Source organism: Fundulus heteroclitus, chromosome 8 (genome assembly GCF_011125445.2).
Source record: "Fundulus heteroclitus isolate FHET01 chromosome 8, MU-UCD_Fhet_4.1, whole genome shotgun sequence".
NCBI classification, from domain to species: domain Eukaryota; kingdom Metazoa; phylum Chordata; class Actinopteri; order Cyprinodontiformes; family Fundulidae; genus Fundulus; species Fundulus heteroclitus.
Window position 1 is genome coordinate 27,310,372 of NC_046368.1, and position 144,179 is coordinate 27,454,550.

Genomic DNA, 144,179 nt, shown 5'->3' on the forward strand with positions numbered 1-144,179 from the left:
TTTACATTGGCTCATATTGCCAATACCTCCAAGGTACCTTTGAGGCAGACACCGGCTTAAGATCCACAGAAAAAAAAGACAAGTAGCATGTCACGCAAGCACAACAGACACACACACATACACACACACACATACATTATAGTAACAAATATCTTTACACATGCATTTTCTTTAATGTGTACACTGCGTTGGATACATTGGCTTCATTACCGTTGCTTGTAAATATCCACGCCTTAACCAGAACCTGCCATGAAAATGGCCAACAGGTCTAAAATAAGCTGTGTACAGTTAAAACGCAATACTTTGTCTCGGATTTTCAACTTTACCTTATTGCCGAACTACTAACCCTGAGATCGGATCATGTGAGCTGTGAACTACTTGGATTTTTATCTTCATCATGTAAAACTGAAGGCCAAATAAAGCTCACAGAAATTCATCCTGGCATCATGTGTCGTCTCTTTAGAACTGCTGCGTGAGCTGTTTGGATTTATGAACCCTCAAATTGACCAGTGCTCTGCTTGTCTTCTCACAGGTCTGTTCCTGATTCTGGGTCTGATGTTGTACCCTGCCGGCTGGGGTTCCGACAAAGTCCAGCTGTACTGCGGCCCGGACGCCACCCCGTACCGGGCCGGGCTGTGCTCCATGGGCTGGGCCTTCTACACGGCCATGGGGGGCACCGTGCTCACATTCATTTGCGCCGTCTTCTCAGCTCAGGCCGAGATCGCCACGTCCAGCGACAAGGTCCAGGAGGAGATCGAGGAGGGCAAGAGCCTGATCTGCCTCCTGTGAGGCTCCCGTCGCTTCTGACGAGCGGAGAGGCGGGCCAGATAAAGACCGAGCCGCGCTCCCGCGTCGTTGCTCAAGACGCCGGCCTGCGGAGGAGAAGCCGCGGCATCGTTTACCACTAAAACCAACTCTTATTTTGTCTCTTGTCCTGTGTTGATGCGGGAGAAATCCACAAGTGTCGAGTGTTTTTTTCCCCCCCTTTATCTCTATGACACCAGGAGGTGCTGTGTGTGGTTCTGTATTCATGTTAGGCATGCGGGTGCCCTGATTGGCCCCGTCTGTCGCCGCATGTTCTGTAAATAAACGTGATTATATATATTTTGTAAATAGTTATGATTGCAGAATGACGGTCAGCTTGATCTCTTGGCTGGCCCCATGACATTACTCTTGCCACTCGTGAAAAAAAAAAAAAAGAAAAAAAAAGAAAATGAATTTCCTGGTGCTTTTGTCACCGGATCTTGACCAGCAAACCTGGGTCTTTTTAACTGTGTGCCACGTGTGAGCGTTTACTCGTGAAGGGAACCACTACTCAGTCAGAATAAGCAGCCTTTTTAGCTCAGAGTGGATGTCCTTTGGAGCTCTCAGAATGTACTATTTGAACGATTCATGTGTTTGTAGACCGCTGAAATGTATTGGTGGGAAAGGATTCGCTTGGCCTGCAGGAGGACAGTGAAGGGTCCGGTCCTTGTTGAGCAGACAGCCTGGAATCCCTGCACAAAGACTCGGACACAAGTAAATGAAGTATTGCTGTTGTTAGTACTGTCTGGTTTCAGGGAGTGAGTGTGTGTGTGCGCGTGTGTTTATGTGTGTGTGTGTGCCAAGTCAAAAGATAGTCTCGTATCTGTTCTGATTTGTTTTGTGCCAAACTAATAAAGAGAAGGGAAAACTAACGAGGTCGTCTCTGCGGAGTGTTTATCCGGTCGTGCGAGGGAGGAGATGCAGATCCAGCTCTGCGCCGAGACCTCTGCTTGGCCTCCAGCTGGGGGGCAGCCTCCTCTTTTCTTCAGCAAAGCAGGCGATCGACCTTCCCGCTGATGCAGAGCTGAACCGTGCGTTTGCCTCATACTAATCCTCAAAAAACATTTCACGGGATAATATTGCACTCTGGACTCAAAAACGCCCAAATGAAGATCATGTAAAGCAAAATTCTGTGCAACCACTTTGCCTTTAGAAGTAACTCAGTTAGTAAATATAAATGAATAACCGGCATTATAAAGACTAAGGAACACAGCAAACAGGTCAGTCATAAAGACAGGGAGATGTTTAACTCAAACGATATCCCAGGCGTTTGACGTCTCATGTTTCATCTCCACTAATCAGAGAAGCATACTAATGGTAAGTCTGGATAAGCTACAGAAATGCATTTTTAAGACACATAAGTTGCAGAAAAGTGGACATGAAGAACTGCATTTGAAGACCCCTGCACTAGACAACTAACACACCGTCCCCATGGTCCGACACGGTGGTGGCAGTGTCATGCTGCGAGGATGCTTCAGCAGAGACAGAGAGTCAAATATTCCAGTCAATAAAGACGTCATGCTAAATCCTAAGTTGTGCTGACAATAACACTCTTCAGTGCGGATGTCGCTACTGCAGGAAGAAAACGGAAGCAATCCTGAAATAAGCTGTTAGAAAAAGCCTGGGACAGACGTCTGCCTTTCAGAAGGACGCTGCAAAATATGAAAAAGTGAAATGGTTCTCAAGCTTCTTTCTCAAGCAGCTACAAAATACTTTGCTCATGTGTTGTCGACAAATCATACACGAATAATTGTATTTTTGAGAGGGTTTCGAGTTCTTACGTTGCTGCATTAAATGCTAAGAGATCCTTTAGATCTGGGCTAAACTTGACGTATTTTTCCCTGCGATACTTCCACCCCCGGCCTGAGTGTCTATTTCTGCAAATGACCACACAAGAAAATATGATTGCATCTTTGCCCAGATGTTCCTCCGTCCATGTGGCCGGCAGCGAAGCTGTTGGCACGACCCCGTGCCCCCCCCGCCCCCCTTCTTCACCGCAGCCTCGGCTCCAACCAGGCACCGCATCTGATGACTTCCAGATTGGACACTTGACGAAGAGCACAATCTGAAGAGCGCTGAGGAAAGCCGGGCCCAATTAGCTGCCAGAGGCTCGAGGCCGATTTGCAATTTGAGAGAGCGAGAGCGAAAAGAGCCAGAGCCTCTGACATTTGTTCCTTTTCACACCTGGAAGGAGATCATGTCTCATGGTGAAAACGGCCTCACATTCTAGGAATAAACAAGTTCAAAACAACTGAACCCAGTTTCTTAAATCCTCATTACAAAGTTATATCGTAGCTCTGTATGTGATGGGACACTCCATAACATGTAGATATTTTTACATTTAAATTAAGCTTTATGAAATACTTTTATTCAACTACAACACTGAGCCACACCGTGATCATGTACAGAGCGACAGTATGGATTTATCTAACCTGCAATGTGTTGAATTTCTCTTAATAAACTTGTATTAACTTGAAACCACTGTCAGTATATCTGTAGTAATAAAACTAAAACATCTTCCCAGAAATCCACCATTCATAAATCCACCATTCATAAAACACATGGCACACATTTCATATAACATGCATACCTTTATGATACGTTTTGTGGTGGTTCCAAAAATATGGTCACACATACAGTCATGGGAAACAATATTATTAGACTAACCTTGTTTTCTCATATTTTTTGTTCATTTTAATGTCCACTACAACTAAAGGTACATTTGTTTGGACAAATATAACTTATAAAGAGCTCATAAAAGTTGGAATAAAAGCAGATACCTAGCCATTTTCTAAGCTTTTCTTGATAACCAAAATCATTCAGGATCTTACATCAACAGATATGGTTTTGTACTACCAAGGGCTTTTAGCCTATCCAGGTTTTTTTTCTAGTCACCTGATACACACAAAAGTTAGTATTTGATTGCATAACCACTGCTTTTGATGAATTCAGGTAGTCTATTTTTCCCCCATAGCTGGAGCTTGTGTTGGTTTCTGTATACATTGTGTTCTGTGTAACTTTACAGCCTCTCAACTTAGTCACAATTACTAAGGACAGAGAAAAGTTATAACACAATGTTGTTCAGTGTGCTGTCTGCTAGTCATTATTCCCAAAACTAGCTCTTTTAAATAAACCGATGATTAAAATCTCCTATTGGTGGAAAACTGGCGACCCCCTTCTGGCATTTTGGCTGACATTACAAATCCACTCGGATGCGTTTTCCTTTTGAAGGGAAACACTACATTAAGTGCATATGGCTGCAAAAAGAAGCGACGGAGCACACACACACACACAGGAGGGAGAATTTTATTCATTCGAACAATAAATATACAAAACTCAAATTTCAAACTACTCAACACGTGACTGAAGGTAAAACCAGTGCGAATCTTAAAATGACACCAAACCATCTTAAAGCTTACAAAATATACACACAATCCTTCGTCTGTTCCCCTCCCTGCAGTCATCAGAAATGACTAAAGATAAATTAAAGTCTCAGTGTATATACCAAACCATGCCGACTGTAAGGCAGAGCTTCAAGCCAATGTGCATCTATATCGAATCACTTGGTAACACATTGCATTACAGTTAAACTCGACTCCCAATTTAACCACATTATTGAAAATCTGAAAAGAAAAGAAAAACAAAACAGCAAAAAGTGTCTGCACCAAGCACAAATGCCCTCTTTTCAAGATTGACCTCACGTTGCTTTGTAACTTAGAAAAGTATACACATATTAAGGATGACCTTGATCAAGCATGGAGGGGGAAAAAGCAGCCTGCAAAACAAGACAAGCTGAGGAATTAATCTGTCCTGGATGCTGAATCGAGACTTTTTACACATCTTCCTTCAAAGGTTTACTTGGCTTTTATACTACAGAAAACAGGCTGTGCAGGAGGAAACATTCAGGCAATGGAAAGCACTTTGGAGCTCATATGATCTGTAGAAAAATAGGTATTCAAAAGATATCATTTGAAAAGACAAAATGCACTCACAATGTTTGATTACTGATTTCTTCATCGGAGTCTGGGCTGTACTTCTAGAATGTAAAAGTGTTGTCTGGCTTTCACAATGGATAGAATATCCCAGAAGATACAAGAAAAACGGGTCAGGAGAAAAAAGAATAAATACGATACATTAATTCAGCTCATTTCACTGTTGAAAAATAAGATAAATCCCCTCCCTACAGCCCCTTAAAGTAAGCACTTCTTATTGATGTTTTGTATTAGGTTAAGGAATGATTCACTGTAGCCATTATGGAAGATCAGAAGAAATAGAGATGAAGCCATAAAAAAACAACAACAAAAAACAAACAGCCTAACAAATTTTAATATTATCCATGTAGGGGACAGCAAACATGTGACACAAGCTGTTCTGGTCGGACGAGACCAAAATGAAACGTTTGGCCTACAAGCAAAACGCCGTGAGTGATTGAAAACTAACCAAACAGTGCCATGAACCCGCCATCCCATAGTGATGGTGCTTTTTTTCCCAGCAGGGACAGTGAAGCTGGTCAGGGTTGATGAATGGAGCTAAAATAGGGCAATACTGGGGGAAGAGACTAATCTTAGAAGCTGCAAAAGAACTGAGCACGGGGCTAATTTTACCTTTCAGCAGGACGGCAATGGACGTACAGCCAGAGGTAAAAATGGAGGTTTTCACATCAAATATTCCAGTGTTAGGATGGCCCAGTCAAAGTCTGGGCTTACAGTAAATCCATTTGAAAGAGAAAACTAAGGGGGTAAAACTAAATTCCATTTGGAGGTGGGGGGGGGGGGGGGGGGGTCATGGATGAGTGTCCCAAATCAAAAGCTATCAAACAGAAGGTAAACAGGTGATAAGCTCCACCCCCTGAACATGACTGAGGATGAAAAGAAGTACTGAATGGATGGATAGTAGTGATTGGCTGCCTGAACAACACTGCCATCTAGAGGGCCGTGTTTCCACTACAGCTCCAGATGCTAGATTTTCCATTTGATTTCACTGTTCTTTATGGCAATAGATGGAGAAAAACGCAACAGGAATATACCTGCAGCGACAAACAGCCTAGAGATTTGTTTGGGGAGAGTAAGATTGTGGGTGAGGAACCTGTTTGAAGGAAACAAACTTTGTATTATGATAGTCTGGGGGAGGAAAGCAAGCAGCAGGAAGCTAGACGGTGACCTAGAATGCACAGCATTCATTTTTTTTTTTTAGCAATACAGGGTCACTCCACTAGGGGCCAGTGGTTTTAAATTACGCACCTTTTGATTTTAGCATAGATTGAAAATACCATTAGACATTTTAGCTTTTTTCTTTTTTAACCCAGTAACAAAATCATTAAGATAAGAACAAGTGATTTAGATGAGAGGTCAAAGAATCCAAAAGTGATTAATGGAGGGAAACGCCCTGAAGACCTCAGAGCGTCGGCTCATCTGCATAAGAGTCTGTCCCTGACCTACAGGCAACAGCGAACATTCGAAAAAAAAGGCACACAAACGTGTAGGAACTTGGCCACACACATGCACACATATACAGGAACGCACACAGAGCAAGTGGGCCACGCTGGTTGAGTGCTTAGAGTGCAGCGAAGGCGAGGAGGTCCCAGGGTTGGTCCATTGATTGTTTCTCGCTGAGAACACGGATGGTTGTTGGATCAGCGCCCTCTGACACACCTCCTCAGTTCTGTCTGCTGGCGCTCACTGAGGGGCCTGGAGGACTGGACTCTGGTGTCGACTACACTTGCTCTTTGAACGCTCCTTGTGCGGCCGTGGAGGCGGCGTTAGCGGCGGCCGTTCTCACCGTCTTGTTGGACATGACGCCGGTGGCGAACTCCTGCTGGGCCTTCTCGAAGCTGGCGCCGGTGGTGCGGTACAGCGCGTGGACCTGAGTCGGGGTCGAGAAGAACCAGACGGTCGAGTCAGACTGTAACGGATGTCGGAACCGAACGTTGGGTGGATTTGTTTTGGGTTTACCTTCTTGAACATGATGAGTGACAGGACGGCCAGAGAGGTAAAGAGCGCTGCAACCACGATCATCAAGATGCCCACTGGGATGCTTTTGTTCAGGCCAGTCAGAGCGGAGATCCAGCCGCTAAAAGGCAGGAAAACCGTCACAGCACAGAGACAAAATGCTTTCAAAGCCCCTCCACGGCTGCATGGGGACATTTCTTTCTCTGCCCGTAACTCGTCATTCTAGCTCTGAAACCAAAACACCATTCACTGCCATAAATACTCAGGTTACTACGCTGCTTTGCAAAAGTAGTCATACCCTTCAAACTTTTTTTTTTTTTTTTTTACACCTTGCCACATAAAAAACACAATCATGTAATGGGATTTTATGTAACAGACCAACGCCAAGAAGTGCATTACTGTAAAGTAGAAGCAAAATGATCCGACAAATAACGTCTTCAGCCAAATGTGTGCCTGTAGATCTTTACAAAATAGATGTACGCACCTTTATGCCTAACCTGTCTGGATGAGAACAGCAGTTTTCCCAGTTTTGCCAGATTGTCCGATTTAGGTGTGAACTTAAAACTGCTTTGATCTAAGCAGCTCCATCGTAGCTCCGGCTGCATGTTTAGGGTCACTATGCTGCTGGAAGGTGAACATTTGCAGCCTCTAACAGGTTTTCTCCCAAGACTGCCCTGTACTTCGCTCCATCCACCCTCCCATCAATCATGATCAGCTTCGGCCGTTGGTGTTGGTGGACGACCATGTTTTGTTCGGTCATAGATGGATTTTAGAAATAATTAGGCAACCGGTCACAGTGGGTTTTAGTTAGTGGTTTTTGATTAAAGAATGTCTTCCATTTCACAATCATGCACTTTGTGTTGGTCTACTACAAAATCTCAATAAAAAAAAAAAATGAATTTAAGCTTATAAATTTTAAAGTCTCTGTAGCAGGAAGAACAACAACCAGAATGATGCACTTCTCCCATTAACGGCAATTAAAAAAGCCAGTTTGAAACGTTGGAGCACCAAGGTTGCTAACAATGGAACGGACTAAGTGGTTGAAATTCAGATTAAAATGCAAGAAACAATGTAGTGAAAGACTGAATTTGCAGATTAAAGGCTGAGTCTAGCATGAACGGGGCAGCATGTGGGTCTCAACGTAGCCCTAAATAAAGTACAAAAGTGGCGCCTCAGGCGTAATTCAGGATTATAGCTACAAATGAGTTTATGAACTGAGCTGGTCAGCTGGATCTTGCTTCAATCGCTACATCTAATAATACCACAAAGTCACAATTACACTGCAAAAATGGATCTAAAAATAAGTAGAATGTTCTTAAAATGTGTGTTTTTGTCCTTGATTTGAGCAGGTAAATAATATTTTCTGCCAATGGGATGAGTATTTTGACCCCTAAAATAAGATAATTAGATATACTGCACTTGAAATAAGATGATGGAGATGAATTGTTCCAATTTTAAGTGTTGAAATCTTATTCCATTGGCAGATCATCTTATTTACCTGCTCAGATCAAGGACAGATACACTTATTTTAAGAGAATATTACTTATTTTAGTTCCGTTTTTGCAGTGTACCACTCAAATTCATCAGTTTAATAGTCAGAGCAGTTTTATGTTAACTTAAAAGCCGGCTTTACTTAGTAAAGCACACTTATTTCAATTGATAAGAAGCATGTGAAGCTGCAGCACATTGTGTGCATATCCAAATACCCCAGGAAGTAATACAACTTGTCATTAATCTGAAAAATACTTCATTTCTAAAATGCTAGATGGCAGCAGCCCTACACAAAACCTCCTCTGACAATTCTCCTTTTGGCATAAAGCCGCTGTGTGAGCTGAAAGTTTGACTGTATTTATTGCCTCACCTGGCGCCCCAACCAGTAATCCCAATGCACTGGATAACGTAGACGCCGAACTGACAGATGTACACAAAGAAGAAGACAAAAAACCTGAAGGAGCTGTCACTCCTGCAGAAAGAATAAAAACAAAGACAGAAAGGTGAGTGAGTCTGAAGAAGCGTCGCCCCGTAGTGTTGCTCTTTCTGATCTGCTCACCTGAACGCTGCGTAAAGCGGTCTGTACCAACAGACGAAAGAACACGGCGTGAAGAGCAAAAGCCAGAGGATGGACAAGCCGAAGTCCACTCCGCGCGTCGTATCCACGCAGAACCAGGCCAGGCAGCTGACCAGGTTGGCCAGCAGCGTTCCGGCGTGAACTGAAAGCAGGAGAGGAGCAGTGAGTGAGTAAACTGGGACAGCAGGTCACTGTGACTGCGGCCTGCAAGCCCTCTATAGAAGTGAAGCAAACAGATGCTTAATATTTCAACATGTGACACCAAGCAGGTCTGGGAAACAGAACAGGGAAGATCCAGATTTCATTAGCACTCGCTCCATGAGTCCCAGCAGTTTGGCTGACGCTGGGTTTTCACGTCACGGTGTGCATTCTAGCACAAGGCTGCTGGTTAGCGCACTGCTCCTCATCAGCCTTTTGTACCGTTGGCTTAAACAAGCAGCAGATATGAATCTGAGCTGTTCTCTTGAAGGGCTGGCTCTGCCACCGTGTGACCCAGTCCCTTCAGTAGACCACATGGTCTCACCGCACGCGTTTGTCATGTGGCTACTGAATGAAGCCCTTCATCCCCCGACATACAGACTGTAAGCCCCCACAAGGAAACAACTGTTAAAGTTACCAGGGGAGGTGAAGACTACCCGGACTACGAGTCTTTTCCCATAATATAAACCTTATGTCTCAATTAATGTAAATAACCCTCCATTTCTCTCATTTGTGTGCTACTATGTGCTTTTGGATAAACACGGATTCATGACAATTCAGTGCTTTGCAGAGGTATAAACCTTTTCCTTGTTTTGCCATTTTACAAGCCCAAACGCCCAAACTCCCATGTTTCTTTTTATTGGGGCTGTTTGTGATTGACAAAGAGGTTTATTGTTAAGAAGTGAAGGTGAAAGTCATTCAGAGTTTTCAAATTAGCTTAAGCTCAGCAGGATTGCTTGAAGAATATCTGCAAACAACATAATGGAGTGCCGTTCCGTTCAAAATTAATTAAATACTGTTGTTAATAAATATTGCATCAAATATATAAATGTCCAAATGAAATAAATCTCTCTCTCTCTCGATATATATATATATATATATATATATATATATATATATATATATATATATATAGATAGATAGATAGATAGATAGATAGATAGATAGATAGATAGATAGATAGATAGATAGATAGATAGATAGATAGATAGATAGATAGATAGATAGATAGATAGATAGATAGATAGATAGATAGATAGATAGATAGATAGATAGATAGATAGATAGATAGATAGATAGATAGATAGATAGATAGATAGATAGATAGATAGATAGATAGATAGATAGATAGATAGATAGATAGATAGATAGATAGATAGATAGATAGATAGATAGATAGATAGATAGATAGATAGATAGATAGATAGATAGATAGATAGATAGATAGATAGATAGATAGATAGATAGATAGATAGATATATACATACTAAAGCATGCAATTCAGCGGCTTTTATTTTTTAATACAAAACAAACAAAACCATTCTGAAATAAATACATCTGGAAGTAAATAAATATAAACATATACTCTGATTTATTTGATTGGGACTCTTTGTTTACTTTATATAATAATAGTACTTAATAACTTATTAATAATTGTTTCGTCTTGATAAAAAAATTCTTAATTAGCCTTGGGTACTTTGACTAGGCCATTCTAACAGTTTAATATAAACTTCCCATAACAGCTCTGGCTGTGTTTAGGGTCGCTGCGCTGCTGAACCGCCGCCCCAGTCTCATCTTTTGCAGCCTCTAAAGGGTTGCATTGTGGGAAAGCCCAGTATTTAGCTCCATCCATCTTCCAATCAGCTCTAGACAGCATCACCTGGGTAATGACCAGCAGTGTTTTCAGACACATATAAAGGTTTCCATGTAGGCCAGAAAGTTCAGTTTTAGTCCCGTTTGACTGCAAACAGGAGGAGTTATGGTTTTCTTTCAAAAATTCAGCTGACTCTTCCATAAAGGCTTTTCTGTTTAAGTGGACATCTTTTGGTAGGTTAACAGCTGGGGCATACTCTTTACATGTTCAGATGACGAACTGAGCAGAGCCCAGTGAGATATTCAAAGCTTGTGATATTGTTTTACAACCCAGCCCTGCTTTAAACTTCCTCACATCTTTCTCCCTGGTTTTCCTACATGGTTCTCTGTTCTCCGTGATGCTGCTTGTTCTCCACTGTTGTCTAATAAACCTCTGAGGCCGTCGTGGAACAGCTGGATTTATAATGAGATGCAGTCACATATAGTGGACTCCACTAGGGAATTATTTATGGGTATCAGTATAAAGGGGGTTAAATACAAATGCCTCCTTTGGTTCAATCTAGTACTGGTCTGTTGCATAAAATTCAGATTATATCCACTGAAGCTTGTGGTTGTGACGTGACAAAGTGTGCAAGTCATTGTAAGTGCGATGAGGATGAGACGTTACTCACACATCCAGAGGTAGTACATGATTTTGACCGTCTTCTGAAAGTCTACAGGAATGTCCACAGTGATGTCGTGGTAGAAACACGGTCCCACGGGGAAGATCCCAGGGAGAGGAGGCCAGTTGTTCTTCCTTCCTGTAAGAATCAGTCAGTTACTCAGACTTTATTAAAGGCTAAAAATAATGAATAAAAGAATAGTTTTAAAGCCTGGTCCTTTAGGCAAACGCCTAAAACAATAGTATAAAATAATGTAACAAGGTGATCAAATTCATGCCAAGTTTTCAGCAATAGCTCGATGACAATCACTTTGTTGGTGCTAAAGAGAGGCAGTGTGAGTGGAAGATAAATGTTTGGTGAACACATTTGAGTATGACGGTAAAAATCAGTTTTGCTGTGTTGATCCCTCATTCTAACCTCCTGAGGTGTTGAGGGACTGCATCTCTCTCTCCCGTCGGTCCAGCTCTGCGGCCTTGCGCTCCAGCTCCTCCTGCCTCCTCAGCAGCTCTGCCGCTGCTGCCGTCTGCTCCTGCCAGCACAACAAGGAAGCAGTCAAGGACGCGCCGCAGAGTTTTTGGTCGTTCTGTTTCTACTGCAGAAATAAGCCCCTGTTTTCCTGTTATGAATGTTATCACCCGTGGGTTTGCTGTGTTCTGCAATATTCTGCAAGAGCAGCAGGGATGTGCCTCTGGCTGTTTGGGCCAGAAAGCCCAAACACAGACAGATCCAGCTTCCATCAGCGCTTGCAGAGAAACTAGTTGGAAATTCAGGTTTAGTTGCAAAATTCAAAAGCTGTATGCAATCAAAGACAGTTTCAACAGCTCAATAAAACTATTACAAGCATTCGATCCAAATTCAACACCGAATACAACCTTTAAGAACTAGTGCAGCCTCAGCTTTCATAAGAGCACGCTGTTGCATATCAGCTGTGGACTCAGCTACACCTGGTCCCACCAAGCTAGGGCCTCTTCAGCTGCGTCACATACGCTTTAAAAAGAAAAGCTCACATATCCAGACTGTTTCCTGCATGTTAAGAATATTAGAACAGATCAGTGTATTGCACAGGCAAGGAAAAGGATAGAGAAGACCCCGTTTTTCCTAGTTATAGGTGGAAGAATAGTTTGCAGGTCAAAAGTTAAAAGGAATAGTGGCAAATCCACCTGGAGGTGATAGAAAGAAGAAGCCATCAATGTCAGGCACCAGATTCCTGAAGAGGTAGGTGGTCAAAAGCTCTCAACTGACTGCAGCAGCCACTAAGGATCTGTTTCTACAACAAGCTACATAATAAACCCTGAAGAGCTCCATGTCTGAGGTCCAACACGCGCACCACTACTGATCCAAAAGCACAAGAACAGTCAGCAGCAGTTTCTTATAAATAAGCTGTGGGACTTGAGCTACTCTCACAATGACTTGTAGTCCTCTTCAGAAACATTTTTTTTCCTGCAGTACGTACCTGTGCCTGAGGCTGCGAGTACGCTGGAGGCGCCTCTGAGGGCTTCATGATGGCCGGCTGCGTGCTGACCGCGGGGCCTGCAGTCCTGGCTGCCACACTTAAAGGGTTCTGCAAAGGAAGCGACAGACTTAGACAACTTTATTGTCATTTTATATGCGTGCATACGAAACAATTTTGTTGCATACAGCTTACGATAATGTAATGAGATTGCAGTTGAAATAAAATAATATAGAGTGCAGCAGTGATAAGAATGTAACAGTTTAAAAAAAAACATGTGCAGAAGAATGTTCAACCATGTTTGCAGTGCAAAGATAATGGTGCAAAAAAGGCAATTAATTTGAAAAGTTCAATGTTGGCAGTGCAAAATAATAATGGTGGAAAAATGCATTAAATGTTCAGTTGTACATTTTTAAATTTATAAAGGAAATTGACAAAGGAAGCAACCTCTCAGATCACATGTTCACTGCTGTCACCGGCAGACTCTGACGTGACATGGCAAAAATTCCTGCAGTGCATCAGAGACAAACTGCTACGAGAGAGAATGAGGAAGTTAATGTTTCTTCAAATGTTCAACATGCTGATCTGTTAATTAGTCACCATGATGAAGAAAGAAGAAAACCAACAAAGCTGAATGGTATTGCTGATCATAATGTACACGGCAGCAAGTTGCTGTTTGCACCAAAACACCCTGAGATGCAAAAGAAAATGTACTGCATTTTTCAGACCATAAGGCGCACTTAAAATCCTTACATTTTCACAAAGATTAATGGTGTGCCTTATATATGATTACCGTTGTGCTTACTGACTGGTCTTATGTGGTACAATGCACTAAAAAAATCTGTTAAAATGTGTAGGTACGACTTTATCCGCTCAGTGGATATTCGGAGCATTACGGTACACTGTGTCACTACCTGATCAGACCCCTGAGCTGTCTACAAGACTGCCTGACTGTAATGTTGAAACTAGAAGTGCATTCATCCAAAGGCAACCCGCAGTACGCCCTAGCAACAATAAACCAAGTAAGTTAATTCAGTATAAAAGTTACATTTATTTTAGCCTTGTGTTAGAACTAGGGCAGTGTAGTCCAACTACTCTGTCCTCCCAACAGAGACAGATAGTCTCCCTCTCAGAGAGAGAGCGGTGTACACGGAGGGGCGGAGATTACACACTTAGGAAGTGTTCAGTAAAAAATAGATGATGTCTAAAGATAATCTGATCCTGTTTGTGTCCCTGTTTTTAATATGTAACATCTATGTAGGTTTTTAAAGTCTGCGCTCCGATTTAAACGTCTAAAATACATCCAACAGCCGTTTCCAGAAAACCTGCTTTCAGTTTTCAGTCTTCAAACTCTCATTAAAATGTATTAATCTGATGAAGTCTTCTAAAAGTATTACCAGGAAACCATTAGAATGTCTAAAATAAATTATTTTATGGTTAATATTTATCATTTAAATAAACCAAGGGATAAAATATCTGTTGTTTTACAGCTGTTGGTATTTTGCTTGTGTTCAACATTTCTCCAGGTTTATTCATGTGTTTTTAACAGGACGTACAGAGCCTGGTGTGGCGCTAAAACTAGCTCGCCTTTATGCAAAAAGCCATTTTCTGCAGTTCAGTGTTTTGGTTTTTCAATGCGAGAGCATTTAGTCAGGGAGTCTAAACCAAAATAATGATTGGTGAAATGTTCAAATTCAGAGACAAATAATTTCATTTTAAATGTACATCAAGGTAAAAAGTGCATTTACTGAACATTATTACAATATCGTTATTTAGAAAATTGAGAATAAGAATTTCTTCTCATTTTTACATATTTTCAGAACTAGAAATGATCAAAGAACATCCCATATTTCTCCAGGCAGAAACAGCTTCTCCAATCACCAGCGCTTGGAAATCATTTTCCGCTACTATTGCATGTTATGACAGTAATAGTAATAGTTATCAGACAACCCCTGAATTGATTTAATCTTGCCTCCAGATTCTGTTCCCTGAAACGACAGAGATCTTACTCCTGTTTGTGATTTCACAAGGTTACACTGCAGCTACTGCCAAATTCATTTGAACAGGGATTTCACTGTTTTTTTTTTTCCATCGAAACAGGCGACCATAAGAAATGTACGGATCAGCTCAGATAAAAAAAAAATAAAAATCTCTCCCGTTATGCATATATGCAGCGTGTGGTGCTGCTCCAGGATAAAGCGTGCATGGACTCACTGGTGTGGCATCTGCGAAGGGGTTGTACTCCTCCATCCCTGCAGAGGCGGTCTGCCTTGCTTGTGTCACCGATGGATCCTGAAACAAAATCAAATGTTTTCACGCGACGATGCTTTAAATTCACAAGACCAAAAAAAAAAACCTGAATGGCACCATTTTATATTAGATTTGCAATTACGAGAGTAAGAGTTATGACACCGCGAGAGAGTATTACTCTGACAAACAGGGGGGGGGGGGGGAGCTCTCTTTATTCAACCAGAACAAGCCTATAATTCAATACTACCAAAGAAAGGATAATCCCAATAATTTTCACCACACAGCGGCTAAAAATAGTGCAGCCTTGGAGTTCAGGAAGGAGAGCCAATCCTTCTGGCCGCTCCAGGCAGAGATAAAGAGACATCCATACCAGCAGCTCACACCTGCTTCTCGCGGCGAAACAGCTGATTCTTGAATCGCAAGACAATCATAACTCATAAATGCCAAGAACTGACAGCCTCTGAGTATATTAGAGGCAGAAATACGTATATGGCTCTGGGCGAAAATCCCCTTTCCTGCAGGCGACGGCTGAAGATATCTTCCTACATTTTTGTTCTAATAAGCTTACCATCAGCTGCTGTTAGCCTCGCACTAATCTCATCCGAGTGGCTGCTGGGGATAAACATCCAATCTGCGTTGTTCCTGAAGCGCAACCCTTATCCGGTCTCGCCGATGTCCTCTCGATGTCTCTCTCCGACTCTTAAATGTCTCGGAGCAGCTCCTCTCCGCTGCCGCACACATGCAAACGAGTCGTCACCGGAGCGGGCTCATTAATTTTTCAGGGTACGTTGTGCTTAAAATTTAATACTGCCCGGCTCCTCGGCCGCAATGCATATCAACTGAGGTTTTTTGTTTTTTTTGTGGGGAACATCAAAAGATAATCTAGCCCGCTTTGCCTGTTGCATGCCAGCCTCTGTGAAGACTGATCCCAGAGCCTGCAGGTCTTCTTTGTGAATAATCAGCACGTACGCGTGGCTATAAGGCCGACACCAATTCTGGAAAATAAAAGGGCAGAAACAGGTGCACAAACCTCCCAGTGGGATCAACCCCCCCTGCTCACATGTTTCTACCATATTTTGCATCTCATCAATCTGCAGAGAGGTCGGAGGCGATATCTGCGTCTTAAAAACTGAAACCAGAGTCTCGTCTCTGCAATTGGGTCACTTTCTGAGAAATAGGACAAAACGGTCGAGAGCCTGCAGGGCAAATTTGTCCCATATGTCGCCAATAATGCCACCATATGATGCTATGAAGCATTGATGATCGCTCCAAGAAGGGAGCAGGCGACCCATCGCTCCCCGGGCAAAATGGTCCACGAGCCAGCAGAGGACCAAAAGGAGGCAGGAGAGCAGAGGATCGCCGGTAAGATCAGGAAGTGAAGGCCATGAATGATTTACTCCTCCTGGGTTTATATACGCGTTAGACGCACCGATTTATTTAGACGGCTAATTAAAGCCAATCTTCTGTCATGCCGTTCCTGAGATGTGCACTGCTGGCCAGCAGGCTGAAAGAAACATGCTGCACGTTGCCCTCGCTTTACAGGAAAGACTAATTCTTAGATATTGAGCTACTTCTGGTTGTGAAAATGTCAGACAGAAGGGGCTAAAGGAGAGCCACCCCTTTTAAAACCATAGCTTTCCAGCTACAGGCATCATCTTTGTTAAGCGGCTTCAAGCTAAATCAACTAACTAAGCAGCTTGTTCTACTCTGAGTCACCCTATAAAGAGTAAAACAGTCAAATGAGACAATATTCTGCACAATAAGCTATGCTAGGTTTAGCAGCTTTAACTCTCCTACCTCTAACAATGGTTACAGATAACATTTTTATATCTAAGCATCAATCTTACTCATATTATTTATGATGCAGTAGTAATAATTAGTACTTTCATGTTGTAGATTTGTGTTAAGTTTTTTTCTGCATATTCTGGGATAATGCAGTTTTTATTTTACTCCGGATTTCCATACTATGGGAAACCCTGAGGACCAGCGCAAGTAATTTCATTCGGATGAAAATAAAGTAGGTTAAATAATGATTTCACTTATTTAATCATTTTATTTAATACCTTTGCCTTATTCATCTCATACCATTTATATAACGTCATACCGAGAATTTGTCTGCTGGCCAAAAATACAACGACTGCAGCCTGGCTGGCGGTGACAGCTGATTGGCTGGGTGAAAGTCCATCCTTTCATCCTGGGACCCATCAGGTAAAAGGAGGCTACATTTTATCGTGATAATTTTGGCTAATATTCTGGTGATGTCGTGACGATTTACTACCATTCTCCTCTTTTTAAAAGCTCAACGTCCCCATGCTCTACCTCTAGCTTCAGCAACCCATCAAAAATAAATAAATAAATAAATGCATCAAAGGTAAGTGCCTAGGAAAGTCAAAGGGTACCCAACAGGCCGAATGTATTGATAGCAGGCAGAATTCCCATGCATGGCACCCAGAATATAATATTCTATAGAATAGTGCAACCAAGCTGGCCTTTCTGAATCCAGTGTTGCAAACATGGGTACTGGGACGAGGATTGTATTCTGACATGCTTAAAAACAAGACTCTTCCTTGTCGTTGATGTTGTTGAGGGACGAAGACTCAAAGTCAGTCATTTTTAACATCAGTGAGGTAAATATGAACTCGGAGGAAACACAGACGTGTTAGGAGCTATTTAAAATGACCGTATGTTCCGGACTATAAGGCACACTTACACACTTACATTTTCTCCAAAACTGATGGTGCGGCTTATATATATGATTAAAATTATGATTACTGACCAAGTTTATGTGGTACAATGCGCTCTAAAATCTGTTAAAATGTGTAAGTATGACTTTGGTTAGTGACTTAGCCGCTCCGCTCAATGGATATTCGGAGCATTACGGTACACTATGTCACTGCCTGACTGGACCCCTGAGCTGTAATGCCTGACTGTAATGTCTGAATTAGAAGTGCATTCATGTAAAGGCCCCGTCATATTCGGGCGTAGTTCACTCAGCGGAGGTCTGCATGTACTCAAGGCAGACTCTGCATACAGGTACTACGTGCAGAGCTGAAATATTACGACCACGTACGCGGTGTCACACTATAAACTGCTTGGAGGTAAGAAGTCTTTATATCGAACTGTTTTATATGTGACACCGAGCTTGATGCACTGAGCTGCTCCAAGCAGGCGGTCCCAAGGACGTGCAGCATCACAGTCCCTCTCTAGAAATGGTTAGAGAGACGGCTCTAGGAGCTCAGCTAGCTAATCACACATTTTACCATTCGTTCCGCCGCTTCGTCCCACTGGCAGGAAGTCTGGGAATTGTAGGAATTCCCCACAAGAAATGTAGGCAACAGAACGCTCAACTATGAAGGGTAAAACGTTTAAGTTTATTTTGAACGTATGTTAGAAACAGGGCAGTGTAGTCCAACTACTCTGTCCTTCCGATAGAGACGGATAGCTCTCCCTCTCAGAGAGCCGTGTACGTGAAGGAGCGGAGTGATATTACACACTTAAGAAGAATATTTAGTGCGCCTTATGGTCCGAAAAATACGGACGGGTAGGCTGCATTCTCTACATCCTGATGAGACGTGTCTGCTGTTCATTCAGGTTACAAGAGAGCAAGACCTAAAGCGGATAGACTGGACGGACTCTAGCAAAGCTGCTAGAGCTCTCAACCTCTGTCTGTTATGGAACCTGCTGGATTTGGAAATATCGGCCCCCCCTTTTTTTTATGTCAGAGTTAAAATAAGGACCTAAACTATGGAGGGAATGCAAACAGAAGAGTGTCTTTTCCCCTTTATACAGCAACTCCTCTCACAACACATCCAGCTGTACGTCTCCTTTGATCCCAACATAAGTAGTTAATGATTGCGCACGGTAAATAATAAATAAATAAATAAATAAATCTTACTCCTGTTGCCTTATAATTATATCATTGGGTGTTTTTTTAACTTAATGGAGTGATGATTTTACTTTAAAGAGCTTCGGGTTTCATTTCCACCAAAGATGCCCAATGATTGCTGCTGCTGCTGTGTGCATCTTGTTTACAACATTAGGTATGACTGGCAGGGGTTTAGAGGCCAAAGAGCGCATGATCAAATGCGTGCTGTCCCCATTAGACAGAAGCATAGTCAGACAGCTGAGACAAACAGGACATTTATCTACAAAGAACCACTAATATGACCTCGTAGCTCACAGTTTATACGCGTCACTGAAGTGTTTAATAACGCGTATAGCTTATATACCAACATATAACACAGTGCATAAATGAACCATTCACTAAGTCAACGCAACAAACAAAACATAAACTAAAGTGCGTATTTTAGTTCGCGTCAGAGCTAACATCTGCTTTATATTTTTCCCTATTCTGCAGCGGCTAACGTAAAGCGACAACTGAACCGAGCCCACTGGATAGAAGCGGTTTTATTCCAGACCACAGAACCCAGGCAGAACCGGACTTTTCCGGACTACGTGTCGCCAAACACACCGCTCTAAATGTTGTATGAATGCCGCAGCTAAAGCTACAGCGGCTAACTTAGCAAGGCAGTGTTACCTGAAACGGGTTGCTGTCGAACTCTGACATTTTTTTTTTACTGACTTCTGCTGTTGGGACAGCGTCGCGTCGGTTCCGTTCGCTCCGTCTAATGGGTCGGCGGTTCTGGTGCGATTCGGTGTTTTTTTTTTTTAGGAACCCGACAGCTGACGTTCGCTTCTGAGGCAGCCGACGCACCAGCTGACAGGTGGAGGTGAAGGAGAGCGTTGACTGTTTCCAGAAACCGTCTCCAGGAGGAGGAGGAGGGGCCACTGGATCAGCGTGCGTGACACGAGGACACGTCAGGCGGAAGTGCTGAAACGTCACGGCGCACAGGAGGACGACGTAAAACGAACAAAAATATGTTCGCTTCTATCACAATTTAAATGCAATTCTCGTCCTTTACTATCTTCCACGCAGCATGAAAAAGTTGCCGCGACGTCTGCCCTTTATCTAGAAATATTTCAGCGTTTCATTTTATTATTTTTCGGTGCCTCAATGAAAGAAAAAAATGTTAACATACAAGATTGAAGCACATATATGGATTGGTCCTCCATACCATATTCCCAAAGGTGTCACAATTTAGTAATTTGATATATATATCTTTTAACGATTACTCAAATGTATCAAGTGCGAATTCAAAAGAAATGTATAACATGTATGAAACTAATAGTTTATTAATAGGTATGTGTAATATTAATGTGTATTATGGAGTTTTAAACAACACGTGTTATCATTATTTTACTATTTGTTTCAGACCACTTGCTCTCCGAGTAGGGGGCGGGGCTAACAAATGTTAAATTAACTCTAACACAACAAATGTTGTCAATCAGATCGTCCAGTTTGATTTAAGATTTTAAGAGTTGATATTATTTCACCAAAGGAAGCATGAAAGGCACTTGATAGGTTAGGACGTCTCTGTCGCTTCCTTGGCAACAGATGAACTCGCGGCGTCTCAGGCGTAGAACTAGACCCATTAGATATGCGGGAAGTTTAACATGAACACGCTGACAAAAAAAAAACAACTACATATTTATTTTGAGTTCTGTTTTTTCGTGATGCAGAGGTTTAGCTACTTGTAGCTTGTTTTCTAGCAGTTGCTCAACCGAAATGGAATCCTCTGCACAATAGAAACAATTTTGTTTTATTGTAAATCTTGAACACTCATTAAATGACTAGTTCTGGTATGATTTGACCTATGTCAAAAATATTAATCATATATATCGTTCAAATATTTTGCCATTTGAATGTTCCTTTCATTGTTACATGCCTCTTAATATGTGTTTTTATAAACAAATGAATCGAGGCTTTTTCTTTGAATTTTCCGTTTGGTCCTGCTGCTTCACATTTTAATCACTTTAATTTTTCTTTTGTGAGGTTTTATTAGAATTGAGTTGGACAGATTTCAAGAATTAAAAAATGTTCAACTGAAACATGCTTCAATTATACATTTGATTTTCCTTTTTTTCCAACTCTGTGAAATTACATTTGGTAAATTTTAACTGCTTTTATTTCACTTAATATTTTTGTGATTTCAAATTTTTTAATGTAATTAAATGCAATTATTCATTTGATTTAGAGCGCTATCAAAGAAGGGGTTTTGTATGTCGCTTCGGCAGCATCAGCTTCTGGTTGCTCTACATCTATGGTCAACCTGCAGCTGAAGCCCCGTCATGTGACGCCCGCTTGTCCAACTCACACTTCCGCTTCTGCGTGCAAAAAAAAAAAAGTTGTGAAAAATCTGGAAGAAGTTTAGCCCTTCTGGAACTGTAAAAGGCGACGCTGCGCGGACGTTTTCTCTCCCTCTCGACAAGTCAATGAGAAGTCTGCAGCTCCGACGGGACGCGGAGTAAATTTCCCCCTCGCACAGCTGCGTGGAAGCCAAGTCATGTCGACGGGAGCGCTGTACAACGACCAGCCAGGAGGAGCGGAGGCTGCGGTGGAAGCGGGGCAGGAGACCACCCCGACCTCCTCCGGCACCGGGGCTGCCTTTGGACTCTTCAGTTCCGACTTTAAAAAGTGAGATAAACTCCACGTGTTCCCCCTCCGCATAGTTGCCAGTTTTCTTTTTTAGTTTCAGAGGTTTGTGCTTAACGCCGCGCAGCTGTTTCCCAACCTGAGCGGCCAGCCAGCATCAACAAAAAGCGGACTGCTAGCTGGCCCCGTGGCTCGACATCATTCATGACCTTTGACCTGTCTTGTGATCTCCACCCACAGCGCTGGTTGTGTGCAGGCCTCTTTTTGTGTCTTTGGAGGTTGATGCTGGTCATTTGTTGTTCTGGAGCTCATGTGTTTATTAGGTTCCTACATTTGCCTTCAATAGGTTCTGCAGCCACTTTGGCTCTTGGTCATCCACCATCAGGTACATGACCATATATGATCAGGGGTCAGTTCCTGTTAGTTTTGGGTACTGTTGTGTCTTTTAATGATCCCTTCCGGTGTTCTTGTGTCTTATCGCAACAGTTCAAGTTATGATGCGCCTCTCTGGCCTCATTCTGTCCCTGAACACAGCAGAGTTGCACCAACAACCCGGCCATTGATGGGAATCAGCCCACTTTTCCTTTGACTGGCTCTGCGCTCAATAGGGTGTTTTCACTGACGTCACTGGCCAACTTCCGGTCCGCCATATTGGGTGGCACACTTCCTTATCTCTAGTTGTCTTACACGTATTATCATATCGCGAATGGATAAGTACGCCAGCACGCTAGAGCGACCAGATAAGGACGTATATCTGAGGAAATGTTCCGTGATCGACCATATGGACCCGTATGCCCTCCACGGTGCCTTGTTTAGCCGTAATCCAGATGATTGGCCAAATGTAGAGCACGGCGACATAGTGCATTACCTGGTGTTCAGTGAAAACCCTCTGCACACTCTTGAGGAAATGAGAGCTTACAAGGATCTAGAGGCTCACAACCAGTTCACATCTGGTTATGTACATCAAGGAAATCGCCATCATACGTGGACGGGTGAGTTTTAATAAGATGGTAAAAATGTAAACAATCCGACGCAAATGTGTTGCAAATGTGTTGCGCTGGCGGGCGGTACGCGAAGGCGCTTGGCTGCAAGGCCGATCGACGCCGCTCGCGGCTTTAATTATTTAAGCAGAACAATGACCAGTGCAAAATTAAGTTGTATTTACCGTATTGGCGCCGGTAGGAGCTGCAGATCATAAAGCCAGCAAACAGTGGGAACACAGCAACTCGTTCAAAGGTAAGCTGCGCTCAGACGGGCTGGCACATGCTAGTTTAGTAGCTGCTAACCGCCAGTGCTAACAACCACTCGCGCATGTAATGTACTTTTAACTTGCTGCTATGTGTTTCAAACGTTTAGAACACACTCTCATTGACATCGGGATACTGTGGAAAGTTATGTTCGGTCTTACAGCCGCGATCCAAGCGAGCCGACGATCTCTTTATCTCTGTAACTCGTTCAAAGGTAAGCTGCGCTCAGCCGGGCTCTGGCTCATGCTAACCGTTAGCGCTAACAACCACTCGCGCATGTAATGTACTTTTAACTAGCTGCTATGTGTTTCAAAGGTTTAGAACACACTCTCATTGACATCGGTATACTGTGGAAAGTTATGATCGGTCGACTTACAGCCGCGATCCAAGCGAGCCGACGACTCTTTGTTATCGCTAACAGTTGTTCTCCGTGGTTGCGCCTCCAGGCAGGAAAGCGGTGGAAAATTAATCTGTTTCTATGTTTTTCCCATGGCGATCATGTGTTGCGCTGTTACAGCCCACAATACAGCAACGGTTTACCATGGTTGAAATCAAGTTAAGGTGAAATTAATCAAATTAAAACACGGCTGAGAGAGGGAGTACAGTATGCGGTAGTAATAGGCAGTAGAGGCGGCGGAGGCAGTCAACACGACAGCCGCGGAAAGTAATAAGTCATAACGCCCAAGCCCTATTATTAATATATTCTTCTTACATGTTTTAAATACTTAACAGTTAATTACCTGTGACAAAGTGAGCACCGCAGACTCTGGCGTATTCCAGCTTAACACCGTCTAAATCGGACCTGGATATCCGTGTCAGCCATAGGTGACGGCGTTGTTCAGACAGCTGTTTTTTTTTTTTCACACTGATTCACTATTACGGCTGGTAGGCGATAGAAAGAGCGTTGATCTCCACCTCCACGGGCCGTGCAACCAACCATTAAACACGTTTTCCCCATTGTTCACTTCCAATACTGCCTAAGGCGTCATACAACGCAGGTCAACGGTGCGAAACGACTGCCACCCAATATGGCGGACGCGCTGAGTAGTCACGTGAGCGTGACGTCAGCTGAAAACCCCCTATTCCACAGGTGCATGAAAACTGAGGTCCTCTCCAGTTTCGGTTTAAAAACACGTCCACATGCCAGACTTAACAGCACCTTCTTTGAGTCTAATAGAAATCAGCAGAATGTTAGGGGCACGCTTTGATGCACGAGGTCAAAATATCTTGTATGCCCTATATTTTTGTTGGAAATATCTTTTATATATTTGAGTCCTTTGAGGGAAAAATGAAACCGGGTTGTCAGACCCTAAAGAAAGCTGGAAATTTGGATTGGCCAGAAGAAGGGCTTGACCTTTAAAAAAAAAAAAAAAAAAAAAAAAAGGATTTTAAAGAATTTTTGTTGACGTGTGTGTGTGTGTGTGTGTGTATGTATATATATATATATATATATATATATATATATATATATATATATATATATATATATCTATATATATATATATATATATATATATATATATATATATATATACACTCCTGATCAAAATCTTAAGACCAGTCAAAAAATTGCAAGAATTTGCATTTTGCACTATTGGATCTTAAGAAGGTTCTAAGTAGAGCTTCACAATGTTAAAAGGACAAATCAGTGCAAGAGACAAGAACATTTGAGCAGGGAATTGTCTGAAAACTGCATTTATACTCAAACATGATTTTTTCAGCTGATCAAAAGTTTAAGACCATAGTCTTTAAAAGCCAAAAGCTGTGCAAACATCTGGATTCCATGTCATTTTCTGTGAAGTCTTTACACTGTCAAGACCTCCTGATGGCAAAAGCAAAAAAAGCTCACTGACTTTGAACGTGGTAGGATTGTTGAGCTGCATAAGCAAGGCCTCTCACAACGTGCCATCGCTGCTGAGGTTGGACACAGTAAGACAGTCATTTTGCATTTTTTAAATGATCCTGAGGGTTATGGAACAAAAAAGTCAAGTGGTAGACCCCAAAAAATTTCACCAGCTCTGAGCCGCAGGATCCGATTGGCTGTCCGTCAAGACATGGGACGATCCTCTACCCAAATTAAGGCCATTACTGGTGCTGACTGCAGCCCAATAACCATCAGACGGCATCTGCGAGAGAAGGGCTTCAGAAACAAAAAACGTCTTCAAAGGACACGTCTTCTTCAACGCCACAGAATTGCCCGTTTGGACTTTGCAAGGATGCACCAAACATGGGACATTGAAAGGTGGAAGAAAGTTGTCTTCTCTGATGAGAAAAAAATTAACCTTGATGGTCCTGATGGCTTCCAACGTTACTGGCATGACAGGGAGATCCCACCTGAGATGTTTTTTACACGGCACAGTGGTGGGGGCGCCATCATGATTTGGGGTGCGTTTTCCTTCAATGGAACAATGGAGCTTCAGGTTGTGCAGGGGCGTCAAACAGCAGCTGGCTATGTGGAGATGTTGCAGCGGGCATCCCTCATGACTGAGGGCCCTCGTCTGTGTGGTAATGATTGGGTTTTTCAACAGGACAATGCTGCAGTTCACAATGCCCGCCTGACAAAGGAGTTCTTCCAAGAGAATAACATCACTCTTTTGGACCATCCTGCATGTTCCCCGGATCTAAATCCAATTGAGAACATTTGGGGATGGATGGCAAGGGAAGTTTACAAAAATGGACATCAGTTCCAGACAACGGATGCCCTTCGTGAAGCCATCTTCAACACTTGGAGCAACGTTCCCACTAGCCTCCTGGAAACACTGGCATCGAGCATGCCTAAACGATTGTTTGAAGTCATCAACAACAATGGTGGAGCTACTCATTACTGAGTCCTTTTTTTTGACATTTTGATTTCTGTTTTGGGGGGTTTTCGGGGTTTTTTGAGCTATGGTCTTAAACTTTTGATCAGCTGAAAAAATCATGTTTGAGTATAAATGCAGTTTTCAGACAATTCCCTGCTCAAATGTTCTTGTCTCTTGCACTGATTTGTCCTTTTAACATTGTGAAGCTCTACTTAGAACCTTCTTAAGATTCAATAGTGCAAAATGCAAATTCTTGCAATTTTTTGACTGGTCTTAAGATTTTGATCAGGAGTGTGTATATATATATATATATATATATATATATATATATATATATATATATATATATATATATATATATATATATATATATATATATATATATATATATATATATATATATATATATATATATATATATATATATATATATATATTTGGTCCTTAAATTCAAAAGCATAATACTGGCAAATGTGATTATTTTGAAAAATATGAAATCATAGAACATGTTATATTAGAATGTCATAAATATGAAAGGAAGAGAAGATATATGAGGAAAGAGTTTAATTGTATTAAGGAAAAGGTTAATTTATTAGATATTTTGAGGAAGCATTTGGGGAGTGAACATATACAAGTAGTTATTCGATATTTAAAGAAAACTACATTATTTAATTGAATTTGATTATAGAAGGTGTGAATTATATAGATGAGATAGATAGATACTCCATACCAGTAAGTTGTGGTAATGCTGCTAAAAGTTTAACCTTCTTAAGACTGATCTGTGCACTTTTTTTTATGGTTATCCTGTTAATTTTTTTTAAAATGGAATAATAAAATGAATGAATATAACTAACATGAGTTGAGACTGAAAGCTAAGTTTAAAATAAACACTATGACCATTTAAAAGCAAAAAACGGAGAGTCCCGCACCACGACTTCACAAATTTCTACGGCAGTAGCTCACTCTGGTTGCATACGAAGGTTTGCCGATTGAATTATCGCGCCCTACTGGCTTATTATGTTTTATTGTAGTGTTTTACACTTTGTTTGTGCTCTATTTGTTAGTAAACAAAGTGCTTTTGTGTATACTCACTAAAACAAGCCCACGTGACCAGAAGTACGATACTGCGCATGGCCGCAGTGGAGCCCACAGACACACATCTGACGTTATAATGAATAGATTCTTACCTTTTGAAAGGTAATGTCAGGAGATCTGGTTTGTACTGGGAATCGTTTGGTACCAATCCACGCAGCACATGAATGAGGCATCTTCTCCCAATCGCTCCACTATGCCACTTCCAATATGGCTGCAAATTTCGACGTGCGATTTGGCACTCAATGAGGCGTCTGCGTATACATGTCTGTGATGGAGCCGAGCGAGTCAGCAGCGCCCAGCAGAGGTGCCACATGAAGGAGGCAAAGTAACGCCAACCCTGTAGATCGGGTTGGTCTTCAACCTCGGCGAGCTGCCAGTTTACTGCGGGGCATCGCAGGACGCTCTACTAGTGTACAGTAGCTGTGTCAATAGTTGCCATCTTGCTTTACTGATGGTAGCTGCCACTCCAGCCTCCTCACTCGCTCTTCTCCAGGCGTGCTCCTTTCTGAACTTGTCTCTGAAGTAATAATTTGTTAAGTCATACAATTCAGGCCAACCGCCACTATCAGCTGGTCTTCCATGTTGAACAAAAACAGCTTAGTCTCCGCTGCAGTCCTTCACCCCATGTCACTGTCACATCCAGCTCCTGATTGGTTGTCGTGACAAGACACAAAAGTTCCGACTTTTCTGAACGCCGCATCGTTGGCACAACACCGTTTGTCTGCTGACGCGGTGAAACGTTCTTTTCAGACTGAAAAAGAACAAAGTGAACGCTATCAGGACGAAGGCTTGGTGTATATTGTATTTGAAGATGAATGTTTTTTTATTTTTTCCTTTTGTGGTCCAAAACACTTGACGAGGCCTCCTTAAGGTTTTGGACTCAAGTAGTTGAACTTTTCTTGGCCAATACAGATTCCTGGTTTTCTAAGAATCATGAACTACATTTTAATTGCTTCTTAAGCGTAATACATATGAAAGGGGGGAAAAAAGTGCAGAAGGTTCCTTTTTATAGACGAAAGGCCTTTAAAGCCCACAGAGAAGCAATAATTATCTGCAACTTTTATCAGATTTTTTTTCTAAACTTAAAAAAAGAAAAAAAAGCAATAAACAAAAAGCAAAACATTGCATCATATACATGCCTTCAGGTGATGCTTTTGCAGACCTACAACTGGGGTGAGTGTTTAATGTTGCAAATGATGTCGACTTTTCAGCATCTGACCTGCCGGACATCTGGCCGGCTGATTTGTGCTTTAAACACTTAGGAACATCAATGTATTCTGTTGCTAGTGTTTAAGATGTCTGTTAGGCCAAGGCATCATTTCTTCACCAACAATGGACAAGAGTTTAAAAATTTCTGAGAAAGCCTGTTTCAGTATATGATTTTTAAAAATGTTTTGTATTTCTTTAGTCAAGCTATTATGGCCCCCTAAACAGTAAATGTTGGCCTGATTATATTGCATATATATGTGGATATATACTCAGTTAGAGTATGAGCTCTAAACGGACTGTTTCCCGATACTGAGCGGTGATTGTTGGTGTAAAGACGCAAAATAAGCTTTCTAGTTGCTGTACAGCTTGCAGAAGAGTATGTTGTTTATTTTTAAAGTTTAATTCAGCAGAAAGTCAGCTATGATTAGCAGAATGTTGTAGCTGTTTATGTTTAGGCCTCAGGCCAGAGGTTCCACCAGAGGTCAGCAAATCACAAGTTTCATCAAGCTTTGCATCTATTTCTTTTAAAATCAGTATTTTATTACTTCTAGTGGTGTATCTTAATGGTCACTAAGAAAAATTATACAGATTTAAGTGTTTATAAAGGGAACTGTTCACTTAATTATTCTTTGACTTTCACCTTCAGTAACAAATCTGCTGTACATCAGGTTGAGACAGCAGTTTAATGTCCCAGCTGGCGGGTATTTATTTTATCAGGCAATGTGCAAACCTCTCCTTCCTCTGTTAAAATAACCCGTAAGGTTGTCTCATATAATTGCCTACGGTAGGCAGGCTCAAATGTTCGATCTTCAGCCCAAGCTGAGAGATTGAAGAATAAAATATTTAATAATGTGTATGTTGATAGGATTTATAATGCGTAACACCAGTGCCTGATGTCCCCTACTTGTATCGTTAGTAAACTCTGCCTTTATCAGATATTGGGGACATTTAGCTTTAAAGCAAGGCTGCTTCTGTTGTAACTGAGAGCATATTTTAGTATATTTTTCATATTTAGCTGCTGAGTGTTTGTTAAATATGCTCTGAAGTGAAACACTGGTGGCTTGTTGTTTCAGCGAGGCATGGAAACATGTGACTAGTTTCTGCTCTCTGACCACAGACATCATTCTGTGTTTGCAGTCTGTAGATTTCAGTTACATAAAGGTTTAGCATGAGCATCGTTAGAGTCATGCAGCTGGACTTTTAGGGCCATCGTCATGGAGAACGGGGTTATATTAGTTGGGTAGAGCCAGTGCTGCTTAATATTAGAAAATCTTGCAATCACAATAATGGCAAATATTTCAATTTTCTTTTATAATAGTTTTTTTTAATTGAACTTCTATTTATACAGTTTATATCTTTAAGATCAAAGATCTAATTTACAAGAAATACCTGTTTTGATTAAACTGAAATGTTACACAGTAATGATACAAATAATTAAAATATTAAATTCAGATTAAATAAGCAAATAGGATATGGTTTAAAAACCAGATCAAGTTTCTTATTTAAGAGCTCTTTAAATAGATTTAAATTGTCGTAGCGGAATCAGCTTGGATGCTTTCATATCCTGACAGCTGTCTGTGGAAGGACGGTCCAGGTAAGTTGCAGCAGGATAAATGAGGTGGGAACAGTCCAGGGACAGATGGAAATCTACAGACTGATAATAACCATGGTTAGCTGTACCGAGAATATAAAGTACAGTGACGAGTGAGAGATTTATACCCTGTTATGAACCATAATAGTCGGCATCCAACATATGCAGAGAGGTAGCAGATGCATTCATATAAACATCACCACCATAATCTACCAGGCAGGGAGGTCATTAAGACAAGATGCTTCCTTCTGAAAGAGAAGGAAGATCTATTTCTGAAGAAAAGCCCCGGCTTGGTCTGTGACTTCTTTAATAAATGACAGCTTATTGTCAGTTTCTGTGCCAAGCTACTTGTAAGTCTAAACAAACTACTGGTGTGGGAGGGAGAGATTGTGGAACTTTCTGCTTGCTGGCAAACAGCGCCACCTTTGTCTTATCGGCATTTAGGACTAGTCTCAGACGAAGTAAGTCAGATGCAATAAAGTCCAACGCAGACTGCAGACACCTAAACACAGCAGTAGCAGTTTTTGCATGGCACCATAGAATATTTGCAAGAATCAGCAACATTTTCTCCAAAGCATTCTGCCGACAGTTCCTCACGTCGTCTACAGTTTGATGGTTGGTTGGAAAACGAAGATACTAGGGTTGTCAAATGAATGTCTTGATAACCTGTACCTGTGCACAGGAGTACTCAGGAATCAAGAATCTTTATTTTTATGTAAATATAATGAAATGTTGTTGAGACACCGGCTAAGAATTCCCACATAACACAGAGACAAACAAGACGTATTGTTTTCAAATAGTTGAACGCACCGACAGCCCTTACTGAGAAGCTAAATGTGTGTAAATAGTCCTTAGCTTCTGATAGATTGAAATGTTTGTGTCAAAAAAGACAGATTGCAGTCACTTTACAGACTGCGTAAATTACCGCGCAAGCGCATGAACGTGTCGGACAATACACTTCCCCGGAGGCTGTAAAGTGTGCAAATGGTGACTAGCAAAAATGGAAATGTTCAAGTAATTGATGCTCCAGTCAAAAAGACAGGTAGCAGTCAGTTTATGCAGATGATGTGAAAGAAAATATGTACCTTTTGATTCAGTCGAGCAACTTTATTAAGGCCAAGACCCTACAGGGCGTCAGAAACGACACCGACGGATACGTGTGAAAATGAGCCGGGCGGTAACTCATAGAGGAAATGAGAGGTTGACCATGAAAGACTACATCAAATAAGGATCCAGATACAATTATCTGTCGGTTTAAACAAATAAGATGCGTCAGTGAAGATTATATTTAATATTTGGGGAAACTCTGAGCAGCTAGAGTTTCCTTAGAGAGTCTGTACAGTTTACCAGAATGTCTTTGTGTCGTTTTAACATTTTGTAGTCTGCGATAATGATATCCCGTTTTGCTTTCTTTATGGGAGCACTACGCTGGTTTTGTAATTGACAGAAATGTAATCGGTCAACTTCAGAATGCGATTTTCTTGCTGCTGCCCAAAGCGGATTCCTCCTGTGACAGAGACCGGCTAGTTCAGTGGGGAACCAGGGAGCGACCCGACCCGTAACTGTCAGCTGACCAAACGGAGCATGTCTGTCAATAAAATGATTAAAATGCTCCAAAAAAGCAGACCCAGGCAAAATTCATCATGAAGGAAGGCCTGCTCACTAAAATGCTTCATAGTTGTTTTTCAGTCAAGAACCGGGTTAAAACAGGGATTTTAGTCGCAAACCGCACCAACTACACAATGATCACTTGGATGGTTGAGGAGTATTTCTGTTGGTGAGGAAAAGAGACGATCTGTCTGCGTATGTAGAATTAGCTGGGTTAGGAATCTGAATAATTGGAGAAAAATGTAAAGCCAGACATTGTCTCAAAATCTTCTAATGTAAACCAGTCCCAACTAAAGTCTCCTACCAGGATGATTTCTTGTAAAAGGTCAGGCAAACGTTGAACTAATGATGCCAAACCATCAGCAATGGCAGAAGCACGGCCATAACCAGCAGGCAAATGTGAGTTTTTGGATTGTTACATCAGTTTAACAACTTGTCTGTGTTGTAAGATGGAAAAATGCCTGCAGGATTCTGTGAGTTCTGGTGTCTGTTACATCTGACCGTAAGGCTACAAAGTCTTTGTTGCATCGCTGAAAATTTTCCAAGGTTCCCATAAATAACTTTATTTCAGTTAGAAGCAATTAACACTGTCGCCGTGCAGCAAGAAGGTCTTGGGTTCAAAACCTGGCCTGTTTCCGTCATCCCAATACAACATAGGGTTGCATAATAAGCGACATTCATACTTCATGCATTGGAGAGCGTTTGATGTTTTGTGAAATAAGTAAGCTAAGTATATTTATGGAGCACCTTCCACAGGCAAAGCAATCATAAGCGATGCACAGCAAACCGTGTGCATAATTTCTTTATGTTTGAAACACGTAAAAGATTTTTCTAACATACGCGGCAAGATGAGAGGCAGCGCTTGAAGGAAACTTAAATAGCAAATACACTAAGACAACAGTTTGCTTTTAAAAGCTACCACTTCACGGTAGTGCATGGAGGAAAACCCTAAACTGGAGCATGACTTCTACTCCTCCCAAGATGTAAAAACTTGAACCTAGGCCTAAGGCGGGGCAATATATCAAGATTTTAAAAATATAATTTTTTTTTTTTTTTTTTTTTAAAGAGGTATAAGACGAGAGCATGCTGTTTATATCGAGATGGTCTATGCTGGGAATTGTATTCATCCATTTTTCATGCTTATCTACAGCTGTGTTAAACAATGTGCCTGGGATGCATTAGGGATGAAGCTTTGATTCAGAGATGCCTTTTTATTATTACGTTATGAAAAGAAAAACTTGTTGAGATAAATATCATATATCGGTATTCAGCCTAAAAATACTGATAATATTTTTGGTCCATGGCGACCAGCCCTAATTAAACCATCAATTCAAGTTGCACACTTGAATTGATGCTTGAATTGATGCTTGAATCTGAAGTTTATGCTGATTTCTGATCTTTTGGGGTTTGGTGTAGCCTCGTCGACGCCACTTTCAGCAGGTTCAGATTTTTCTGTAAGAGCTAGAATTAACAGCAGCTGTAATATTTTACTCTGGTGTTCCTGCCTGAGCGGTCCTTACTCATTCATTTTGAAGCCATAGTTGTCGTCTGCTCACATCCGTGGCTACAGGTGGATAAACTCCAGCGCCTAAGGCTGGAGACTGCTTCCACAAACGTGTGAAAGAATGGGTCGCTCCCAGCAGCTCAGTGAACCCAGTGTGACAGGATTGCCACCTAACTGCTGAATATCCCCCAGTCAGCTGTTAGTGGTATTATCCGTGTGAATGAAAGTCAGCCATGAGGTCGGCCACATCATGGTAGTGAAGATCACAGAGCGGGATCGTGGGATGCCGAGGCACATGGTGCGCAGACGTCTCCGCTGTAGACCGACCTCCAGACTTCACGTGGTTTCAGGTTAGCTGAAGAACCGTGTAGAGCTTCCTGGAAGTAGGTTTTCATTCCCTCTGGACCCAAGCTTTGCATCACTAGGGTGCAGTGGCGTAAAGCGCACTGCCTCTGGACTCTAACAGTGACGAGATGTTCTCTGTGTGACGTGGGAGTGGATGTTCTCCCTTCTGGCAATCCAGTGGACCAGTCTGGGTTTGGTAGTTTGTAGGAGAACAGCAGGTTTAGGTGTCAGGCTTAGTGCAGAGGAGACGTTTCGCTGAAAGGAACTCTTAATGCTTCAGCGTACCAAGATCGTCGGTGAAGTCGGTGTCCGAATTCACAAACGCCCTGCTGGAAGCACGGTCCCAAATTCCCACCAACACACTGCTGAACCGCGTGGAAAGCCTTCCCAGAAGAGTCGGGGTGGTTAGATGAGCAAATACTTTCACCAAAAGCCTAAATGGACAGTAAAAAAATATTTCCTTCCTTTTGTGGCAAAAGCAGCCCAGAAACATCACACAGCATTTTTCTTTTTCTGTAGAAATGATTTTAAACTAGCTGTTTCCTCCCAGGTTAAGAAATTATTAATAAACATTTAAACTTTCCACAACTACAGCATGGTGCTTTAGAAAGGTTGTTGCGGCTCCTCCTTGGACGACAAGGCACAGGTACGATCATTGAACCACAGTGTTATAAATGGGCCAAAATGAATGTTTTCACAAGGAAAATCTCGTGGGCAGATTTTTCCCTTTCCCCCCAAAAAAAAACACGACAAAAAGAAAATCTTTTTGTTGCGCTCGACGTCTTCAAGGCCATTTCCTGGCATTCATTGTGGCGCTGTTATCTTTGATTAAAGGCCTGTCCTGTCGGCCTTGTGTGCCAAACTTGGCAGGGCGTGCGGGCTCAGCCGTGTCAGCCTAAAGGGGGTCATTGTGCCGCGGCGGCGAGGAAAAGTGGCTCGGTGTTTACCCACCAGTGTAGATAAGGCCCTCCTTTTCCCCCTGGAGGGAAGTGCTGTTGGGTCGCACACAAAGCCAGGAGGCAGGTGAGGGAGTCGGCTTTTCACAGCGAGGGGCTACGTGCGTTAGCAGAGAGCAGAAGCGGATGACTGACATCTGTCCAGCAGGAGGAGAGGCCGTCGCATGAGAGCGAGCAGCAAAGTCCTCAGGCATGAGGATGACTTGCCATTAGTGAGCTGATGGGGCATCTTGTGACTTTCTTTTTTTTTTTTGCACAACAGAAAACAGAAGAGGAAGAGAGAGTGAATGACAAAGTCCGCGGAGCCCGATCTGTTTCTCCCCCTTGGGTCCTGGCTTTAGCCGCTTTCAAAAAGAACTTTAAGTCTGCGTTGAAGGACGCACACACGGCCTGAAGGAGCGGCTGTGTGTCGGCACTCGGCGCCGCCGTTCCGTTCCGTTCGTGGGTTTCCAGCCAGCGGAGGCCGCGGAGTCACCGGGAGGACGGCTGCAGAGGAGAGGCGGCATGAACGGCGGCTTGTCGTCCCTGCGTTCAGAGGCGGCGGGAGCCATGAGGACAGTGCTGGTGTCCGCCGAGAGCTTGCAGCTCACCCTGAAGCCTGAGCTCACTCAGGAGGAGCAGGCCCTCACGCAGAGCGGCAGGAAAGCCAAGGAGGCGCACACAGCCGGGTACAGCAGTAAGACCAGCCAACGGCTCCAAGTTCTGCTCCGCTCACCTTATCTGGCTTTTGCTTATGCTGTGGTCCGGCTCGGCTAAAATAGTCAATTACCGCAGGGAACAGTACAAATACGAGTGGGAGGTTTAAACCGGTATGTGACGGAAAATGCTCAAATCACAGCGTTAACGTGCAAAACCGCCGTTTAAGCTCCTGTTTTGAACGCACAAAGTGCTTTTTCTTATTGCCAACAAGCAATGTGGCACCAAATGCAACATTACTCTGAAGACTATATATAAGATAATGAAGCTGTATATTTTAGGATACTATGAATTTCTACTAAATTGTATTTTCAAAGTACAGCAATGTAGTTTCCACTTGGTTTGGTTGAGGTCTGTAGTGAACGGATGCTGCAGCAACAAGTTAATGGAGCTCTGTACATACATCGTCTTTAGAGGTATGAAATTTGCTTTTATTATTTTCCTGCTAAGTGTGGAGATTCCAGACGCAATTGTGTTTTTCAAAATCTGAATTTTTTTTTTTTTTTTTTTACCCAATTGCTATTTTTATGCTATCGTCTTAAGAGTTTGGAGATGTTATCCCTCCATATTTTTGTCTTTTGACTTACTGATTGAGAACCCAGGGCTAAATACCAACAAGGTTTGACTTGGATGGCAGCAAATACATCATTGATGTATTTTCTGGTACTTCTTTTGTAAGTTAATTGTCAGAAATAAGGCTTTGTTTTCAAGATTCTGGATTTAGTAATACTTTATCAAGTGTAAGTTATATAAATTCTGAAAAAGGGGCTAATCCAAGTTGGTCTAAATCTCAAACGGTAGTGAATAAGAAGCAAAATTGGGCTTTGTGTTGATCCTTTATTTATGAAATGTATCAATCCAATTTGTCAAAGCCATAAAGGCGTTTTCAAGGTGTGGAAACGTATGGAGTTTTTAAATGGACGTTGTGTGGGAACCCTGTATGTAGGAAAAGTCATGCACTGCCGTCAACGCTGGTGTACAGCTTGGATTAGGGCAGCGGGACACACACCTCTAAATCGCGCAGACACAACTGCGCTGGTTGCTGGGAGACGAGGAAGTGCCAGTAGAGCTGTAGTGCAGCCCGTGTCTGTCAGCCTTTTAAAGAAAAACCCAGTATCACCTTTTAGAAATGATGACGAGTAAAAAAAGAAAGCCCTGCCAAGGCTAGAGGTCCGCAACCGTTAGAGGCACAAAACTCGTTTAGGGCCGCAAATGTCACGTGACTTTTTGACAAGGCCTGTCTTCATCGCAGCTAATATCAATGCACAGAGAAAGAAATTCATTGGTGATGGTGGTTGTTTGGCTGCTACTGTGGATGCAGTCGTGCAGTTGGCCGTTCGTCAAGCTAGAACAGTCCTGTGTCGTAAAGACCGTTACGCTTATTTTAGTAGAGGTCTTATTTCAGCTTCATTTTGACTACTTTCAGCATAACTAGGCATGGGTATCTTTCACCTTTGACCCGATATTTGGTACCTTGAAGTCGGTACTCTACGGTACCTATTTTCGCTACCTAACCCTAACCCTCATGTACCACTAAGGCCCCTGGTTATTAACTGAATAAGCTGCTCAATTTGCCAATATATTCATCAACACCAAAGCCAGTCAAAAGCTGAATAAGATGTCAGGCCAGTTTTTTGATAATGCAACCCCGTGCAGGAGAGGATCAATAAATGCTGCTCGTACTTTTCAGTCCAAAACTGAACACAATTCTCGCTCACTTTCCATAAACATCTTGTAATTACAAAACCTAATGTGGTCGGTTTAGTGAACTACCTGTCAGAGAGGCGTGTAAATTGTAGTTTTAGAGCCAGACCTGTGTTTGTCAGGCTTTCACTCTAAAGGCTCTGGTACCGTTTTCCCCTCACTGCTATAGGTAAAACAACATTTTTTTAAGTTCATGTCAAGCATCTCCATTTACAGCAATGCGTTTGTTGCGTCACAAAAATACATTAGACACCACTTCTCCACCATCTAAGTTGCATCGCTCTGTTATTTTTAAAGTGTCATTAAATGATAGAAAACTGATCAGATTATTTTGGAGCATGGTTCTCGTAAAAGGTTCCAATGGTTCTCCAAATCAAAGTGTTACGTCGGTAAAATGCTTTAATCGAGCTGGTCAAGATGGGATATACTAAGAAATCATCCAACTGGTCATCCATGCTGCACTTTCATATCTAAGGTGGAATGTGTTCTGGTCATACTAAGACTTCTGCTGAGTCGTATCAATTTGTCTCTGTGAAGCATAGCCAGGCTCGTCATGGGAATCGTGGATTTGCTTAAACATTTTCACCGGTGACAATGTTCTGCAGTCTTCTTGCTATCCAGCTCAGTCCCTGCAGGGACCAAACACTGAACCGTGTTGTTTCAGAGGAACGCTGTGGGTCAGCGCCGCCTAAAGAATGATCGCCATCATCCTGTTAGCAATGAGCTGACAGTCTTGTTGTTGTTTGCCCGGCTGCTGCGTCATTGTGCAGTGTTACCTTTGCACGTGTGGCTCTAATGGCTGAAATGGATGCAGATGTCTAAAACATGGAGGTTTCCCAGCACCTTTGGCCCTGCTGGAGCTTTGAAAGCGACGAGTTAAATAGCTTCTGCAGACACGCTATGTTCCGGCTGTAATCTCGACCACAGTTAAGAGCAGAAATATCGTCTGTTCTCAGAAATGAAGACCTGAAAGAGATGCTGGAAAGCAACAAGGAGTCCCTCAAACTGGAGGCCATGAAGAGGATCGTTCAAGTGAGTTCCTCGTTTATCGGCTGTTAAACTCCCGTTCTGTCTGCCGTGGGGTTTTATATTCACAACTACTATTTCTTTTTCTTTCAGCTCATATCCAAGGGGAAAAAGTCATCAGACTTGTTTCCTGCGGTGGTGAAGAATGTTGCAAGCAAGAACATTGAGGTATGACACCGTTGAGAAGCAGATTACTGCAGCTATGATTCAGTTTATTTTAGCATGACAGCACGTGGCTTCACTTAGCCCTGGAACAGACTTCTTTATATAAAGCAAAAATTGGCTCATGTGGATGGCTTAATTCAGAAACTTCACTCTGTATTCATTGGTTTTATTTATATTTGTTGTACTGTGTTTTTCTTTACTCTGTTTCAGTAGCAAAATTATGAAAAGCAGAATAAAATTATTTAAGTTTACCATGATTAAGCCATGCTAAATGAAAGTTTTAAACCAGTTTATATATCTATTAAATAAAATTATTTAAGTTTACCATGATTAAGCCATGCTAAATGAAAGTTTTAAACCAGTTTATATATCTATTAAATCGAAGAAATTGTGAAATCTTCGTTCATTAAGAAATCTTGCTCACACGCTGACAATTTTCTTATAGTATATATTCATAAAAAAGCCTAAGTTGTCTTCTTTCATAAAGCCATGTAACATGTGTGGCCCTACATGAGTTTTATACCTCTTTGGACTGTAAATTTAAAGAAAACAGGACATTTCGGCATATTTCTTAGGATTCATTTAATTTAGAGTAAAAAATTAAATTAAGACATCAATCAATGAAATTATCGAAACTTATTATTATCATAATCAGGACTAAATTACATTTTTAATCATGCCAAGAGCTACTTAATACCGATTTTAAATCGGTAGAAGTCAGCGCACAAACAAATCTAAAGAACAAAGACATTAAGCAGGGGGAAAGTTTGTAACTTGGGACTTACAATTTTCCAAATATTAATGAAACTGAAGTCTACAGAGTTTATTGGTCTCTCAACAGTCTAAAGTTTGGGATTTCTAATCTAATTCAGAGTTGTAAGGCCTCTGAAAGAGGAAGGTAAAACGGAGGAGCTGAAACACTTTTCATTTAGCTTGTTTGATATAGAAATCTTTCCACAAGCAGGTGTTGTTGTTTTTTTCTTAGCTGAAAGGTCACTGGCTGGAAGGATGCTGGTTCTGGCCCAGGTCATTGATTTAATTGGATGATTCCTCACGTTGAATTCAGTACCGGTTTGGATATGCAGAGGACTTTACTAACAGATGCATGATATATCGGTGTTGACATTGTCATCACCGTACGTCAGACGTTTTTTTTTAGCAGGGCTGTATCGGCTGGATAAGTAAAACTGGGCTGATATTAATAGCTAATATTTATTTCTATCTTGTTGCTATTTTCGCAGGGTTTTTATCCGTTTTTGTCCATGTTGTTTTAGTTTGGGCATTTGACCGTGTCAGTGAAAGGATTGTGGTCTTTATCTGAAACGGATAAGCAAAGTCAGAGCTGGGGTGTTTTTCATGATGTTGAAAGGGTAGGGAAATTTGTATAACATTTATAATATTGGTAAAAGTCAGTTATCGACCATAACAGCAATATTAATATCAGGTTTTGATATTGGCTCATTATCCATATCAGTGCATCCCTAATTTTACCCAATGAACGCTGAGCATAAATCTGAGGGGGATGTAGGTAAATTGGAATCTTGCACAGTCAGAGAAATAAAGACAGGATTTTCTGCTAATTTATTCCTGAGACGGTGAACGGGACTTCGTCAGGAAAGGCTTCTTGATGGATTCTAAATGAGCAAACGCACCGGACGCGTTGCAGCGCGTAAGTTCAGGTTAGCTTTTCATTCTAATCCATCAGTAAATGTACACTAGAAGCATAATACACGCATACAATGTACGTGCGTAGACTGAAGTTCTAATTTCAGATGCGTGTACGCTCCTGTTTGGCAGGGAATAAAGGGGAAAACAGCATCCTGTGTCAAAGTTCAGTTCCAAAAGTATGCTAAAAGTTGAGTCTCAGTTCGGCCACAAGGTGGTAGAAGTCACCTTGTTGACGCTGCTGATTGATGGGATGCACTCATTTTGGCTGAGCTCTCTGCCTTTCCTCTCGCAACACTTCGTCAACTAGAGGAAGGAAGGCCAAGGCTTCTACTTGGTGCTCTTTCCATGTGGCGATAGTTCTTCAGAGCAGAAACACGCAGCTGTGGAGCGTACTTTGCAGTGTCTGGTGTAGATTTATGCTTTTAAAAACGCCCGTAAGCCACGGCGATTACATTACGTGCCCGGTGTATTTCCTCCTAAAGGACCAATGGCAGACCAATGCAAAGCAGTTAGAATATACTTATAATTAGTTTACACATAATCTTTGAAAGTGTGCTATGCATTCTCATTCACACTGGGAATGGTCCTGGATGTCCTCTTACAAAGCCTCTTTGAGCAAATGACCAAACTCCAAGCAGCTGTTCTGAAAGGGGTCCATGGCCAGAACCTGTGAATATTGATTAGCAGCAGCCGAATAATCACGTAGCGTGAGGGGCAGCATGTGAGCGGGGGGGGGGGGGGCCATAGGCCGGGCGCTGCGCATGAGGCATGCAGCCGAAGCAGCTGGGCGGCAGGGAGCGGGAACAGGCCGGCGGATCTAATTGGAAAGAGGCAGTCTACAGTCACATCTTCTCTCTCCTGCCTCGTATGCACCAGCTGCTAAGGTTGTTTGGGGTCTTCTTACTTCGTCTTTTCTTTCCCTGGCTCTTTCTAGTGCGTGTCTCTGTAAAAATGGCCTCTTCATTTTCACTCGCCTCCCTCTCTCCTCTGCGAGGGGGCCATTGACTCGCACTAATTATTGCACAAGCCAAAGAGCACAAGTGCAGCTTATTGACAGCTGCTGCTTGATTTCATATGAACGCTTTCTTCTCTTCATTCATTTCTGCTCCGTAACCTCCCACCGGCTTATGTAGCTGTATGCTTTCTTTTTTGTCTAACTTTGTCAAAATGTTACTCGTTCGTTCTAAAACGAGTATGTATTTGATGCTTGGCAAGTTTAACTCGTAGCTGCCTAAATCTCCTTTCCAGCAGCTCGTGATGACCTCGGTTGTGTGATTTGTGGTCAGAGAGAGCCGATCTTTGAGGGCAGATGGGTTGTGTCTCCGTTTTTATAGTGAGTAATGCCATTAATTCCAGCAGTAATTACTAGAACGGTGATTGAGAACTGTGGTGCTCAATCACCATCAATACGTGCTGGATTAGAAACCATAGTGCTGATTACTGGCTGAATCTCTCAGTGATTGTACCTGAAATGTAACCTTTCTCCTGACCTCAAGCTAAAAATCAGCTTAGAAATGAAATTATAAGTGGTTCTTCCAGCAAGTCACCATTTGTCACAGCACCTCTTCTTCCCTGCTGTTCAGCTCTGTCTCAGTTTTAGATCATTTTCTGTAAAGTATTGACCTGGATATAATAGGTTTTACATGATTTCTCTGAGAAATAAAATAGTTAAAAATAGTTTTCCTGTTTTCAGGGGTCAGTTCATTGTTCCTTTTTAAACAAAAGCTTATAGTTAGCGTTGCTCATGTTACCCTGAGCTACCTCTATAGTTATGCTGCTGTAGGCTTAGGCTACTGAAGAACATCAGGGTCTATTTTTCTCACTCTGCTGAGTTCTCCTACTGTTCTCCAATTTGCATTGTTTATTGTTATTTCAGCTTTTAACTTTTTGTCTCTGCCATCTTTTTCTCTTCATAGTAGGTACACCTGGTCTGGCGTTCTGTTAACTGTGACATCATCCAGAGAAGACGGCTCACCCGCTACTACCATCTAATGTAGAACAGATTACTAGATCAATGTGTGCTTCTGTGCTTTTTTGTCTCTCTTGTCGTGTCTCTGCTCTGTCTTCTCTAAGCCCCAGTCAGTCGAGTAAGATGACCGTTCACACTGAGTCCGGTTCTGCTGGAGGTTTTTCTTCCCGTTAATGGGGAGTTTTCCTCTCCACTGTCGCTTCATGCTTGCTCAGTATGAGGGATTGCAGCAAAGCCATCAACAATGCAGACAGGAGAAAATACTATTGTAATAATAGGGATAAGGTTTAGACATACAGTACAAAAACATAATGGTAAATGGCTTGTACTTGTATGGCGCTTTATCAAGTCGGACGACCCCAAAGCGCCTCACACTACATTCAGTCATTCACTCCCTGAAAGCTATGAGCTACATTTGTAGCCACAGCTACCCTGGGGCAGACCGACAGAAGCGAGGCTGCCATACATGGTGGTCAGAGGGCCCGTGAGTGCCATTCATAGGACAAACTCCCTAACTCCTGCGCCCTGGAATTACGGGGAATTGCGACAACTGTGGGGAACAATAGAACATGGTATATACATCTGACAAGTTGTGTTTGAGAGTCTGTTTTACTTTGTTACATTGGTAATAAACTGCAGATCACATTCAAGGCTCTCATCTCCTTTGTGCCAAATATGTACTTAATATTATTTAATGTTTAGAAACCCTATTGCAAATGATTTTGCAATCAGACTATGATTTAAATTTTTCATAGTCTCTAGAATCACTGGGTGTTTCTACTTCCTTCAGTTTCAGCAATTTGCCTAAGAGGAAAACATTCTAGGATAGAAAATATAGTTTCTCACATCTTTTGTGCTTCCTCAGACTTCTAAATGTTGTTGTGTTGTCAGTGCGACCTGTTTGTGTGGTCACTGGTGGTAACATTGGATTTCTGATGTCCTGACCACCCGTTATTTGCTGATCAGCCTGGAAATTGTTTGATTCTGGAGACTAGGCAATGTCTCCTTTAGTTTCTAGTTTATATTGCTTTGCTTGCTGATGTGAATTGTTGATGTGACTCAACAGTAGATCAACCTTTGATAGGAAAGCAGGACCAATATTATTTCAGACTTTCTTGTGAGAATCAAAGAGGTGTTCAATAATCAAGAAGGGGGGATGTGGCTTATTCAAACCATGGACTAATGAGCTCATTGCTCATCTTTTTTTTCCCCTGATTGCTCCGCTGTTTTGCCTCCTGAATGGCTTTAAAACCACCAGCATGATATTGACTTTTAAAGATCTATCAGATATTTTTAACAGGAATTTCTGTTTCGATCTTCTCTTTTTATTAAATCTTTTTCTTCCTTCGGCAGCTGAAGAAGCTCGTGTATGTGTACCTGGTGAGGTATGCAGAGGAGCAACAGGACTTGGCTTTGCTGTCAATAAGCACCTTTCAACGGGCCCTGAAGGTAACAGTTGTTCACTCTCTGGTAGTCTCCTGTACATTTGCTTTTCTCAAGCCATTTAAAAAGAACTGCAGTTTATTTGGCAAATTTCTCATAAAAACCTTGAAACTCTTTTTTTCTCTTTTTTGTTTTAAGTACCACCATCTGTGGAGACATTTCCAAATGCTCCCACACTGGGGCATCCATTTGGAACCCTTGCTTGTTCGTTTCCACTGCATGTTTGAGATAGATTCGATTTCAACTCCCAAGTTGGAAATTCAAACAGGAAGACTCCCTAGGTCAGATTTTATGAGAGAAAGACGCATGTTTCCCACCAACTAGGGCTGCGGAATATGTTGCAAATTTCTTATCATAGCAATGCCAATCTAGTCGATATCAATACAGCAAAGAACTGCCTGCCTTGCATAGAAATATTAGCAAATTATTGAAACGTCAAGCATTCATGCAGTCTATGCTGATAAAAAACACGATGGCAATTTTTGTTTAGTGCAGTAAAAAAAAAAAAAAAAAATTTAGAAGATGATGTGCTGGTAAGGTTTAAGCTGTTGGGGAACTACATGTTATGCATGTTTGCAATCAAGCAAATGCAATCTAGCATCGTCATTCATTACATTTCATATCGCTATAGCAAAATTAACCAACATTACTGCATATCGTAGTCAGTTTGAAGTTCAATATATCTACAACACACAAACGCGTCTAAGCATGAAAATGTTCCAAAACCTTTAGCATAAATGCATAAAAAAACAACACTGAGGATTACCTTTAGCCGTTAGCTTGTATTGCTAAAGCTGACTAGCCCAGTCATTGAGCGAAACAAGTGGCAGATATCCTGCTGTTTTTCCAATGGATAAATTGAGATTTGATATTATTTCTTGATCCAAGGTATAATCAGCCATCAGCATATATTTTTTTCTCTTTTTAACATCTTCTACATCTTGAATTATTTTCCACAGCATTCCCATTTTGATGCCTGTTTGAATGTTTGACCTACTTCCCTCTTATGTTGATTTATTAGTCTTGGTTAGAGTTTTTTTTTTTTTTTTTGTAGACAGCTGATTTACAAAAAATTCCCTTGAGTGCTATAGAAGGGAGCTTGGTTATCAGCAGTGTTGCTTGTTCTACATTGTGAGAAGTATGATATTAGGCTGTATGCAGATGCTAAAAAGTACTTCTAGCTTATTGACTCTGTTGACTCAAATAGTCTGTTTCAGACAGTCTAATCATTATTATCAGGGAAACATTTTTCACGCTTCATTGTTTCTATGGCAGGATCCAAACCAGTTCATCCGAGCGAGTGCCTTACGGGTCCTCTCCAGTATCCGTGTCCCGATTATCGTCCCCATCATGATGCTGGCCATCAAGGAGGCTGCTTCGGACCTGTCCCCTTATGTCAGGAAGACCTCTGCGCATGCGATCCAAAAACTCTACAGGTAGTTTTTCTTTATTAAGCACAAATGGCACTCATTGGTGGATGTTAATTCTTTATTTGTTAACCTGGGGACACACAAGCACTATTTTACCTCTGATTCTCAGTCAGGAAACGTTTGCATCAATCTGGTATAGATGGGAACACTCGGTGGGTTGAGTCAGAACAAAGATTTGTTGGGGGGAGAAGAGGTGAAGAACAGAGTCTACAAGTGTTTGACACTGCTGCTTTTCATTGTAGTAAAGGCCTGGATAAATAAATTATACAATAATATAGTCACTCAAATGATCACTGATAGTATTTAGACATTTTTGAATAAGATAGTGGCCATGTTTAAAAATAAAATATGTTTAATTCACTTTGGAGTTGTTTTGATATTTCAGTAGCCTGGTATACCAGCTTTACCCGAACACCAGGGCAGAGCGGTATGGTTTAAAAAGTAATTGTTTTAAAAACGTGTTTTTATTTCAAGCATTTTGACTGAGTGGACCTGAATTCAATAAAACCTGTGAAAGGTAGTGCCTGCCATCTTGTTTCATGGTATGAAACAAGATGGCAGGCACTACCGTTGTAAACAATGAAAATATAACAAAATGTTTGCTAAGAACGGGCTTCACTACTCTTGTGTAACTTCACCAACTTCAAAAACAGCAACTAACATAAAAAAAGGAAATTAATAAATTAAAGTGCCTCGTCTTTTGGTAAAAAAAAAGTTTCCTCTTCACAAAATTTTGAGAACATATTTTCCTAAAGATATATTCAGCATTCAATGCTATTCTCTTCATGGAAGCCCAATGAGTCCATTGACAAAATACAATCCAGATTTTCTTAATAGTAAATTCGATTTATTGCCCAGCCCTACTGGACACCAGTATAAACTTTTGGTTCGGTCCGCCTTTCTGTCTCGACTGTAGCTTCACGAGGAAAGCTTCATGTTCCCAAACAGCAGAGTTTAGTGATAGCTGGGAGTCCTCCCTGTTTGGTTTTCGTGTTACTTTTTAAAGCTGTCCTACAGAACATTGTGTTGCGTACTTGGTTCCGTATGTAAACATTCTGCAGATGTTCAGGTATAAAACAATGCTGTGGTCATTTGGGTCCCATGAACAGGGCCACACATAATACCAGACATTTCAGTACAAATACATGTGCCTTTACACCGCTAGAAGCTGTAGCTACAACACTATAAAATAAACAAGAAGTGGGCATTAAGCAAGCTATCCACTAACCATGCTCAATCACTTAGTAAAGTGATTAAAGAATAATAATTACAGCAAGAAATAAATACAAATAAGAGAGACATGTGGGTATTCAGACTAAAATACAGGAAATAATGAAGGTTCTTATTACAAACGCCAAATATTGAACATAAAGGAAAATACTCCTAGATTAATACGTGTCAGGGATTTATAGAATAAAGTGGTTGAGTTGGGGTTTAATTTAAAGAACTGATACTCCTGAATAAAATGCTTTCTAATTTGAACAAAGTATTTATTATAAATTCTACAATTGTGTTTACATGATCCAAACATTTTAGTTTAATCTGTTGAGGTAGAAACAAAAACATTATTAGTATAAAGTCAACATTGAAAGTCCTTTTAATGTCTAAACATGATTAACACAAAAATACTGCCAACCCCAGTGGACTCGTACTCAGTTGTGGGATAAACTGAGAGTATTTGAAACTGCATCACATTAGGACCAGAAATGCAGCCTGTAATGAATTCAGGGAATATCCGGTATGAACAGCACCTGCTGGTATGTTCGTTTAGCCCGTTAGCTGGCGTCCTCGTGGGTTTGATGCGTTCAGTGGCCTTTAGTTGGTGGTAGAAGTCCTTTAGTCTGTGATTTCTCAGCAGGGCCACTTGATGATCCCAGGCTTACTGTTGTGCAACAACAATCTGCTGAAGCCGATCCGTTAGTGTGAACGAACGCCCGTTCATAATCTGTGAAGATTCTGAAACTGATGTTTTGTCACCAGCATTAGCTTCAGTTTCACCTGAGACTGTTACCTTCTCACTACTGTTGTAATTTCAAACTATGTTGAAAAGGTTGAGTAATGTTATCATAAGGGGTTTTGCCCTTCATTTTTTACCTCTTATCTCTAAGGTGTTTCTAAGACTGGTATATTTAAGAAAGACGTTCAGCTTCAGGATTACAGAACCAGAAGCAGTGTAGCTTTTCAGGGTTTGTTTAAAAAATATCATGGGATTTCTTGTTTAGTCTTCAATTGCTTGGCAAATCTTTGTACCCTAAGTTCACAGAAGTCAAACAGCATTTGCTAACTGATCCAAAAGGTGAATCTTTACACTGTCCTAGCCTATAAGTGAACACATGTCTCACACACAACGCTGGTCAGGATGCATTCAGGTGGCTCAAACTGCTGACTTCACAGTAAACTACAAATATTTAAAATTCAGTGCAACCACTTAGCTTCACAAGTCCCCAAACGGGCAAATAGAGCCCACTTGTGTATAATGTAACATCTTCAAACCCAATTATAAGACGGGGTCCTAATAGCGCAGGCAATCTGTTAAAGTCATAGTGAAGAGGAGGAAACCTTTTTTAAAGCCCATAAATGAGTCAACAATAGAAATACAGGGCGTAGTTGTTAACTAGTGTTGCACCAATGCCAGTATCGTCCGGGGCCCCGATACAGCACTAAAATAGTGGTATCGGTATCGGCGAGTACCAACAAATAGGCCACCGATACCATTTTGATGTTTGTATGTCACATGAACGTAGCCTTCTCTCTCCCAATGCCCGCTAGTTCTACTGGATTCACTTTGTGTTAGTCTTTTTTTCCTGCTTTACAAAGGTAGCAGCTTGACAAAGCCATGATGGCAATTATTTTACATCCAAATAGTATGCAGTTCTACATATATACACATATCAATTTCACACAGATGGTATCGGTATGGTATCGGGTATCGGTATCGGGGCCAAAAAATGGCATTGGCGCAACACTAGTGTTAACATAGCCGTAACAACAACAACAGCAAAATAGAAATAACTTGGTTAGATTATTTTAGAAAGTCTGCTTTAGCAGGTGATTCCGTCCCTCCCTCCTCATTTCCCTCACCGGTGCACACAGCATAACCTCTGATCCTGCTCAACGTCCCTGTGGACCATCTCAGGGCTCTGTCCTTTTGAGATGTCTAGGGCCCATAAATTGGTCATTTAAACCAATGGTTGAGTGACAAAGTTAAACAGCAACTTTAGTCATTGTTCTTTAAAACCGATTCCTGTGCCGCTATGACAAATGGTATGTTGTTTTTAAATGCTCTCTTAATTGTAGTTTTACTGGGAAGCACTTTGTGACTGCTGTCTGCAAAAAGTGCTATAGAAATAAAATTGACTTTCATAACAAACATGGATGCTTTTCTTCAGGAGGTACTAGCACAAAGTGGATGAGCTACATACAGGGCAACCATGGAGCGAGACCTGTGAGAGGCAGGAAAAGACTTGAGTCTGAGCTGAAGGTTAACCTTCCAGCATGACAATGACCCTGAACATACAACCAGAGCTACAGGGTTTAGATCCAGTGTCTAAAGATTCGTGGCCCAGGCCTAGACAGATTTTATGCGGGCACCATTTTGAGATTTTTCTTTATAAGCATGTATCTTGTTGCTTGTAGTTTACAATAATCCACTACTCTGGTCTGTTAAGCCAAATCCCAACAAAATTCATTTAAGCGTGTGGCCTGGCAAAAACGTTCAGGCGGCATCGATACAGTATATTCTGAGCCCACCAGGTAAGTTGGTTTGTGTTCTTTTGATGTAAACGATTGCAGACCAGCAGCCTACAGTTTGCTCTTTTTAAAATCTTCTGTCTTTTCAGCTTGGACGCGGACCAGAAGGAGCATCTGATCGAAGTGATTGAGAAGCTATTGAAGGATAAAAGCACAGTGAGTATTCGCCGAGCAGCCAGACCACCGGAGGGCGCCGGAGTCAAGCAGTTCTCTTATCTCTCCAGCCCACAGCTCATTCAGCAATGCCATGGTTTGTTAACACCCACTTAAACCCCCACATCTTCAGATGCTCCTTGTTAAGTGTCCATTTGGAAGGAATTTTCGCACTGATGCTAGTGTCAGCTTAATTTTCTCTAAGGCCGACTCCGCTTTTTTTTTTTTTTTTTTTTGCTCTCCATAAAATGGACCTTTTAATGGGCTGGATTCTGAGTTTCTGTGTTTAGGCCAATTGCAGAAACAATGCGGACAGCCCATTAGAAGTCAGCCGGTAGCCCATTCGTGTTGAGGAGGTCACAGCGTATACTAAGGGTCTTTAAATGGCAATTTCAAATGTGTAGATGGTGGGCTAGAGTGTACACTGTGGGCAGTGTTTATACACGCAGACTGGGCACAGTTTGTTGTGATTACATATTCATAGAGTCCAACTATCATTATACAAACAAAACAAAGCAGCCTAGGCCGGGGGGGCGGCGGCGGCGGTGGAAAGCCCGGTACCAGATGCGGAGCATATTTAGCCGTAGACGCTAACGAAGACAGATGACTTCTCCGTGCTGGAGCCCACATTGCGAGGCAGGGGACAGAGGGAAAGGGCAGCATCATCACACAGACACACGAGCGCATCAGTCGGTGATGAATGGTGAAAATCCTAAACACAGTGCATGCTTAATGACTGTAAAGTAATGCATTTTTATGGCGCTAAGAGCGCTGCTATGCGAGGAGGTGTTAGACTTGTAATGACGACAAGCTAAACACGTCAAATAAAATTTACAGATTAGCACACAGCGAAGGCTTTCTGATGCGTTTAAATGTTCTTTTGGATCATTGCAAAGTCTTAAGATAAATCAGATTGTGAGGCTTTTATCTCATTGATTAGGAGTTTAACAGCTAAAAGGTTCTCTCCAGACGGGTATGGCGGTATAGAGTTACTCACCTTGCTAAACTAAATCTACCTTCATTGTTGTAGTCCTGCTTAAAAACAACAGCTAGATACAAGAGGAGCACCAATCGTATAGTTTCGGGACCTATATCCATGTTTTTGTAGAACTTTGGTCTCCTGATACCGTTTTTTTGGCTGATTCAGAAGTTTCACTTGTTAGAACTATAACATAAAATGATAGAAATACGGCATACAAAGTATTTCTTCTGGGCAGTCTGCCCTGATCATTATTAATAACAGCAGCTGTTCAGCCTTCCTGTTATCCGCTGGAAGGTTTTGTCTCTATTGCTCCCTTGCAGCCGGACTATATCACAAAGTCCCAACAACATTTTGTAGAAAATACCGTTTCATTTTCAAATGGCTTTTTACACCTCTCTCCTTCCTCTGACTTCATTTTAAACATCTTAAGATCCTGACAAGTGTGTCCCCCCTCCCAATGTGGTCATATGGGAATGCCATATATAAACTATTTAAAGATGAGCAAAATCTATGCAGAAATTTCCATGACATGATGATGTGCCTCAAAAAGGCCCAAAGACCCAGTTAATAGACAAGAGACACCAGAGGTAACTTTTCACAGCTACAATTCATATAACCCAAACCAGCAGCGTGTCAGTGCATCCCTTTCTCTTTTACAGTAGTAAGTTGAGATCATTTGATGCTTTTGAGATTTTTATGTTTTATTTCTGAATTAAGAGTTTGCTTTGCCATTCTTTACTGTTGTAAAACAGCCCATTAACACGAGAGGGGCTCCTGTTCATTTACGTTATTTTAAGTCAAAGTGTTGGCTGAGGATACATTTTTTTAACATGAAGTCTTGCTCCTTTTCTCAGTGCTTTTTCGTCACACCTGTTAAATAGACAGATGAAAGAAACTCTGTTAAAACTTTACTAACATAAAGAAGCACTGCTCGTCAGGCTATTGCTGACCGAGACTGATTTTTCCCCTTTGTTTAAAGCATAAGTAATGAATGTATATTCTGAATGGTTTCAAATTCTCTGTCTAAAGACAATGAAACATATAAACTTCATGTTTTTATGTTTATATGTAACCACCGTAAAGAATAAAGAAATTGGGAATAGTGCTGAATGTCCCTTGCAGTAAGTTTTGAATCCATCAGGAACTACAAGGTCATTCCTTTAATCTTTTTTTTCTTTTTTCTTTTTTTTTTGCATCAGAGAAAATGGTGTTTGTCAATGCATTCACTGATTTGAAAAAGTCAGAGGTTTCTGTTTTGATGCGTTTAATGAACAGAAAAAGAAGTTTGTTTTTCAGCATTCAACTGCTGCTCACCATTCAGAGACGATCATGGAAATACTTCTTCTCCTATTTTCTTTGCATTTGTTTATGGGGACTTTGAAATAAATCTGTAAAATATCAATAGTCTTACAATGTTGCATAATAAGACAAATTACCAGCCGTTAAGTGGCTAAATACTGTTAAGCTGGCGTTTTAATGATGCTGAAACACTTGATCCTTGCTCACTGTGGCCTTGCCTGCTCCTCCTGACACATAGTTTTGCTGCCGTTTAGCTAAATGCCTGTGGCACATGGTGGGCTGCTTGTAGGCAGGACGGTGTAAAGAGAAAATGGGAAGGGCTGATGACAGAGACAACATAGGAGTTTGTGCAGCTGTTTTACCGTGATGGATCTATTATCCAGCCATTACAAGATAAATGATCGATCTCTCCCATCCGTTCCCTCCCCCTGCACCTTCTGCAAAATTGAAATGAGAACAGAGAGGATAGCAGGGGGCGGGGTACTATGATTAGGGCCTAGGTGAGATGCCCATTAATTTAAGAGGAAAAAGGAGGGAGGAGGCGGAAGAGAGCAGGAGAGGAGCCGCTGAAGGGAGGCTAGGCCGACCCCACGCCGGCCCATCAATCAAAAAGGCGCACGTTGTCTCTGACGTGATGACCCAGCACTCTCTGCCTCCCTGGCACCTTAATTAAAATTCATAGCAAAATAGATGCAAGGAAACGGTTTGGGCCCTTCATAATTTTATAGGAAATTTATTGTTATTAGAAGAACCATTTGCTTAGTGTGATTTTTCCATTACCAGCTTGTCACGCAGGGTAGATAATATGGTCCATGGGGGAAGGGGAGGCGGCGTATGAACTCCATAGATTGGGGTGTCAGATTTGTTGATGGTGCATGTAGTTTACCTTGGAGCCGGATCTAATCGGGGAAGTTGGGAGCGAATGCACAATGCCTTGTACCAGAACCTGCGTCTTTGTCAGGGGGGAAAAAAAAGAGCTGGGGCACAGTAAAATGCTAGGTGGAAGTGTTGCTAAAACACAAAAGGTTCAAAATGTGGATATTTGTGTCCTGTTTAGGCACGGGATTTTCACCACGTGACAACTTTGAGTAAATTATGTCCCAGTTAAACATCGTCTCCACGAATAAAAATATTTTCATCGATTTTAATTGCTTTTGTTTAAAAACATAAGCATTTGTTATCTTCATTCACACAAAAATGCAAAAATTAAAAACAAGCACCTATCTAGTTAAGTAGCTGCTGTTAGTGCACATTGTGCCAAATCTGTTCTGCTGTTTAGACATTAAGACAGATTTAACAAGCTGATATTAGCTGGTTAATTAATCAGGATCGTTTTTAGGCTGCTTAATGAAAATGAGAGCTGGCACTCCCTTAGTTTCCATGTCATGATAATCCATGTTTCGTTTGGCCAGAAATATTTCCAGACAGCTTAATTAGTCTGTCTTGTAACTAAGAGGAAGTAGAAACAGACCTCACTGTTGCTTCAAAGTGTGCAGCAACAGGTGGGGAAGGGGGAGCCCTCCATTATTCTCTAGTCTGAACAGCCCAAGGGAAACTCTGGACTCTAGGTCCCGGACTCTGAAATATCATTAATAGGACTTCAACCTGTAGGAAAGGTACGATGGAACATTTTTAGAGGTTTTGAAACGATAAGTGGTTAAAACCTGAGCGCACGTTGATTCCAATACGCATCCAATCCTGTTTCAGTGGTAGTGCAGAGTCGGCAGCAAAACGCTGACGTCCCGACTCTCTTCCCATCAGCAAGGCTGCGGAATATAAATTGGTAATTATCATCATTATGAACATTTAATGTCTGGGCATCTTCTATTGATTGGGGAAACTAACTACCTTGGCTAGGCCAAACCAGGATAATGTAATGTTAAAAAAATGTAAGTCTTGTTCTTTTCTTTTCTTTTCTGTTTTTTTTTTTTTTTTTTGTTAGTTTCTGTTTTCTAAGTATGTGCTAACAGTAAAATGCAGAAAGTGGATCTTTGTTTAGAGACAAGCCTACTCTTATTTCTCATAATTTTAGAGCATGGAATGGATGTTAACTATTGCATATGGTTACGTTAACAATGAAACGATTATTGCTTAGCACACAGGAGAAAATGCAGCTCCTAAGCATTGAGGCTGCTTCTGCAAACATGTAGGAAAGGACGGGTCGCTCTCAGAACCTGAGCTTATTTCAGTGTAGTACCAGGATAGGATGCCACCTGGGAGACGGTCCTAGACATGAAATTATCCTGCTACTAAATACGCCACCATCAACTCTTGGTGCTGTGATAACAACGTGGCTGTGCTGAGGCTTATAGTGCGCAGAGGTCACCAACTTCCTGCAGAGTCAATAGCTACAGACCTCCAAACTTTGAAACGTCTAATTTTCTGCATCTCAGAAACAGCAGACACCAACCAGGGGCAACCTTTTTAATAAAACGTTGTTCTTTGGCTGAGAATGCTGAGCTTTATGGACCACGCATTATCTGGTGTTTGTGTCTGCAATTAACCCAAGATATACTTTAATCCCAGTTTTATGATCGCATATTTTCCTTAGACTTGGCAGATTTACAAAATGTTGGATGGAGTGTGGTGTAAAGCATGCTACGTCGAGTCTATCGGCCACTGGAGACGGGTTTTCTAGATTGATGAACCTAGGTTCTCTGTCTGGCACTTGTCTGAGTGCTTCAGCATAACAAGAGATTTTTTTTTTTTTAAATCAATGCTTGCAACCTTGTGGGGACAGATCGGGAATGGGTCTTTCCTTTTCCAACATCACTGTTCACCAGTACTCAAAGCAAGGTCCATAATGGCATGGATGAGCAGGTTTGGTGTGGAATGACTGCTGCCATCAACCTAATATAACACCTTTGGGGATGAGTGTGAGTGGCGAGTGTGAGCTAGGCGTTCGCATCCAGCATCAGCGTCTGAGCTCATTTATGCGGCTTGAGAAGAATGGTCAAATACCTTTAGTGGAATAACTGGATTCTGGCTCTATTGTCACTTGCGCCTTGTAGATATGTTGTTTTGCCGATTGATATTTCACTTTCCTTGGTCCTACTGAGGACCAGGGAGGCAACGGGCCGTTTGGAGCCGATGTGTTTGGGAGGACAGGGTGTTTGTGGAGGTGACGGGGTGTAGCGGACAACAGACCAATAAAACGGTTGATAATAGGCTCTCTCTTTCTTCAATCAAGCGTTTCTGCTTTTAATGTTGCTGTTTTAATTATCATCGAACTAATTTAAGGGCTGAAAGAGTTTATCGTAATCGGAGCCGTAAATTCCCCAGTATGTTGACTGAAATTGCAGCGGCAGTACACGTTGCAACAAGAGTCATATCGTCTAACGGTGCTTCATTTCTCCAGAGTCCCCATATTACTGCTTGTTTAAGAGATGAAGCGTTTGCTCAATTTATCTAAGGAGAAAACCGTTTGAAATGTTCATAACCCAAATTAACAGATTTAACAGAAAGAAAGGATAAATGCACCCCCCCCCCCCCCTCCCCAAAAAAAAAGAAAAGAAGAAATCTGATGAGTTGTTCCTCAATCACGCCGTGAACTCTTTCTTATAGCTGGTGGCCGGCAGCGTTGTGATGGCCTTTGAGGAGGTGTGCCCCGATCGCATTGATCTGATCCACAAGAACTACAGGAAGCTGTGTAACCTGCTGGTGGACGTGGAGGAGTGGGGCCAAGTGGTCATCATCAACATGCTAACTCGCTACGCCAGGACGCAGTTCACCAGCCCCTGGAAGGAGGTGAGGCCCCTGTTGTAGATTTACTGGTGACGTGGTTTACTTTTCCTTTCAGCCATAACCAGAGCATAAAGACACAATGTACAGATCAGCACACTTTTTTTCCCAAAGTTTGAAGACGTTTCACTTCCCATCCAGAAGCAAACGTCTTCAAACATCGGGAAAAAAAGTCCAGTTGTTTTGTTTTTTAACCTTTTTTTGGAAACGTGCACCGTGCCCATATATATTCGTCTGCTGGTGTGATTGAATCTGACCTAAAATCTGAAGCTGCAAAGACTATTTTGCAGGAGGAGCACATGGAGGTGCAGGATCAATGTGTTCCTGCGCACATACACAATAAACACAGCTTTTTTTCAAATTACAAGGTTTTACTAACACAGTACGTCATCTTCCAGTTAAAGGCTCCAGTCAACAAACTATTTAACTAAGCTACTGAGACAAATGATAACAATAAGGAAAACAAGTACTCTATGGGGCAAAAAGGAAACCAAAGAATAAACCTGACTGCAGTAGCCAATATATTGATATAACGGCTCAGTTATATTGTTTTGAGGAATTTGTAATGAAACCAATTTAGCTCTGAAAGCTAAAGAACAAGAGTTGCTCAGTGTTTGAACAACCAGTTCACAGAGCAAGGCAGAGGGCAAAATAAAATGCTTTAAAAAACAAAGCAACGTTTAAAGTGTTTTCCAACAAACTAAGTCAAAATCCAGAACTATATACCACTGAAAATGTCTAGCAAGACTTTAAAGGTGCGGCTCAGGTGTGATTTATCCATTTTGACAGAGTTGTGGTATTTGGCAAAGGAGGATGGGCAAAAAATTCAGTCTCTGGATTTGTAAAGTTCCTAGAGACTTTCTCTAAAAGCTTTAAATGCCGTGAAAGATGGTTCTACAACATATTTGACAGTTTTTAGATTATTATTTCTAAAATAAATAAATAAATAAATCTTAGCCATGTCTAAGTTTTTGTGCATTTCACTATTTTATGACTTTTTGTTTCTGCATATCACGTACAATCCCAATAAAGCCAAATACATTGAAGTTTGTGGTTGCTACATGACAAAATGCAAAAAAAAAAAATTTAAGATGCGTAAATACTGTTGTAAAGCACAGTAGCTATCTCAAAAAGAGACATTGAATCTCCAAAAGTCCAGCTAGAATACTTTAAAGGACATTATAAGATATTTACGGTAAAATTAACTTAAATCATTCTCATTTGTCACCTGGGATGGAAGTAACATTCCCTATAAACAATCAGTCCTCTCCATCAACAATGTCTTAGTCACATTTTTCTCCTTTCAAGCCTAGAGGTACGGTCCGTAACTACTTTGGTTCAGAGTGAGGCAGAAATGGAAAGAATACAACATCATAAACCTATCCTGTGGAAGTAAAAATTCACAACCTTGTCTACACATACATTTTTTTTTTTTAAATGTTTGCATTTCAGGATGCTGTTTTCGACGACAACGAGAAAGCGTTTTACGACTCTGACTCTGAGGAGAAACAAGGCCAGAAAGAAGCAAAGCCTTACATCATGGATCCAGATCACCGACTTCTGCTGAGGAACACTAAACCTCTTCTGCAGAGCAGGAACACTGCTGTGAGTTAACACACACTTCTAACACCTACATTTACAGCTCCTTACAGAGAATAATTTAAAAATAACTTCACCTATAGGGACGTGTAATGCAACGTCGGTGCTGGAAATCACCAGTAATTTCCATTTCCATCACACTATCAATTTTACAATGTGATATAGAGGAAATGGGACCCAGTTTATGCTGCTAATGAACAAAGGTAATATATCTGGGCTTTCATTGTATCATCTACAACATTGAGGGAAATTTTAAAACCAATTCTGAGTTTTTCCTCCGGTATACTTTTTCTTATGAAAGTGCTTTCAGACAGGATGTAAAAGATGATTGCGGTGACTTTTGATCTCAAGTGAAGCCAATTTGACTGCCTCCAAAGGCAGAGTACCACTAATGGCCACTAGGGGCTGTCTACAAAACCAATAATATGGTGATGATGGAGAAAAGTAGTTGTTAATCTTTTTGGCTATAATTGGTCTAAAAATAAATCTCACCTGGTATAAACTAAACTAATTCATTGCACCCATTTTAATCAACAGGGCAACTGCGCACAATAGATAAATAAAATGGAGGAATTTAGGGAAAAAACATTAACTCAATAATGTGTGATAGTCATATGTGAAACGTAGCTGAAGCATTTTCTTTTCATGGAAGAATAGTTCAATCATGTATAGTAATAATCCCAGTCAGGCTACAACTCTTTAGGGTTTGCAAACATCCTTTATCCTCAGCATCACTGCATATTCTGTCATGGTGGTGTTCTTTACCACATACATGACAAATACCACAATAATCACCCAGTCTTCATTTTGGAAAGAATAACTTTATAGTTTTCTTTTTTTTCTTGACAAAAACTATAAAAATATCTTATTTTAGTTGTGTTGAAAGTTTTTAAAAAAAAAATAATAATAATCAGACCCAATCTTCTTGCAGAGTAGAAAGTAGTAGAAGTATTCTTCTTTTTTTTTTTTTTTTTTTTTTTTTTTTTTACAAAACTACATTCATATGAAGTTTCTTAAGTCTCAAAAACAACATGAACTCCATTTCATCATAGGATAAGTATTTTAACAAGATATGAAGAAAGGATTTTCCTTAATGGTCCCAGGGGCCCCAAAAGAATTGAATCCTATGTGACTTCCTTTCGATGATGACTAAATCTCCAGTAAATTTAGTTGACTTAAACTAAAACGATTTTAGATGACTAAATTGTGTCTGAAGCTAAAACTAAATCAGAGGGTTCTGTCAAAAAGAACATTTTGCTCTTCCCTAGTTGTGACCTAGCTTCAGCCCATCTCATCAGTGCGTTGAACTGTCCCCAAGTTCCATAATAACAAAGCTACTAGGTCTTAAAGACTTGATAATGTCCAGAGAGGTTCAACATATAATGCCGGGTAGCCTTGAAATAAATGAAATATCACTGTTTAATTTGACCAGATTACCTTACTAGGGGCACGCTGCATCTGTAAAGACCAAACTGCCATACAGCTGATCCGCTCATTGCCCACTTTGCCACTCAATGGAAGACTGCAGTCTTGTCTTGTTGTCAAATCAGCCGTTAGTCCTAGAGTTTCATGTTTTCATTCTCCAAAAAGGTAACATGTGAGCACTAAACACAATTCGCTATATTTTTGCTTTAATCTACCCTAATTCCTCTAAATTAGACGAACGTTGAACTTCTTGGTAAAAACGTGCAACGCCTTGGATGGGGTTGGGTCCAGTTCAATATAGTGTATCTTTGCAGGAATTGTTACTCTAAAGTGCATTAGGCGATGTGCACACTACAGGCAAATGTGACAAACATCTGTTTTTTTTGTCCACATGCAACCCATATCAGCCTTTTTCATGGCAGGTTGAACTGCCCAGTTTCGATCTTTTCATCCTCCAAAAAAAAAAGTCAGATTTGTGCTCCTTCCATACGTGGGGCTAAAGCAGATACGTATCCGATAGTTTAAAAAGCGTCCGCAGTCTGAACCGTTAAGCCGTTGTTCATCTGACTATTACGTCACTGCCCTGGCTCTCACTACATCCACACAGACTTCTCTACAGCAGTAGCAGTCACCACTCCACTAAAGCCCATTGTTAATAGCTGTACTTTTTCCCCCCTTACCTATGTTTAGTCATAATGCAGCCTTAATATCGTCAACTCCCATTGCCCAACAACTTCACCACAACAGAGATGCAGGTATCCACTACTAGATTTTTTCTTTTTAAATTAAGCTTTATTCAACACTTTAAGGAACACATCTGTTTGTACTTCCTTAAGCAATAATCTGCTGTGCAACATTTACTTTCTCCTTCTGCACATGTGGGCCGCTTTGGGGTCGTTAACCGTTCAGACAGAAGTCTGATGGTTGCATGTAGCTAGTAGTATGAACGACCATACACACAAAAAATGGATTTTAGCAAAAAGAGGGAATTGAGCATCAAGACGTGCAGTGTGAATTTGGACGTGTTGGTCAAACCTCTGACTAAATTCATTTTTCTGGATAATTTAGTTGAACCAAAATTGATTAATTTATTTCAAGTCTGCATCCACAAGTCTGTATCTTCGTATTTCTTTTTAATAACATGTTCTGCTCCAAAAGACCCAGGAAAAATTTAGTTTCCTTCATCCAACATGCCAGCAAGACATGCGAAAAGCAAAATGTTGCTCAGGTCAACCTTGAAATAAAAATAATCGATCCCAAAGGCAGCAATAGAGGCAGATAAATCAATAAGTGTCTTGGTGCAAAAAGAAAATCATAGAATAAAACATTTGAAATCAAAACATCTGCACATGTTGAACACAGCCATCTAATCAAATATTGTCGTCTTTTAATAGTTTATCAAAAAGCTGCTTTGACTCAAATGTGGCGGTACTGGGATCTTCTAGGGGGAAAGAAAAACATAAATGGATAAAACACAGACTTCATGAGGCAAATTAAAACGTGTCCATGGTAATAATAGACACGAACCTCCCGTTTCTGAATGTTCCTACATACCTCTCAGTTGCACATGGCTGCTGTAGTGAACCTTAAACTAAAAAAAGAAAACGTGATTACAGATTTCCATCAACCAGGGCTCTCAAGGTCTCTGTCTCAGAGTAGCAGCGGGAGGAAAAATGCTCCCAAATGAAAGTGTTGATTAAAATGTGACATGCTGTGTCTTTACTCGTGACAGCACAGTGACATCCTCCATCTTCATAGACGCCTCGGGCCGTCCATTCCGCCTCCCTACGATGGACACACGTCTTCCTGCTATTTAAAGCTCCCCGGAAAAATTACCTTGCATCAAATGGTGTCTTGAGTGCTTTTGTAGAGCTGTACCAATTTTTTATTTTTTTCAGTGTGTGTTCTGTTAAAGAAGGAATCCTTAAAAAGCAACATTTTCTTGATTGTTTGCTGTGATTTTTATTGTCGGGATGTGTTCAGGTTGTGATGGCGGTCGCTCAGCTTTACTGGCATCTAGCCCCTAAACATGAAGTGAGCATTGTCACCAAATCCCTTGTTCGACTGTTGAGAAGCCACCGGTAATTGAAATGGCACATTTTTACTATTTATAGTTTGTGAAAAATAAATACTTTACTCTGCAGTAACCCTGTTCCCACACCTAACGGCGCTTTTCCGTCTTGTTGTTGTGCAGAGAGGTTCAGTACGTCGTGCTAGAGAACATCGCCACCATGTCCATTCAGAGGAAGGTGAGGCTGCTCATGAATCGTAGTCCCTCTGGGTTCCTTGTGTTGCTTTTCCAGTTTTAAGTTTTAAAATCTGTCTCCAAACAGGGGATGTTTGAGCCATACATGAAGAGCTTCTATGTCAGGTCCACAGATGCCACACACATCAAAACACTGAAGGTAAAGGATGGATTTCTGCATTAATGCGAGCTACATTATGTGAGGATGAGGCTAAGTAATGGGCAGAAACTATTTAAGGGCTTTAAATGTGTGTTACCGTGGTAACCTATGGGATAAGTGCAATTATATAGAACAGATCGGTTAAAGTAAAATGTGGCCATACATATAATCTAGACTTACACACTATTTTTCATGTCTTTTAACACTGTGAAAAACGACCACACTGCTTATATTACATCTGTGCTACATTTAAAACCCAAACAATCCTGGCTATGACGCATCACTGTCACATGACCGAACAACAGTCATGTGACGTTTAACTCCTCCCCCTGTTGAATCACAGGCACAAAGTGAAACTGGATGGTAATAAACATTGGTCGTTAATATCGGCCCAGTTTTAGTTATAAGAACGATACTGATATGATAATAATAACTATCAGCCGATACTGATGTTAATGCCGATATATCGTGCATCCCTACATATTTTTTCATTTGTGGAATCATAGAATTAAATGCAAATTGGTAGCAGTCTCCACAATTTTGTCGCATATTTACTGTGGTTGGGATAAAAGAGGATATATTTGATATTTACCAACACCCTGTTCTGTGTCTTTATTCCACGTTCTGATAAACACGCTCAATAAATAAGCCTCTCTTCTGATTTTACAGCTGGAGATCCTGACTAATCTCGCCAATGAAGCCAACATTTCCACCATCCTAAGGGAATTTCAGGTTGGTCGTTTAGCCATGATTGCTGTTTACAGTAACTAAGGCTGTCCTTCTCATGCTTGTAATCGTGCTTCAGACCTACGTGAAGAGCCAGGACAAGGCGTTTGCTGCCGCTACCATCCAGGCCATCGGCAGGTGTGCCACCAACATCTCCGAGGTGACGGACACCTGCCTCAACGGCCTGGTGTTGCTGCTTTCCAACAGAGATGGTAAGAGCTGTTAGACGAGAACAGATGCACATGTTCTCCTCCAGGGGGCGCCGTTGGTATCGCTTGGTTTGTTCCAACAGAGACGGTTGTGGCCGAGAGTGTGGTGGTCATCAAGAAGTTGCTGCAGACTCAGCCCACCCAGCACAGTGACATCATCAAGCACATGGCCAAGCTCTTCGACAACATCACCGTATGTGTCGTCCCTGTTATTATGTCACCCACTATTATTACTCATGTACTTTGTGTGAAACGGGAGCTGTTGAATGATAGCTTTGATCGTTCGCCTAAATCTGCAGGTTCCCATGGCTCGGGCCAGCATCCTGTGGTTAATGGGGGAGTACTGCGAGAGGGTGCCAAAGATCGCACCAGACGTTCTCCGAAAGATGGCAAAGAGCTTCACTTCTGAAGAGGATATTGTCAAGCTGCAGACGGTCAACTTGGCGGCAAAGCTGTACCTGACCAACTCCAAGCAGGTGCAGAAGGTTTTCGTTCTGGGCTCAGGTCACCTGGAGCAAATTATGTTCAAGAATGAATGATTGATTGATTTTCAAACAGCTCCATGTTTAGCTCCAGCTTAAAGTTACAACACGATGAGTAAGGTGCAGTGTAGTGATTGAATGAGACAGAATGTTGAATTTATGAACCAACAGGAAGTGCTTTTATTTTTGTAAGCGGGAAGCGTCTTGGTAAATTTCTGCTAGGTGGACAACGTGAAAATGTGGGAAGTAAGTTAAACTCTCTACTAACAGGTCAGGATGTAAGCTTGACCTATTAGTTTGTAGTTTGAGTATGAAGCCTGCGCTGATTTAGAGAAATAAATATTTTGGATTTTTTTCCAGGCTAGTCACCACGCAGGGCTCATCATGCTGAAAAAATCAAACGATTCCAGTCACCAGAATACTTGGTGCATCTCTACTAAAAATCCGGTTCAAGCTGGGTTATTTTGTCTATTGTACTAGGCATGCGTTTCCAAACATACCGTTTTTCTTAACAAAGAATCGGGTGATTTCAAAATCAGACCTGTCTTAAACAATTGTCAGGTTTAGATGTTCCCAGCAGATCGGTTTTGGAATCACTCCGCGCTAGTCCCATTTCTCCTTACATTCCCAGACCAAGCTGTTGACCCAGTACATTCTGAACCTCGGCAAATACGACCAGAACTATGACATCAGAGACCGAACGCGTTTCATCAGGCAGCTGATTGTGCCCAACGAGAAGAGCGGCACCCTCAACAAGTACGCCCGGCGCATCTTACTGGCCTCCAAACCAGCTCCGGTCCTGGAATCTGCTTTCAAAGGTACTTCATCTGCTTGTCATTTTCACCTCTAAGCCTTATTTTGAAAGGTATTTTGGTCTTCCAAACAACTTGTATAGTTGGAATTAAATCCATTACTTTCTCATGTCCGTTGCTTAAAGCAGAAGAGAATCCCTGATTACGAATTAGGGGAAGCTTTACTTCAAATTGAGTCGCTCTATTTCCAGTGGATTCAGGCTGTGCTTTTATTATTCTGGTGTGTGTGTCTCTTTGAAGGGCAGTTAGGTCAGACCCCTTTACCTTGGACTAATGAGATGGGTAAATTATTGAGCCGACGCTAACCTTTTTTCAGACACTGTGAGGTGAAAAAAAAGATCCCCTTATTTTCTCTCTTCCTCATTGATAAAAGGGACGAAACAGCCTCCTGTAACATTAAAATTCACAGGCAGTTTGCACCCACTGGATGTTTATGGATGGCCTTATCCACTCCTGTCATTCTTAATATTCACAAGCAAAGTTTTCTTTTTTTTTTCCTTTCGGACAGCATAGCACTGCCGTTTTTTTTTTTAGCATCCTCTAAAGACAAAAGCACTCATTGTCCTATTGACCACAAAGGAGAAATCTGGGGGACTGTCTGTAGCCTATTCACGACACGGAGTGGTGATGTATGGTGAAAACAATTATTCCTCCATCTAATGTTATCAACAGGGAATCTCTGACTTCCTCATCAAGGACTGAGCTTCTTGCTACCTTTTGTCAGATTTCTTTGATTGTCTTCTTCGTCTTTCTTCCTTCAGACAGAGACCGTTTCCAGCTAGGAACCCTCTCACATAGTCTGAACGTTAAAGCTGCTGGGTACCAGGAGCTCTCAGACTGGCCAGCAGTCGCACCGGATCCGTCTGTGAGGAACGTGGAGGTGATTGAACCGGTAAAGATTCCTGCTGGACAAATTTTATCTGAAGCATGCACATGTAACGGATTCTGATACGTTCAAGTTATCCCCATAATAGTTTGTTAGAGGAGCACCTTCAAATACACTAGTGGCTTACATTAAACTCGACCCAACTAAAGGCCTAACACTGGACCTATTGACAATTTGTGGTCTATGCTAAGAATTTTGTTCTATGTTAAAAAAAAAACAGACAAAACGAGCTCTGGCAATTCAAATATTTATGACCAAAAAAAAACAACCATATCTATGTCACAAACTTACTCAGGGCTGCACAAAGAATGTGTTTCAAGAGGCAACTTGGTAAATGACACAGATTAGAAAAAATCCACGATCAACTCAAAGTTGTGCACCCAATTGCTTCTTTTAGAAATCCTTTAAGTTACATATTATAGTAATTTAACCCTGAAAAAAAATTCTGTTAATATAATTAATAGATAGATAATAGATTATATTATTTATGGCATTGGTGACTGTATATAAACTATTAGAACTTTAATTTTAACTGTAAAGCAGGATAAGAGTTTTTTTGTATCTGACAGAAATGAAAGATTAATGATTTCTAAATAATCCAACCATTTCATAGAAAAATTGCAGCAGCAGTCTGGTTAATTCTGCTTAAACAATCATTTTTGTGATGTTTTGACAACTGTGTTGGAGTTAAATGAGCCCATGAGTTCGAGACAACTATACATAAATGTGTTGAAAGATACAAGGAACTCTTCAGCCTGAGCCAGTCCAAAATGTGAAAAAACAAAAGCATCAGACGTCTTGGTAGTACTTTTGAAGAAAATCGTCAAATCAAAAGTTACTTACCTCTTTTCGCATACTTTAACAATTCTTTTCAACTTCTGCTGCTTTTGAGTATAGTTAAAATGAGTATTATGAGCTATAATTTCTTATTGATGTCTGAGGAACAATCAATGTGTCTCTGAGTTAGAGATGGAGTAATCCCAGGTTTTCTTTAGGGTCTTAAAAATAACAAATTAAATGTAATCATCTCAGTTACGTACCTTTTATAAATTCTTTAAAAAGCCATATGTGTCATTCAAAGTCTTAAATTGCCTTTAAATAGGTCTCATCTCTTCATTTGTTGCATCTGCCATAGACTTTTTTAGTCTTTTGAGTTTTTCATTTCACCGTTTAATAATTTTGTGTACTGTAGTTCTAGCCAAAGACGTTTAGAGTACACTGAATTTGAATATATTGAAGCACATGCCAGAGTAAAAAAATAAACAAGGTGCAGGAGGAGGCAAAGAAACTCACGGGCTTAGATGAAGCCTCCACCCAGATAGTATATCAAAAATAGAATAGAATAAAATTTACAACAACCCCTGTTGGGTTGATTTATGAAATTGCTGAGTTCATTAATATGAAAAAAAAAAAGTAACATCGGTTGATCCAGTACATATGTAAATATATAACATTAACAGAAGTCCCAATTAAATACAGTTTTAGATGCCTTTTAAACCTTTTTCATAAAGTAATGAAATTCATTGGTATGTACTCTTAACTTTCATGAATCTTGTAAACAAAAACATTTTTTTATTTAAAGTAAGAATATTCAGCTCCTGAAATATAGAGCAGACAGGCAATTATCGACAATTGATTAAGTTGCAACTCTAACAGTTTCTAAAGGACCAGAAGTTTTAGAGTTGTGGGAAAGGTACTTACCCAAACTATACTACAATAATGTAAATATGACTATATTACATTATAATCAGGTTTTCACCCAGAAAATGGGCTTTTTGAACATTTTGGAAAATATGACATCTTGTAGCTGAAAATTATGACATTGGCTCTTTTTAAATTTAATGATAATTTATTTAATCTTAGCCATGAATTTGGGGGCTTAAATGAAGATTAGTATCCCACAAAAGTGAATCGAAATGTGAATTGTAGGAAACCAGGACTGTATCATCATCAGCAAGAATGATTGGGGAAAGGATATTGGAGACATTTGATAAATAAATCCATCCATCTGTCTGTCCATCTATCCTTGATACTGGCTTATCCACGCAGGGAAGCTGGTGCCTATCTGGTGCCTATGGTTTTTGGTCATTGGCCATTTAATAAAAAATATGTAAATCAGAAACGACAATGGCCCAGGAATGGAGCCTTGAGGAACTCCACAAAATATCTTATCCTGTTAGAATTGCAACCCTTAGCTCTAACAACTTGCTGCCTGTTGCAGATATGGTTATTAACTATTTGTGAGCAATATCGTGAAATCCATTCTTATGAAGTTTCTCCAATCAATTAATCAACTACAGAACACAAATATAATGAAGTGGCTTTAACATGAACTGCTTTACCTGTTTGACAAGAAAGACTGTGATATTATCATGAATTTTTATCATTATATTATCATACGTTGAATATTAATATCACTTAATTCTTGAATTTCAGGGGGCTCAAATGAAGAGATCCCAGACAGTTTTCCTGTTTAGAGTCCAGAAGATTATTTTCAGAGCTAATTCATAAACATTACTGACAAGGAAATCATAAAACTTTTTGACTTCATCATAATAATTTGTAAAAAAAAAAACATTAAATAATCTGATAATAGAGGGGATTGCTTTTTTTGTTTGTAATGTTTGATTCAGTACTTCTCAGGTAGCTTTAACATGTTTGCAACACTCAGATTTTTCTCTGATTATTTATATTTTCAGTTCTGATAAGATTATTATATTTATTCCTGTAAGATTTATAAACGTTACAGGTAAGATGGGTGGGATTTTATAATATATATTTTTGTATAGTTCATTTTTTTTAACCTTAAACTTCAGTAACTCAGCTGTAAATCTGGTTTATTTTTTCTTGCAAAAGCTTTAATTGGAAAAGAACCTATAACTATTTGCCAGCTTATTTATAAATTTTGTAATATTTCATTTGCTCGTGATTCTTTAATGACTCAAAATCTTATCAACCTCCTCACTTATTTGGGACAGGAGGGTCTCTGAATCTGTGTCAAAGACCACAGGGAACCTAAAACAAGTTTGTTCAGTGTTGAAATAAAGCTTTTGATATTTTTTAAGTGTGACCTTTTAACAAAACGTGCTAATTGCTGAGGTCGTTCATTCTGTCATCTCTCTCAGCATCATGATTTCATGTGTTGTTTCCATTTAGGTACGAGAGTGGGCACCATCTGTGGGGAAGGCCAAGCAACCCAAATCTGATGACAAGTTTTACTCGGACGATGAAGAGAAAGAAGAGGAAGGATCTGGCAGTGGCAGTGAAGACAGCAGCAGCAGCAGCAGTGGTAGTAGCAGCAGTAGTGAAGGTATGTTTGTGTTTTAGAGTTTAAATGTTTAGTGCATTTCAGCACCTGATGAAAAAGGTTTTCTTTAGACAGTTGATTTTACTATACCGTTTCAGAAAATATCTGAATTACCTGATGTAAGAACTAGGATTGTCAGAATAATCGATACCTCGATTTAATTGATACTAAAAAAAAGTAATTATCCAAAGATACTCATTTGCAAGTGTTTGCATCCACGTTCCCTCAAATCCCGCAGCGCTGCAACAACAGAGGCTCCCTGAAGCCACTCATCTGAACAATTACCTGCTGCTGGAAGTTTTTAACCCTAACATGTTGAGTACAGCCGGAAAAACACGATGCCCTCTTTAGTGAGAACTTTGACAGCACAAAAGTGTTCGGAGGAACTTTCCTAGAAAAGGGCAGGGGATCTGGGAAAAACACGCTTAACTGTGCTACATGCTAAAATAATGGTGCGAAACGGATGTTTGAAAGCAGCATAAAAAGGTCAGTAAGTGCATGTCTCTGCAACAGTGAATAAACCTCTCAAACAACAAGCTATTGCTAGCTGTTATTAGCTTGACAGACAGCCCAGTGGAGGGGTTCTGTCGGTCTCTGGGCGACTCCTCTAAGCTGCGACATCTGGATTCAGCGCGCACAGCAAAACTAGGCTGCGCAATAAATAAAATCCAAGCTGAACGGTATACAAAATAATAAAAACCAAGTCTCTGGTGAGACGGTGTTCCACGGCCCCGCTCTGTGAGCGGCAGGTGCTGATCGGAGCGCACCGCTGATTGATGGGTGGGCCAGACGCCTTTATAGTTGGGCAGGTTGTGCTGTGGGTCTTTGTTCTGGGCCTCGTTTCAGAAAGAATGACCGATCTACCCCGAGTAATAAGCTGGTACTCTGAGTAGTACTACCTCACTCTGACATACTCAGCGTTTCCGGTTTCAGAACAGGTGATATCAGTCGGGTAACTAAACACAGCATCCGATCAATTATGAGTTGAACGCGAGCAGGAGCGTGAAAGAAGCCCTGATCAATGGATCGCAGATAACGTGATTCACCATGGCACCACCACGGCAGGAAATAAGAAGCCTGGAAGTGGCATTTCCCTCAAGTGGAATTAGAAATATTCTATGACGGCATATGGAGAATATTAAACCATAAGAAACGATGCTGTTGCTGTGGAAAAAGCGAGTTGACAGCAGAAAATAGCTGAAAAAGTCAATGCATGAGTGATATGAGAGTTATTTGACAGAACTAAAGCTGTTTTCTCACATTTCACAAAAAGGAGGGGGGGGTGGCTTATTGATTACGAAAGGTGTTGAAAGGACATGGCAGCAAATAATGATGAAGTATGAAAATACAGTTTAATCAGGTAAGGTTAAGTTTTCTTATGTTGAATGATACTCAACTAAAGCATTAACTGGCTATATTCAACATAAGCAATTAATGATGGGATGGTGTGAGTTATTTAAAAATTTGAATACAGAATAAATTGCTTTCATTCTGTGTAATTCTGTTATTAGTCTTGTGGGTCTCTGACTAGGGAACGCCTTTAAACTATAACTGAGTGCAACAGTAACATTCCTGACAGCGCGACGTACAGCTGCCTCTGAAAGATTTCCTGCGTCTTCTATGTTATTAAAAAGCTGCCATTGGCATAAAAACGAAAAGCGACACAAAGAAATTGTTCAGAACTGAGAGCGTTCCCTCGTTGTGTTAGAAAAGCGATGTGCGAGCTGAGAATATTAAAATAAATCATCTGACAACCCTGAAGCGCTTTACACTGGTCGGTCGTTCACCCATTCATGCACACATTCACACCCTGACGGTGGTGAGCCATGTTAGAAGCACAGCTGCCCTGGAGCAGATTGACAGAAGAGAGGCTGCATAGTACCACATGCTGGTGCTAAATCTCACTGCAGAATTTTCTATTTTTTTTTAATGCCAGTAAAATTGGAACTCTGAAAGATGTGCACGTCTCTCAGTTTTTCCTACTCTGAAATAAAAATATGCTATACAGCTCTTTAAAAAAAAAAATCCAAGACTTTATATCTTTTTCATGTAATCGGGCTAAATCAGTTTTATCTAAACTAAGTAATCTGAAAGAAATTATTGCTGTAACTTGATTCTTTAAGCTTGTTGTGCTTATAGCCTGTTATAATCTCAAGTTTTGGACAGGCGTAACGTAGCCTCAGTGTGCACGTGCGATGTTGCTCACAGAGGTCAAGTGAACGCTCAGGGAGTTTGTGTGTTTGCTCAGACACATGAAAAATTAGGGGGAATATTGGTTACAAGTCAGCGCAGGAAAATATCATTCAGCTGACGGCGCAGTCAGCTAATAAACAGTCAAGTAACAGAACAAACCAGCGCACCTTCCTCCTTTACTCCTCTGTTTAGCTGTAAAGACATTAGAGGCGAATGTGGCTGATTACACAGATATGGTGGAGCCGGACTGAAACTGATGATCAGAGCAGAAGAAAGTATTAACCCGTAACAATCAACCCTGCTGCTGTGATTATGCACTACAGAAAATATTATGCAAAATGACCAGAAAGACAGAAATTGTAAAGAGCTGCTGCTGAAAAATCCAATCCTTTCACTGTAAAATAAATTTGCTATGCGTCAGACCCATGTTTGTTTTTTTTGTATAAAATAATAGTTGTCCCCCTGTAGTACAATGTATCTGTATCATCAGCTAATTGACAAGTAAATTAAACCACACAGTGGCACATTAAACACAAGCAAGTATAATAAAAGTATTGTGTGACTAAATCATAGGCGGATTATTTCCATAGAAGTGATACCTAAATTGTGTATGTTTTTCTTAAGGAGGGCTGAATGCATAGAGGACCAACACTATCAGAATTAAAAAAGCAATTGGAAATATCTAAATTGACCAATAAATAAACCAATACACTTGAAATATACCAATTAATTTAAAAGAAATTAGCAGTAATTGAATGTAATTGTATGACTGTTAAAAATATACAATATATGTAACACATTTTATGATATAATTGACCTTCATATGTTTTTGTTCTCTATGTATTTCCAACATATTTATTTAAGCACATTTAAATCACTAAGAGCAACCTTTGAGTTATACATTTACTGGGACATTTGTATGTTTCTGCTTTTATTTTTAATTATTTCAGTATTTCAGTCCCTCTGTTTTTGCAATAATCAAGAAAATTAAAGTTAAGCTTGTCATTTGTAAATATATGTTTTTGCACTTTCCATACCACAAAATTCTTTTGACACCACAGGATTGTTTATGGTTGAGTATTTTTTTTTATTTTTTTATATTTTTTTTTGGGAGTGTCCTGACAACCCTATTAGAAACAGTAGTGAAAGAAATGGGTTAGCTTATTTAAAATAAATATTGTAATGTGAGAAAATGTTATGCACAGATGAGGCCAAAATAGGTTATTAGGGTAGGAAATTAATACATTTTGAATTCATCATTTAGTTACTTTGTTGTTCTGCACAGAGTCGGGCAGTGAGAGTGAAGAGGAAAGCAGTGAAGAGTCTGGGAAGACCTCCAGTGACTCTGGAAAGAGTTCGAGTGGATCAGAAGCGAGCTCCAGTGAGTCTGAACCCGAACAGAAAAAGAAGAAACGAACCAAGAAGGCGACGCAGAGGAAAAGCAAGCAGAGCGCCGCTGACAGGTGCGTTGAAGCCCTGCTGTCTGTGAGATCGTGAACTATTTTTCAGGTTTAATAAATCACAAACTGTTCGATAGAATCAGTCATGAGTATAGCATAATTCTCTGCACATCTGAATAGTCTGATTGGTGTTTTCTTTTTTAAGCCAGACCCTGTTGGACATTGACCACTATGAGATTCTATGTATGATGACCTTGTGTAAAAATGCCATGACTTCATGGCGGCACAGTGTTATCACAAAGGTCTAAAATTAGCATATTTACCATAATCTGATGGCTTTTATTCCAAACAGCTTGCCAACTGTAGTTTTGTAAACCGTGTTACTTTAATTAGAGAAATTAATGGTGCTCCTTTAAGTTGCTATAACATGGCCGCTCATCTTTTTCACATTGGTAACTATTTCCAACGAGTCAAATTTGTCCTTTCTGTAAGTGTGAGAAAAGCGTATCAGCCTTCTTTCAGCCAGCTGAATGGCAGTCTGCAGCAACATTTTGCTGCCTTAGTCTCATTCAGCCAGAGACAAATCGAGTCAATTTCTCTGGCATTTTCATAATAACTTTTCAAAACCTCTGTATAAGTTGACATGGTTCATCAGCCCTTACCCTAAGCTAAAAGACTTATTTTGGCTTGGGACCATCTAAGGCCAAAAGAAGTCCTAAAATCACTCTTTTGTTTTTGTCAACTGAATAAAGGTTTCATAAGTCACAGAATGAGTCTAAAATATTCCGGTTGACATTTCAGCATTCTGCATATTTTAGATTTTGACCTAGTCATGGCTTATAGTTGTTAAATGTAGTGGAATAGCCCTTTAGTCCGCTGCCAAACCCAAAGCTGTAGATTTATGCTATCTTTGGCATCATCACGTTTTGAAGAAAACAAAGCTCTGCCCATTTGGAAAGTCTACATAGATGACCTGGTGAGAAATGCCTATATTCTATCTGTTCAGCTCTTTTCTTCTTCTTCTCTGAGTAGATAGTTTATAAACCAACAGATCATCACCACCTGTCAGGGTGTAGGGGAAAAATACATGTTTGAGAGGAACGCTGTTGTTCAGGTTAACCAAAATGGTAAGAAAGGAGGCCCATGCGTCTCAGCCAGGTCTGAGCCTGAAAGCTCCAGTTTGGATTCATCTCTGCACAATGGAGCCCAAACCTCTTTGGCTTATTTATATCGTCTTAAGCAAACTGGAGCTGACTCAGGAATCTGCTGGCAGGTGTTCAGAGCTTCCTCTTTCAACCGCACCCAGATGGAGTCACCGCCATTTCTTTAACTTTAAATGTGCTTCCCGCTGGTTCTCTTTTGTTACCTTTTTGTGTTCTTGTAACTGTGCAAGGCAGAGATCTCTTCTCTGCTCTATTTCTAACGTGATGAATCAGGGGTGCCTGAGATTAAACCCCGTTTACAAATATGCTCTTTTTTTTTGCCACACAGGCATATCATACCATAGTTTTTGTCTCTAAAAGAACATCTCAACTAAATGTATGTCTTAAAATGCTATAAAGAATGAAATTGTAAATCTTTTTAAAGAATAAAAAAAATTTTCATCGTTTGATGCGACTGTAATTTCCATCCTGGAAAGTTATTCCCACCCCCAAAGTTTGCTGAATGAACTTTGTTGAAAAACAGAATTAGGTCCAAAACCATGCCGATTAAATGTCAGATCTCTGGCCATATGAGCTATCGTACTATATATATATATTCTCTTACTTTCCTTTACCCCACAAATGCTCCCTCTCTTGGGTTGGCCAGTCTGCTGGAGTATTGCTGATTCCATTAAAGAGGCTAATCAAGGAGAATTTTCCTCCACTAGCGTAACCCACATTTACATGGCTAATGGATAATGACTTTTGATTGGTCATTTAGCAGCCTGGTGTTACCAATAAATGAGATTTGAGTCATTACTGCTGAATATGCTCGCGCACTCCCTCGTACACACGGGCAAATTCTGTTTCTTGTGCGGCGCACTTCATTTACTGACGGACACACAAACTCACCGAACGTACCTGATTTTGCTGTGTGACAGGCCGCCGGCTGACCCTGTTCTCTCCATTAGACAGTATAATTAGAGCAACTCACCCCAGTGCTCAAACACACAAAAACACGCGCACACACGCGTACAGTCAGTAATTAGAGCAGCTCACCCCAGTGCTTCCACAACAAACACAGCATAATGCCCTCATTATGGCCCAGTCATTTCAGGCAGGGCCTAATCAGTCCCACAGTGATTTATATCACTTTTTCCTGTTCGCAGCAAATGAAATCTGTAGGCCAAATTAATACTGGCTTTTCATCATCGCCCAAGTTAAAAAGCCAGTTACCGTCACAATTCCCCTCATTAATTTAACGGCTGAAAATCCCAGGCAGGCGGAGTAAACACTCATTATTGGAACAAATTGAAGAGGGACAGAGCAAGCGAAAGAGAGGGGAGAAAGATGGAAAAAATCTTTCTCGAGTGAACGCGGCATTGAATTAACTTTGCAAACGAAAAACAGATTGATCTTTGTCGTTTTGATCGGGTCCGCCGAAAGCTTTCAGACACTTGGAAGTTTGTTTTGCTTTCAGTTGTTGGTTCCCCCCCCCACAGTGTTTGTGTATCAGCTGACAGTGTTTAACGTGAAACACAAGGTGCTTAACTTAGAAACTCAATGGGAAAATACGCTAATATGATGTGAATGTGGTTTTGGTTAAACTCCCTTGTATGTTTGAGGCACTTTTTCTTTTAATCTGTGTGTTTTAGCGACTCGGATGAAAATGGAAGCGGCCCTGTGGGCAAAACTAGCAGCTCATCTGCGGAAAGCTCGTCCGAGTCGGATTCCGAGGAGGACTCCGATGTTGACTCTCCACCACCACCATCACCACCACAGAAGAAGACTGTTGCAAAGACTAAGCCAAAGGTGATGTCATCCTTCAGCATCATTATAGTTTGGTTCAGGCAGCGGGTTTAACTGAGAAGCACAGGTACGTGTGTTAGGACATGCATAAGGTTGGCTGGAAACCATTTTGGTTACCATGCCAACCCAGCCTTTCTAAGTGTTTTCACACCCAAAGTGTTTTAGTGCATTTAAAACAAACTGTTGTTTGCTTCCCCCCTCGGTGCGGTTTGTGTAGATATGAACGCAGCAGTCGCGCTGAGGTACGGACCAAAACAGGACCGAGCCAAAACCAGCTCCTCAGTACAGTTTCAGACTCTAGAGCGGTTCGATTATGTTGTGAATGTGAGCCGAGCCTGATCCCACACGGCTACCAGGTGTACGTTACAAGCTTCAGCCAAACACCTCCCCTGTTCTAGTTATGCGTTGCATTGTGGGGCGCGGTAGATTAGATGAACCAATAAACAAAGGCTGTGTTTATTTTTCAAAGAAGCAACAAAGCCAGGTGCAACTTTCAAGACGTCCTCTCAAAATCATCCGGTGTATTAATTCAAATAAATTCTCCTCAGCATATAAAAATATTATTAATAAAAATATAATATGAATACATTCTCAGTGGCTTCCTGTATTTACATCTGGTTGTTCTCCGGATACATCTGACCTGTAAATGGATTGAACAAGTTCAGGTTTTGATTCACGTGGAGTTTTCTCTTTCTGAAAAGAAACCAAACTACCGGAAAAAGTTACAAGCTAACAAACTCGGGGACCAATTCCGACAAAAGTAACAAAACTATGTGTAGAAATGGCCTTAGTTTTGTTTTTTAGAGGGACAGTTTCTTCATCAGGATGTCTTAAAGTTTTGTAACGCAGCTGCCTATTGATAATCATAATAGTGACTACACTTTTTCCTCATTGTTACCGTTTACGTTCAATGCGTTTGATAACTGTCTTTAAAAATGTCACAGATTTCTAATAGTAAAACACACTTTATGATCCTAAATGATAAACATATTTATATTTAGATTTTTATGTGACCAAGGCAAAGTAGAGCATAACGTTAAAGTTGAAGGAAGATGATCCCCACACGCCCACAGCATAATGCTGCCACTGCTGTGTCTCACTGTAGGATTGGTGTTTTTAGGTAGTTTCTGCAACTTTTTAGTTTTACATGTCAGCAAAAAAGTTGGTGTCCTCTGCCCCGCAGTACATGCTTCCATACGTTTGCTGCATTCCTGTGGCAAACCACAATCAAGATTTCTTACAGCTTTCTTCTTACTTCTGCTCTGTGAAGGCTAGATTTGTGGAGGTGGTGACAGATTCCCCCACCTGAGCGGCAGGCTTTCTGTCAAAGAACTTGACATTCTATCAGTTTATATTGACAGCGATATAAATTTCTTGTTCCACTGTCAAGATACCATTTTTAGATGCCAAACACAGAAGGTTTAATGATGATCCCTGTGTACTGGGCTCACTCATCCTCTTTGTATATCTGTGTAATTGCACCAGAGCCTTGAAGCAGATCCAATGAGTTTCTTCATGGTTTTGGGCTGCCTTTGCAGTATCTTCAGGGTTCCCGCTACATGTAGCCGATCGTGAAAACCAACAGTACCTGTTCCTTCCTGTCTGGATGCGAAGCTGGCTAATGGCTACTGGGCGGTGCACTGGCAGTGCTCTCCGGAGGAGGGAAGGAAAACTAGAGATGACAATCCAGTATCGCCCATTTAGCAAATTTCAGACCCCTCAAGTGACTTTCGTTGAAGAAGCGCTTAGTACCAGGTTTAGCAGCTTTTTCTGTGTTGATGGCAACTTTACGTGAAAGCACCAATCGTTTTGGAGTCACTGGCAGCAGCTAGAGCTGCGACCGGAGGTGCCACTTCCACCACCACCAAATCCTAAAGGAAACCTTCATCTTAGTTATATTGATAAGCCAGTTAGCAGCAGAGCATCTGCTTTGGTAGCAAGCGAATTAAAAAGAGGATGGAGCATGTAAAGAAAAAGTAAATTTTATACTAGGAACAAGGGTTTACCAACAGAACGTTGCTTTGTGTCGATTCCAGTGGATTAATGTTGTGGCTGAGGGCTGTTGATAAAAAGCCACAGTGAAACATGCGCTCTCATGTTGTAATGTTCATCCGTGTGTTATAAGATGCAGCACAGTTGATGGGATATAATGGGGTTGAAATTGTAAACGGGAGAACAGCCCTCTTCTTTTCAGCTCCCACTGAGTGTTAACGCCATATTCTCCCAGCTGTGTGTGCTGAAAGCTTCAAAATCCTGATTTACTCTCTGGGATATAATTAGGCTCCGTGGCATCTCCTTTATTTTGTTTTTCTCTTCCACCCCTTTTTTTGCTCCCTTTTTTTTTTTTTGTCTAGCTCTCCCAATCTTTTCCTTACCTGTTATGCTCATCACATTATCTTCCTCTCACCCTTTGCTGTTCTGCGCTATGAAATTCTCATTTCATTCACTTTGTCATTTGGTTATGGCCTATGAATTATGCATCTCTCCCTCAGCCTTTTTTCTGCACGGCTCTTTCAGACCACTTTCCAGTAACAGGGTTTCCGTCTCTATTACCCCCACCACGCTTCGATCAGAGAAAATCTGATAAGATACGGCCTGGAACTTTATGGTTTGTTTTTTACTCCCGTTTCTCGCTCACTCTTTAGTCTCGTCGTTTGCTCGCGGTTTGTCTAGCCCGGGGTTGGCAGAGTGGGATTTTATGGTTCTTTATGCGACGTGATAAACTCGCCGTGGTTAGGAGGGTATGGAGAAAGGGTGATAAAATGTGCTCATATGTTCAAATCAGATTTTTATTTCAGGTTTTTGAGACGCGAGCTTTGATGTGCACGCGCGCTTTTCCTCTCCTCGGCTTCTGACGAGGCTGATTCTGTCGTAAGAAGCTGCTTGTGGCACTTATGAGACTCGACCGATCCCCACAAACTCCACACAAGTTGCATAGAAATGGAAAATAATTGATTCGAGGAGGAATGTATAACACCTTCACTGAAACATGTCTCTCTCTGAGTGGGACACCCACATCGCTGCAGTTCGTCTTTTCGCGTCTTTTATTTTCGATGCTCATCGTGAATTTGCTGTGTTTGCTTTTCAGGTGGAGGTGAAGACCAAGAAGGAAGTCTCTTTATTGGATCTAGATGACTGTAAGTTTTTCTGTCATTTTGGAAATCGATTCCCTGCTGCAACAGGCTGCCAACTGTTCATTGTTCCTAATTGGCATTAGGGAATAATAATGACCATCGGTTAATTGGATTATTGCCCAAACCAGCTGATTGAGCCCGAAGGAAAGTTTTCTAGTTTTTGTTTGGTGGCTAGAGGGATTGCTTCTATCAATGTCAGAATTGCTCCATGAACAGCTCGTTGCTCCATAATACAGTCTTCACAAATATAATTAGAAATATTTTGGTATACATTAACTAATTAGGATTTTATTGCACTGCAAACAAGTCGTAATTTGTATAAGAGAATTAAAATGTTTTTTTTTTTTTTTCATTGGGGGGCATTAGATTAAATGGGGCAAATAAAATGTTTGTGTGTATAAAGCATCTTTAAAATGAAGTGTACAACATTTTAGACAGTGAATATACAGAGGCCAAAAGGAAACATTGATGGTAACCTAATGCTATTTACATTATAAAGAATATAAAGCCAAACAAGAAACGTTAGACATCATCCGACCTGACTGTCCAATCTATACGTCTTTGCTAATAAATGCTACGCCACAACTGGTATGGGTTGGCCCCCCCATAGAGTATGGCCCTGAGGGAGAAGGGTGCCCACCTCCAAATTGTGCCCACACAAGGTTTTATCTTGTCATGAAGGTTGTAGGGACTGTAGGGTAGTCCTAATCCATTGATAAAGGAGTCAAATCCTGTTGTGTCTTCAGTTTTACTGATTTTACTTTGGAAAGTATGTTCAACCTTAACACAACCAATTTCCAACGATCTCCCATTTTCATTAAATTAATCTTTCTTCACTGACAGCTTCAGTATGGTTTAGGTTATGTCTTCTGTGTTGTTTAGTTTCTCCTGCCCCCCCAAGTGCACCAAAGTCCTCGGTCTTCTCTTCAAGCCTACTGTCCGACCTTGAAGGCCTCTCTCTCTCCAACGTCTCGTCGGCCATGCAGGTTAGTGCACACCGTTATAAATTTCTGTTTGAGCGCGCAGGAGCCAGACTGGATGACATTTCCTCCTGCGGCGTGTGCCGGGACTCGATTGTTCCTTTCTTCCTGACACTGACAGTACACCACCGCATCATATGCGATGGCAAAATGAGCTCCTCTCCCCTGTGGAACATTTCTGCTCCAGACGCCAACCATTGACCTTTTCTGCCTTGCTATATTTATAGCCAGTCAGGACGGTGCAACAGCTCTCCCCGTTTCCTGTATCTCTTATATTCTGTCTTTCTCACCGTCACTGTCTTTTTGTTCTTCCACACCCTTGAACTCTATTTCTGCGTCTCATCTATAAGTCCGGTCGCTCTGATTCTCTCTCTCCTCCTCTCTGTCACCCTCCATCTCTCTCTGTCAGATGTTGCGTCCCTTGTGTCTCCATGTTGTGTATATCTGATGGTTGACCTTTCCTCGCGTGACGGCTCCTTTCTCTCCACAGTATGTGAGCAGCTCCTCACATCTGTGTGTTTTGTATCTCGCCTCCCCCTGGGAGGGGAATGTCCAAACCACTCTTGAGCTGCTGCTCTTTCTGTTTTCCTACAACAAAGGCAGATATTTGGAAACGCTGCGGTTTGAAGATATTTAAATCACAATGAGTGAGAAAGATAAAACATGATTGTTTTGACTCTTTCATTGTTGCCTTTTGTAATAATATCATGTGCATGACGACTAATCTGTTGGTTGATAATTCATCTTTTTTTCTAATAGAAGAGAACATTGTTAGAGATTTGTTTGCTGCCTTATTGCATCATAGGACAGCACTTTGTTCTTCTGTTCAGTCAAAGCTAATCATCTTCACTATTATCTTCTCTATAGACAACAAACCTGACTTTTAAGTCCTGAGTTCATATAAATTATGGACTTGACCACATTTATGAGCCGAGACGTTAAGATGTGAGAAAAAGCTTGAGAACAAATGAAAAGATGAATCTCATATCTAACTTTGACTTGAGTTCATCTGTTCAGTACCGAGAACCTGAATCAGTCGTTCAGTTGTCGGTGAAGAGATGCAGAGAAGTGTTCTAGGATGGTAGCTCACGAGGACTGGACTTAGGACCATCTAGAGCAGGGATTGCCAAGTCCTGGGTCTTCTCCTTGGGTGAAGGGAGTTTGTCCTGTAATTGCTGGGTTGCCAGTTCAATCCCCGCTCTGTCCATCTCAGTTATTGTGTCCTTGGGCAAGACACTTGACCCTAATTGCCTACTGGCGATGGTCAAAGAGCCGGGGGCGCAGATGTCTGGCAGCCTCGATTCTGTCAATCTGCTCCAGGGCAGCTGTGACCACTAACATAGTTCACCACTGTCGGGGTGTGAATGACTGATTGTAGTGTGAATGCGCTTTGGGGGTCGTCGGACTTCATAAAGCGCTATACAAGTACAAGCCATTTTACCATTTGTCCTCTTTTCGGCTTCACACACAGGTTGTTTGAACGTTTGTCAGAGGAATGACATGGCCATGCAAGAAGGTTGATTTTGTGTTTTGTTGGCTATTTTCTATAATCTTTTTGCTGCTGAAAGACCCAGTGATGACCGATTTTCAGTCTCCTGCAGGTTTCAGTTTAAATTGTCCTGTTGTTTCAAAGCGTTTATGATGCCACGCGCTAACAAGGGGAGCTGTAATACTGGAGGAGAAACAAGCCCACAGCATCACAGATAATCCACTATACTAGGCAGTAGGCATGAGGTGTTTATTTTTTACATATTTAGCCTGTTTCACACCAGTTAGCCCTGGAATATAATAGCTGGAGATCTATATAGTCTCATCGGACCAATGTAAGCAGTTGTTGTCTGGGTACAGTTTAGTAAACGCAACATGTTTTTGGTGGTAGGATGGAAAAGGTGTTTTTTTCCATTCTTGATTTTGGCATCGTTCCCAGACAACCAGTTGCTGCAGTTTCCTAACTGTTTTCTTTGTGTCTTTATCTCATGACTCTTCAAAAACACATCAAGAATTACTTATTTAGACAGGCTTTTACTTTTCTTTAAAGGTGCAATAAGTAAATAACGACACCTAGTGTTGCAATGCAGAACAACACATCCACACAGCCTGCCATCGAGAACAGTGAATTCCTCAATGGTCTGCTGCTGTGAAACCCCGCTGAGTTTTTACTTCCACAGGACAGGTCTATGACGTACTCTGTTCTATTTCTGGCCCTCTTCTCTTACTGACTTCCATGTCTGCGGGCTGCTGCTCTTTAGCTAAGATAAAATACCAAATGTTGCTCTCTCTTTTGGTAACCCTGGGAACTCTCATGATTGGCTCAGTAACCAGGAAGTAAACACGGGCTACACTGCACCGTCCCTCTAGGTTTGAAAGGATAAAAACTTGACTAAGACATTTTTGATGGTGAAGACCAATTTGTTTATAGGGAATGTTACTTCCATCCCGGGTGACGTATGAGAATGATTTAGCTTGAGTTTACAGTAAATTGTTTACATATTGCTCCTTTAATGATTTGTTTTTATCATTTATTTTATTATTTATTTTATTCTTGTGAATCACTTTGTGAGTTTTATCTATTAAAGGTGGTATATAAATAAGAATTGCTTATTTATCCTGCATGGAGACGAGATAAATATCGGTCCCCATCCAGCTTAGTGGCAATGGGCTACAACAAATGGTCCCCTGTGTTCTACCCCAGGGAATCCAGAAGTTATGGATTACTAATTCAAAGATGAACCTTAAAATAGAGGAATTATCAGTGCTATGAGCAGTCATGCCACTGGGGATTTTTGTTTATGTATTTTATTTACTCAAAGTTTAGATTTTTCTAATTTTTCCAATGACGTTATGCTACTGAAATAAGAGTTACATTTTAAATAAAGTCTTTTTACTGATCTAAGCCAGGGGTGTCCACAGCAAAGCCATCCTGAGTGCGGTTCTCTTGTACGTTTCATCCTTTAAACTGCAGTCACATTGGTCTGGCCTTAACATATGCATCGAGCTCTTAGCCGGTTTAAATGAGGCTAATGCTTTTAAAAGTGCAATGCAAGTGCAGGGCTGGCCTGTTTTGAACTGGAGAATAAGATATTCAGTAGAAATTATTCGAATGATTTCTTTAAGTTTAGTTGCATGTTTTACTGTCATGGAGCCACAAATAAACAGTCTGGACTGAGACTGACTCGTGGCCCTGACCAGTAGTCCCAGACAGCGTTCTGTTGAGGAAGACGAAAGCCCGTAACACTGAGTTTATTGAACCATTGTGTCACGGTGGTAGCTATATTTCAGGGTTAACTTTTTATCACTTATTCTAGCCATATGCTGAAGTGCGCATAGCCATTCCCCGCTCTTCGAATGGCCTTCACACTGTCCCTCCTCAGCTGATACGCCTAGCTTTTTGGCGAGTCGGCACATATTTTGTTTGTGCCCTGCCTTCCTGTCTGTCAGTATGAGTGACAGCTGCTCTCAAGCCAACACTGATGCAGCCACAGTCTTGTTAGTCAATCTCTCCTCCCGAGGTGAAGGCCAGAGAGTAATGGAGAATAGAAATGCAGATTAGAACAGGGAACTTTTTGCACATCAACATCTGATTGAGAGTCAATTCTATGCATAAATACATGATGGGCTGCCGAATTCATAGACAAGGGTAAATAACCTCACCTTTATTCACACACAACACACACACACACACACACACACCCCTCCCTGTGCATATGCACATTCTTACCCACACATGCTCACACCAACTGGCCCCAGTGTCATTTCTATTTCTCAGCAATCTGCCCACAGAGGCAGCGAGTCTGTCTCAGCTGAGCGCTCGGGCCCTTTTAGAGAATTACTGCATGGTTATCAAAGGCATTTAGATTAACCCTGGTCACTGTCTTTGACCCACCTCCTCTTCTGTCTCCTGCTCCTCTCCCCAGTTTCTGCATGCTACTGCTCCCTCTAATAACATTTTGACATCAGGATCTCTCACAATTGCCTCTTAAATCCCCCACCCTCGCCGCGCCACCCCCGAACCTCTTCCGACCGCTGTCCGTGTGTGCGGCGGGGTAGCCGAGGCTGATAACTTTTCATTCATAATTAGCAGTCAGCGAATGGGGCTGCGTTAGGGGGAAATTGAACTGTCAGCGGCGGGGCGCGGGGCGTTTGACCCCATCACGCCCAGAGGGGGCCATCATAATTTGTTCATTTGGTGTCCATCAGGCGGACGCGGGATGGGCCCCTCCTCCTCCCTCGTCTCTCTCCTCACCCCTGTGACCTCCCCGTAAGCGGGAGCTCTAGGTTCACGTCTAATTATGAATCGGCAGAAGGACCTCCAGCGCCGCGAATATAGCGGCTCCTGCCCTCCAAACCTCTCGCTGCCACTCAAACTGCAGAGATTGCTTCTTAAATAGGAAGAAATGTCCACAAGGAAATGGTCAGTCAGAGTTTCAGCCTGGGAACCAGCTGCTTGTTTTGGAGAGTGGACAGCTTTTAATCGGTCTCTGGCCATTTATTCTTTTATTAATAAGACTTGATCACTCATTTTTAATATGCTTTTTTATCTTTTCTCTGTGCTCTGCTTTTATCCACTTGCATTTATCTTTTTCTAAGACGAGATTAACTCTTAATGCTGATAGTGTGTGTTTTTCTGGCTATTCAGAACTCATTGACTTTTGCTTTTTTAAATTTCAAACAATGAATATAACTATGAGCCTCCATTCATTTTTCATAATTAAACTCCTGTTCATCACATCACCATGTTTCATATATAATAAATGCATGCTTCACTTAATAAGGTAAAAGTGTAGATGCTCTGTTTTAAATAAAAATGTTTTATTCAAACTTGTAATATCCAAATATAAACTGTTTTTTGCTTTCTTATTAAATATATAAATATATTTTGATTCAGGTAGTAAATATGCCTATGTGTCAAGGTATGTCAATGTTTTAGAGCGTTAAGGCTTTTAAAAAACTGAAATGTTCTTAAATAGTATTCCCATCATTTTTGCATTATTTTAACAGAAAAGTTCTCTTTGGTTGTTCGGAGGATATGGCAATGCAGCTCCCTTCCTCTTTTACCCTTTGCTGCACACTGCAGGTCAGAAGGTAGAAAGAACGCTATTAGGCTGAACACACTTGGTTGTTTGGAAATAATTTCTTTCACATAAACACAGACATTCATGGCGTGGAAGCTCAAGGAGCCCCTCTCATCGCTTGTGGCGCTGACAAGTCAATAGTGGCATGTTTGTGAAGCTAGCCATATTTGTCTGATTTGGATAAACAACTTTCATTTTATTTCCACTTAAAGCAGCTTAGTGTAAGTTTTGGCCCGAGTATCAGTTTAATTTGTGTTATATTGAATGATTTTTCAGGTTAATATACAGCATCCAGCTCATATCGATGCTTCGTTTCTCAAAAACTCGCTTATACAACTTGAGTGGGTCGGTTGAAAGTAGAATTAATTTCTACTTTACGTTACAGAAAATCCCAATCAAACTGAAACAAAATACAAATTTTAAAAAGTTAATACTATGTAACACTGTGGAAAAACTACAGATGTATAAATGTCCCCACATCTGGAAGAAAGATGTGTATTCAGTGGTTCAGCATATACATTTTTAATCAGATAAAAATTTATTGGTCCAAACACATATTATGTTTTGGGTTGTTTTAGATTAGAAATCACAATTTATTTTTAAAGGAATTCTTGTCAGTGGAGTTCTTCATCAGCATTTACCTAAAAGACGACAAAAGTTATCTTGGAATCAAAAAAAACCAGCGCGTCAATCTATATAGAAATCCGTTCCTTACCTTCTGTAAATAGATGAACAAAGAGTGTGTGCAGCACTTGTAAAGCTGGATGAAGGACAACCCTGCCTCTGAATAACAATCCTCTATTATTGCTAATGTTCCTTAATGAAAAATTCCCAAATTAATCAATTGAGAATATCTAATTTCCTGAGAAATTGACGTAGATTAACTAACCTCTGTTATGTATGTTCTGGAGAGGCTCTTTGTCAAATTAAAGTAGTTTTAGGTGGCTGTGCTAACATTTATTTAATTCAATTTGCAGTCAAGGTCTTTGTGACGCCCCTCAATTAATTGTCATCTTCAGACTGAAGGCAGCAGTTCGGCCCTAAAAGTCGAACCCCTTTCCCTTATCTTAAACCTCCCAGCTCTCGGAGAGCGTAACGAAATCCCGCCGCTCCTATCCGAAGCGGACAATATCTGCAAAACAAAAATGGATTTTCAATATGTACCCATGCATCGCTGTGCACTTCACAGCTCTTCCTTTTCAGTCGGCCCTCTTATGCGTTCAGCACACAGGGCTGCCTGGATCCTCTTAGGCCCTTTTGAGTACGTCAGCGGGATTTTCAGGTCATTTGCCAGAAAGGATGCTGGGAACGGTGCGTCCGGGCTCTGAAGGTGACTGGTGTGTCTGTGTCATCAATCACTGGAGCTTCCTTTAAGTTGATGCATAATAGAGCCTCTCAATCAACTTCCTCGCTTATTGTCACCTCCCTCCTTCCTGTCCGGGAGGCTCCTAGCCAGACCCGAAGGGAAGGGGGGGGGGAAAAGAGGGGGGAGACTGACAGAGGAGCCAAGGTTACATCCCTCTCAGTCTCTTATTTACACTTGAGGTGTTATGGGATTGCGCTGCACCACACAGAACAACAGTGGATGGAGCGGGGCTTCGTGTGGGCACGCGTGTCAGCCTTTAACTGCCCACCATGTCAAATTGGTGATAATATGCAGTTTGAAGCGCTGTCCTGTCCCTGTCGCCTGTTCGGGGCGAGGCAGCAGACAGGACCTTGAGGCAGGATGTCTCTGTCAGGGAGGTAAATCTCCGTTGTGATGGGGTAGCAAACATTACGGCAGGTTTTATCGACACCGACTGCTCTGACACATCCAAAAGTGGTCCGATAAATTTGCTGGCTGGCGGGGAGCGTGACGGGCGCTTGCGAGGGCGCAGCGGCATCGCAGCGCAGCAACAAATGTTTCCGTGACCTCCGTTACAGACGCTACTAGGATGGTCTGGTCTCAGGAGGAACCTCGTTTCTGTCAAAGAGCACACAGACTGTCTTTTATTTATTTTATTTATTTTTTGATAACTGTTCTTTGATAGTGTTTGATAGTGATGTAGTTGACGAGCAGTTGAGAGTTTTCCCTTTCCTATATTTTTGGTATAATCATATAGTATAATAGTCCCTAGGTCTTAGTGTTTTGAAGGTGGGTAATACTTTGGCTGCTAACTCACCAGGTCTTTAACATAAGTGAGTTTAATTTCTATTGTTTGTCGGGAACTCCTTTTATGTAAGTAATTTCTCTTTTTATCTGTAGGGTTTACACTCACATATAACATACAAAGACTATCTAGTGTTGTCTTTTCTGTGTCTTATGCTTTTTTAAAGGTGGAATTTTGCGTATTTCTGCTCTGTCTTTAGATCCTTTTTAGGGCCCAAAGCTTGTTTTTCTTTCACATTGTTAAACCGAGTCAACCTTTAGATCTCTGCCAGTCTGATTGGTAATTAGACGACTCTTGGTGTTTTTCATGAGCTTGGTGTTTTTCTTTTTTTTTTTTTTAAAATTGGTTTTCTTGGCATGGTGCTTCTATTTAAAGTGTAATTATCATGCAAAATCCACTTTTTTAGCCCTTAACCCTTTAAGCCCAGAGGGTTTCAGGGGCAATTTCTGCCTGAAATTACATATCTGATATAAAGTACAGCTCCAAAGTTATAAACTGTAATTTTTTGTATTTGTGACACTAAGCAATAAAGATTATTTTTCAAGTGGAACCACATTTACAAATCTCACTGTGTCTGATTCATAGGCGATTAAACCAAATGAATCAAATTTTCTGAGCCTTGTCTAAATATTTTTCAAAATAAACACAGCAAAACTTTATGAAAGCCTTTGATGATAAGATCTACCCTGTGTTTCATCAACATGTACCATTGTACAGAGCATAAATCGACAAAACGAAGAGAAAAGACAGAAATCATGACCCACTTCTTTTTAAAACACTGCTTGAAGGGCCTGTTTACTTCCCTGCTATGGTGATAGATGTTCAGAGGATGAAAAAAACACTGCTGCAGAAAGTTACATTGTTAATTGGTCATGGGTAAAAAGGGGAAGTGTGGGAATAAATGAACAAGGAATTCAGACCAAATTATTGCAACTCCACTTTTTATAGACTACAACTGAATGATTTCAATGTGAAAAGGAAGAACTAAAAAGCATGACATGCCCCCTTTAAGCGTAGGCCAAACTCTGTCTATGGTTTAACCATCTAAAGGTTGATTTCAGGTTGAGTTTTAGGGATTTGGAGGTAGTGGTTTTTTTAGAGTTTCATCCACTCTGGTGAACACATCAGTACCAGCGGCAGCTAAACAGCCCCCAGCACGGTGCTACAACCACCATAGATTACAGCTAGTGCAGTCTTTGGAAGATTTAATCTCAATTCCTTCAGGTGTGTCTGGCCATAAAACTGGTTTCCACATGGAATCTAACTTTTACATTTGGTTAGTTGCAAACATTAGTCGAACTTGTAGACGTAGATGTTGGAGGAGGGACTTCTGTCTCGGCTGATCCTCTGTTCAGGGCATCATCCAACTTCCTTCAGCTGTGGATTGTGCCGCTGGTGTTCCAGTTGTTTCCAGTTCAGGGGCGGCTGGTGATTCCTGGGTACTTTCTGAACTCTAATTTTCTTTTCATCTGTAGAGAGACAGTTTAGTTGTTCTTCCTGATTGTTAACAAACTGGTGATACATCTGAATAACTTGTACTTGCATACATTTGTTCGATCTGAATTTGAAATATCCACTTGTTTAGAAAAAAACCTTTTCCCAAGATGCATTAATTGCTCATTTTTGCTTTTAAACTTTTGTTGAGCCCTTAGGACCCTCCCATTGTTTTCAGTATTGGTTAATCTAATGACTGCTGTAAAACAAGTTATTATATGCTGGCAAACAAAAACTGCCAGCAGCAGTCATAAGATCTAATGAGAAGTTAATTTGACTTATCTTGTAAAATTAAGACATTTTAAAGCCTTCAGCACCACTTATTTAAAGATTTGGGTAAATTTAGGAATATATTTTGTAACCAAATATTAGATTAGTGCATATAATATTTTAACTGTGTGAAAATAAAAGAAATTACTTCAAGCTACACAACAAAAAAATCATTGAAGCTTTATGTTGACAGAATGGATAAAAAAACAAAGCCCAAAATGAATATATGAGCACAATATAAAACATTTGTATCACACCAAAAGATTTTATGTAAACTTCTGGCTGCAACTACAGCTTTTAGAACAATTGTCTGTTTCAGTTGCTGTTGCTTTTAAAATACTTTTATTTCTCAGTTTTCCTAAGTCTCAACTATTTTGCGATTGATATTTTGGGTTCTTTGTTTCAGGTGATGAACGCACATTTTCATTCCCCCGAGCTCTTGTTTATTGGTGCAAGATTTGGATTGAGTGCTTTCAGGTGATAATGATTTTTAGAGTCTCAGCAGGCAGTATCAATCTTTATCTTTAGTTTATTTTTTATACTAATTACTGCCGTCACTCAAGGAAGAAATGACCCCCCGAAAAGAAAATCCTCCTACTCTTGTTGTGGTTATCATTAGTTTGTTTTGCTCGGAGACAACACCGACACGTCTGATGTTTACGGACTTTATGCGACAATTTTCTGCACTCAAAAAAAAAAAAAAATCACAATGCGAGTGCCGCGTTGCTTCGTGTGGGCTGTGACATCTCGTCTCTAATGAGAGCAGACAGTTGCCGGCATCGAGAGAAAATCTCGACACCATCAAGTGTGAACGGTGTTCATCTGCGTAACAGGATGTTAATTTTGAGGATAGAAACTAAAACGCCGCCTCCACCTCCTTTCTTTTCAGCGTCTCTCTCTGAGGTAATACAATTTCCTGCCTCTGAAAGGGTAAAAGCTCCTTTAAACAGCCAGCGGAGGCAGCTTTGGCCAATGCAGGCACTTGTGTTTCTATTCATTAGAGATGTTTTTATTCAGCCTGCTTTGCCTGAGCATCCAGCCCATTTTTATCTAACTCAGCTGATTGAGGACGTTTCGTAAATGCACTCGTCTTCACCGTACAGAGTTAACAGGGGGAGAGCTGGGATGGCTCCCACTTCACTAACAGGACCTGCCTTCTAGCTGCTGATTAGATATATTCAATGAATGAACATACGTGATGTGAGGAACAGGTATTCTTCTATTAATCTGGCCTCTAGACACGATGCATTTGCACAACGTTGTGCAAAATGTCCCGCAGTGTTGGGTTATCTCAGAAAGCCGCGGTGAAGCCTGGAAAAAAGGTCCGGACCCCATGAAGTTTTTCCACAAGGTCGTGCTTAATTGTAAAGTGGAAGGAAATAATTCATGGGTACAAATCTGAAGCGTGGTGTCCATTTGTATACAGTTCCCCTATTAGTAGTCTTGTCTAGTTGTTGGTGTATACCACTGGTTCTCAAATGTTTTCTGTTGTAGAGGCATTAACCCGCCCACCCCACCCCCATCCGAACAAAAGGGGTCAAAATTGTAACTTATCGTTTTCTGTTTTAATGCATTGAAGGTGTCATTCTGAAGATTACACAGAATCCCTTTTAAAATTTGTAATGTGTATATGGGTTAATTTCTAGCATATAACAATGGTTTCTAACAACTAGAAGCCTATTTGAGAAGCACTGGTGTATAGCAACCAGTTGTCTAGTTGTTGTTGTATCACTACCAGCTCTACAAATCTACAGATTGAAACCTTTGCTCCTCGTTCCTTCGAAAAAAGTGCCAACTCATTCAGATTGGGTGGAAAGCGTCTGTGATCATCAATTTTCAGGTCTTGATGGATTCTCCGTTAGATTTAGGTCTGGTGGTTAGATGGGATCCCATTAGGGCTGGACGATATTTAGGAAAAAAGCCTATCGATAAAATTGAAATCATATTGATCGATATTGATAATTATCAAAAAAAATTCAAAACATATTTAAGTTTTTTTAGATAAAGAAAACACAAACTCTGAATTCAAACTCAGCCCTTTATTCAACCAACTTTGTACCAAACTGCAAGTTTTTAAAAAAGGGGAAAAAGAAAAAAAAGAAAACATGCTGTCTGAACTCTTTGAAGGGGCGGAGCGTGGTGACGAGCGTTCCTGGGTCTCCGTTTGTGTTTGTTTGGGAGAATGTAGTGACTGTGGTATTAACCTATATGGTGGGTTAGAATGTAAAACAAGGGAAAACTGTTCCATTTGAACTTTTTACTGACCCTTTTTTTCTATCGCACCACACGTCTATGGATCAATATATATTTTTATTGAATTATCGTCTGGCCCATCCCATTGTCTCTCTGGCTGTATGTTTAGGACAACAGTCCCGCTGGAAAAATAACCAACATTTCAGTCTAAAAGTATTTTTGCAGCCTCCTAGAGGTTTTCTTGCATGATTGCTCCATCCATCTTCCCATCAGCTATGACCAGCTTCCCTATCTCTGCTGATAAAGGTGTTGGTACCACATGACACTGCCACAACCATGTTTCAGACTGAGTTCCTGACTTGACCAGAGCACCTTCTTCCACATTTAATCTGTCCTCTACACGACCCTTGGCAAGTTGCAGCCATGACTTTGTTTTAACAATGATGATTTTCTTCCCACTCATAGAGTTGTGGTATGCACGACTTGTTGCCTTGTTGACGTATTCTGATTTAAAGGTTTTCGGTCATATTCTGTTTGAGAATTTCATATTTTTTCTTCCTGTTTCAACATTTTATTGTTCTTAGAGAATCAAAAATATAAAAAAAAATTCTGCAGCTCCTCTTTGCTGTTTCTCTGATTAATGCTCACCCTGATCGGCCTTTCTGTTTAAGGGCCTTGTCATGTAGGTTTAAAGTTGTGCCATACTCTTCATTTTTGGATAATGGACTGTTCTTTTGGTCTCCATTATGTTGTTTGTTCACTAATGTTCTTTAACAAACCTCAAAGGCCTTCGTAGAACAGCTGGATTTGTCCTGAGATGAAGTTACACACAGGTTGACTCTGTTTACTAATCAGGTCTGAAGACTGCCGGTTGTCCTTGATGTTATTTAGGGGTAACCGATGAAAGAGTAGCTGAATTCTACTGCACCACACTTTTCAGATTATCATTTGTTTAAAAAAAGCTAAAAATAATGGCCTTTTCTTTTTAGGATTTGTGATTTTATGGTTTTCTTTTAAAATGTCAAATAGATTAAATGTTAACAAATTCTGAAAAAGTTGATGAAGAATTGAATCTTGTCTTTCATCTAGAAGAGCTATCATTGTTGCTTGTTTGCTGAGAAACCACACGAACCAAAAGGAATTATTAATTTATTCCTTTGTCTTTCCAGGTCACTACTCCGTCATTTGGTCCTGTGAAAACCTACGAGCTGCTGCACCATATGACGGGAAAAGGCTTCTCAGCCAAGTACCATTTCCCCCGGCAGCCGTGTCTGTACCAGCCCAGTATGGTGGCAGTCCAGGTCATACTGACCAACAGCTCAGATCACAGCCTGGAAGAGATCCACATAGGAGATCGGAGCCCAGCCAGCCTGAATATCCACTGCTTTAACACCGTTGGTGAGTTCCTTACACACGGAGAACTGTTATCAACATGCAGCAACAACGTGGAAATCTATACTCTCACCAGATGCATTGTATGTTTTTGTTAGGCCCCATACACATGCAGACAAAATTAGGCGAATCTGCAAAGGTATTTTGTCGTTTAGGCTGCGCGTCCACATGGATCCAGCGTTTTGGGAGACCGTAAATATTCATTTTTAAAACCAGGTCCCAGAGTGGATGGATTTCAAAACTGTTTTGTTTTTCCGTGTGCACATCCGAGCCACATCTTTTCTTAAACAATGACGTTGTAGCTTCGCCTCTCTCTGTAATCCACATCCCTCTCACTAATCACAACAAACATGGCGCTGTCTGGTATTATAATTGCGTTCGTGCTAAGGCAGATGTTGGCATTGTTGTGGCTGTTGGTAGCATCATCGGACTCTTCCTTTCTAACGAGCACGCTCTACACGCCGTGTCGCCTGCCAGCCCAACCCCAGCCAAGATCACGATGAACATGTCTGGTTCCCCGCCATGTTGCTGTTTCTTCACATGAGTTGTGTGCTCTTCTTGTGTAGACATTTTTTTCCCCTCACCGTTTATGAAAATTTACCGTGTTCGTCTTTGTATGGATGGGGCTTATAAGACATAAAATAAATCCATATTTGTTTAAAGGAACAGAACACGTGTTCAATATCTTCCGGGTTTGCAAATAAACTAAAGAGGTACCCATTGAAGAAAAGATAATTGTGGTTATAATCCTTATTCCTTCTCAGATTCATGCTATTTTAAATCAACGGTAAGTTTGCAGGAAGCAGTTAACGCCTCTTGCATTTGGAGAATTTGTAAAACTTTGAAGCAAGAGTCGACTGAGTGAAGAAGTTTCCACTACTCTTAATGTGACAGTGGCAAATTTAGGCTTTATAGCTATAATTATTAATATTATCGTTGTTTCTAAGCTTAAGGAACCGTCACCCTTATAAGGTAAGACATCTGCTTGGTCTGCTACTCCATGGTTCAATCTCCATGGTCACAGCTGCTGGGAAAAATAAATGAGCTAAGATTATTTAAAGTTATGTTGACATTACAGTCACCAATGGACTAGATGTTTTACATAAATTTTATTTTTCCGTAAAGGTTCTTTAAAGCACCTACCTGTTCATACACATAGGATAAGGTATTTTGAGCAACGTTTTGTGCATTATCGTCATCAATGAATGGGACCTAAAATCCAGTCATGCCCATCTTTAGTGGTTGGGAAATGTGAGAGTGGTATAAAATAACAAATGAGACTTAATTTTTGCACACTATGCACATCCTGAGTAGAATTTTTAGTTTCATTAAAAATGTAACCTTCTTAATTCTTCTAAAATTGTTTCAAATAACAAACATGCCTGTCTATACCAAGATGGATATTCAATTTAGTTGCATCCAATTACATTTTCAGCAAATGACTAAATTATGACTTTAACTAAATTACATTTTAGTAATTAGACAAGCAAAAACAAAATAAACATTTGATATCAAAATTAACACTAATCAGTTTAATGTCTCTCATAAGAGTTTTTTTTTTTTTTTTTGCAAAATTTTAAAGGCTTCTGATTTAAAGGTCTTCGGTCATATTCTGTTTGAGAATTTCATATTTTTTCTTCCTGTTTCAACATTTTATTGTTCTTAGAGAATCAAAAATATATATAAAAAAATTCTACATGAACATTTTATAGGTCACTTTCTGACGGATATAAAAAAAAATAATTAACTGGAATTAATTCAGTATTTAAAAAACAAAATTTAAAATGTTGGGTTAGTCATTACAGTCAGTGATGTAGTTCAAACCTTTATTTCTTGTAGTTTTGATTATTTCTGCTTACAGGAAATGAAAATGCAAAATTACAAGACTTTTTATATTATATAAACCAAAACAAGGATACTATAATACAGTTAAATAAAATATTTAATGCCCATAAATGTTGATATTAAACTGTATATTTAATAAATATTATTTTATGATACACACATTTATCAGTAAAACTGCTGACGTGATAGTTGGCACCTTCCCACACTCCCCAAAGGAGCTATATTTATCAGATATTTATACTTCATCATCCAGCAAACTGGCCTAAACCACACAAGAGAATATCTGGAGTATTGTCGATACCAGAACCAACAATGCAGACGAGCTGAAGGCCGCCATCAAAGCATCCTGGACTTTCTGAGCAGCTCAGCAGAACCACGGGCCGATCATTGTCAAACCACGCTGCGTTGATGCAGCACTTTACGCTAAAGCCACTCCGACAGGCTGGTAACTGGATAAACTGAAGAGATTTTTGGAGATATTTTTAAATACATTTTGCATTAAAGTGTTTTTTTTGGTCTTAGATGAGTGTCATTTTGTAAGACACTGAATTTTGCGCCTTCATTAGCTGTAATCCAGAAGTAAACGGCTGAAATGTATCACTCTGTGTATAATTTTTTTTAACTGGCATGTTTTGCTCAAATGTTTGTTTGCGTTTGACCTGTAGTCCCATTTAAATATATTTGTCACTTCCCAAATATATTTTCTGTACTGTCCCTGCTCCATGCTAGTGGCTTGTTGAGATTTTTCTTTGCTCATAATGTCTTTCCAGACAGATCCTAAATAGTCATCAAGTTATCTATCCATCTATCCCAGCAGCTACGTCCCTTTCCCTCAACCTAAAGTAAAATCATCCGATATCATCAAATCAAACTTTCATTGATATTGTAAAAAAAATAATAATAATAAAATAGAAAATTCACACACCGTCACCAGCTTTCTTTTTGAAAAACCAAAGAAACCAAAGTGGACCTTGAAAATGTCTTCTGCATGTGTGGCTGAATGCACAGCGAAGACAGAGGTGATGTGCGATGAAGCATGTTAACGGCGCCCTTTGCAGGGGATTGATTGGGCATTGAAGGAACTCATGCAGCCAAACGGTGGGTAATTTGGATCGATTGAGTGTGGGTACTGTGAGCCAGTGGCTGGATTTAGTTTGGATAAACTGCAGGGGATGAATTCAGACAAAGCTTTATGTAGGGCTGTTTTATGGCTGTTTGCTAAGGGGTGATCATACTGAGTAATTTTGCTGTTATTTTTCTGTAGTGCACTGAAATCATTTCATTTAGCTTATTTTGAAGATGAGTGACTTCAGATGATGAGTCCAGGAGGCCTGTTGTTTCTGACCGGATCTGGTTGGCTGCTGATTTTGTGGGGAGGGGCTTCTCATCATGAACATAAAAACCCAGCAATAAAACTAAAGCCACTCCAAACTCCTGGTGTAGCTTGAATCTGTCCTCATTCTCCCATGAGCATTTTCAAATTCCTTGTATTTTGCCCGCTCTGCCTGTTTCCCTCAACTCAGCTCTCTTGGTGCTGATGCAGTCCTTGACAGCTCTGTTGTTTTGGAAAGATGCTTTTCTTTTCTTTTGTGTGTGTGTGTGTTTTTTTTTTTTCTTCCGAGGCTGAATTTGTTGGGAGGGAGATTGAAGGATGGATTTCTCACACATGGTGGCCTTGCTTTGTGATGTAGAAAACACATGCTGTGTAGATGCTTGTCTGTTCCACTCTGCTGCTGTGGCAGGCCCGCTCCACATCCACTCTCCCTTTACTTCACCATGCCCTTGAAACTCACGCTTTCTTCTCTCCCCCTCGTGTTGCCTCCCCTCATTTCCATTGTCAGAGCGGCTGGAGCCAGGGGCCTCGGTAACCGTGTCCATGGGTATCGACTTCAGTGACTCAACGCAAGCAGCCAACTTCCAGTTATGGTAAGGCAGCAGGAACCCCTCAAAAAAAATCTGCTGTGTGACTGTTTGAATCAATTTTCCCACTGCTGGTCTGCATCATGTCTCGCTTTGTGTCATTTTTCCTCTCCTGCCTAATTCTTCGTTTGTTTTCGCCCCCACCCGGCCCTCATTCCCAGGTGAGACATCAGCCACAATTGATCCCGGTTCACTGGGATAACAATTATTCCCCCGCTAATCAGCACCAGCCCAAATCAGCCTGCTGAATGCCATTGGCACCGCTGCTCTGCTGATCAATAACCTTATCAGAAAATCTGTTTGAGATGGGGGAGTGGGGCTGGGGATCAATCTGCTCCAAAATGCTATTCAGAGCATTGGTTTGTGAGGCAATCACAGGAGAAACATTTCATCCAGGAAAAAGGCAGGTGGACACATAACTGTTCAAAACATTACCGTTCTGTTGGTTCTCTCAGATTAAACTAAAAGGCATTTTAAAAAGGGTTTACTGTTCTCTTAAATATATAAAGCCCTTTTATGAATAAGGTTTTAATATAATCTTTATTCTTGAAAAGCATGTGCAACGTGAGACTTCATATTTCAGCATATGGCAATCATTTTCGGCATCTTTCATCTTTAACGTGTACTTTTCATGACCACACAATAAGATTTTTATGAATAGCTTAAGAAATATGTCAATTCTTTTCCACAAAATTCATTATTATAGGTTATTTGACATAACCACATAAAAATGTATCTGTTTTCTCGAATTCCCTGCTACTTGTGGGCTAGGCCTCAGTGTGGTACTTGGGCTGAAAACAGGATTGGGTCCGCCTGGATTTTCTAAACATGTGTAACTTCTCCATTGCTTGTTGTGTGGATAACAAACTGGCTACAGATATAACCAAGATGTTATAGTTACAATTTATTGTTTATTTCCTTCTTTACAGCAAAAGTAAGAAGTTTTGTATGTATACATCTGGGGTTTTTAGACAAATTTTTTTGGGGGGGGTATTTAAATCTCATTTAGTCAGGCCTAGAAACATTTACTCTCAAATTTTCACATCTGCATCATCCTCCAGGACCTATATGTTGCTTAGTTACAAGAATAGCAGTTTAGGCATTGTTCAAGTTGAGAAATGCCTTATGAAATATGAGTATGGATTCTTTGGGGAAATAGACCCTCGGGCTTAAGTGGTTAAATAAGTGAATGTCATCATCCAACCCAACTCCTTCAACACAACAGGGCAACTCTACCTTACTAGCTTCAGAATAAATGTCTCAAACCAGACGTCAAGCTTGAAATACACATCTACACCACTGGCAGTTCATGATGATAGCTTAGACTAATCCAATTTTAAAAGAAATTGCATAACGATGAAACGTTACACCTCCTCTCAAACTCCACAGAGAGCTCCAAGCACACGTGGCGATTAATGAGTGGTCTGTTAAAAAGTGTTTGGTCAAGGTTTCTCATGTTCATATTTGATGTTTGTCAAAAAAGGTGCGAATGTGTTCAATATAAGATGATCTTTAGTTCATGACCCCAAGAGTTCTACATTTGTTTAAGGCTTACCTGTAGCATCGAATAATCTACAAGACAACTCCAGATTTATGGTGTTATTATTAAAAACACTTTGGTCAGCTGTTGTTGCTTTTAAATCTGCTGTTTAAATAAATTTGACATCTACACTCATGTATCCTGAAGGGTTCCGGGGGGCTGATCGTTTTCTCCAGCAGGTATTGGGTGCTCATTTGGATTTAGCTACCTTTTAATATGTTATATGTTTGTACCTGCTTAAGTGCAGATGATATACTAAATTAAGAACCACCACCCCAGCGGTTTCTGTTCATTTAATGGTGCTGAAAATGATCATTGAGGCTTGCTAAAACTGATGGGGATATTTGCAGCTTTTTAGACAAAAGCTAAGAGAGGGAGGCATCAAAGGATTATCTTGCTGTTAGAAAAGCCCAATGAGGAAAGTGTTGCATGTCTGAAAGGGTCTTTAAGTTCTCTCTGTATCTGTGTTTAACCTTGCTCAGCACCAAGGAGGACCAGTTCAGCGTGTCCATTCAGCCTGCTGTAGGAGAGCTGTTAATGCCCAGCACCATGACAGAACCAGACTTCTGCAATGAGCAAAGTGAGTCCACATTTTATCACTCGTTTCTGTTTTGAAAATGGAAAGAAATGTGTTGCAACCCGACTGAATCTTAAACTATACTATGTACGACCCTGATTCACTGTGGTTTTAACTGAATAAAAGCCTTTGGTCTTGAGCTTTTCTCTTAGTTTTAGTGTTTGCAGTCACAGAGTCTCAGTGTGACTTTTAATGCTGCAGATGCTAATCAATTAGGACATGATCTGTGAAAGTCTTCTGATGGCAAAATTAGGTGTGATATATGACTATTTTCTTCTTTCCTTTCTTTCTTACCTGAGCTTCCATCCCTCTGTGACCTGTAGCATTGCACACTGATATTGTGACGACAATGTATTTGCAAAACGTTGTGCAGACCTATTATGCTGAATTGAATCAGTCTGGTCAGCACTGATGTCAGCTTGGAGTTTGCATCCTCCGATTTAACTTTTAACCTGGAAACCAAGTTCAGAGACATTGTTCAGTTGAGCCTAAGCCGTTGATTGCAGGGCAAAGATTCAGGGTCTTTTAAATAAATGTCAACCAGCTTGTCAACTGTTGAGATTTCAGACATTCATTGTGGATTTTTTTTAGAATAATTTCACCCAGCAGAGATTTTAGCCCAGTTTTCCTACATACGCTCTATTAGAGCCTGTGATCTAAATAGCATAAAAAGCATCAATTTAATGCTTTTTAAATTGCACTCTGCAGTCCTGCTTGTGACCAATAGGGGCTTATTTTTATGTACAGCAACCAATGTTTAACCTCAAAATGTCATGTTGGTTAAAACATATTAACCAGATCTGGTAACACATGTTTTATACAAACAGTATAAACAAATTACCTGAAAAGTCTCCAAATTAGTCCACATCTTGTTGATATGGTGGCACGTATTGAGAGGAACCCCTCCCAACCATCAGTGTGCTTTTGAGTGCTTCTTAAATGCTGATTCTGCCTTAATTAACCTTATTCATGGTTGTCTGAGCTCAACTGGATACGGCTGCACTTAGACTAGAGGGAGGAGAGATCTAAGGCCAAATAACAGACTGTTCATTCGGACAATTTTCTCTCAAACAAATGTACTCTAATGTATACCACTGGAGTAAAGTCAATAATTTCTTTCAGGTAATTGGGTTTTATTATATTGGATGTTAGGACCACTTTTTTTCTACCTAAAGTGTTCCTGTTTGTCTCATTCTTTCATTTAAATCCTTTCCCGTTACTCAGAACAGATAAACGCTCCTTTTTGTTTGCATTAAATTGTTTGCTTGAATGTTTTTATGCAGGATAGAGAATATTTGCACACTTAAAGGTGATGAACGATTTCATTTTGCTCTACTCTACCAATGTAGAGTTGTTAACATACGCCACAGCAGAGATGGAGCAATCAGAATTTTGTGACTGATCTCTGGCTTTTGTAAAGGTTTGACCTGCCAATACCATTTTTTGCTGATTCCTAGCTATTAAGAGCCACAGTATATTACAGAAAGATATAAAACCAGCATTGAAAATACATGTTAAATCCCCCCCAAGCAGTCAGTTTTTTCTGTTAGACTTCATGCTTCTTTGTAAGAAGAACAGCAAAGAGGGTTTTGCTGTTATATCAAAACAATAAAAAAGATTTCCATCACATTTCTTTTTTTAGGACCTTATGTCAACAGTTGCTGCTGTTTGCATGGCTAGCATTGTTAAAACCACAGTTTTCAGTGGAATATTCTGGGGAATATACCATCTTATAATTGTGATTTCCAAAAATTGCTGACCTTTCCAAATCCAGCGTGTTCCATAACAAACAGAAGTTCAAAGCCCAAAAGAGTCAAACACTTGACAGTACTGTCGTGCCTTCCTGTTATCTGCAGAAATACCTGTTCTCTCACAGCCTAAATGAACCACAGACCTGCATCAGCATGTCCTAGAAAATACTGTTTCATTTTAAATAGCGTCTTGCACCGGTTGTGCCTCTCCTGAATTTGTTTAAACTTCTTACTGATCCTGGACATAAAAAGCTGATTTAGTCTTCTTCCCTCCGTAACAACATCTATACTGAAGAGTGGTGTTGTTGGGTTAGGGTTTAGTAGTGTTTTGTATGGTGCAATCACTGATTTGAAAAACAAAGTATTTTTTAATTTCTGTCCAGCTGGCCAGGGCCAGTCAAACTAAAGATTCTCTGTTTCAGGTCACCTGCCAGTTTCTCAGTGCATCTGTGCTCCTATAGATTGATCTTTGTCAATCTGTATCAGTGCACAGATGCACTGTTTTTCCCTGATTTATGTAATTTTCTTTTTACAAATATTTTTGCATCTTTTCAGAAAAGCTCATGGGCATGAATGAGACTTCAGCGAGCATCACCATGGCAACTGCTAACACCTCCAAGCAGAACATCAGTAAGCAGGTCCTGTCTGTGGCTAACGTAGGAGTGGTTTCATCTGGCCAAAACGACCTTCAGAGGTAAAACGCAGGAATATTTCATCTGGATTCACTTCTGTTTCTGCTTGCTGCAAACAGATGTATTTGTAACATGAAACATCCCTAAACACCATTATATACATATGGTCATGCAGTTCAACCTAATTACTTTTGTGCAATGGTTTCTAATTGCACAGCTTTAATTGGTTTTATTTCTTAGGTATTCCAGTACTACAGCTGCCGTCCCTCATTTTAATTGTCGAGTTACTTTCTAAATTGGTCATAACAGGAATTTTTAAAGTAAATGGGACAAAAAATCTGATTTATTTCAGTATGTTTCAGGCCTAAATTAATATGGATGCTGACAGAGAAATCTGTGAGAAATCTAAGAGAAGTGAATGATGGGTAGAAACAGAAAACTTGTACAAATCAAAGAATATTATGTTCATATGTTGGAAAATTAAAAGGTGGGTTTGTGGAAATGTGCAAATAGATCTATTAAAAATGTATTAAATTGTTTTGAATTGTTTAGAGAAAATAGGTTTTTGGAATGACCTTAACCATTGTATTTTAATGCCTGACGTTACATCTGAAAACTATTGTTGCAGCTTGACAATGACATGAGTTTTTAAAAACAGTTTCTGTGTGGTAGGGCTGGGTAATAAATTGATTTAATTGATTAACTTGAATTTACAATTTTTTTTAAGATTTAATTTCTGGAAAAACTGGATTTTATTTTGCCAACGCACTTACTGGGCTTCCATGAAGAGAACAGCAGACAATGTGGAATATATGTTTAGGAAAATGTATTGTCTAGATATTGTAAAAGTAACCATAAGAGGACTGACTTTAATTTACTCATTTACTTATTTTTGTAGGTTAGTTTGAAGTTACACAAGTGAAGTGAAGCCTGTTTTTACCTCATTGTGTAATACCACTAGCAGCAAACATTTAGTCATATTTTCATTGTTTGCAATGGCAGTGGCCGCCATCTTGTTTTACAAGCATGTTTCACAGCTGGTATTTAGTTGCACTTTGAATTCAGGTCAACTCCCAGACAAAATGCTTGACATAGAAGCAAGCTTTTAAAATAATTTCTTTAATTTCTGTTTGTGAAACAAAAAGAAGGGGGAAAATTGATTAATCATCTTTTAGTAGCATAAAATAGGAGATTAATTTTCAAGCCACATCGCCCAGCCCTACTATGCGGTGAAGGCTGCAGTTTGAGATAATTGCCTCCATCTTGGGTGTATGATGTGAACCTGTTGGATTCATTCTGACTACAGAGAAGAGTGGGAGGGAGCTGCTTCCAGCCACCGAGATGAGGGACAAACCGCTGACATGTCTAAGTTTACCCTTTGAATGAATTAGCATCGTGCAACAACAACCGCGAGTCTGAATCAGAACAACTGAAGGATGTTTTCTGGACTTCTAAACATCCACCTAAACTCAGCAGGAGGAACAAAACAAAAAAAAACATAAGGACACAAATATTAACAGACCAATCACCTTCAAATCTCTTCCTTTCTAGCTGCATTGTGTAGGTCTTATTCAACTAAACATTGTGTAGTGTTGAGATGTTTTGCTGCATACAAAAATATCTATGAAGCTTAAAATTCTTTCACATTTTCTTACTTGTTTACCATAAGAGCAATTGTGTTGTGTTGCTAGCAGCTTCCACATCTTGAGACTGAAAATCAGTGTCAGCTCTTTGCAAGAAAAAAAGAAAACCCACCCGCAGTCAGACTGGATGACTGGCTGAACGTTCCTCTTTAGATCTTCTTCCAGACACTCTTGCATAAAAGCCAGATCTGTGGTGAGCTCGATGAATCCCTGATCTGTCAATAGAGTCTTGCACCTGAGCTGTGGATCTCTGCAGCTCCTACAGAGTAGCTGTGGGTGCACTGCTTCTGTAATTAAAGCTTCCTCTGCTCGGTCTTTAATTTCAGGTGGACGGCCATATTTGGGTTGGTTTGTAGTCGTGAGAAGTTCAGAGCTTTGCTGTTTTCTAACCTGGCTGTTGTCTCTTAAAGTGACTTCTGAAGGCAACAGATTGCATTAAATTTAAGTTGTGGGCACCAGAGTAAAGGGCCTGAATACAAATGGATGTCACATATTTGAGATTTATTATTTAAAAAAATATATATTTTTAAGACCTTTTCCTTATAGATGTGTAGTATTTTATGTTGATCCATCACATACAATCCTAATCATGTACATGTACTTGTGAAGCTTGTGTCTAAAAGTCTATAAAAAAAGTTCTGTGGCAGATCCAAAGCTTTTAATGTGTTTTCTGTGTGATATTTCTTCAGAGTGACTCTGTCCCTTTTTTGAAGTGCGAGTTTTGTTAAATTGTGTTTCTGTCGGAGTGAAGGTGCCTGTGCGTGTCCCCGCTAGCCTCTCACACACATGCCAGGGGAATGCCCTGAGAAGCCTGGCTGTGTAATTGGTGTACACAGAGTGTGCTAATGAGCTTCCTCCTCTGTCACGCACACCCGAACACCTGATAGATAATTACACCTCCCGCTCTCCCTCTGTTTCCTGCTCTGTCCCTCTTTCAATTCATCCCTGCACCCCCATCTGTCTCCCCCTTTGCACTGCTCTGTCTGTCTTTCACTTCCTCTTTGTCTTTCACTCCATCCCTCCGCTCCTCCCTCTCCGTCTTGCCTTTCTCCCCTTCTCGGTCCGTTTTTACCTGGCTGTCTCTCAGTCCCGTCGTCTTGAAATGAGGTTGCGCTTGTGATGATTTCTTTATAGATTTAGGCTTGAATCGCAGCAAAACGTCTGAGGCGCTGGATAAATAAAGGACAGCAAGGAAGTTGGGAGTGGGGGTAAAAAAATGAGGAGGAGACATTTGCACAAGGGCACAGGGAGCTGAAAGACTGAGTGGAAATCAATGACAGCCAGTGGGAGAGTCCTGCAACCAATATGCCCATACTTCATTCAGAATAACCAATAGATCAGACGACTCTGTGCTATCAATCTCTTTTCTGCCTCTGTGGCAGCTCAAGAGGAAGACAAAGTCCCAGAGTAATGAAGACACTCTTCCATGCTGTCCTTGTGATCAGCAGCTTTTCCACACTGTCTTTGGAGCTCCATTTGTTGGAGATGATGGAGTTCCTCGCTCCCCAGTAAAGTGAACCACCTGGGTTCAGAGGCTCGTCTTTGAGAAGTGTCTGCAGAGGAGGAGGATTGGATCTGTTCTTCTTTCATATTTCAGTCTTGTAGTCCTTTAAATCTCACCTTCTTCTCTTATTTTGCACACGAACAATTGGCAGTGAGCAAGGAATTGGCTTTAATAGTCGGCTGCAGCAGTGGGTTTTTTAGGTCGATCCACTTTTAAGTGGAGAGGCACCGTTCAAACATTTTTCTGGCCTATACCGATTTCATGTTTTCCTTGAAAATTCCAATTTTAATCAATTCCTGTTTTTTTTCCCCTAAGCATTATAACACATGATTATGATTATTATGACTTCAGGCTATTTGTTACGGGTGGGAGCTTTGAATCAGAAAATGAAGGAACGACAAGCTTTAACTAAATGTATACATCCTGAAAAGTGTCCCCCTCTTTACTCAAGAAAAAAAGTACATGCTGTTGATGGGTGTTAGAGGATGAAAATTGTAGCCCTCCTTAGTTTTGATGCAATTATTGAAAATAAAAATATTCTACATTTTTTATTTTAATTTTGTTTATGTTTGTCCACCCGGTAAATCAGACCATACAGGGGAAAATGAGCAGATTCCTGTCTCTAGTTTATCTTTAGTTGTAATATCAAAATATCAGCTAGTTCTCTCAAGGGATGCGTCTATATAGGCATGGGCCAGTTATCTGAAGCAACATTCACTAAGGTTAAAAAAAAAAAAGTTTAAAAAGAACTGCTGTTTGTTTTTTTTTTTTTTGTTTTTTTTTTTCAAAAAGGCAGTCATTTTCCACTTTACTGTTTCTGTGGTTTAAAATTATTTAAATGAAATGCTACTCAAAGTGTCGGAGTGACCACAGGTTTAATTGTAGAATTGTTGTAAAAACATACGGCTGGTATTTTTTCCAGTAAGTCTCTGAATTAGAAACTACCATTTAGTGGCTTGTAATGGTCTTGATGAACTGAGGTTCTTTGGGAATTGGCCCTTCAAAACAAAACAAAAGGACACATGACAATGCAGAACAGTGATGAGAGGTTGTTTAGTTATTTATCACTAAAACGGCCCTTTTCTGCAACCTTCCTCTTTTTGTGTTTTGCAGACAGATTCTGACTATATCGTCAACTCTAAGAGTTTTATTTTGTTTTAATGATTAGAATTTGTGATGATTTAGCAGAATATTTTGCTATGTTGAAAACGGAGAATCGCTCTGAAGACCCAGACCGTTGTTGAGAAGCTGAAAAGAGCAGCCGAGGTTCGTGGTCTTTAGGCTCTGATCAGGGCTTGTTTTGCTTGATACACAAAGAATTAGGCTAGTTTTCACATAAGTGGCACAATTACCCATGGATCGCAGCGGTTCCTGCTTTAAAGGGCACTCGCACACAGGCATTAGATTAATCATTCAGATCGGATACACCCACTGAGAGCTTAATGTAGAGGTCACTCTGCATTAAATGTGACGTGTTAAGTGACCTCCATCCAGGAGCTCGTATTTCCAAAGACAGCCCCCCCAAATCTAGAGAATATCCCTCTAAAATCTGCACAAAAAGGATTAACAGTTTGGCTTCACAATGACAATAAGTGGTAACATCAGTGTATGCACTCCCAGACACTATCTGGTGTCGACGAGTCTTGGGATTGAGCTCAGGTTCTGTTTAACCAAGCGACACCACCTCCACCGCCTCCTTCTTCTCCTCCTCCGCGTCCCTGCACTCCCCCCGTTCACCAGCAGGGCGCAGCACTGCTTTTCCCACACAGGCGTCAAGGCCCAGCAGATGGGGTGTGGAGAGAGAGGGGGGGGGGGGGGGGGGGGGGCACTGAAACAGAGAAATTGATTGCTGGAAAGGGGGATGGCAATAAATCAAGCGGGAAAGCAAATGTAGAAAATGCTGTTCTTGTTTATGTCTAAACAGGCGGAATAGAATAAATGTGCTCTATTTTTCAGTCCGTTTGAAAGCAAATTTGATCGGATTTTGCATGCATTGCCAATCCCACCGGTTGGAGCCTAATTTTCCCCAAAATAAAATAAAAAAAAAAAAACCCTCAAAAACTGAACCTTTTTGATTTATAGGCTGTGCTTTGTCTTTACACTGGATCGTAATTAGATTATGTTTCTCTAAACAGATTTTTTTTCTCCTTTTTTGTTCTGTTCTTGTTCCTATTCTGTATTTAATTTGCTGTCCTCTAGAACCTGCCTAATACCAAAACAACCGTCTTCGGGCTGTGTCGAGCTTCATGTCTTCCTCAGTCTCTACTCGCCGTGTTTCTTTTTATTTTGTCTCTGTTGTCTGTTTGTCCTCCCCTTTCGTCTTCACCCCGCTGTCTCGCCGTATGGCCGAGACGCGTGGAGGCTTCCTCGTTCTAATTGGAGCTAATAGCTTTGGCTACCTGCCTGGTGTGACTCGGCTCGCTCGTGTTCAGCTGTGCTGTGGCCGGGCTCTGGTCCGCTCCAGCACTCGCCAGGAGCCAGCAGCGAGCTGCCACGCAGCCTGCGAGGAAAACATGCAGTTTAGTCCTCATCTCACCTGACTCGCTCATTTCCAGAGCGTCAGACATGTTTGGACCGTGGCTTCGGCCGGGGCTCTTTGTTGCTGAGCTGAATCCACCGTGGCCTGTGGCCGCTCTGCAGGAAGGCAAACAGGGTTCCTATGCTATATAATTAGCTTTTATTGGTTTCCAGGTCTGGATGTAAAGACGGGAATAGACCACAGATGATGGTTTTATTCCATACTCTGTTTCTGGAAGATAAGATTATTTTTTCGTTTATCTAAATTTTATAAAATTGTTATTTTTGAATAGCCACGCCACAACTTGTCTTTAACATTTAGGCACTGGCCAGCTAGATATTGATTCTAGATTTTTTTTTTTTGTTGTTGTTGTTGTTTTAGCTAGGAACTCGGGGCCCAATTTAAAGCTATTTGACTTCTTTTTTATTTTTTTTATTTTTTTTATTTTATACTTTCAGAACATTTAAAATTAAGGATTTAAACTAGACCTGTGGGTGGAGGTGAAGCTCTTAAAAGTCTTACATTTAATAATCACAGTGTTGCGCCTTAAAATACCTTTAATTTGTTTAGGTTTGCCATACTAGGTGTTAAATAATATTTGGTCAATTTGTGTTTTTGTTTTTGTTTTTTTCAATAGGCTAAAAGTATCTGCTCCTAAAATTGATTCGGTTCACGTTGAGGCAAATTAAATCAAAATTTCCTTTTCACTTTATTCTCAACTAACCTAATATCACTGAAATGTTTACATTCAATAAGGTTTGAATACAGGACAATGAACATTTAAATGTGTTCTAATTTAGATTTAACTGTCTGAAACTTGCAGTAACCTTGTATGGTTGATCACATGCTGGTCGAACCCTTGTATAGAAGTACAGACTACAGTCATGCATCAGTGTTTTTAAAAACTGCTGGTTAAAAGCCACAAAAAAGTTCCCATCACACCATCCCTACAGGTTAAAGTCTGTTTAATCGATGCCAGAGAGGTTCTCAGACTGCTCTCCAGCTGAATGGACTGTAGAGTAACGTAGCGCTGCCATTCCCCCATCCGTTGCTGAGCACTGCCAGTCAGCATGCAGGAATATGACTCCTATGTTTTTCTTTTTTTTAATCACATGCAAGAAAGACAAAATTTGCTGTTTGGGGATATTTCAGGTCAGATTGACGTGGCAACTAAAGGATTCCCACCTGAAACTCTCATTGAGTGGACACTGCAACAAGCTGCAACCTAAGCAGATACCTCCACTAGTTATTCTGCTAATATCAAGTTGCTGTGCTTCCCAGTCTTTCTTTATAAAGAGCAAAATGGCAACAAGGAGGAATGTTCTGTGTTTATCTTGTTTAACTCTATGTATCACAACAGCAATAAATATATAGCTAATTTAACTTATCACCATATTATTATTTTATCGGTATTAGGAATAATTGTTCTTTTTCTAATTTAAATAAAAATAACTCAATTCAACGGTTAGATCTGTTCTACTTTGTGTAAATGCTATGAACCCGTTGTATGTTTACCCAAGCTTTCCATAATGTAGTTGCATCTACTGCTGGTTTTAGAAATCATCACAAACAGACTAAAGGTGTAAAAGATAACATACTTTATTAAAGAATCCATCCTGATTTCAAAAGGTTAAGCGTCATGGTTTTTGAAATGCAATTGATCTAAATTAGTTCAAATATAAAAAAACAGCTTTAAAATAGCCCTTCACCAAACTGCTAAATCAGAAGCCAACTTTAGGTTTATTTCATGACCTGAACATGATAATAATAATTATGATGATGATGATGATGATGATGATGATGATGATGATTTAAAAAACAGACCACTCTACAAATGTTTTTAATATCTAGGATACTAAAAGTGGACGCACCAATCAGGCTTTTGCTGCTTGATTTGACTTTCCTTTTTGATTAATTCAGATTTTCTTGTCTAAAAGCTGTTGTGCAGAAAAGAGAAACAAGTGTTGCAGATTTCTTGGCACACGATAGAAATGTAAGGGATTAAAAAGTTCTCCCCAGTTATGCATCAAACCATTTTGTCAAGAATCATCCAAGAATCTCTATTGTAACCATAATGGGGAACAAAAGGTTCCCTAAAGTAAAGAGAGTTTTACTAAACACAATGTACTCCATCAGAGTGAAAATGCAAATTTATGTTTGTATACCAAAAACAATAGGTTCTTAGGTTTGATGCATTTAATAAACTGTTTAGTAAAAATCTGTTTCTACAGTATTTGAATCAGAATCGGGATTAGAAGTAATCGAGGAAAAATTGGCAGATTCTCTTATAATAATATAATCATTCCTTGTAATAAGAAAAGACCTAGAAATACGAGTCTGGAAAAGTATGAAATTGTGATCTTAAGAATCTGCAGGAAGCCTGTGTAAAGGTGAGGCCCGGTCTGTGTTTGCAGTGGCAGGGCGGAGGAGAGGCAGATGGCACTCCCAGGCTCTCCTCGGTGCGGAGAGAATCACAGATAATTGGAGAGTGATGCTTAGCCGCAGCCCCTGCGATCGATGTCAATCCACCCGCTTTAAGTCCAGGGGTTATGCTTTGCTTTCTCTTTTCCACGCGCCGCAATTAATCCAGCGTTTAGCCCGCTATACGGAGGGAGCAGAATACCAATGACCCGGTTAAGGGCACGCTCGACCTTAATCGCTCCCTCCTGGTCCATGAAGATGCGCCGATGTCGTGCTACTTCCAGATGTGATGTGTTTTCTCTTTTGCGCACCCAAACGTGCGCACAGCCGCAAAGCATTCAATGAAAGCGGGCTCGGAAATCAAACGCGATCTTGTGCTTTCGGCAGCTCTCGTTAGCGCACACGAACGGGAGGAGCACACATCAGCATCTCCTGAGACGGAATGAAAGCGGCCTCAGGGCGGTGTTAACTGGCTGAATAAATGATAGATTTATATCCTAAATCCATTAGCAAAGCCACAGGGACCACATAGACACCCCGGGCTATGGGCAGAGGGGCGGGAGGAACACGGGGGCTTAGGGAACAAAGCTACTGTCTATATTTGTCGCATAAAATCAGAAATATATCAATTCTTTTGTTTGTGTTGAGGGTTAGTGAAGGCCGAGGTCGCGGCGTGGATGCCTGTTGACTAATTAGAACCGATTTACCACCAGTGAATTATTTAAGGAAATTAAAGCAGAACAAAGAGGTTTGGATTTTTGGGTGAAATCCATCTTCTTCTTGAAAGAGTCGGTTCCTGCTGAAGTGGCTAATATTTTAATTAAGTCCAAGGAGGACTCTCTCTTTCCTCACTGAGAGCTCCCTGATAAACTCCCTCTCGTCTGTTGATGGTAATTTAGCGGCTCCCCGGGGACGCACCCAGACGCCGGCGGTTTGTGTGAGCCAGCAGTTTCATTGTGCGTGCGCGTCGTCTCGGCCGTGCCGTCCCTCCGCTCCCCCGTCTATAAATTGTGCGGGCTAATTGGTGGATGTGTTAGACCCTGTCGCTGCGCGGCACGGCGCCGCGGGCCCTCGGCGGTGGCGCCCGTCCACGGGCCGTCTTGTGGGGGCTTTAGTCAGGCCTAAGTGGGTCCCTTTGTGGGCTGTTTGTCAGGCCTAAGCGGGCTGCCGCGGGGGGTCTTTGTTGCGGCGATGTAGTGTTAAATGGAGGCAGATGGCCGGGAACGCGTCACGTGAGACCAGAGCAGAGCTGGAGAGGAGGGGGGTCCCAGCTCGACACTGTCATGCTCAAAGAGGGTCATGCTGGGTCATAGCCCCTGTCTACCTCTTGTTAGCTCTCTCAATGGGACCATGTGCACCCAGATTTGCCCCCCCAGTCTGTAGGGAAGGTCTCCAAGGAAACGGGGGACTGAATTCTCCGCATGGCCCAGAGGGAGCTGGTGGGACGGGCTCCGTGATGGTCCCCAAGCTCCCACACAGTCATAGAGTCCCACAGTCCATAAAAAGAGAGTGAGTGCTGTTTGACGGGCGTAAAGGGCGTGTCCCCGCCCTGATGGCTCTCAGTCAGTCAGGATAATAGACTCTCTGTGGGCCGTGTATGTAGGTTTGGCGCGGAGTCACATGTTTACCTGTTTTTTGATGACGCAGGACTTGTTCTGGAAGAATTTCCTGGAAGAAAGCAAGCCCAAATTGATTAAAAAAAATCTAATAAAAGGGGCCTTTTCAAGAATCAAGAATCTTTATTGTCATTATGTAACTATAATGAGATTTTGGTGAGACACTGGCTCAGAATTCACACTGTCACACATAATATGCAGACACAGACGACACACAATGCTCAAGTGAGTTTAGCTTTTCTTACAAACTGATCTCTTCCTGCACAATCTGTGGTTTTAGCACAGTTAGCCCCTTTAATTAGGCTTTTTTATCCGTTGCAGTTTCAACCCTAATGGAGAATTATTTACAACAAAAGTACTAATACCAGCGGTTGCGAGCATCAGTTTTTTTTAATCAGATTTTTCAGTCGGATATGTATCTGGCCTTTGACTAAGCCATTCAATCACTATATTGTGATTTGACCTAAACTATTCCACTGAGGCTCTGGCTTTATGTTTAGGGTCGTTGTCCTGCTGAAAGGTGAACCTCCACCTTCTTTTGGCAGCTTTTAGCAGGTTTTCTTCCGGTATCGGCCTCTTTTTGGCTCCATGCTTCTTACTGTCTTTTCTGGCCAGCATCTCTTTACCTACAGCAAACAGACTTAAATCTGAGCCAAACGGACTTTTGACAAAGAGACTAGGGTAAAACTTTTTCAAAAATAACTGAACGGAAGTCCAGTTGCTTCCGATTTAGGCCTGTTTGCTGTTGCGATGACTCAGATAGCTGAGAATGTGCACAGGCACCTCTGTACATGCTTAAGAAAAGCGTTTCCACACTAAGATGCTGCTACCACCATGTTTCACTGTGGTGATAGTACATTCAGAATCATGTCCAGGCTCCTCTAGGGCTACCTTGTTTGGTTAGTGCGCTTCTGGCTAAGCCCTTCAGTCTAGGTGAACAGTCGTGTGTTGGTTGGTTTGCAATCTTTCTTTTTTCAGATAATGGGCTGAATCTTGAGACGCTCCCACCATCTCTCTCTCCCTGACCTGTCTGTTGCACTCCCTGGACTTTATGATGCCGTTTGTTCTCTGATGTTCTCCAACAAACCTTTACATTAGGTTAAATTACACACAGAAGGACTCTATTTATATAACTGGACTTCTGAGGGCAGTTTCTTGCACTTGATTTTATGTAGACGTGTCAGAGTGAATGGGACTAAACGCATACATGTGAAAAAGTTTTTAAACCATTTTCACAGTTATGCACTAGTTTTAGTTGGCCCACCACATGGATTCCAAATAAAATACATTAAATTTTGTCTGTGACATGAAACAGTTGAAGGGGTATGAATTGTTTTTTGCAAGATATTATGACTTAGCCACAATAAGCAATTTCTGTGTAAAAAAATAGATAAATATATGGTCAAAAACTGGTTTAAAAGCTGAATGGAAATAGCTGTGAAATGATTTTGACCAGTAGTTGTCCAAGATCTTAGCTGTGAATCTTGAACCGCTAAAAGAGGAGGAGGATACAGAATGGGGTGGCCATATAAAGAGGCACTGCTATGGGGTTGGATGTTTTATCAGGGGATTTATGCCAACTTCAGTCGGCATTTTTTCCCAATCCTTTAAAAGCCGGTACATTATTTCTTTTTTTTCCCCCTACTGAATTGTTGTTGTCGTCCTACAGGTTTGCTGGGCGCACGGTTAGCAGCGGAGCTCTGGTCCTGGTTACGCTGGAGCTAAGAGAGGCCTCCACTGCCCTCCTCACCATCAACACGGAGAAGAGCGTCATGGCGTCCATGTTGCTCAGAGATCTGAAACAAGCCCTCTCCCAGTCGTAGATCGAATTCCTGAAAAGAGGGGAACAATTCTTACCTGAAGATTTCATATATATTCTATTCCCATATTTTGGAAAAGGTCGTAGATCTGTTAATGAGTGCTTAGCACTTTTAGTCAAAATTCTGTAGACTTCACTCAAAATGGGCTATTAGCGATGAAGGACCCCTGTTCAGTATTCCCTATTTAAAAGGCCGATGATTGTCCTGAAACATCAGAATAAATATGTGAAATTCTTGGCAGTATTGTACATCCCCTAGCTTGGAAGGCATCACAGTTATTACTGTACATTTCAGGTGTGACACTTTTCTCGTGTTTACATACTTGCTACTTTTCAGCCAAATCAAAAATACTGACAACACTCCATTCACCAAAAAAACAACAACTGACGGTTAATCTGGAATGTATGGAATGATAGAAGCGCCACGAAACAAATACATTTGTAAAAACAAAAAGGAAAAACAAAGAATTAAATATAATGAGAAGTAGAAAATATATATTTTTATGTTGTATTTTCTGTGCAGCTTTTTTTGTTTTCATTTTGCTTTTTTTAATTCCTGCAATTTTTCAAATTATTAGGATCTGACAAATGTGCACACATTAGTAGGTGTAACACAAGCAAAGCAGACAGACCAAATCTATACTAAAAAAAAAAAACCAAAACAAATGTCCAAACATTCACTCTCTTAGGAATTAGGCCATTTCATTTGAATTATACAAGCAGGAGATTTTCTATATCTGTTAAATTCTGTTTCAGTTGTTTTATGTATTTTCCCCTTTTTATTTCGTGTTATTATATTTTACAAATGTATTTTTTTCTATTAGGGCACTCCTGTCATTCCAGTTTCCGAAGTTGATTGAAATTTCACCCTGTCAATTTGTCAATAAGTTTTTCTTTTTTGAAACTGTGTGTGTATATATATATATATATATATATATATATATATATATATATATATATATATATATATATATATATATATATATATATATATATATATATATCAAATATTACACACAACTGTGCCAAGGACAGAAGGAATAGATTGACTTTCTCATCAGGAAACTATAAGTTAGTCAAATTCTTCAGCACCACCAGATGTTTATTTAGCTTTGCATTCCAACCTTTAAACAGACCCTATTGATTAATCGCTAAAGTGCCTTCAGTCAGTAATAATGTTACGTAGAATACCAATGATCACTTAGGCTCAAAGGTCTTTTTATCTGTATGCTTTTTCTGATCAATAAAATGTGACTTTGTCAATAAAAATTTTCTTCTTTTTTTTTTCCTTTGACCACAAGCACTCTTCATTTAGACTGTAACCTCTGTTGTTTTTTACAGGCATTTCCCATCAAGTGCCTGTAATAATCATTATTGGAGCTGTTCTATTTAACAGGTTTGGCGATTTCAGCACATAATGATTTTGGTGAATACAGCACTTCACTGGTTGACATCTTCTTCCTTTGTGTTCACCGTCCAGTCTTCTTTACGCCATCACTTGGCTGAAATAAGCTTTCCAAATGAAGTCCTCTATGAAGCGAGAATTCAGTCAGTTTATATTTCACTGACAGGAAGAACTTATGACTGATATGTTTCTATTCTCAGAGGACATCAAATGGATAGCCAAGCATTTACGACTCTCACGGCAACCAGAATCAGATTTTTGTCTTTCTAAAGTTCATTTGTGTAGTGTCAGAAGCACTGGGGGTTACTTTATCAGTAACAGTTCTTATATTTTACTCAATAGACAAACTCATTTGTTGCACAAACGTATATTATGATCTTCATCCTGTTTTTCCAAAGAAATTCAATACAATTCCTGAGTAAACAGGAGTTAACATGCTTATCTCTCCAATATTAAGTAAATAAATAAACTCTGTCTGTTCTGGTCAGCGCAGTGACCCCTCTTGACTGAACAACACAAGCAAGATGTGGCATCTGTTTTCCTTAGAGCTGTCACAAGCTTTAAGAACATATTGTTTTGATGTATCTTTGTGTGTAGCTAAATGGTTGTGCATAAAGATTTATGCTGATGACCTACAGATCCATCTGTTCAGCCACAATGCACTAAGTTGAGTTAACCTATCAGAAACTAGGACCCAACTGGTTCTTCAAGGGTCACAAAGGAGGATATCTAGCCCTTAATAATCAAGCTCCATCATATATCAGAGCTCTGATTACCCCGTATGTTCCTAACAGAGCACTTCACTCTCAGACTGCAGGTCTGCTGGTGGTTCCTAGAGTCTCTAAAAGTAGAATGGGAGGCAGATCCTTTAGCTATCAGGCTCCTCTCCTGTGGAACCAACTCCCAGTTTTGGTCCGTGAGGCAGACACCCTGTCTACTTTTAAGACTAATGTTAAAACTTTCCTTTTTGACAAAGCTTATAGTTAGAGTGGCTCATGTTACCCTGAGCTACCTCTATAGTTATGCTGCTATAGGCTTAGGCTGCTGGAGGACATCAGGGTCTAATTTTCTCACTCTACTGAGTTCCTCTACTGTTCTCCAGTTTTGCATTGCTTGTTCTTATTTAAACTTTTAACTTTTTGTTCTCTGTATTTTTTTTTACTCATAGTATATACACCTGGTCTGGTGTTCTGTTAGCTTTGACATCATCCAGGGGAGACAGATCATCCGCTATTACCATATAACATAGAAAGGATTCCTGCATCAGTGTGTGTTTCTGTGCTTTTTGTGTCTCTGCTCTGTCTTCTCTAACCACCAGTGGGTCGAGGCAGATGGCCGTTCACACTGAGCCTGGTTCTGGTTCTGCTGGAGGTTTTCCTCCCTGTTAAAGGGGAGTTTTCCTCTCCACTGTGGCTTCATGCTTGCTCAGTATGCATTGTGGATGGATTTGCAGCAATCCCTCAGACGACTGTCCACTGTGGCTCTACGCTCTTTCAGGAGGAGTGAATGCTGCTTGTCAAGACTCGATGCAATATTTTGGTTTTCCTTGGATAGGAAACTTTTTGACCAATCTGTGTGATTTGATTGAATTTGATTTTGTAAATTGCCTTGAGATGACGTGTTGTGAATTGGCACTATATAAATTTGAATTGAATCTACAGTTCAAACTAGAAGTTTACATAGTTACTTCTCAAAACTTAGAATATTGTGAAATATTCTACATTGTCAGCATTGGCAGCAAGACTACCCAGCACCAAGTAGGAGAAACCTCTCCAAAGCCCCTAACCAACCTGCTGTGCTAGAGGGAGCTAGGAAGGACCAAGGTCAAGGGAGGTCATGTTACATCCCACCTGGTGAGCTGCCCCCAGAAAAGTCCAGAGGGAGGGGATCATACCAGAGTCTAGCTTAGCCCCCGGTCCACAGCCGACCCAAAGGAGCCATAGGCAACAGGAAAATTGTCCATGCACCGACACAAACGGCATTACAATGACGGGGGTTAAAAGGTTGATCACAACAATACTCAAATGTCGCTCAAAAATAATAAAGGGTCATTTTCTGTATTTTTTTTAACTTGTGTATAATTCTGAAAATATTTTTAGAACAGCAAACCCAAACCTGAGTGATAAATATTTAACGCCGTCTTTAATAAGACCGTAAACCTTTATTTAACGTGCCGCAGGTGCAAACTGGATAGCAAAAACGCTGATGACTCCATCCGAGTAAACGCGCTCATAAATGGAAGGATTGATAAAGAGTTATTTACCTGCCAGTGGTTTTAATGTTGCGTTTGATTGTCTGATTCTGCACCGTTTGCATTCCCCGCCCCGCCGTGGCTGCAGTAAACCAGATGCAGGATTCTTTAAACGAGAGTAAATCAGTGTGCGTGTGTCTGCCGGGTGGTAACCGCCTAATAAAGTGGCAGAATGATTCTCAGCTGTGATATGATGATGCTAAGTTAAGTGGCTCTGTTCATTTGTTGGATGTTAAATATTTACCGGTAAAAGATGTATGATGTTTTTTTTTCTTCCCTAGCTTCAGACTGATGGATGAAATGTCTTAACCTGACTGCTGTGTAGAAGTAAGCAGAGGACGCCTGCCACCGGCTGGAGCCAGTTCTGCCGTGCTGCTCCTTGTCGAGTGAAGTCGTGCAGATGTCTGTGATGTGTTTCGGCATTGAGGAGGCCGGCGGCGTGGTGTGCATTGCGTCTGGCTGTCTTTCCTGGCTCATAAATAGCGTCTCTCTGAGGGCCGTGGTGAACACCTGTTAGCTCATCTGTCACAGGAGCTCCACTCGCATCCATCACCTCTCCCTCTGTACTCATTCCCTCAGCCAGCTGTTCCCATTACACACACACACACACACACACACACACACACACACACACACACACACACACCACCCCCAACATGGTACAGCTCTACTTGATCACAGGGAAGACTTCCAGACATATCTGCACACCTCACATGTTACTTCAAGAAAAGAAGAATGCCTTAACAAAGTGTATATGTAAGGATTTTTTTTCCTGTTACTGTGAAATAAATTTAAGTGTATCCTTTAAAGCCTTCAGAAAGTAATGACATTTTTCCAGATTATTCACAGAAAAGCAGGAGGTCTAAAGTAAGCTACATGTTAAATGTTACAGAGGGAGCTTGAGTCCACTGTTAACTTTTTTTGTTGTTGTTTTTGTGTGTTGGCATATTGGGGAAGAAAAATACCACCCTGTGTAATGTAGGTCTAAATCTGAGGAAACTAAAGCGATTTGTGGAAAAAAATCAATGTCCTGGTAACTCTTTTAGGTAAGTGACACTTCTTGATGCAGCCTTCGTTCTGAACAGGACATGTATACTGGGATCAACGATGTGGATTTCCCAGAATCCTGCCACGTCAGAATGTTGATTTTGCTGGAACTTCACCTTCTTGTTTTGTTATTATTTTTCCTCCTTTAAGGATAATTGACCACCCCAGACTGCAAGTTCGATGCCTACTGACTCCCGCCGAGTGGTCAGATGAGTAGTAGAGGATACACCCCAGAAAAAAACGCGACGCTGGAGTCTTATTTTCTTATGGCCTTGTGTATTCCCACAATGCAGTGTTGTGAAAGCGATATTACTCTTTAAATTCAAGATCATTGTCAGTTAAAACTTATAATTCAATTAAATGATGGTCATTTAATATACTTTAACCTGTGTGACATGTCGAGACTAATAAAAAAAGCTGCTGTAAATCCCATTTCCTTTAAAATAATCCCCAGAGGAAATGTAGAAAATAATCAGGAAATCGTGATGCCTCCGTCAATCAGAAAAGACTACTAATGCTTTTTTGAAATCATTAATTGTCTCTGATTGAGAGAGTCGTGTCACACAATGCACGTAGCAGTCTGGAAATGAGACTCATCACAAATAATGTTTAGGTGAGACCTTGCTGTGGCAAGCATGACTCCATGTCTTAGAGAGATGCAAAGCATTTCATTCACTGTAAACAATGCTGGAAAAACGCCATGTATCCATCGCTGTAATGTTAGTTCAGATCACTTCAAGGGATTTGTGGAAGCATAAAAGTAGTTTAAATAAACTTGATAACAATGTATGACATCAGATATTGATTGCAAATACTTCATGCTAAAGATGAGGTGCAGCAAAATCTAGCAGGTTTATTTAAATATTCTGGTTTATTTAAGTATCTGGGTTGCATGGTGGCACGTCTACCTGTTGCCTTGCAGGAATGAGGTCCAGAACGCTTTCTGTGTGGCGTTTGCATGTGCACCCCATGCATACAGCTTCTCTCCACGTATCCTGACTTCCACGGCCCAATTAAATTTCCTTTGGAACCAGACGGCATTAAAAAGGCAGCGTGCTCTTCCACTTGCTCTGGAAAGCAAACCATTGTGTCAAAACGCTGTGCAAAGCCTCAAGTGAAGTTTCATTTTAGGATTTCGTCTTAAGAGCGTGAGACTTTCTGAAATGTATACAGTGTCTATCATTCACATTATTGAAATCAGTTTATCAGATAAAGAAAAGAGCAGGTGGTGGGGAAAATGCTTAGATTAACAAAATATATCTGTTTGTTGACGAGGCCTGATTAATTAGTGCTAATTGCTAGTTTGTCATTGGAGTTTCATATCGTTTCTATTTTATTTCTGGCTCATCTGGCATCATAATGAGCAACTGCCTTTAATAACAAACGTTCGTATGAACAGTTGCTTTGCTTTTTTTTTTTCAATCAGAAGAATATATTAGGGCACCCCATTAAATATTAAGTCATTTGTGAATAAATCTTAAAAACAGATTTTTAATGTTACTACCTTATCTGGAAAATAAAAGGAATGAATTTTATTTTAACCAAGAACATTGTTTTAGTGTTTTTTTTTTTTTTTTGCTTTGCTTTTCCTAGAGAACAAATGTTTACTCTTGCACAGAGAGGTAAACTTGTGTAGTCTCTTTCTGATTTTACAACCATGCATTTCTCCTCACTTTAACAATCTGGAGCACATCAAACTAAATGTCTATGGTATGAACAGGGAAAATATCTTTAAACAAAATGCTGAGTGGGGATGTTCTCATTATGTGTACCAGATGTGATACGCCTGTGTCTGTTTTTAGCTCTACTTAGTGGGAATAAATGTGGGGGTGCCCTAATTTGCTCTTCAACAGTATTTGCAAATCTTCTGAAATTTCAATTTAGAGAATGTGGTGATCTTAAGGCCTTTTCTTCAGTTTTTATTGTTCATTTCTATTACTTGAATTTTTCTTTATTTGTTAAAAGACACTGAAAGATCAATACAGTATATTAGAATATTATTAAAAGTTTGTTTATTTCAGTAACTCAGTTTGTTAAAGGAAACACATTATAGATTAACACAGACCGATGATGTTTTAAAGCCTGTATTTCTGTAGAAAAAAAAAATCCTCCAGTTAATAAGCTCAGAAATGTATTTATGTCAAAATGTGCTAAAATAACACAAGCTGGCCTAATTTGCTCACATGATCGTAAAATAAAGATGTTTATTAGAATTACACATGTGGCTCGCCTTTTAATGCGACAACAGAGATCTGGAGAATGCTGCTAGATAAGAAATAAGGTTTACAGTATGTAGAGGAGACACTCTACTTGTGATATACTTGAACTTTATGGGGTTAATAACTTGACAGATTTTTTATGCATTAACATTTTCATGTACATTATTGTTATTTTTATTAGTAATAGCAATTCATCCATCCATCCATCCATCCATCCATTGTCTATACCCACTTCTCTGTGTAGAGCAGCAGGGGGTTGGTGTCTATCTCCAGTTTTAGTAGTAGTAGTAGTATTTATTAATTTATAAAATATATTCAAGTTATTGCTGGGTGTAGTTTTGGTTATGAGCAAAAACAGTGATAAAACTACATCTATAAATGTTGAAACGATTTGATAGTGTTCAAGTCAAAGTCATAAAACCCATTATTTAACCCATTGTTTTTAACACAAATAAAGTTGAGTTGTTGAGCTAGTAAATGTTAAACATAATCTTCATTATTTTTTAACAAATAATGTTCTTGGTTTTGTTGTTTTTAAGTTATGATTAAAAGTGTCGATACTCATTAATCAATGTTGAAACTCCTTAATGTTGTTCAATTCCTAATCATAAGAACTATTATTCTAATAGCTTAACCAGTGATGGTTTCAGCAAATTTAGAGGAACCTGGAACATGGCTACGTCCTGCAAACTTTGCCACGGACCAAGCTGTATTTTAGGGATAAAGCATTATTCTCATGCAGGAACAAAATTAAAAACAAAATCAAAACATTATTTAAAGTACTGATCCATTTCCCTTGGCTTCTCTGTGACTCCCTGTCAGGTCTGAACCAAGGCGACCTGGCTAATGAGAAATGAATCTCACTGGTAGAGTCAGACAGACAGCTCCTCCGGTGGCATCTTCTGCTCTCACTGGTTCTTTCCACCACCCCCCCCCCACCCCCCCACCGTCGCTTTCTCCATCTCTGCGTTCCCTTTCTACACCAGAGGCTGTGATAAGACCAGCAGAACAGGCCCATCATGTCGGCGCGCTCCGCCTCAGAGAGGCACCAGAATCAAGCTGTCACTGCACAGCCGGGTTGAGGGAGCTGTGAACGGGGAGGAGAGGCAGCTCCGTGTTCTCTCATTTCCACCCCAGAGCCCATTACAGCAGGTGCCAACGCGGGGGAAATGGATCTTTCTCGCGCACAGTCGTGTTTCCATCATCACTTCAGAGGACATTGCACCGACTTGCATCCATTTTCCGGGAAGCATCCCCAAATCTTGAAATAAAGTCCTCATCCAGGGAGAGAGAGAGAGAGAGAGGAAGCACACATCTCCGCTGCTACTTTTTTTTTTTTAAGTATTCACTTGTCTGAAATTGTTTTTGCCATAAAGAGAAAAGGGTTGAAATGTTTTCTTGGAATAGCCTCCACAAATAATCTCATTACCAGTAGAAATGAACAAGTGGGGCTTTGAAAACAACATCATCGTTCCATCAAGCAAAGCGTCTGCAATTAGTTTTATAATGAAGCCTGATGGAATTACCTCATACAGCATGCTTTATGTGTTTGTTTCCCAATCTGCAAGGTGTTTTAGCGCAGCAGTCTGTCCACTAAGAAAATCATCTCTCACCATGGTGCTACAGCTGGCTCAGCTGCAGGGCAACAATGTCTCTTTGCAGATGATGTTTTGGTGTTTTTTTTTTTTTTTTTTAAATCGTGTATGCAATGTCACAACACCTGCGAGACTGCAGCTTTGAGATTGTAATGGCTTGCTCCGTCAGTGGCTATATGGTTTTGATTTCTTGGTTAACTGGTGATGTCGCAGCGCTGATCTGTTAGTAACAATAGCATTTTATGCCACATAAAACATTACCCTCCACCAACCCAGAATTTCCTCAATAAGATATTGATCATCTTCCATCCGTTCCAAGAGGTTATGCTTGTTTTCAATGAAAACATAAAAGTGCCTTTGATGCATGCGGCAGCCATAAAGGAGTCTCAGATATGGCGGGTGGTATGCTGTCACATTAATGAAACTCATCATACTTCATAGAAGTCAGAGTGATTAGCATGTAATTATAGAACCAATTTTAAAATGATTGTTGACTGTTTTGTGGATATTGGTCGTTAATGGTGCTTAAGGTGTGACAAGAATAGTGGCGAGTTTGGTTATTCCAGTGTTCTTTGTAATGGTGGGTTTTGATCATTGATGACGGCGTTTGGGACAGAGATGTGTTAAAACGTCTTTGCTTTCAGAAGCCAAAAAATAATTTCTTCAGATGGATAACATTTCCAAAATGTTCCTGTATGCTTGCAGGGAGAAAGTGAAGAAAAAAAAAAGTTAGATTGTCATAGCAGCAGAAAGCAAGGCAAAAAAAACAACAACCAAGGAGCAGGATTTGACGGAATAACCGGTTTTAGCCTGCTACATACAGATGAGAGACAAAGCAGCAAAGAGGTTCCCTGGAGAAACTCAGTTTCATATTGATAAAAGTATTTTCATCTGCAACAACCTCACGCAGAAGATTGAGAAACACCCTTTTCTCATGTATTCCAGGGAGTTATTGGAACAGTAAATCCGTAATGTCACTGTTGTGCTCTTTCCACTTCAGCGGACCGAGCAAAAACCTTCCCAACACGTGCATATCCAACGTGCTAATCGTGTTGGGATGCAGCTTTCTGGCTCCGACTGGAGTCCATGAAACTTTAAACTCAGGTCAACTTTTGTTGTCATTATAGTGACCGCATAATTTAATGTTATTTCTGTTTTTTGTTTATTTTTAACCAATTAAGTTTCTGAAAGTTACATTACTAAACAAGTGACAACACAAAACTTTAATTAGCACATAGTAATTATCGGTTTCTCCTCGAACAGCTAAAATCTAGTTAATAGGATGGTTATGATTTCAAGGCAAGGCACGTTTATTGCATAAACACATCCAATCAAATTTAAAGTGCAACACCGGTTGTTCAAGGAAAGAGAGACGGGCATTTACGAAGCATAAGAGTAGCATTACACACAAAAAAGATGTTCAAAAACAGATATTTAAGGCAAAAAAGAAGCAAATGTTCCAAACAGTTCATTTGTCAGATGGTTTAAAAAGCTGCTGTGAACAAATATGTTATCAGTCCAAAATTTAAGGGAACTACCAGTTTCTGCTCATCTCAAGTTCCCAGGCAGTTTGTACCAGAGCTGAGTTACATAGAAACTTAATGTTGCCTCAAAAGAAACATCTGTGGTGATAATAGTCACAGTTTTAGTCAGGAGGTTGTGATGCTGCTGGACTTAAAGGTAGAGTGAAATTTTTTTCTGGGAATGTAGGTTAGAAACGCCCATGTCCCTTTCTGCACAAGACCATCTTACTTAGACCATCTTACCCGCTCTTCCACTCCTCAGGGGGGATCGCATGGAAAAATCTCCCAAACACTCTGGTCTTATTTCTTTCTTCTGAGGCCTTCCTGTTCTTCTCATTAACTTTGAAAGTTAATGAAAGTTTGCTACTTGTGACGCTCAACCACTTTCAAAGTGAGGGCGGCAGAGCTACAATGAACGGCTAACGTCAAATTTCGTCTGAGCTAAATTTCGGCTAAATTTTGTCTGAGCTATGCGGGGTTTAATTCCATAGACATAGCCAGAAGGGGTGTGACTGACATATTTTCCACACAAGAAAACAGAACAGATTTTAACACTGAAAGAAAGGGGTCAAGGAAAAATATCACTGTACAAAGCTTTTCATTGGGATTTCTTTCAACTGGCTTGTTTAAACCTTTTACTAAATAGGTGAGGATGGAAGTGCGGCGCATGAGCAGCTTAATTTGTTGCCAGGACTGATTAATAAAGACATTTACTCAGATGCTAGATTCTGCAGCTGATCTTTTTACACGCCGATACTGCAGCTTCTCCCATAGCAATATAAAAATAAATGTTCCAGTAATGTGCTAAACAGCTATAGAGCCAAAGACATGCCCATCGATTAGGAGACGTGTCACATTCACAAAGATGCAATCTTTTACCCCCCCCCCCCCAGAAAACAATCACAACGTAACTCCAGCAGACCCCTGGGAACAGTAATTGTGGTGATTATGCTTTGCAGCTATCCCTGTGTTTCCTCTATTGTAATTAGACCCCCCCCCTCTCTCTCTCTCTTTTAGTCACACCAAAGTTTCTTTTAGAAGCTTCCTTGGAGCGTGGAGACTAATGACTACATGTTTCCACGCTGAAATATTCAATAAACGGCTCATTAGGGCTACAGACACATTCAACTCTGTTGATTTGATTTTTCACTTTCCATTTTTTGGAGTCACGCGTTTCTCATTCTGCAGTCCAAGGAAGACGAGGAGCAAGCAATTCCTGACAGGTTACCGTGTGCACTCGGTGACAAATGCCCATATTTCCGGATTTCTGATGGGTGCAGTGCCTTGCAAAAGTATTTATAACCATTTGGACACATCAAAGCCATAAACTTGAATAACCATCAAAAACCAACACATAACTGCAGAATGAAAGGAAAATAATAAATACTTTAAGTATGATGTGTTTGTATTCAGCCTCTCTTTACACTGATTCCTCTAAACAAATAGTCCTTTGACTGGAAAGCTGCTAGTCATGGACTCATCAAGTGTCCTTTATGGATGAGGGCACAGTGGTAGAAAGTGCTCTGGTCGGATGTGTGGTATAAAAACTATCACTCCACATTACCCTGAACACACCATCTCCACTGTGTTACATAGTGGTGGCAGCATCATGCAGTGGGAAAGGGTTCCTCCACCTAGGACAGGGAAGCTGCAGTGCTGATGGGAAGATGGACGGAGCTAAAAGAAAATTGTAGAGGCTAAATGAGAGTTGAAAGGGCTAAAGGATCACCCTTCTCCGTGCCGGTGGGCCAAACATACGGCCATAACTACAGAGGAATTGCTTAGGTCTCAATATAGTGATGTATTAATGGTCCAGTCAAAGTCCAGACCTGAATATGTTGCAGATAAGCTTAAAACTGAACCTTCAGGCTCACACGTAAAGACTATTTGTGGTTGGTAAATAACTCTGCTGATCAGTCTGAGCCCGCCATCACCAAGGCGATGCATGGTGCTGGCAGCATCTAGAGCAGGGAAGGTCGGTCAGAGCTGACGGGAACGTTGTACACCACATTTTTAATATTGATCTTTCTAAAAACGTAAAATGGAAAAGGATAATGTGTAATATTCCTCCCACCTGACAGATATGTGCTGCTCTGTGCTGGCCAGCCATGTGGAATCCGCATAAAACACATGTGGGTTGAAACAGGAATAGTGTGCTGAAAGCTGATTGTTTTTTTTGTAACAATTTCTGGGTTAAAAACCCTTTAAAGGTTAGCATGTCTCATCTTCAATGTTTTGCTTTACTATGATAGAACCATTTTTTGCCCCATGATGGTGGTGGTTGGGGGGGGGGGGGTATGCAGCCTCTCAAAGTGCAAACAAAACCAATTCAGCACAAATTCTTTAAAAGCCTGCTTTTTTTGAGGGGGGGGGGCTCCTTTTTGTATGAAGCCCAGCTCAGGAGGCCTCCTTGCAGGTGCATTTAACAATTGAGTCATGCTTGTGTTCAGTCTGGAGTGAAAGCATGCACACATACAACAAAAAAAAAAAAGAGAAAACACAGAGAAAGAGCATTTATGGTCAGCCCCGGCCTTTAATTAGCCTTTGATTGCACTTTAAAAAGCACTCAAGTGCATTAAAAAGTGATCACGCAGTCAAAATGAAGATTGGCTTCATTAATAGTGACTGCGAGGTAAAAAGCTCAAGCGTGAGCGGCTTCACACGGAGGTAAACACATTTTGCACACTCTTCCACGCCCAGCCGCCGTGATTTATTTGTGATCCGCGCGCCGCCCTGTTGACAGGTTCAAACGAGTTAATATAAGTTAATAAGTTAAAAGGGGTGAGGGGAAGGTGAGTGCTGTTAAAGTGCTCCGCCGTCCTATTCGGCACCAATTTGCCGCCTTAAAGGCCCGCACTAAAACAGACTCCATCTGACATAGTGGCATATTAGTGGTGCAAAAGGCACATAAACTACGGGGATACAGGCATACAAAAGCCCCTCGCCAAGTCTCTAGATGCTCCTAATGAAGACCTGTATGGCGCGCCGCGCGCACAATAAAGCACCGGGAGCTGAGTGCCAGGCCGGCCCCTGCGCTTGCAAACACTTTGCATCTGCACCAGCCTCTCTCAATGATGATAAAAGCCGAGGTGGAGGCTGGAAACCAGGGGTAGAAGTGCCTATTTGTCTTGTTTACAATGAACGCATTGTTCGTTCACGGAATTTAGCTACGTTTAGAAAATCGAGTTTTTTTTTCCGCTTATCGTCGTGATTCGCCCGCTCGCGGTTGTTTGTGCTGGTGTGACGCGCCTTTTTATATTTCTGCTCAAGTTCTTTTCTCGGCCGAGCCCTCTGTACGCCTGCGATATTTCTGGGAAGTATAACTGCAAAAGCACAACAAGAGGAAGCGACCCATTTGGGAATCAACGCTACATACTTCTGTGACTTCATGTTCCCCAAACAGAAAAATGCCTACAGATGATGAGATCGGGACTAAAACCAGGTTACATTGTGGTAAAACGACTATAGTCAAGACTATATGAAAGCGTGCTGTTAGCTCGGAGGCCGATGCTAACAGTTAGCTTCTTCAGCGGGTTTGTAAAGCGAGCCGGAAAAGATCTCTTTATGAGTCGAGTTCAACGCTACAAGGCAACACAAGAGCTTCTTCCTTTCTTCCTTCAAAATAAGAATCCTAAATGTGGATTTGGGGGGGGGGGGGATGTCAAGTCCAAACCCTGCGCATTCATATCCAGGGCTCGTAACGATAGCTCAGACTTATTTGACCAGACAGAATCCCAAGCTGGCGCCAACTGGATGGAAGTTTAGAAGCTTTCTCTCTAACCTGGCCTTTTCACATTGACACAGGAGCCCTTTAAACTATTAGATATAGGCACATTCTTCCAAACCCAATTAGGATATTCCTCAGTCCTGCCTTATGTCTAATGGCCACCAGGGGGTAAATCCCCCACTCTTATGTAGCAGGTTTTGGGAGGATGGCTCTATCCGTATTTTTCTAATGGGTAAGGACTCTTTACCCAAAGCGGGAGTGCATCAGTGGTCGCCATAATCAGTGCTGTCAGAATAGTACAGTCAGTAAGGAAGGCAGTAATTTGCCTACCTCCTAGGAGGTATGCTTCCTCTTGCAGCTGATTTAACCTAGGAACCTCGCAATGTCCCTTACCGGCACTAAGGAGTTCTAAGGAATCCCACAATCCTTCGCGTCACATGACGTATAAGCACAGCCCAACTCACAAAAATGAACAAAAAAGGCCAGATAGAAGAGAGCGCGCACTTTGTAATCCATCCATCCATTTTCCAAACCGCTTAGTCCCTTATGGGGTCGCGGGGGTTGCTGGTGCCTATCTCCAGCTGTCAATGAGGAGAGGCGAGGTACACCCTGGACAGGTTGCCAGTCTGTCGCAGGGCAACACAGAGAGACAAACAACCATTCACACCTAAGGACAATTTGGAGAAGCCAATTAACCTAACAGTCATGTTTTTGGACTGTGGGAGGAAGCCGGAGTACCCGGAGAGAACCCACGCATGCACAGGGAGAACATGCAAACTCCATGCAGAAAGACCCAAGGGTGTACTCGAACCCAGGACCTTCTTGCTGCAAGGAAACAGCGCTACCCACTGCGCCACTGTGCAGCCCGAAAAAGGCCGGATAGAAGAGAGCGTGCACTTTGTAATTCATTTTCTAAAAGTCTGTAGCCCCGTATTTGACTCACATCGGCCGTGTGAGTTTCCGTCACGTAACGACGTCGGAGTTAAAGGCTGTCCAGAATCGGCACAGCAGTCCGAAGCTCCTTTTCTCCCCACAATCGTGTTCTTACTGTTGACCCAGTGAAATGTTAAGGAACAGGAGTTAGGAGCTATTATTAGATGTATCCGGGTGGAGCCCATGAGTTCTTCCCTGGTGCCTTCACTTTAATCTTAGAAGTTGGAATTTCCAGCTTTCATGTTGTAAAACCAGCTAGACTACCCCTCAACCAATTCTGACAAGGAAGGCCAAAGCTTTCTCACCAGCCAAAGCCAACATGGTTGCCTTGTTCAAGTCGAATAGCCGTTCTCATTTTGTCCTCCATGAAATTAGCAGCAGCACACACGGTGGCTGCTGTCCCTCCTCTGTTAGGTAGCGTGTTTCTCCAGAGGCGGGCAAAGACGTCAGTATCAGGCTGTGATGCCTCTGACAGCAAGCCTGGACGCCGGGCTCATGCAGCAGGGAGCAAATCCCGCTGGTTATCTGATTTGTGAAAAGTCAAATGCTTTAAACAGAAACGGTCTTCTTCAGCTTCATTACGACCACGCTATAAAATTGTAGAGTTTAAGGTAATAATAAACAGGCTCATTACCATCAGGCTTATTTTCTTGCGACAGCAGCTGGTGATTTATTTATTTTTTGTTTGTTTTAACTAAATCTCTCCATGGCCTGATGGTGGAGATAATAACATATGACATATCTTGTGCATTTCTGTAAATGAAGTTTCTTATCAGTTACTTTTGTGTGTGTGTTTTTTTTTTTCTTTGAGTGGAAAAATATATTTTAGATGGATATTGTTTGAACATCCAGAAGATTTATGTGGGATTTTGTAAACTTTCAGTTACTGGCTGAGCCAACATTCATTGGATACATTTTTTTTAGCTATCTGATCCACATGATGTCCCATTATTATCCTGTTATGCTTTTCTTTCACTTCTGCTCTTGCATACTATCTTAGCTACAGTTTTTGCACATTCACATTCATCGGTTTGTCTAGTTTTCATCTGTTTTAGTGCTGTGACCACAGGGCCAATCTTACGGCCACAACGTCCCTGTCGTGAACTGCGGCTGCCGAGGACCAGCGGTGCAGCCATAGGCGACGCAGAGCCATCATAAAGGTAAGAAACTTTAATGAATGGAATATGGACGGCACTTCAGATGAGGTTACAGACCGTGTAAAACCAACAGATTAACTATGGTGAACTGTGATTAACTAAGGATGCAGCCAAAACTGACCAGAAACCAGGAATTTAAATATGCTGGGCAATAATCAGCTGGATAACAGACAGGTGCGAAATAATCAAGAGAAATACATGCAGCGGTTACGGCAACTGGGAGGGCATGAAACACAGGTGAGCTATACACAAACCACACACTAACTGAAAAATACACAATCCAAGGAACCTAAAAACTAATAACCAAACGCATAAGGATTGTGTCAGTCACCCTAGTTAGAAAAAAATAAAAAATCTAAAAATCATAAATGCAAAAACCAAACTATTTGATGTTATTTTCTACTATCAGAGAGCTGGTCCGAATGTTTTCAGAAACATCCAATTTGTGGGGAAATTGTCACTCTTCGGTTCCTGTGGCTGGATGAGCCTGCTGCTTCCACGCAGACTGTTTATCATCAGTGTCTTCGCCCGCACTCAAGAATGCGTAATCTGCAGCCGCCTCTCATCTGAATGCTAATTTACCATTTAAAATCCTCCCCTCTTCCTCCACCGGGGGAACCGGATGAATTTGAAATCACAGATGTAGTGAGGAGGGGGGGGGGAATCGAGCCGGGCCTCTCCTGCCTCTGCAGCTCTGAAGGCCGCTTAATTAACCCTGGGCGGGCGGGGCAGGCGGGGCGGGCGGCCTGCCCGGCAGCGCATGGACGCAGGCGGCGGACGATGCTCCCAGATTTAAATGCGCATCTCATTTTCTCGCTGCTGAGCACGCACAGCCAGGATCTCTTAAGAAAAAGGGAATAGCGAGCGCTCTAACCCCAATTCTCCTCCCAAATCCAGCATCTAATCCCCTGAGAGGGCCTTTGAGGGGGCGGGACCCCGCTCGGCCCCCGTGCGGTCACTTTATTTTTTTTTTGGGGAGGGGGGGGAGCTAAATGCTTTGGAAGGATCCTTTTGTTTGCGCCACGCACACGGTCCAGATCCATTGACGCGGCCTAAATAGAAAGTGACTGGCCTTTAATTGGAGTGCTCTGTGAGCAGTTGTCATATGGAAGTATTTGAATAGAGACCGTGTGCAGCACTTCACCCAAATCCACTGGCGGCGCGGTGGGTTTGAGGGCAGCGGGGGAACTCGGGGATTACATAAATGGACTCAATCAGCCAATTAGCACTCCGAGCGGCCTCAGGAACATGCTGGTTAACATTTGAAAGGGGTTTAAGGCCCGGTCCTACTCGGGCAGCCACCTTTGTCACATGTCTTAATAACAGATGTGTCATAATACAGAGGGATTACACAAGAGGAGGCTGTAATCTTGTTATCTGATCCCCCCCCCCCCCCTTGTGCTTCACATGTGCTCCAACTTCACACACGACCCGCTGTTTGGATATGAGTCAATTGTTCCATTTTGTTTCATTTCTCATTGGAGATGATTTCAGGAGCTGACAAGGTTACACGCTGCATTTGTTTGAGTTTGGCACCCTCTAATCATGGCGTTTCCAATTGCGTGATTTATGTTCGGCGTCCAATGCGCGCGCCGATGATTACGGGGCCGGTGGCGCAGCGCAGTTTGGATGTCTGTGGCGCAGGCGAAATGGGGAGTAAATGGGCGTTTTATTTATCACCGGTGCCACAGCCCCCCGGAGCGGAAGAGCGCCCACCCAAATTGAAATATAGCGGAGTTTACTCTCCTGATTAGGGCCCTCTCCGCGGCGCTCAGCCCAAGGCTATCATCAGGCAGAGAGAGCCGCGGAGCTCTGACATCTAATTGCGCCTGGATTAATGTGGCCTGAAGTGACAGCGGAGCTTCCCCACCTAAACAAGCGCTTTACCCCCCCTCTGTAAGGACCATCAGAGCGGTCTTATCCTCTGGATTTATCAAGAATGAAACACAGATCACTGCTGTGAATACCGAACCTCAATGCACATTTGAATTATTTAAGAGCAGGTGTCTGCAGACGGGATTATTTTGGAATCAGTGTTTTTTCCCCAAATTATTGGTCTCCATTAGATTAAATTCAAATGTCACACTCGACAGATTTAGTGCAGATAAATCATAAATACCTGCCTGAATTCCAACCGAGAGGTGATTATTTCTTACAACCTTTTGAAACGTTTGAGGCAATGCAGCAATAACAGACCAATGTTGGTAGGCTAAATAAAATCTGGCAATAAACGTGGTGCTTTTTATATATTTACTTTTTTTATTATTTTTGCACCCGAAGCAATACTCGGAACCTTGTTTCACAAAATATCAGTTTCTTTCGTGGTGATTTGTTGCTTTTGGCGCATTTTTGTGTCTGGCTTTAAATGAATGCAGTGTCTAACATTACTGATATGACATTATCACACTGCTTCTGCCCATTGTTCTTTGCAAAAATATCCTAAACTGAATACAGGATGGAGAGCGTTTATGAGCAACGATTTTCAACACTTATCCACAGATTTTCAGCTCTGACTGAATATTTAGGCCTGTTGTCCTGCTGGAAGCTGATCCTCCACCCTGGTCTGAACTCTTTTGCAGCCTCTAAAGGCTTTCTTCCAGTATGCCCCTTGCATTTAGTTCCATCCATCTTCCCATCAACCCCACCCAGCTGCCTTGTCTCTGCTGAGGAGAAGCATCTCCGCAGCCTGAGGCTGCCACCACCGTGCTTTAATGTGGGCAACGTGTATTCAGGGTATCTGCATTGTTAACTTTCTGCTTAGCTGCTAGTGAGCCAAGAATGGAACACTTTGCTCTCTCCTGACCAGGTACCTGTGCTCTCTACATGGGTTCTGGCAAACTTTAAATAGGATTTTTTTTAAAATGACTTTCTTTCAACAATGCATGGCTTTCTATCGGCTGTCAAAATTAGCAGCTTCCACTAAGTTATATGTGACGTGTGTGTGAGTGCAAATCCCTTCTTTGCAGTCATTAAATTGATCAGCCTCGTCTCAGGGTCGCACTTATGACCCAATGCATACTTTCAAAACCACTTTGACTTAAAGTTTGGAAGTGCGCGTTGGCCATGATTTTTGTCAGAAAAACACTGTGTTTAAGGTAATGAGTTTAGTTTAGGTCAAGGTAGGCAGCTTTCCCATAGGCACGAGGTTGCTGTTATTCTATTCAGGGTGTCATTTGCAGTGATTTTTTTTTTTTTTTACTTTTCTTATGCATTGCCCTCTGCCTTAGTCTTCATGACTCCATTAAAAAAACAGAAATCTAAACCATGTTTGTTCCCAGAAGATTATCAGCAGCTTGGAAATAATCTAATAAAGAATAGATTTTGGCCAATCTTTGCTTAGTGCCACCACGAAAAACCATCCATCTAAGCAGTGAACACAGAATCTCAGCCACGGAGGTGTATTCTCAGTGAGTTTGTATGACTTTGTAACTGTAAGAAAGACTTTCTCAAACTTTCTTTTTACTGCCCCACATGTCCCCGTTAACCCCCACCCTCCCCCTCTAATCCTTGGAAGCGCCTCAGACCTTAAACAACTTTACCTACAAAAAGTTAAAGCTGTGTCCCCCAACAGTGGACCCTCAGCTCTAACCCCCTCCCTGAAGATGGAGCCTGCCCCTCACACCCGAGCGGAGCAAAGATGAGGAACGTGGCATCTTTTCAGAGCGCTCACCTGAGCGTCAGCACCAACCCGCCGGCAGCAGCAGCAGCAGCAGCAGCAGCCAGTGACCTTTACCATAATTCATCACGCGGCGCTGTGACACAGGGGCCCTTCACAGGCCGATAATTTGATTACTCTAACATCTGTAACATCAATAATGTCCGATGAGATTGTTTTGCGCAACCAAACATGCAGGGGCCATAAAGGGATGTAGTGACATTTAACCGCGTGCAGCCAGCGTAGCTTCTGAAAGGGGCGGATGATGCTGGCGTTGATGCCGATGCTGACGATGGGGATTTATGGTCTGAAGAGAGGTTTTTAGACCTTCCTTTTTATGCTCCAGGTACGACCGACAGCAGAGAGGTGAAAGGACACAGGTGCGCCGGGCCGGCCCACTCAAGGACCGCGCTTTGGCCTTGTTAGAACCGCACAGTCACAGTTTATTATGTGTTGTTTGTTTTGTGCTTTTTTTTGTACATTTAGAGACTAAACTATTTGCCAGTTCTTCTTTGCAAAATTGTCCAAACTCCGGAGCATCTACGAACATCACTTTTCAAGTCAGGTTCTCATCAAGATTTAGGGCCGAACTTTGACTGGGCCATTCTATACGTCATGATAACTCTGGCAGTGCGGTTGTTGTCCTGCTGGTAGATGAGCCTCCAACCCAGTCTCTAAATCTCTTGCGGCCTTTCACGGGTTTTCGTCGACTCCATCCACCTTCTCACAAACTCTCCCCGCCTTACGTGGTGCCGCCACCAGCGTGTCCCACCATTGGACGGAGGTGTTCAGGGTGGTGTGCAGCGTTAGTTTTTCACCGTGGAGAGTGTTGTGCATGTAAGGCTAAACGTGTTAAACGTCGGTTTCATCCAACCAGAGTGCCTAACTTCGACGTGCCGGCCTCGCTGTCCTCACCGCTAGTGGCCAAACTGCAAACATACTTCCTGCGGTGTTCTTGAACACCTCTTTTCCCATAAAGGCCAGATTGGTGGAGTTTACGGCTCCTAATTGTCCTCAGAGGTGTACCAGTGAAACTTCATGTGCTTGAGGCGTTCTGCACAATGTGCTGATATACACGTTTTCGAGGTTTTATATTAAAAGCGTTGAACCATCCCAAAACGTTCTAGCATCACACTACCTAGAAGGTGTTGTATGGACAGTAATCATTGACACGACTTTAACTAAAGACTTTTAATGTTCGCTCACTCTGGCAAATCTCTCCAGCCTCGGTATTGTCTGGCCTCATGACTGCTCGCCTTCTCGACAGATTTTCCCGCCTTGGCTGTAGATCTCTGCCGCTCCTGACTTGCCAGGGACTTCTTGGCTGCCTCTCTTCTTTGCCTGTCAGTTGAGGCGGACGGCCTTTGTCGGCTGGCAGCTGTGCCTCTCTCCTCTCGGCTCTGGCTCATGGATTGAGCGGAGCTCTTGGAGTTGCTCAGAGCTTTGGGATTTTTGTTTTTTTCTTTCTTCATAACTCAACCCTGGTTTAAAATTCTCCCCGACTGTTCCGCTCGTGTTTCTTGCTGCCGGTTCTGTAACGTTCTCCAACGCACCTCTTGAGGCCTTCGAACAGCCGCATTTTACACTGAGATCTACTGACGCGCAGATGGACTCTTCTGATTGGGTGACTTGCCGTTTATTTGCAAAGGGTTTTCTTGACGGGAGTCCGAGTAAAGGGGTTGAATACGAACGCATTCTAGAGTTGTGCATGTGAAACCCCCGAACAATATACACGGAAATCTGTGGTCGTATCACGGCGAAAATGTGGGAGAGTTCACTGGGTGTGAAAACTTTTGCAAGGCACTGAGTGTGTGTGAGAGAGAGAGGGAGAGAGAGAGAGTGGTAAGGATCAGGAGGATATAAATGTTTTGCTTAACCAGAGGAAACACTGTGCCCACTAACCGATCGTCGGATCCATTAAGCTAATTTATTAAATGCAATTTGCCGTGTGTCATTGAGCTGACTAATGCTGGGGAGAGCCGAAAACGGGGCGACACAGGGGCCAATGGGCGGGACGGCGGGGACACGGGGCCCTGACACACAGAATTAGAGAGGAATGAGGAGACTTATCGAGGAGGTGCTTCAAGACCAACAGCAGACAGACAGACAGACAGACAGAAGGGAAGACTCGTTGCCTTTGGTGGATTGCTGCTGTTAATTGTTGAGTTTTCATGTCCAATAAAGCCCGATTAGCACTTCTCTCTCTGGAAACTAATATGCTTGAGCTTGTTTTCCCCACACACCTCCCATTAAATCATCTTCCAGTGGATTTCGTTGCGGTGCTCTTTGTTCCGCTCTGCAGGTTCCTTCATTCTGCAGGTTGCCATATTCTTTTACCAGAAAGCACAGCCTTTTCTGCTAATTCTTCTTTTTCTCTGCTTTAATTTTAAGTCCACGTGAGCTTTTTTTTTTTTTTTTTTTTTTTTCATCCCATGAGTCTCATGCTGCTAATTTTACATTACAGGACTGATGCCTCATCATTTTCACCATTACTACGAATGGAAATAGCTCAGAGAAGTAGAAAGTCCAATTCGCTCGAGGAACTACAAAAAAAAAAAAAGAAGAAGAAAGGAAAAAAAAAACTCATGCGCCATGGTTATTAGCTTGGGTAATTTATTTTGTGTATGTCAGAAAACAAGAAGAGCAGAAAAGGAGAAGAACGGCCCGTATAGGCTTTCTTTTCCATTACCAAACATTACAACCTTATTTCCATCACTGCACCGTTAAGTAATTTGCAGCAGGAGGAGGGCGAAGAGGCAAAAACGCACAGCCTGAAGGCATTCTCGCTGCGTGTGTTTAAACCCATTACTTTGGCTTTTAATCAAACGGCGCGCTCATGTCAAAACGCACTACTTTCTCCATGCGTCTCTCCGCCCATGGTTCCAGTTCACCGGGTGACCTTGAGAGTGTTTGTTCTCCTAAACGAACCCCATCTCTACCCCCCCCCCCCCCCCCCACACACACACACACACACATACACACACCACCACCACCTTCACCAGGGCGCACTATCTGAGCCTTCAAAGCGGCGAGCACCCCTCATCCATTTCCTGCTTATCCTCCGGACAGGCCGCTTTACTGGCCGCGATCATCCCTGTGAGGGTGATCATAATGTTGTGACGGGGGGAAGGAGGTGAAGTGAGAACCCCCCCCCCCCCCTCCTCCATCTCCCCCACCTGCAAACACATGAGTCAACCCAAAACATCCCCATGCAGTGCCTTGCAAAAGCATTCATGACCGCAGGAGGTATTTGATTTGGGAATTGTGGCTTTCCTCCCAGGGTGGCACAGCCTGGAGGGGGGGGGGGGGGGGGGGGGTGCAGCAAGGGGAAAAGAAGACGTTCTCTGTCACTTGCATCCTGAGTGACTTCTCTATTTGTAGTGAACTGTGTTTAAGCAGCTGCGGTTCAAAATCTCATATTTCTACTAGTCAGATTTCAACAGCATGACTCAATTTAAATCAACTAATATAAAATGAATGTGCATATTTTAATATTCCTGATATGATAGAATTGTGGAAACACCGAGTAGCCTATAATTGTGAAGAGGAAGAAACATGTTGCGTGTTTTTATAATCTGCTGGAAGCGCTCGGGCAGCTTCCAGCAGATTTTCCTCCAGCACTGCCCTGCTGCGCCACCACCACCAAATGCAATGCAAAACCTGTGAGTGTCTTTACTTGAAAAGGTTTTGAAAACATTGTCTTGTTCGATTTTATTCCACTTTAAACTGGTCCGGACACGGTGTTGAAAAAACAGCAATCCCCCGTGAATGATGCTGCCACCGTCGTGTTTTGCTGTAGGGACCGTGTTTTCAGGGTCAGGTGATGTGTTCGTTTTCTTCCACACGTAGCATTTCGCATGGGTGAAAAATTTCGTTTTCGGTGACCTCTGACCAGCACACCACCTTCTACATCCGTATTGTATCTATAAAGCTGCTACACCTCTATGGCCCTTTTTGTGAAGGTTGTTTACTAATGTTCACTCAGAAAGCTCTGAAGCCTAAACAGAGCTGCTGTAGTCATAGCGATATTAAATTACTCACCGTTCATTAATTCTGAATACGATTGCAGCACTAAACTTTGTCAAGGATATGGGAATGAAGGGGAGGCTGAACACAAATGTTTATTTTAAAAAATGAAAATATCCTTTTTCTTTCAACTCACAACACAGTCTCTCATAAGATTTAATTTAAATACCTTCAATTGTGGGGTTTGTGGTATTCTGCCCTGCTAATGCGCCTTTTGTTTTAAATGATGGATGGCATTAATTTGGCCCGTTTAGGGATTACATAAACTTAAAAAGGCCTGCAGTCGGGTTTGTTCACAACTGCTCATCCGTGCTAATGTGGGGAAGTGGCGGCAGATCTCACCTGCGCCTGCTACCTCTGGCGGCTCGGAGGCAGAGAGAGAAGAACCGCGTTTTTTTTTTTGTTTTTTTTCTGAAGCCGCGCGAATCCTGATTAGTCCAAAGAATTAAATTAATATCAGCCAGTAATTGTTTCACTGCCGTCGCATCAGGCTCGCATTAAGGACTGTTGCTTCAATTACTCTGCTGATCAGCGGATTTAACCCGCGGGCGCAGGGGTGAGGGAGAGCGCGCGGGCCGTCACGAGCGGAGGCAGGCAAACACACCTGGGGGAGCGCGCGCGCGTACCCAACGCCGCAGGACGCAAGGGAAGGTGGGAAGGAAAGGAAAGGAAAGGAGGGATGCGGTGTGATTTATCGCGGAGGGAGCCGCAGCGGCTCCCGGGTCTGCGGCGCCCGGCCTGTCCCAACGCATTTCGCTCGAGCCATCAGCCGTGATTAAACACCTGCTTTTGCTGGGGGAACAAAGCGCGCTAATCCAATATGTATTTCTGACATCTTAAATATCAGCCAGTCCCCTGACATCGCGGGCCCCCTCTTTTTTTTCCCTGGAATTCTAACGCATATTTTTCTAATTTATGGGCGGACTATAAATCAAAATTAAGCCGTCGGACACCGAAATATACATCAGTGAGGAGGAGGAGGAGAAAGAGGAAGAGGAGATGGGGGAGGGAGAAGGAGCGAAAGTGACGATGAAGGAGGCGCTCACAGCCGCACATGCCCTCATTTGTCCTCCATCCTGTTTTCTTTTCTCTTTTTTTCCCCTGTCCAGTTTTGCTCCTGTCTCAGATGCGTTTTGTGAAAGCGGCACGTGGTTCTGTTTCACCACAGCCATTTTCAGCCGTTTGAAAAGCCCAAAATGTTCATTTAGCTCTACAAATCGAATCAGCGCTCCTGATAAGTCGCTCATTTGCGCCCTTTAACGCGCTCTCAGTCGATTAGACACAGTTCCAAAGCTGAACTAGGCAAAGGATGTGCGCTCTTCCTCAATCAGCCAACATCCCTCTCCCGCCTGCAAACAATGTTGACCACAGGAACGTGGAACAATATTTGATTGTAATGTATTTATTTGAAAGGGACAATTTATGTTAGTCAACAGCCCATCATGTAAACGCACCAGATTTAGCCATATAGGCGTATTTTCATCTGCGGTCCCTCTTGAAATCTTGGCATGTACGTTATTTTCAGCTGTTTTCATGAGAAGCTAATTCTGATACTACTTTTCTGGTTTGCCTTTCAGAAACAAGTGTGCTCAGTGTCACTCATATATTAAGATGCTGTTGGCGCCTCAGGACACCAGGAAAAATGTAATAATTAATCTGGTGAAATGACTACAAAGAAACTATATACTTACAAATAATGGATTTCAAGAAAACATGGGCTGTTATCCATCAATACCTTTACTTACAACATACAAAACGTTGTCTATTATCACCATATGCTTCCTTTGGATGAGGGATTGCTGCAAAGTCAACGTCTCAGCAGTTGGCTGGCTAGATCTTAAAAATGTTAAATAGCTAAGTGTTTTTTTTTTAAATTTCTTGTAATTTTGATGAGTATGAGTGACAGACAATGGAGACTCAAAAATACAGTGACTCAGAACATTAGAACATTACGTAAGATTAATAAAAAATAATATTTTAAGCAAAAATGTCTGAAAGGTTTGTTCATTTACATGCACTTAGAGCTTTGTTGGGCCTCCTTCGGCATGAACTACTGCATCAGTGTGGCGTTGCATGAAGGCGATCAGCCTGTGGTTCTGCTGAGGTGGAAGGGACGCCCAGGTTGCTTTAATAGCAGACTTCAGGTCATCTGCCTTGTTGGGTGTTTCTCATCGTTCTCCTGACGATACCCTATAGTTTTCTGCGGGTTTTAGGTCAGGCGACTTTGCAGGCCAATCAAGCACAGTATCACCACGGTCTCTGAACCGGCTTTGGGAGCCTTTGGCAGTGTGGGCAGGAACCAAGTCCTGCTGGAAAAATGAGATCAGCATCTCCATAAAACTTTGGATCATAAGGGAGTATGTAGCCTCCTTGTGAAGCTCCCCCAAATTCTTAAATGGAGTTTGCATGACACTCCTCTCTAGGCCAAAGTTATCCCTGCTGCTGGTGCTTCTCCTACCATGGTGCCTTCTCCTACCATAATTTTTCCTTCCACTTAACTTTCCATGCATACTGTATGCTTGGATACAGAACTCTGTAAACAAGCAGCTTCTTCAGCAACAAGCTTTTTTGTGGGTTTCCCCCCTCGTGAAGGGTGTCACTGACTGTCTTCTGGACATCTGTCCAGTCAGCAGCCTTCCCTATTATTGTGTCGCCTACTGACCCAGAGTCAGAGACCAGTTAGAGGGTCAGGAGTTAATTAGCTCATTGGGGTGTGACACCACGAGTTTCCAATATTCTTATTTTCTGAGACACAACATCTTCATAATGTGTAATAAAATTATCATCAAAATGACAACAAGTAAAAGCATGAAATGATGAACTGAAGTGAAATGAAATGGTAAAAAAAATAAAGTTCAGTATTTAGAAAGTGCATGGTTGTACATCAAAAATCAAGTCAATATGGAAAACAAACCATCAAAAGTCCTTTTAGTGATTAAATACCATGGATTCAAGCGAAAATGCTACAAAAAAATCTCCTAAAGTGTTTGACCAAAAACCCAATTCTTTCCATGTATGTAATATCTTGAATAAGTACAGTCTCTTAAATTTTGAAAATTTTATAAATTTTAAGTATGTATGCTCCATTTATAAAGCGCTACATAGACTAGCTCCACCTCCTGTGTCTACTCTGTTCAAACCTAAGACTTCAAGTGGCCTGAGAACCAGGGCCTCCTCCAGAGGAGACTGTGAGGTCCTCACAGAAGAACAACTTTTGGTCAGAACACTCTCTCTGTGAGAGCCACTAACATCTGGAACAGTCTTCCTCTGCACATACGGGAGAGCCCTACACTGATCAGCTTTAGAGCTCAACTCAAACTATGGATGAAAACAAACCAGTCATGTGACCACTAAACTTTTAACATTTTCCTTGTGATGCTTATATTGTATATTACATGTTTTTTCTTATGTATTTGCCTGCCTAGGGACTACGGATGAAAATTAGCTTTGTAGCTATAATCCGGCATATTTACATTTGTTTTTATACTGATGTTCATTAATGTGCTTTGTCCCTATTCAAATAAATAAATAAATAAATAAATAAATAAATAAATAAATAAATAAATAAAGCAGAGAAAACGAGGAGTTTGTGTCCCTTCTCTTCTTCATAATATCAGGGATCAAAAAGCTGCTTTTTGTCCATCTTGCAGGTTAACATCTATGGTGACTATGATGATCATTAAAAAGTTAAACATTTTAAATTACAACAATAATTCTAAATCATAGAACAAAAGAGTAAAGCATGAGTGCAGGAAAGAAAGCAGCAGAATTCCTTAAAAACAAAATACATCTTTTTAAAACCCAACTGTTAAACATAATTTCAAAGAAATAAGCAAATGTAATGACTGGAAAAATAATAAACTGATTGTCTAAAATTTCACTTTTTTTAATAATCACTGGGTGTCATACAACCTCTATTTTCTATTTCTAGTATTCTTCTGTTTTTAGTTTCTGTGCTTTATTTCTTAATTCTGCTATTTTTGATGTTGTTTTCTGCCGCCCACCAGGTTATTACTGGTCATTATGCACATTCTCATGTCGTATAGCTTCATAGCTGTGGTTGTTTCATAACTGGCTCTTTTGGTGGGAAGTAAAGCCGTCAACCACTGGATACTTGGTACAGAACATACATCAATCCGTACCACTTTTTTTGGTCTTTTGAAACCTGCTTTTGACAATCATTGATTTACTTTACTGTAATAGGCAACTATTACAATTAGGAGATGTGGTTGTATGACTCCATTAAAAAGTATATACCAGAAGGAAGTGCTCACAATTATTTTTGTTTGATCAGGGGTCCCAGTCGAGTACAAACAAGGATTTTAACCACAATCAGTTAAATTAAAATCTAATATAAAGGTTCTAGATATTAGATACAACTAAATATGATGAGATGCAAGATTTGTGCTTTTCTAGCTATTTATCTCTGTTATACATGGAAATGCTTAGCTAGCGAGAGATTAAAGTGATGTAAAATATTTTAAGTGACTCCAGATCAGCATGTCTGTTTACCAATTTGTACCTTCCTTTCATTCCCATGTGCTCTGTTATTTTTTTCCTCTCCTACTTCCATTTTGTACCTGAAAACAGATAATTACCTTCCTACCAGTTATTTTCTCACAGCAACTATTGCACTCTCTTCATATTAATGTTGAATTTGCTTAAGTTTTGGTCCATTTGATCCCCTGATCAAACACAAATAGTCCTGAGGGACCTCCTGGCTATGAAGAGTACTAACCCAAGTCAAAACACTGCATCTCTTACACTGCAGTACGAGTGGATTATAAAAATAAAAAAGATACCTTAATTCAATTATTGTCAAAGTGGTACACAATGCTCTCCTGGTGGGTATAAATTGGATGCACGCTCGGTAAGAAACATTCTGTTGCAGACAGCTACATATTGATCAAAACTAACAAGACACAAAAAATGGCATAGGGAGGAAATGACCAGCGCTGCTTTGAGTGGCCGCAATTCGTACATCCATACGAAATGGTTTGTTTAGATGTAAAGAGAGGTAGGTGTGTATAAAATAGCAACTGGTATGTACAAACTGACAGGCAATCTTACCCGGAGCAATTCCAGGGTTATCCTGTTTTCTTGTATTTTTTTCTCTTTTTAAGTAAAAGTAAACAATTCAGCCTTATTTCACATTAAAAGAAAGATAAAAAAAAATTCTCATTTGTCCAAAGTTGCTCCGGTGTTTTGCTGAATCTGCGCCCCCTTCCCCACACCCCTTTTTGCTGGGATGATGCTTATTGTATGTGACTCTTCAATTTTGCTGCTTCCCTGCATTTACAGCACATCTCTGCCTGCTGTATCACCACACTATGAACTATCTCGACAACCGGTGTTTGCACCAGGTAATGGATTGTTGTTTTTTTTGTATTCACTGGAGCCCCCTGCTATTGTACTGAGAGACCATCTCTACAACAAATGTAAAAAAATAAAATAAAATAAAATAATACAGAAAGCACAAACATTATTCTATTTGTTCATTTTGCCGCTGGAATTCACACCCCAAATGGCATTGTGTAGAGATTAGAGTCATGGTTGCGTTGAATCGATCACAACAATGACCCATTACAGGATAACTGAAAAAATAACCCATATAATTGTTAATAGTGGCCCTAATTAATGCTCTAATGACTGCATTTCATGCCTCCTAATGAAAATAAAGTATATTTTCAAGCATATAAAGTTGGTGACCAACAGGGCGGCTAATTGTCATAATGTCGCTTTATTGATATTTATGTAAATAAGCAAGTTTCTCCAATCAAACCGTTTGAATCAGGTGAAAACATTTGGATTCACCACAGCGCAGGAGCAGAGAATCAGCGCGGCATTAATTCCAGCACCACGGACAGCGCACTCCGAGCTGAGGACGGATTGGCCAATTTGCATGTAAAGTGACTCTGTCAAACATGTTTTGGTAATGCGTTTATGAATGTTATTCAAGCATTAGCGCCGCGCATAAAGACTGGTATTAAAGGGAATTATTTTCCCTGCTTTTAAACCGGAGAATGATGGTAAGTAGCTGCTCTAAAAGGGCCTGAAGTTATTGACTTTAACAGACAGACCAGATATGATGATAGTATTTGACAACAAGGCGGAAATGATCCGTTTAAATAATTGCTGAGCCTTCAGGTTTTACAGCACAACCATAAAACATAGATTTTTTTTTTATTCAAAGGAGATTTCTTGAGGATCTGCAGAAATAGGGGACGTTAATTAAAAGAGTGAAAAATGCAGACGTTCCCATCCACTCAGCGACTTTTATATCAGACAGCACATTTTAATGGCGACGTCAGTGTCCAGAGAATGGATGACTGCTTTAACAAACATTTTCATCTCCATGAAAAATGGATTTCTTTACCCACACGTGTCTTTGATGATGCCCACTTTTGTCTGGAATAACAACGTTTTTTACCACACAGCTCGCATAAAAGACTCTCCTTCCTACCAAAGCTTCAGTCTCCCTTGTTGTCCCAGCTCGGACAGTATTTGCGCTGGAAGGCCTTGTGTCGTTGATGCTAGAAGACCAGCATGGCAGTGGTTGCTCATTACACTTTTACAGAAAATGTACAGAAATTTTGAAATCCGAGTTCAATTTTATCAGCCACAACCTTAAATACTGCCATTTTTGTAGAATAAAGAAATAGAATCTGTCATGCCCCAACCCAAACACATAAAACATTCCAATTAAAAGCTTTGGAACTCTGGTCTGAGCTTAAAACCCACTCCTGATCAAAACAAACACAAAGAACACCTGACATTGACCAAAAAGACATTTTAAAGATTGCCACAATTTTTGGGAAAATTATATGTGAATTGATGAGACAAAAGCATCAAAATTTTGGAAGGCACATGCACTGATAAAGCCAAAATGCAAAATGCAAAATGCAAAATATAAATAAATAAAAAAAACAAAAAAAAAAAAAAAACACGTGGTAGTGGAATTGTGTGTGGTTTGTTTGTTTCTTTATGACCTGAAAGGTTTGCTTTAAAAATGGAATGAAGATTTCTGGATTCTATCGGAAAATCCTAGAGGATTTTCCAAAAGTCCACCACAGCTTTGTAACACAAACAAAAATCCCAAACAGTGTTACATTCTCTAGTAGTGGTTTTCCATAGAAGAACCCCATGTTATAATTTTTAAGCAGAAAATATCACCAGTAATTATTATAAATTACAGAATAAAAACTAAGCCCAACAAATCATTTCTGTCCCACATTAGTGTTGGAAACATCTTTTGTTTCAGTCAGTAGCAACTGTAAAACCTATACCAACCAGTAATGATCTGGAACACATTAAGTTTTCTGGTTTTTATCACCATGGCAAGATTAAAAAAAACATTGAGAGTCACGCTTAACAACCACCTTATCTAAACTGCAAATTAGAGAGTAAATAACACACCTCCAACAGTCTGAGAGAGAGCCTAATTATGTTCTTGAACTTGTTCTAAAAATTCTCAGCTACATGTTTACTTAATTTGCCACAGCAGAAGTGAAGCACAACAAATACGGCATCTATTTACGTCGCAGGGAAGGAAGGCAGCATTCTTCAGCTTGGAAATCTTCTAAGAACATGCAGCTTTTCCATCAAGTGCAGCTGAAGCAGGTACAGAAGACCTGATGGGGGTGGAGGTAGAAAATTGCACTCACCCTGATGCGCATGTGATATTTGCACGTTTTCTTACAGATGTTTGAAGAAAAAAATACATTCTGTGGTTCAAAAAAAGGAAAGAGAAGCAGACCTGGGTAGTTACTGAGGTACAACCATAAATTACACTTTAAAACAGTTGAGCGACTTTTCTTAGTTTATTTGACATTCTGTAAATTAAGAGTTTATAAATAAATTGAAAAGCATTACATTAGCATGCTTGACCAAATCAAACTACTCCACTATTTATTTGTTCTCCCATTAAAGTGTTCAGTGCAATAATACAAGCTCACACTGACGAAACTGAAAAATCAAACATTTAATCTATTAAATCGTAAGTTAAGAAATAATTGTTTTTATCAGAATCACTAGTGCCACACTGATTAGAACCCCCAATTCCTCTAGAATAAATGTAACCATGCAACGGAAACATCGTTTTTAAATTTAAGGTCTGTACATGCTCCACACAAGCAGATACAATTGTTCTTTTACTTTAGGTAACAAAGTTCTTTCTGGGCAGAGCGTTTTACACTTCAAAGAGGAACTCAAGTTCTTCTATTCATTCTCCTGCAAACTCCTCAAAGGTTCTCCCACAGCAGCATTTGTCAGGGCAGTAACCTCTTCAACTTCTGGCACAATCTTTTTCAGACATGATATAAGAAAAAGGTTTTGCCCTGAATATGTGTAAAGATCAAGAACTCCCAAACCGGGGCTACAAGAACAGAATTACATAATTTTGTTCTCGTAGACTCAGGAAGAGAGAGCATTTTTCCAAGGTAGGTAAAAACTGTTATTGTTTCAGCTTTTAAATATTACTCCACAACTTCCTATTTTCCAGGGACATAAATATCCCTGGTTTCGACAGATAGCACTTTTCCACCAGAAGCACTGTTGTTCTAGTACCAGCTCAGTGTTTTGTTGGGAGCCGACGTCCTTTTCCACTCGCTTTGGGCAGCAAGCACACCAATGTTATGCATCTGTAGAAATGTATTCGTATTTTTTTAAATTTCAACATTATAGGCATTGTTGAACATCATGAGAGGGCGAAGGGCTGCCGCTTTTGGGAGTCTGAAGGGCAGATGGAGGTGTCTACTAAAGACAAAAAGACCGCAAATTGGACCTTACAGAGAAGATGGTCATGACCATACGTGTAGAAATAATTACTATGCTTTATCAATTTCAACTAATGGTATTCCACACTGGGTGACCAAGAAAAGGAAGACATTTCAGGAGAGAGTTTGTGTTGATATATTAATATGTTAATAAATACAGCCTGTTTTACTGTTGTGTTTCTACATTGGCATAACTATTATTTTAAGCAGCTCAAGAAAAATACAAATAAGTTGAGTAACTCGCTTAAAGTGCTTGAGTGTTTAGCACTTACCTTGTTGTCTTTTATACTGTATTTGGGTTCTAATGTTCTGCAGAAGGACCAGCTATTCTGCAATGCCTGAGTTAAACCACTTTTCGCACTGTGGCGCCTCTTTTTTTTCAGTGGAAGTACATGACTGTAGTTGGAAAACGTGTGTGAGAACCAGAATGGGCTCCGAGCCATGTTGGTGGCTCAGGCCTAACAGGCTCCGTTCTCTATGCCACCCTTCAAAACGGGAAAGAGAGGAGAACATGCCTTTCAACTGAGGCATATGTGTGTGTTTTAAATCTTTGCATGTTAAGAGGTGGAGACAAGAAAATCATTTTTTTCAATTTTGTTTGTCTGTAAGCAACCATCCATTATTTATATCCCATTACTTGGCAGGGTCGCAGTGGGCTGGGGCCTATCTACAGCAATAATTCGGTGAGAAGCAGGATACACCATTGACAAGTCACCAGTCCATCAAAGGGCAGCATAGAGACATAGAGAACAGACAACCATGCACACACACACTCACTCACACCTAAGGGCCATTTGGAGAGCACAAATAATCTAACGGCCATGTTTCTGGATTGTGGAAATGCAAATACATCCCAGATTATTTATAGATACAGAACAATGTAACCTTTTGCATGTTTTCTATGCCGTCCCAAAAATAAACAAGCTCCGTTCCAACAAGGCCTCCCATGTACGGTGATGCGTTCCTGCCAAGTGGTTCCAATGCACAGATATTGTACAGACGTGAGTCAGTGTGAGAGAGAAGCGAGAAGTGCACAGGGAGAAGATTTTTCATTTTGTGTTACGCTCCAGCTATACCCCCCCCCATCCACCCACCCCCCACCGAGGATCCAATCAATCTGCCAGCTATTAAGTTTGTTAATTGATAATGCATACTAATTAGGCTGTGCGCAGTTACTTTGGAGACTCTGAGGAGGTAATTGTAGGCACAAGTCCAAATGGAGTTTAAAACAGTCTGTGCCAGGTAAAAATTCATTAGGCGGATAGATTGGAGAGGACGAGGGAGAGGGAGGAGGCGCGGAGCAGAACAGGTGGAGTTGGGCGGGGTGTGGGAGGAGGATGGGGGTCAATGCTAATGCCAGTCCGTGGAGAAATTTCCATCTTTGATCCAATCATTGTTTCCTTACCATGCGGCTGCCCATTTATGGAGAAATTTGTTGTTCTGTAAACTTCTCCCTTCAGCCGTGAGCTCATTTAGTTGACTTTACTTTTCTGCCAGAGTGAAGCCCACAGTGCTGGCGAAACGAGTTATATTTCACAAACCTTTGCACTTTTCGTCCACAGAACGCAGCCCTCGTGGGAGAGGGGGTAAAAAAGAAAGCTGCCGTTGTGACAAACCTCAGAGACCCTGATGTGGGAGCGGCACCATCATGCTGAGGGGATGCGTCACAGAATTGTGGGAAGCTGGACGGAGCTAAATGCCAGGAAATCTTTTTGGAACACAAGTTGGACAACTGGCGTTCCACATTACCATGAACACACCATCCCCAACATGAAATACGGCGGTGGCAGCATCATGCTGTGCGCTGGCTGACTCAAAGGGGGGGGGGGGGGGGGGGGGTAGAGGGGAATGCTAATGTTTTCAAAAATCCCATTTTCCTTCCACTTCTCAATCACCCATTAGTTGTTGCCCCGACATATAAAAGGTAAATATATTAAAGTTTGATATTACAATGTGACAAATGTCAAATATTTTCTACGTGTTACTAATATTGTAAGACACGGTATTTGACGTTTTCAGTATGTGTGGTGCAACTTTCTTTGGGTCTATCTCTATCGTCTTTAGCTGCCTGAAGCCTGTGTGTGATTGACACGCAGTTAACACAATGAGACCCATCTTTGGGATCTGAGCGTGACAGCTGGGAATCAAAGGGCCTGGCTGCTAATTGAGACGGTTGCGGTGTGTTTACTGTCCCCCTTTTCGGTGTCAGCCCGGTGACCCTTTGAACTGTCTGTCAGCCGGCTCGACAAATGAATGTGTCCCTCGCTGTGAGAGGCATGCCTGGGGATCGTGTCAAAAGCGTGTTTTACAGCTCGCCTCAGTGTCTTTGTCACTGAGACGGAGTGACAGAGATATATACTGTGCCGGAGTGGAAATAGATTTGGCTTAGAAGTGTCTGCAAATCCCTTAAGTAGCTGAGAGATTGAAGAGCGGGGGAATTGTGTTACCGTGGACAAGTGTGGAGGAAGATGTGAACTGAGACTAGGCATGGCGCTGTTACAGATATCAAGGTAGACCACGGTTTTTATATAGCTAAGTTTTCCTTCCTGTGGTTTAAAGTCCTCTTGATGAGAGTTCCAGATTAAAATATAATAATGAGGTGGCATTCTGGCTGGAAAAAGGTAGAGGTCTCCAAGCAGCCTCAGGTTCAGTAGTCAATATGGCTGCCACATTATAAAACAGCAGGAAAGTGAGAAACGATACATTAGTACTTTCTTGTGGTTTGTATCTCATTATATTTGTGGCACCCATAAGGTTGAACAGCCTCTATCTGAAACATAATACAGGTTTTCTGACTGAAGCCAACTTCTCTGATCTTGTTCGTCGGAGCTCTGAATTTTTTTCCGAGCACATCTAATGCGGGCATTACTCTGCCCTCGGCCCTTCCCCCGCATGTTTGCTTAGAGCAGGGCTGCCCAAAAAAGGGTGCACCCATTAACCAGATTTTTGTTTGAAAACATAAAAGCAATCACCACCCCCCCAATCATTTGCTACAGGGCTGACTGTAGACTTTTTGAGGCCCCTGTAGGGCATAATCTCTGTTCAGTCTGGACTCTGGCCCAATTCAAACTTTCATTTTTGCTTGGTCTCAGTTTGGTGCTGAACAATAAAGTCCCTCTTCATTTCAGCTTTCTAGCAGACACCTGAAGGTTT

General features: G+C 41.1%; 3 protein-coding genes across 10 annotated transcripts in view; 2 read left to right on the forward strand and 1 right to left on the reverse strand.

The window, feature by feature from the left end:
* Nucleotides 1-1,677, forward strand: part of lhfpl2a (LHFPL tetraspan subfamily member 2a) — a 61,679-nt gene extending 60,002 nt beyond the window's left edge. For all 4 annotated transcript variants that reach the window (XM_021311338.2, XM_012853916.3, XM_021311340.2 and 1 more), the window contains one exon: nt 533-1,677. In XM_021311338.2, the coding sequence (XP_021167013.1) occupies nt 533-789 (257 nt within the window). In that variant the 3' untranslated portion in view covers nt 790-1,677. The remainder of the gene's footprint in view (nt 1-532) is intronic.
* A 4,306-nt stretch (nt 1,678-5,983) lies between these two features.
* LOC105918763 (secretory carrier-associated membrane protein 1) lies at nt 5,984-19,754 on the reverse strand. 2 transcript variants are annotated; one of them, XM_012853919.3, is made up of 9 exons: nt 19,511-19,754; nt 14,938-15,015; nt 12,727-12,834; nt 11,691-11,802; nt 11,283-11,411; nt 8,803-8,962; nt 8,614-8,715; nt 6,756-6,873; nt 5,984-6,666 (listed from the first exon to the last, which is right to left on the reverse strand). In XM_012853919.3, exons 1-9 carry the CDS (start codon nt 19,538-19,540, stop codon nt 6,517-6,519), a joined length of 987 nt encoding a protein of 328 aa, XP_012709373.1. In that variant the 5' UTR covers nt 19,541-19,754; the 3' UTR covers nt 5,984-6,516. The 2 variants fall into 2 exon arrangements, with proteins under 2 accessions (XP_012709373.1, XP_035996388.1); XM_036140495.1 differs by lacking the exon at nt 19,511-19,754 and adding an exon at nt 15,542-15,755.
* A 1,428-nt stretch (nt 19,755-21,182) lies between these two features.
* On the forward strand, nt 21,183-109,370 carry ap3b1a (adaptor related protein complex 3 subunit beta 1a). 4 transcript variants are annotated; one of them, XM_036140497.1, is made up of 28 exons: nt 21,183-21,508; nt 37,179-37,254; nt 37,342-37,416; nt 42,404-42,499; nt 43,769-43,929; nt 47,763-47,829; nt 53,672-53,854; nt 55,301-55,453; nt 58,856-58,953; nt 59,067-59,121; nt 59,206-59,277; nt 59,947-60,009; nt 60,083-60,215; nt 60,296-60,405; nt 60,512-60,688; nt 61,326-61,512; nt 61,747-61,788; nt 62,268-62,398; nt 65,549-65,702; nt 69,178-69,355; nt 72,090-72,246; nt 75,332-75,380; nt 76,260-76,363; nt 88,706-88,934; nt 92,615-92,699; nt 94,716-94,813; nt 97,117-97,255; nt 108,565-109,370. In XM_036140497.1, the coding sequence occupies exons 1-28, from the start codon at nt 21,378-21,380 to the stop codon at nt 108,716-108,718; spliced, it is 3,357 nt and encodes a 1,118-aa protein (XP_035996390.1). In that variant the 5' UTR covers nt 21,183-21,377; the 3' UTR covers nt 108,719-109,370. The 4 variants fall into 4 exon arrangements, with proteins under 4 accessions (XP_035996390.1, XP_035996393.1, XP_035996389.1 ...); XM_036140496.1 differs by lacking the exon at nt 21,183-21,508 and adding an exon at nt 34,170-34,490; XM_036140500.1 differs by lacking the exon at nt 61,747-61,788.
* The last annotated feature ends 34,809 nt before the right edge of the window (nt 109,371-144,179 follow it).

Coding starts and splice junctions, on each gene's coding strand:
- LOC105918763 (XM_012853919.3), bottom strand. CDS start 19,540: ATGTCAGAGTTCGACAGCAACCCGTTTCAG. Junction 15,016..19,510: donor TCGACAGCAACCCGTTTCAG/GTAACACTGCCT, acceptor ATTTTGTTTCAG/GATCCATCGGTGACACAAGC. Junction 8,716..8,802: donor CCGCTTTACGCAGCGTTCAG/GTGAGCAGATCA, acceptor TTCTTTCTGCAG/GAGTGACAGCTCCTTCAGGT.
- ap3b1a (XM_036140496.1), top strand. CDS start 34,327: ATGAACGGCGGCTTGTCGTCCCTGCGTTCAGAGGCGGCGGGAGCCATG. Junction 42,500..43,768: donor CCTTTCAACGGGCCCTGAAG/GTAACAGTTGTT, acceptor TTTCTATGGCAG/GATCCAAACCAGTTCATCCG. Junction 88,935..92,614: donor CCACTGCTTTAACACCGTTG/GTGAGTTCCTTA, acceptor TTCCATTGTCAG/AGCGGCTGGAGCCAGGGGCC.